The sequence below is a fragment of the Natrix helvetica genome, assembly GCF_964273705.1.
Source record: "Natrix helvetica genome assembly, chromosome: 1".
Classification (NCBI taxonomy): Eukaryota; Metazoa; Chordata; class Lepidosauria; order Squamata; family Natricidae; genus Natrix; species Natrix helvetica.
This window is the reverse complement of record NC_138548.1, coordinates 44,566,286-44,710,464: the sequence shown is the minus strand read 5'-3', so window position 1 is coordinate 44,710,464 and position 144,179 is coordinate 44,566,286. Positions and strand designations below refer to the sequence as shown.

Sequence of the window (144,179 nt, the reverse complement as noted above, 5' to 3'; positions counted from 1 at the left end):
GGTGCCTTAACCACTATACCAAAATGGCACTCCATTCTTTAGTTAGCAAATTTATTTTTCAGTATAGCAAAGATTAGCTTCTATAATTGTCCCTTCCATCTGAAACCCCCCCCCCTAATGTTTTACTATATTGCCCCAAACTGGTTGTAACTTTGCAATAATTGATCCAAGGGTCCAATATACTTGAGTTGCAGCAGTTGTTGTTTATGGCAGTTTTCTTGACAGCTTATGAGGAAACTGTCACTGGACTATGATAGGTTTAGTCAGTTACATCAAATTATCATTAATTTGGGACAGTTATAACAATGGATATTATATTAGCCATGTGATATGGATGTTGGGTTTTCTGACATGAGAAGAGTGACACTTAAGCTGGTATACAACATTCTGTGATCACATTTAAAGAGATGTTATTGCAATTATCTTTATTTGGGGCATAATGCACAATAATTAGTGCTTGAACCTAATCAATAGAAAAGTCATTTTCTCACCTTCCGGCGAGCTCCATCATGGTCAGGATATGGCACTGATGGGGGCAGGGGGAAGCAAGTATAGAAGAACAGAGGTAACAGAATTGCCAGATATATCCTGAATGTATCCCTTAACATCTCATATATAAAATAATGAAATGCTATTTTTTCTTGCATGGAAAAACATATTGGGACATAGTATATTGTCAGCACTCTCTTCTTGGAGTGCCATGAGTTGAAATCTTCTCAATGTTACATCTGAACTAGTGATTACCACATTTAAACAAATTATAGTTTTAAGTAAATTTGAGTTTCTGGTTTGTCACATTCTAAAATCTATTGCTTCTTGTTTAAAATATTGTATCCTGTTTACAATATCTAACAGGAAAATTGGACCACTTATCTTAGCATGTTTTCTATGATGGAAGATCAAGAATGGACAAGGATGAATGCATAGATTTACAGTGCACTCAGAAAGTGTATTTTGTCAATTTTGCTATGCTGCAGCCCGATTCTACAGTTGTTGAAATTCATTTTTTTCTTAGACTGGGCTGAAGGTTCACTATCCAACATGACAACGATCCCAAGACAACCCAGGAGTGGCTTAGGGACAACTCTGTGAATGACCTAGAGTGGACCAGCCAGAGCCCGGACATGAACCCTATATTACTGGATTGCTGGAACGTTTCTGGATGGACCTAAAAATTGCTGTCCACCAATGGTTGCTATGCAGCCTGAATGAGTTTGAGATGATTTGCAAGGAAAAATGGCAGAAAATCCCCCAGTGCATGTGTGAAAGCTTGTCACGCCATACCAGAAAAGACTTGAGGCTATAATTGCTGCCAAAGGTACTTCAGCAAAGTACTGAGTGAAGGATCTGAATACTCATGCTGATGTGATATTTCAGTTTGTGGATATGGGGTACTGAGTGTAGATTAATGAGGGGGAAAATGAATTTCAACAACTGTAGAATCAGGCTGCTGTATAACAATATTTTGTTTATTTTTTATTTTATGTTTTACTTTGCCAGACCGCTACTTGAATACTGCTCACCTGCCTAGAACCCATTTCAGACATTGAAACAGAGAGTGTCCAGAGGTATTCTACAAGAAGAGTACTCAACCCCTCTGCTCATAATAAAATTCCGTATACCACCAGGTTTGAAATTTTAGGCCTGGATAACCTCGAACTACGCAATCTACATTCCGACCTGAGCGTAGTGCACAAGATAATAACATCCTACCTGTTAATGGCTACTTTCACTTCAACTGAAATAACACAAGGGCTATCAATAGATACAAACTAAATGTAATCCGTTCTAATCTTGATTGCAGGAAAAATGAATATCAAATGTGTGGAACACCCTACCCGATCCTATTGTTAGTTCCTCTAACCCCCATATCTTTTACCTTAAGCCGTCTACCGTGGACCTTACACATTTCTTAAGAGGTCCCTAAGGGGGCGTGCATAAGCGCACCAGCGTGCCTACCATCCCTGTCCTACTGTCCCATTTATATGTACTCTTTTTATGTGTTTATGGTTATATTTTGCTTATTTTTATCCATTTATTTGTGCCATTTTTTCATGTGTTTTTCCTACTTGTTTCCTTGTACCTGTTGACAAATTTAAATAAATAAATAAATAAATAAATATTGACAAAAGTGAAGGGGGGTCTAAATCAGAGGTGGTATTCTATTCGCCCGAACCAGTAACGGAAATCGCAGGTGACCCAGCACACCTGCCCCGGCTCTATGGCATCCCATTTCGGCCCTTTTTTTTTGCCAAAAACACACACGTTCACATTTGTCAACCAGTAAGATAGATAAGTAAATACCACCCCTCGTCTGAATTCCTTCTGCATGCACTATAGATGGGCAAGAGTATGTTTCTTAGTTCTGCTAGTCTGCTAAATAGCAGCATTTGCTATTTAGCAGCATAAGCAACATGTTTTTGATTGTTGCAATGGGTGCACTGGTTCAGGGATGACCAGAAGTATTGGAAGGAAGGCAAGGACTTCATCGTTTGTTATGCTAAGTTTTTTTCCCCATTAGGTTGTAAACATGAGGTACTGTAGAAGGAAGAGATGGGTCTGGTATATTTCATGATAAGTGATTTCCTGGTGTAATTGAATAAGAAAGCAAACATATTTCCACCAGGCCCAGAACATAGTTTTTGGCTCATTTTTTGTCGCATTATTCAATAATGTTAAGATATTAAGAGGCAAAACAAACAGGAAGGCATCCTTGAATTTATCCTGTTTTCTTGTACTCTGCCAGTCACTGAACAATGTCCAGTTCCTTAATATTAAAATGATCTTTTCTCTAAATGTTTTCTGACAGTAAGAACAATCAACCAATGGAACAGCTTGCCTTCGGAAGTTATGGGAGCTTCATCACTTGAGACTTTCAAGAAGAGATTGGACTGCCATTTGTCAGAAATGGTGTAAGGTCTCCTGCTTGAGCGGGGAGGTTGGACCAGATGACCTACAAGGTCCCTTCCAACTCTGTTAATCTGTTAAATCTGTTTTGTGGCTGCAATTCAGAACAAGCCTTAAGAATACACAGGCAGCTAGAGATCATCACTTTGCTGTATAGATACTGGTTCTGATAGCTGACCGCTCAACAGAAACTGTTTTTTAACCCTTCCCTTGTTAGATTTCCTATGTGGCAAAACAGTGTTATGTTTCTTACAAACCTGTCGGGTACGTGAAATATTATTTGATTCAGAAACCTTTCCCTTTCTTCCTTAGGTGTGGTGAACAGCAAATAATGCACTACACCCAAGTGTATTTACATTTTATGCAATTTAGTATATGACCCAAGACCTATAAAATGAAGCCAGTTTATCTTTTGATACTATAGCTTTCAGAAGTGAGACTGATGACTTAGAGGAGCTTTTTCTGTATTTCCTTATATTTATAGAATTCTCTGTATAAGGGGATCTGGCAGCTAGCTACACTTAAAACCTTTGGAAATTGCCTGAAAAAGATATTTCTTTTCTTCCAGAATTCTCCTGGTTTCCGGAATATTTTGCCTGGTACAATAGATATTGCTTCAGGAAAGCAATTTTCAGTCATTACAGCATTATGGGAAGGATTACATTGTTCTATCCCATTGTTGCATCAATCTGACTCAGCTACCAACCTACACATTCTTCCTGGCAGGGTGGCTTTTGTCATTTAAACAAAAAAAGGGGGGAAACCTATATACGGGCGTGCTACTCAAGAACATTCACCAATATATCCTGTTTAACCTTGAAGTTTTAGGAAATTATTTTTGCAAAAGGAACCAATTTCTGTGCAATAATTTAAATCTGCAATCCTGGGAAGACATATTTTGAAAGTGCATCTTCCTGAAATCAGAGGGACTTGCCAATGGGCCAGGAAGACCCAGAAAATCTGTTAAATGCAATAATCAACAGGCCCAGCATCAGATCTGGCTTGCACATGAATGAGGCACTGCAGCTGATCTTGCTCTCTGCTTCCTTCTCCCATCTTTTTAAACAGTTTATGTTGGTGTGGTGTGCCCATCTGTGTTTAACTGCTGTAGAGGAAAGTGGGATTTAGGGATCTCAGCAGGTGGCAGCACCTAGTGGATTAAGATTAGATTGGTTAACATTTTGATATGAGATCATCAGGGCAAAACACTAAATTGGGAAGTCACAAATATACCCAAAGAAGACAATGACAGATCATTTTCTTGGTTTGGGGAACAAAAGTACATGGTTGGCTCACACAGATACCTGGAATTGAGCCTGAGTTGTAGATGTCTTTATCCCTCTCTCTCTCTCTCTCTCTCTCTCTCTCTTCTTTCTTTCTCTTCCTTCCTCTCTTCCTTCCTCCATCCCTTTCTTTCTTTCTTTCCTTCCATCCATCCTTCCTTCCTTCTTTCTCTTTTCCATCTCACTATTTGGCACAATTCTAGTTGGCTTATAATATAATAAACATATTAATATCTAATGTGTGCCTGAGATATCCAGATATTGCAGGTGAAGGCTCCTATTCCTCTCTTTTTTTCTTCTCTAGCTAAGCTCAAAAAATTAACCGGGCCTGAACTTGCTTTACTGATTGGACAAGAGATTACAAGAAAGCTTAAGGTTTGTTGCCTAGATTGTGAACTACCTTACATCAATAATATAGAAAAATGGTAGGAAATGAGAAAGCAAAAGAAGAATAGGAAGAAGAGAACCGTTGGGTGCTTTACAACTAAAATCATGCTTGATGGCCATCTTCAGTCTCTACCTCACCACCTCAACAAGATTGTTAAGACTAGGATTTAAAAGAACACAGGTCATTGCCAGTTCATGCTATCATATACTTTTGGTAGGGTCCTAAAGACATACTGTTGCTTGAGTTATCTTCATACTACTTAAGACTCTCATTTGTAGAATCTCTAGTTGGGTGCATCTTAGGGCAACAATTTTTGAACCAAGGTATATCAATGGGCTAATTTATAAAATATATATCCAAAATCCAAGACCCCTAAAGGAATGACATTTGGGAAAGCTGTGGCTCTTCAGGCTGCTGCTTCTTTGAGCGGTTTCTGCAGTTACATGATCTTCATTTTCAGTGTTCTGTGACATTTTCCCAGCCACTCTTGCAATTCCTCATTCGCTCCCCAGCCTGCAGCAGCCACTCACCTGCCTGTTGAGTGGGGCGGGAGGGGAAGTCACTTCCACTCCCATTGCTTTTTTGTCCACCCTGGTCAGTCTATTTCTCTGTTTAGGTAAAGAAATATATCTGAAACAATGACCCAATGGGGTGGGTCTAGTAAATAAATAAAAAAGAAATAACTGCACTATATTAAATAGCTTCTATTTGCCATGCATCAAGGTGTGGGAGAAAATAGTTATCACATAATTCAAAACCCGAATAAACTCTGAAAGATCTTGCATATTAATGCTGCTTTATTCAAGATCTGATATTTCGTTTCTAGCATTTGATTTTCTCCCCATTGTTGCCCCTTTGTTCAAGAGAGGTTGGAGAGCTGCTAACTATGCCTGCTATGAAGCGCATTTTTGCAGTATGCATTTCTACATACAAAACCACAATTGAATACTGATTGTGGCCACCAACAGCCAGTTAAATTAAAATGCATATTCTGGGAGGTGCTATTGTGCATTTTTTTTCAGGTCAAAATGTACTTTGTTGCTTGACAGCCTACATAAATATTTGAAACAAAGCCTCTATAATCAATATAATGAGAGGGGGGAAGGGGGGGAGAGAGAATAATTTACTTTAGAAAATGTTTCACTTCATTCATAATTTTTTGGGGGTTTCTAATCTTCTTCCAGATGTTAAGGAAAGGTCCACTGGATTTTTGGTATTTCATGTAAAATCTTGGCTGAATCTATATCTTGCAGTATTTGATAAGCAGTATTTATTTATTTATTATCCCAGCCTTTGGACAAAAATGTTTTTGAGTGCAATGTAGAAAATATAAAAATAATATAATCCTAAAAGATTTAACACAAAATGGAATGAATAAGGAGGAGGAAAACAATGAATGTGAATTTGGGTAGCAATACTTTGTGATGCAATATTTTTATAACAAACTGGAATAGAAAGGAAGTATTGAAGAGCAGAAGAAACCAACATTTCTGGCTTTCTCCCAAGGATAACATCTCCTCATTCTAACAATCAAAAAAACTTTACAGTCTTCTTATTTCCTTTTCTGATTTTTCTCTTGTGAAGAAAGGGATAGAACAAACTGAAACTACGGGAGACATACAAGGGAAATACAATATTGGTGAACTTCCCATGCATTTTTTTCAAAGTTTGGGGGCAGTAATAACACAATAAAAGTGTTGCCTGGATGCAACTCTTGTTTTCCTTTCCCCATCCTGCCACCAGAAGAAATGCCTCCTGGGAATGTGCCATTTCATGGAAGGAGGAGTTGGTGAATTGTTGACTCACTGTGTGCATGGCACTTACCCCAAATACATGTGCAAAGTCCTGCTGCTGAGGTTTGGATGTACTTGCTTTTGTTTGCAAAAGATCATTTGAAAGGAGGAGAAAAATGTCTTTGTACAGCAAGGACCATCCCAATCAATCACTTACTGACTTCTCCCCCACCCCCAAAATTCTTTCTCTGCCACTGACACACTAGGGCTGGTGTTTGTTTGCCAGGACCATGAGCAAGGATCAGAAAGCAAGTGATATGAAGTTCTTTGAGAACTTGGCAGGCTATCCCTACTTCAAGTTGACAACACTGCATACATTAGAACCTCGGGTCACGAACGCTTCTGACCACGACCAAATTGGGTGCCGACCAAATATTTTGCAAATGTTTTGCATCTGGTTGCAAACAAATACTCGGGTGGTGCTCAAACATGGCTGTGGTGATTTTCCCTGCCGCGGCAATTTCCCCTTCTGCGCAATTTGTTTGTATGCACATACGCAGTGAGTCTTGCTTCTGGTCATGACCAAATCGGGTTGCGACCGAAGTCCTGGAATGGATTACGGTCATGACTGGAGGTTCCACTGTATAAGCAGGGCAACATTAGGTGTTAAAACTGAATCAATCCTAATAGGAAAAGAAATTTGAGAATGAAAAGTGCCCATTGACAAGAAACCTCTAGTGTTCCCCTTTCCATCTGTCTGCCTGTCCGTCTGCCTGTCTGTCTATCATCATATATTTATCTAAATAATATAAAGTCACACCTCAGTGAATAAATACATGAAGCCAATTATCATTATTAATTTATTTATTAATACACCTTGGATTAAAAGGCTATTAAAATGATAAAGACTCGCTTTTTTCTGTTAAAAGCAGCCTCACAAATGTGTCCCATAAACAAATAATGACTTTTTATAGATTTATTGTCTTTTCTTTCTAATTCACTGTTGTATGCTGCCCACAATCACCTTTTTATGAGATGGACAGCCATATACTGTCAATATGATACAAACATAAAGTAAATAAAAACAAAACAAAACAGCAAGAAATGTCAGACAAAGGGATGTTAATAATTCACAAGTTCGGAATTCACTGCATATTTCTTAGAATATCTATTTCCTGCAGTAAAAAAAAGCAAGCAATAGAGGTGAAACAGTATTGGCTCATTATGGTGGGAATAGTAGCTGAACACATATTTTTATTAAAAAGTCAGAAATATGTAACTGCTATTATGTGTTAGTGAACCAATGTGATGGTCATTTATTATCTATTATATATTTAGCATTAGCAATTCAGTATTTCATAATCCATTTAGCTATGATTTGAGTAAGATGAAAGCAAATGGAATGGCTTCCTGGCTAAGGATTATGGTTCTTGACATCAAAAAAGAGTATTAGGAGGACTTCCGGTTCTGGCGGCTACGGCGACGGGCAAGTCCTTTGCCCGCTCCCGCTCTCCCGGTGGGCTTCCCCCACTTCTGGGGGGACACAGGATGCCCTGGAGAGGCGTCCTGCCGAGGGAGCGGCTCGCGGAGGGCCCTGGCATCGGCGGCAGCTGGTGGGGGCTTCTCCGCTTCGCTCTAGGCACCGGGGAGCAGTTTCGGAGGGCGCGCCTGCGTCTCGCTCCATGCCGACCGGACAACGCACTATTGAAGGAAGCAGCGGCGGTATGGTGAGAGGCTTCCTTTCTTCATTCCCTTTCTTTTGAACTGATGGACTTTTCAGCTATTTTAAAAATTAAACTTTCGGATTCTTGCTGGAGGTGCGGCTAGAGGAAGGGGGATTTCCCCCCCCCCTTGGACAAGTGGCTTGAGAAGATTTTGCTTTCGCTCCTAGGGGAAGGAGGAGGGGGGAGAGCCAACTAATGATGCCTCACCCCTGTATAAGTGACTTTCATCGGACTTAGTTCCAGAATTTATGGGTGAACTGAGAATTTTCTGAACTTTTAAAATTTTGTTATGCCTCTGAGCCCAAAGCTGGCAGGGCAAGATGGCATGCTTCCGGTGTCTTCATGAACTGTGAAACCTGACTCCACCTTTAAAATTCAGGCTTCCGGTCTTTGTCTCCGTGTCACCCAGAAGAATCTCTTGTGGATTGCTACTTCCTGAACCCTCTGGAGAGAAAATTTTTCTCTATTGCTAGACTGATTAAAGAAACTCCCAGCTGTTTGGATCTTCTGCCTCCTGGACTCATCTGCCTGCTCTACTTCTCCAGCTGTCCAGTCTCTACAATGACTGATCTCTCTGTTTTATAAACTATGTCTCCAAAAAGACCACCACCTGGAAAACCTGGCTTTGCTACCTCTGCACCGACATCTGCAACATCCAGTCCTGCCACACAGTCAAAGATTACAGAACTGATGCAACCTAAGAGTACGGAGATGGATTTGCAACAAATGCTTCAGCAACTCATACAGGGCCAGGAAGAAATTAAGAAACAATTAAAGGAAATGAAGGAAGAAATTAAAGAGAATCAAGTCCAAATTTATAAGAACTCACAGAGACTGGACCTTGTGGAGGGTGGGGTGGCGGAGGTGAGGGGGGGGGGTAGAAGCTCTGCAGAAGGGTAACAAAGAACTTGATATCCAACAAATGAAAACAGAATTTGAGAGAATGTCCTTTTATCTTAGATTTCAAAATGTTATAGAAGCAGATGGGGAAAATATAAGGGACATTATGACTAATATCTTAGCTGAATATATACACAAAGATAAACAACAGATGGAATGGGAGATAGACCTGGTCTATAGAGTGAATTCAGCATATGCCAGAACACACAATGTACCCAGGGAGGTCCATATCAAATTTCTTAGGAAAAGCACAAGAGACATAATTCTGGGTGTACAAAGGGGGCAAGCATTGACATACCACAACAGGGAGATAACCATCTTGAAGCAGATCCCAAAAAAAATTAGGGAGAAAAGGAAAAATTATTCCCAATTGGCGAATAAATTATACCAGAAAGGGGTGTGGTTTAGATGGTTGATGTCTGAAGGGATGCTGATATTCTGGGAGGAGACAAGAATCAGAATTAATACACCCATAGAGGCTCAGGCCTTTATGGAAAAAAATAAAGCGAACCTAGAAAAAAAGAAGACTCTTCAACGGTCACACAGGACACGGGAGGGGCCGGAGCTCTGCCAGCGGGGGGAGAAGGGGCAACACCAAGAAAGCTCAGATCACAAAAATGAATAAGAAAATCACATTGTTATAAACAGACCGAAAGTAATAATGAAATTATATCTAGACTATATATCATAATATATAAGCTGATTGAAAAAAATTTTTTAGAATTAATATGCTGATTTTATATGAATTTGTATTAATGTTTTATACATAGATGTTTCTTATGAGTTTGGAGGGAGGGGGCGTCTGCCACACTTGCAACTGCCAAAATTTGTATACCATTCCACCTACCCTTTTCCTTATAAATGTTTTAAAAAACCAATAAAATTTTCTGAAAAAAAAAGAGTATTAGGAAGACAATATGAGATATCAAACAATATATACAGTACTCAAGGGGCGAGAGGGATAATAGTATGCTATCCCCCCCCCCCCCAATCCTATCTCTAAGCAACACCTCCTTTGAATAAAATTGAATTACAAATTCCTGGAAAATGCAGAGACTTTAGAGTTTGCAAGCTGGGAGAAAACTGTTTTACATTCAGAAACAGCCATTGTACAATGTGGCTTGGTTGGTCTGGTCTTAGTGTGCTATGGGCCACACCATTTATCATTTGTAAGGATAGGTTTTTGGTGTAGCATATTGTGCAAGCTCAATTGTGATTTATTCAGTCAACTGTATCTTAATACAATTGGTACATCCAGTCACAAGACAACATCCTGTCCTTGTTGGTCTAAGCTAGAACACAAAAAGGTAGTTATGTATAAGTTTGTTGGTCCCTTAAACAATATGGACCAATGCACACTAAGCCCCTGTAAGCCACTCCTAATAGTGTAAATTGAGTTTTGCAACCAAAAAGGGAGCTTGTACAAGCAGAGTTACTCCCAATCAATGGTGCCCAAATCTTTTTGAAATTGTAAGAACATAAGCTACAGGTTAAATTTCTTTGGATCATGTGCAATTTTAATTTGGTTACCCTTTGTCTGTATGTCTCAGACATAGTCTGATTTCAATGGGCTAATGGAGCTTTCCATAAACATTTGCACTGCATTTCTGCTAAAGTTGCAGCCATTGTGTCCCCCCCCCCACTTGTTTGTTGTATAACAGCTTGTGCAAAACTCCTACTTTCATTTACATGGATCTGGGGTTTCTTTGTGTTCACTTTTGTTGCTTGTTTTTAATACTTGTTTCACCAAATGCAGGAGTTTTTATAGCATCTTTGGTTGTATTCCCAGGGTTTATGCTGGGACTATTTTTTGCAGAGTATGGATTTATTTCCCCCCTTAACGTTTCCTTTATGACTTGCACTTTTATTGCAGTAGAGGTTACATTTATAGGCCCTTCTGGCTATTTGCCTGAAACTTGTATTTGGCCTACCACTGGGGTTCTGTAGATGGTTTCTTTATTTGTGTTTACTGAATCTGTGCATCCACCGAAATGTTAAGCACCTCTTTCAGCAGTGGTCTGATTTCTCTTCTGAGCTCTGGCAAAGGTTTCCAATGTGTTTTTGTTCACCGAGGTACATCTTGATTGTTTAAAAATCTATCTTCTATTGAATTGAGTTTTTCCTGAGTCAGTTTCATGTCATCTTGTAGCAGAAATAAAACTGAGCCTTACATCAGGTGGAATTTTTAAAACACAGGTGTTCTTCTCTCCATTCTCTTCTCTTCGCAATAGCACTAGCAATAACACGTAGACCTATATATCGCTTCATAGTGCTTTTACAGCCTTCTCTAAGTGGTTTCCAGAGTCAGCATATTGCCCCCAACAATCTGGGCCCTCATTTTACCCACCTCAGAAGGATGGAAGGCTGAATTAACCTTGAGCCAGTGAGATTTGAACTGCCGAATGCAGCTAGCAGTCAGCTGAAGTAACCTGCAGTACTGCATTCTAACCACTGTGCCACCTCTTCTCTTCTCTTCTCTTCTCTTCTCTTCTCTTCTCTTCTCTTCTCTTCTCTTCTCTTCTCTTCTCTTCTCTTCTCTTCTCTTCTCTCCTCTCCTCTCCTCTCCTCTCCTCTCCCTTCTCTTCTCTTCTCTTCTCTTCTTTTCTCTTTCTCCTCTCCTCTTCTCTCCTCTCCTCTCCTCCCCTCCCCTCTCCTCTTGACGCAGAGGACAACATGTCAAACTTGTGTTCAAGAAATAAAAAAGCAAACTTTTGTAGCAGTCCCAGTGAGTTGAACTCTTTTTTTAATAACTCGTTTAGTTCCACTAAATCTGTACACGTTTATGATTTGACTTTACAAAATGTACAAGACATTAAATGATGGCCTGGCATAAATTATTTCAGTGGTAGAAATAAGAACTCCACAACTCACATATTTTTAAAACCAATTTGCAGAATTAAAAATTAATGTAGAGTTATCTCAAGGCGTGCTTGCTTCCTGGGCAGAAGTTCAAGTGCCCTTTTCTAATGTGGAGCAGCACTCGGAAACTGTCATTTATTCAACTTCATACTTACCTCTTGCACACCAGGGCTGATTCTGATTCTCCTCCGTGGGGAAAACCTCACCCCCAAAAAAAGATTCTAATATAATAGAGCTCCAAATTAAATGTACTGTGGGCAATTCAAATCCCTGAGGGTGTGTTCAATCCTTGGCCTAATTCTTTTTGGATCCCCTTAGCATAATTTTTACAAAAGGAATGACTAGCATTCCAAATAAAAAGAAAAAAAGAAAAGAAAAAAATTGGAATCACTGGGACTAGTTTTATACATATTCTTTTTTTATAGTTTGTTTATACATTTTCTTTTTACATACATAAGTGCTTTGTGAACAGTGTGTTGTCTGGGTCAATTGCTTAGATAATATTATTTTTCCAGGATACATATTTGGTGCTTTCAATCATTATCATCACTAAGTGCTATTGCTATTGCTATTATTTATTCAATCAAACCATGACTTAGCAAGAACACATACAAATGGAAGAGATGCCATTTAACTGTAATCTACTGCTGGTCTGCAGCCCCAAGAAACTTTTCTGAGAGAAAGTTCTCTTTATAGCGATACTGTACAGGTAGACCTTTATGGACTCACTTCCAAGTGCCAAGGAACATCAGTACACTCAGCTGTAATTTTATTTTAAAATAAACACAATAAAAGAGCAGCTCCCCCCTTAAAAAACCCCATTAAGTTCATACACTGCTATTGTCTCCCTGGAGTTCTGCCTTCTGCTGGCTGAGCTGATCAGGGAAAATGGCAACAGGTTACAAGCTGCACCTACCCCTTGTTGCCTACTGCAGACTGGCTTCAGCAATCTCCCAATGATCCTTTCCTGTTAGTAAGAGATCCTGAAAGGCGTGCATCCAAATGGAACATTGACACAAACTGTACTTGCAGGTTCCTTCCTTCCTTTTTTATTCCACCTCTGGGAAGGCTTCTTCTGGAGCTTTTCTAACAGCAGGGGCAAGGAGGACGTCATAGGAGGAAATTGGCAGCAGAATGGCTGCTCAGAACAGCTGGCAGGCACTCAGTGTTCCAAATATTACTCCCTCCCAGAGGAACGTTCTATTAAATCTGGTATTGTTGGGCTCCCCACGGGAAAATGAACTTTTAAAATATACCTTTATATGAGTTCTCTTTTTCCTTGTTTCTTCTTGGCACAGTAGCAAACTCTCACAGTCCAAATGAATCATTTACACGACAGCTCAACTCACACTGGCAACTTCAGTAGGTGCCTGGAGTAGACTTCAATTGGCAATGGAGCAAAGTTGCTGCACCGGAAGTGCCTTGCTGGATCTAAGAACTGTCAGAGTTTGTTGCAAAAATCACATCCAGAAAGCACACACAGATAACTGATTCAGCAGGATTCATTAACTTCTTTATATACATAGTAACTCATGAATAAATGTACAATACCAACAGCAGATTCTTCCAAGGTGGTAGAGAGGAGGGATTGGTTTTCAGTTTCAATTCAGAGAACAACCTAGATTAGTTCACTTGCACAGACTCAGAGCTACATAGATAAGCCACGCCCAGGCTCCGAGCCATCTGGCATGGCTCTCAGTCACCAAATGATTCCAATTGGCTGACCCAGTTGCCATGCCCATACATTGGCTGACCTTGTTACCATGTCCTATTCCATCCAGTTCCCAATGGCTGGCCTGTTGCTATGTCCTATTCCAGTTCAAGAATTGTATTTGAGGAAAGACATCAAAGCATGGATCACCTCTCCCTTTGATTCCTCCATCCTGAATCCTGCAAAAAGTTATGTTGTATAATTCCCTGGAAGACTCTTAGTATAGAGAGAGTTAGAGTTGCCAACTGATTTTTTTAGTTGAGGCTTCTGCCCCTTTAACTGTGGGGGAGCCATCTGTAGTTCTAGGGTATTGGTTTCTGCCTCTGCCTGAGAACCCTGTAAAAGGTTCTGCTATATTTCCATTCCAGTACAAAATTAATATTTACCCCAACAGATCATACAACTATATTCATACATCAAATATATGCAGCCAAGTTTTTAGAATCTAGAACTGCACCAGAGATCTCCAATTCATAGCTGGCTATATTTCACTGGATTTAAAACCAGAAAATTGAACTGGATTAATTAAGAAATATTTGAAAAACACTCACCAGCTCTTATCAGCATTGGGGATGGAAATTAAGAGATTTAATTAACTCCACAAGCTAATCAAGAGCAGACTATTCAAGCTTCTTTCAGAAAAGGACATTCCTGACTATGGAAAGGTAAATTTCTCTTTTCTAGCTAATATTCCTGCATTATAGCGGCAACCCTGCTGCTGCTTATTTTTCTTTTAGAAGCAAGAAATACCATATATCTCACTACATTAATTACCCCGGTCATATTTTCTTGTGGATGTTTCTGTCAGCTCAGCGTCATCCTAATTAAGTCACCATTTTGGAGATCCTGGAACCCAACCCATTTTCTCCAGAAAGTACCTGATATCTCATGAATTCTTACATCTGGAATTCCTAGGGTTACATGTCATTCAAAGACCAGCTATTGCTTACTCTTGAATCGGATTTCCCTGCAACTGATGACAAGAGTTCTTCATCATTGACAAAGCCATGGCTGCCTCATCCTGGGGAGCCATCACTGTGTGTGCCATCTGTTCAAAGAAGGACTGTCCTTTATGCCTTTGAGGGAGATGAAGTCAGGGAGGCAGTCAGTTTAGGATGCTCATTTGTACATGTTTCACTAACGATTAACTTTCTGGATCGCTTCACTGCTGCTGTAATGCAGCTTTTACATTTGCTCAAGGATAGGTAATACAATACAATAGCAGAGTTGGAAGGGACCTTGGAGGTCTTCTAGTCCAACGCCCTGCCTAGGCAGGAAACCTTATACCATTTCAGACAAATGGCTATCCAACATCTTCTTAAAAACTTCCAGTGTTGGGGCATTCACAACTTCTGGAGGCAAGCTGTTCCACTGATTAATTGTTCTAATTGTCAGGAAGTTTCTCCTCAGTTCTAAGTTGCTTCTCTTCTTGATTAGTTTCCACCCATTACTTCTTGTTCTACCCTCAGGTGCCTTGGAGAATAGTTTGACTCCCTCTTCTTTGTGGCAGCCCCTGAGATATTGGAACACTGCTATCATGTCTCCCCTAGTCCTTCTTTCTATTCAACTAGACGTACCCAGTTCCTGCAACCGTTCTTCATATGTTTTAGTCTCCAGTCCCCTAATCATCTTTGTTGCTCTTCTCTGCACTCTTTCTAGAGTCTCCACTTCTTTTCTACATCGTGGCAACCAAAACTGAATGCAGTATTCCAAGTGTGGCCTTACCAAGGCATTATAAATGGTATTAACACTTCACAGGATCTTGATTCTATCCCTCTGTTGATGCAGCCTAGAACTGTGTTGGCTTTTTTGGCAGCTGCTGCACACTGCTGGCTCATATTTAAGTGGTTGTCCACTAGGACTCCAAGATCCCTTTTACAAGTACTACTGTTGAGCAAGGTACCACCTATACTGTACCTGTGCATTTCATTTTTGTTGCCTAAATGTAGAACCTTACTCTTTTCACCATTGAATTTCATTTTGTTAGATAGTGCCCAATGTTCAAGTTTGGGCAGTTGTTTAGGTAGTTGTGAGCTATTGCCCTTTAAGAAGAAAATAATGCCACACATACATACCCCTTCTGAATGAGACTAGGTTTATCTGGGAAGAACTAAATTTACACCCCTAAATTTTTAAACAGCATTCTGCAGAGAAGTGGTAAAAAATGCTTTTATGTAATTTTTCATTGTTTGCGTTCAAGAGAAATAGGGTAAGGTATCAAGTGTGCTTATTAAAAACTGCTCCCTGGGAACTAGAATATTCCTTCTAATGCTGATCTGAACATACCTATTTTGTAAAGCTAGAGTCAAACTGATAAGGTTAATCAGATCTGAACGGGGCACTACTTAGAAATCCTTGAGATAGACTGTAAAATCAAGAAATATCTCAGAAAAAAGGTACCAAAAAACCTCATGGACTTGGACATGAAGTCCTCAGCAGGGGATCTCAAATGAGAAGAAATTTTGGAGAGAAAGTGATGTAGTAGACAAGGAGTTGGACTGATACTAAACATAGGTTCAAAACCACCTTCAACTATAGAAATTCACTAGGTAGCTCAGGCCCTTTAATCTATCTCAGCCAAATCTACCTCACTGGTTGTCATTATTGGGGGTGGGGGTGGGAAATAGAGAATGCTACATACGCTGCTTTAAGGAAAGACAGTTGGAATCAGACATGGATTTCTGCCATTTCAGCCTGGATCAGGAGAACTGGTAGTGGTGGTGGTGGGAAGCCACCCACGCACGAGCAAACCAGTCGTAAAAAAAAATTGAAACCCACCACTGATTGGCATATACAGTAAATCTCATAAGTAAATAAATATACAAGACAGAAATCATTAGAACCAGGATTACAAACAAGGTGGTTTTTTTTAAAGGCTTTAAGAAAAAAGGGTAAAAGAAAATATTTTCCAAAGTCTTTTAACAACCATGGCAATGGACACGCTAGCTGGCAAGCTGAGGTTTAACAGAGATGGTAAAAGAAGAAGCTGAATAGATATCCAGAGAATTCTGAAAGAATATTTGTACTGTTTGGATAGCTGTTTTATATTGACAAGCTATTTTAAAAATAACCCTAAGGTTGGAAGAAAAATCTTCCCATAAACAGCAACAGAGAAACTAAATAACCAAATTTAGTAGGGCCTGTCACAAACCCGCAACTTTTAACCCCACCTCCCCCAAATATGGAGCAAGAACAAACACAAGTAGAACAAAAAGCTGAAAGGGACAGTATGGTTCAAACACAGTCCATTTCTGGTGGCTGGAAAAGAGAAAAATGAGGCCACTGAGCATGCAGAATGGACTGGGATGCTTAAGAGCCAGAACAAAAATACTCCATCCTGTAGCACTTAATATATGCATAAGCACAAATGTTTCTCAACTTGACACTTGCTAATGGCCCTAAGATTCAGTGGAAGCCTTAGGCTCACCCTTAGCTTATTCCATTACCTCTGCATCACTCTCCCTCTGCATCATTGCCTCGCTTTGATAATTTTTAAGCTCTTCTGTCTGGTTTGACTCCCACGTCTTCCTGGATTATTCTTTTGTTTGTTCCACTTTTGTTCTGCCGTAGAGTTTCCATCTGCTTTTACTTCTGTTTCTTTCGTTTTGCTCGAAAGCTGTCATTTCACTTTTCACACACGGCCCTTTGGATTAACCATATGTGAGTGATGTTTTAACCTTAACATTTTAGCTCTCATGCTGAAAATTTCTCACTTGGTTTAAGTTCTTGCTCTTCCTGATCTATTATGTGCAGCAAAGGTTTATGTGCATCTGCTGTAGATTAAGCTTTCTCATTACCATATTAATATTTTCCTTTGTGTATTTAGGGACAAGCATTGCCTTTCTCCACCACTTCTTTTTCCCCCTGTGGAGTGCTTTAATAACTATAGGAAAACAGTTCAGGAGGCAGAGGCAACAGTTAAATTTTTTTCTTCCTCCTCTGTCCCTGGCGAAACTCACTTGTCAGCAACAAGGGTTTTATGCACCCTTATTTTTCCCCTGGACACTTTTTTGTGGTATTTCTGAAAAAAACCTGTTTTCTTCCAATCTGAGCTGCAATTGTTCTAAGTATTTGGCAGCCCAAAGGGGGAAGTCTTGTAATAGTTTCCTCTCACATATGCATTGTCAAGCTCAGCTTTTGTCCAAGATGAATGGGTTAGAAGACCCAGTTGCCTGCCCCAGGGTGCAAAATTGGGAGCTGATAGGTTGGTTTCCAGCTCCAGTTATCCCATAAGGCTGCATGGGAGAGCACAGATCTTCTGTCTCAAAGATGCTTTTTCCAAAGGACGACCAGATTTTCTTGGGGTTTTTTTCTTTGAAACTGTTTTGCTTCTCATCCAAGAGGCTTCTTTAGAACTGAGAAGCGAAACATGTTCATAGAAAAAAACCAAAAAAAGTCCAACTGCCTTTTGGAAAAAGCACCTTTGGGACAACCATGACCTGAATGATTGAGACTCTCTATAGACACTCACAGATCTTCTGGAACCAAAAGTACCGTCCAGCCTAGCACTGCTGACCTTAATCAAAGTCATTTCAACTCATTATCAGGAAATGTCCCAACATTTCTCTTCCCTGGCCAAAGTACCTAGGGAACTGAAGCACCAGGTGTCACAGTCCATCCAATAGAATTCCTCCTAAGACTGAACAGTAAATGGGCCAAGCCTGTGGAATCACAGATAATATTTGGGGCATTTCTAGTTTACTGGGTATGTCTAGTCAGATGAAAAGAAAGACGAGGGGCAACATGATAGCAGTGTTCCAATATCTCGGGAGGTTGCCATAAAGAAGAGGGAATCAAGCTATTCTCCAAAGCACCTGAGGGCAGGACAAGAAGCAATGGGTGGAAACTAATCAAGGAGAGAAGCAACTTAAAACTGAGGAGAAATTTCCTGACAGTTAGAACAATTAATCTGTGGAACCAGTTGTCTCCCAAGGTTGTGAATGCTGCAACACTGGAAGTTTTTAAGAAGAGATTGGATAACTATTTGTCTGAAGTGATGTAGGGTTTCCTGCCTAAACAGGATTGGACTAGAAGACCTCCAAGGTCCCTTCCAATTCTGTTATTCTATATTTGCTTTTTATCTTGATTTGTGAAAAAAGTCTTACATACAAATCATCCAGCCCATGCCCCATGTAAGCGTTTAAAGGACAGTCTGAACTCAATAATTTAACACACTTCACTGGGTTCAGAAGTAAAAGAGGGTGGCAAAATTTAAAGCAGCAAAAATGGTGTTTAAGCAGAACATTCCAGCACAGGCCTAAATTATATGCAGCAGACTTTTTGTAGCAAGAAAACCTCTTGAAAAAAATAATTTGGCTTCACTAGGTTGTTAGACAGAGGATGACTGTAGAATTGCTAGATTGCATTATGGGTGACTCCTGCTTTGTATAGCCGTAATGGCACAGTGCTTAGAATGCAGTGTTGTAGGCTAATTCTGTCGACTACCAGCAGTTCAAATCTCACCAGGCTCAAGGTTGACTCAGCCTTCCATCCTTCCGAGGTCGGTAACATGAGAACCCAGATTGTTGAGGGCAATAAAAACTCATTAGAGAGTGCTGCAAAGCACTGTGATGCAGTATAAAAATCTAAGTGCTATTGCTATTTATCTATTTTATTTATTAGTCCCTTCACATTTTTAAGGGCAATCCAGCACCAACATTGGGATACTCTTCCAAAGGGTCTAGGCCAATTCTCCATGGCCAACTCACCATGGCCATTTCATCATGGCCATCTCACCACAGCCAACTCACCATAGGACAACTCACAGCAGACAATTCTATGTGGGATAACTTAATGCGATAAATGTTATCTGCTACTGTTTCTTTGACATTATTTCCATTGACAAAAGTGGAAATAATGTCAAAGAAACAGTGACAGATAATACTTATCATGGGTTATTCCGCATGGAATTTTCTGTGGTGGGTTGGCCATGGCAAGTTGTCCTGAGGGTTAGGGTTAGGATTAGCCATGGCAAGATGATCATGATGGCAAGATGGCCATGGTGAGTTGACCATGGAGAATTGTCCCATTTATCTTCTGAATGCTTCCATCACAGTAGATGAAGACCAAAGGAAGCCCTTTCTCAATGCTGGTGCGTTGTGGAATTCTCCATGTAAGGAAGCTTATCTTTTACTGCCCAACTCATCATTTTTCAAGCCCTCTTCCACTTTGAAGTGCTTTCATTTGGTGCCCTGTATTTAAATTACTCTGATCTTATATGTTCTATAAGCCCCTGGAAAGATGGCTGACACAGAATCTATAAATGCCTGCAGTGTTGACTGTTCTAATGAAAATGTTTACTGCAAGCTTCTATGAAGCCTCTTTTCAGAGGCCACTCTATAGGCCCCTGAGCAGGTAGCTCTGGAGTTTAGCCAGCTGCTTTAATATCCATCTGTTCCTTTTGCATTCTTGTTTAACTATCTGACCAGTTGCCAGTCCTCCCATCATGACCACATGTTGCATAAATATTGACTGTGCATGATCTGAAGCAAGATGAAGAGTGTTTGTTTGTTTTTATAAAAAAAGTAAAACAAAACACGCAAAGCCCACATTTGGATATGCTTCTTTTAAGGTCATAAACTCGGGTGTGTTTATTCCGTTGGAAAGCCCAAAGCCAAGTGCCTGCTGTTGACTTGTCTGGAAGACTTGTTTGGTCTAATGCAAATCAGGTCTTAACTTGATCTGGCACTTAGAAGGGAACAGTTGACGAAGAAAGGGAAATTTTTGAGCATCATCAGAAGTGCTTTGTTGGATATGAAGAGAAACTTCCTCTTCTGCTTCCAAGTTATCTCCAGGAACATTTCCTCCAAGTTAAACAATTTCAGAGGAGCCAGAATGCCTGTTTCATTTCAATTTTGGCCAGGCCCCCCTCCCCCTCCTCTTACTTCCACTGTTACAGCTTGCTCCAGTGTATCAAAGTTAAATGTTTACAAAATATATTTATCTAGTTGGTATGTTTGCATGTCAGGCACTTGATCCATCAAAAATGACAACAGATGCACAGACACTGTCAGTAGTCGGTTCTTATGGATCAAGTCACATACACACACACACTCGTGCGTATGTGTGTATAAATAGTACATGGGTCACAGATCTTCTCCCCACATTAAATTCTATCCCCCCTCCCTTCTCTGTTCCCCTTCAGTTCTAATTGTGTTGGGAAATATCTGCTCTGTAAGCTGCAGCTAAATGAATTACTGCCACAGATGGCCTAGAGAGATTTCATACATGCTGCACTTCATTTGTACAATAATATAAAAGGAGGAGAGGGGGGGAGAACCCATAACTCTAATCTCATGTGGGTATTATCAGTGACAGCAGATCAGGCACTGCCAGGTCCACTTACAAGCTGCACGATACTAGACTAGCACATCACTCATCATTTAATATTGCTGAACATGAAAAATAGCAAAGGAAGCCCTATCACACAGGAATACTTACAAGTAGTCCTTGACGTACGACCACAACTGAGCAACAAAATTCCTGTTGCTAAGCGACACATCTGTTAAGTGAGTTTTGCCCCATTTTACGACCACAGCTGTTAAGTGAATCACTGCAGTTGATACAGCTGTTAAGTGGAACTGGCTTTCCCATTCACTTTGCTTCTCAGGAGGTCACAAAAAGGGTTACTGCAACCACCATAAATATGAAGCAGTTGCCCAAGCATTCCAAATTTTGATTATGTGACCATGGAGATGTTGCAACAGTCGTAAGTGTGAAAAACGGTCATAAGTTGCCTTTTTCAGGGCCGTTCTAACTTCGAACAATCACTAAGCAAACTGTTGCAAGTCAAGGTCTACCTGTCCTGCCCTGAACATTTCATTTTCCAGGTATCAACTCTTCCTTGTGACTGTTTAATGAACAAGTGTTTAACTTGAATGACGAATTCCAAGGTTCCTGAAATACAATTGTCATTGTGATGGGATTTAGGGCCTTTGTCTGTGGTTTAAGTCAGAACTATTCACAAGGTGCCAACTCCAATCACAATATATACAGTTTGTTCCAGTCTTGTCACCTTGTCTTATACCAATCATAAAATCTGTTCCAGACTTCAAAATATTCTGATTCCTTTTTATTTTTAAGTTCAAGAGTGAGCCTATCTGCTTCCGCACAGGCCAACACTTTTCTGATTATATCTAGCTTTGATGGTGTATTTTCTCTTTTCCAATATTGTGCATAAGTTATGTGCGCCGATTTGACTTTCGATTAATGTGCTGAAGGTAATATTTGAAAAGTAGGGGCAGAAGCAAGATGTGGGGTAGTGAGAGAAGGAACAGGAGCAGGACAAAAGTTAAACAAGTTCATATTCAAATGTAATAGGGCCCACTTATATTTCCATATCCATGAATGTTTGTGCACTGAAGCAATATTTTGTTTAGTTCTTTGTGGCAGCCTCTCAAATATTGGAATTGTGCTATCATGTCCCACTTAGTCCTTCTTTTCTCTAGACTAGCCAAACCCAAATCCTGCAACCGCTTTTCATATGTTTTAGTCTCCAGACCTTTAATCATTTTAGTTTTAGACAACAGGAGTGTGAAAGCATGTGTAACGTCATTTTATTCACATCGTCATCAATCTGGATGTTTTATGACCCAGATGTGAAGAAAGCATATAAACAGTCAGTGGTTCATAATTTGCCCAAGAATGCCTTTCAAAAAAAAAAAAAAGAGAGAGAGAGAGAGAGAGAGAGACAGTAAGGTTAAACAGCCTGTCTTGTACCAGGGCTATGTTGTAGGTCATCAGCAGGCTTCCCCTTGGAAAGTAAAACGAAACCATCCATGATGCAATCACATGGCCAACTTTATGCATTTACTTTTTAATCTTGCAATCCACCCAGACAATTTTTGTTATCAGGCAGTCTAATGCTATAATGAAGACTCAACTAAGTGAAAATACATTTCCGAGCTTAGCATTAGACTGTCCAGCTGTCTGCATCTGATGTGGGCAATTTGATTTGAAAGCTCAAGGATTGATGCTGAAGCATCATGGCAGGGTTTTTTTTTTCTGGATTTTTTCCCCCCATTGGATTTGTGAATGAAATTTGAGAGATTTGGTTTTTCCCTTTAAACAAATTTCTCTTGGCTGTGGATTCAGTTTTCCCGTTTTCAAGTTATTTGGGTCAACTTTTGGCTTTGGAACCTCGTTTTTTTTCCTATCTCATTTTTGTTTGCATCTTTTAGGCTTTGCACTGCAACTATTTTGCTTTTAGTCCTGCAGATTCTTTTAAAATTGAAAATGAGTGATGGTAGAGAGAGAGAGAGAGATGTACCCCTCCCCACAATCAGTATCTGCCTGCATTCAGAATCAGTGATATTGAGACATAATTTGCAGGGCTAAGTTTTTTTCATAAATTAATCCATATGCTAAACTGTTTTGCATAATTTAATCACAGGAAAAGGCAATATGCATTTCAAAATGGGTGGAGTTTTGATTGTGCCATTGTTGCTGCCATCTTCCTTATTTTTTAATCGTATCCTGCAGACACCCCTGAAAAAGGGCAAGGAGTTTTGAAGGGGCACTGATTACTGACATATATATTCAGCCAATTCTTTGGTTTATGAGATTTCAACCGGCACAGTCTTTAAAAGACATGTTTCCCAGTAGAGACAAGAAACAACCTGAAAGAAGATGAAAAAGTAAGTCATAAAATTTGTGCTATGTACATGTCCTATAGGTGTTTTGTTCTCCCCTGGAGAACAAAATATATGCCTGATTATAGAGAGCTACCAAACTGATATCAATTATATTTTCAAAAATTATTTTACTTGTCTCTTGAGAAATATCCACAAGAAATATGGCATATGATCAATGACATAGCTATTTAATAACCCAGAAAGTTTTTGATAGGTTATCAAATTCACTAGGTTTTATAAGCTCTAAAGTAGGGCTGTCAAACTCACAGCCTACAGGCCAGATGCGCCATATGCTGGCCACGCCCACACCCAGTTTAGCGGAGGGGAAAAAGGTCATGATAAGTCACATGACGCTGCCATGATGATGCAAGTTTCACACCACTGCTCTAAAGCAGTGTTTCTCAACCTTGGCAACTTTAAGTTGAGTGGACTTCAACTTTCAGAATTCTCCAGACTGGCTTGGGAATTCTGGGAGTTGAAGTCCGCCCACCTTAAAGTTGCCAAGATTGAGAAACACTTCTGTAAAGAATGTATCCTTTATTTGATTTACATTGGCTATACTTAGTAGATGTCAAGAACCTTTCAAATCTGGAAAATAACAACTGCTCGTCACAATCTGCACTTGCAGTACTTAAGCTCTTCCATCATGATAAAGTATCTCAAAGTCAATAGTAATAAAACTGCTGATGAGGTGTAACACCATTTAGGTAGCTTCCAAATGTCCCCCAGATAGCAAAAGCTTCCCAGCCAGAATCAGCTGCCCGTCTCCATTTTCATTTCATTGTGTTATCTCTTTGGAAGCCAGGAAGTCCCCACAGGTTGGGCAGATCGTTCATCATCTTTTGTTTTCTCTTTTTAAAAATATATCATCAATAGTTGACGGGAAAGGAAGGGGAGAGAAAGTAACTTTGAAAGTTCATGAAGATATTTTTTTGGTTCAACTAAAAGCCTTTAGGGGATCCGTTGAAAAACAAAACAAAAAAATGCAGCTATACTCTCATATTATTTATGTGTTAAAACTGCCAATCAGGAAACAGTCAGCTAAAAGATTAGTTCTCCTTTTATTTGCTTGTACAGTAAAGGGGGAAAAAACGAGGCATGAAATGCTTAGTTGCAGATCTAATGCACAGCAGATGGGAATAATACATATTTATAGATACTGTTAACCACATCTCTCCCACATTATTCTGATGAAGTACATGCACACTCTTGGAAAAAAAATGAAACAGCCCATTAGAACAATTTATGAACAAAGCTTCCACTGAGGGAGCTGTACGAAGAGGTCTACAGCCGATAGAGTGCAGTCCAGCTGATACCATCTGTTTGGTGTATTTGCTGAGGATTATATTACAAGTCTTGGTAATGCCACAAATTTGACAGGGAAACTGGATTTCAGTTTCATTCTTTGTCAGTAAGATAGGTTTTTCTTGGAAGAGATTTTTCCACCATTGCAAGCAGAGTTTTTCCTCTGTGCAGAATCACCAGGAATAAACAAAGATTAAAGGGTGGGAGGCTCTAACTCCTCCACCTTAAATGTTTCCTGGAAAACACATCTATTAACTCTCTCCACTCCAGCTAGGATCATGGATGCCAATGCTACATGATTCTGAGCATCGCTGCAGTAGGAGCAGCGCCAGCCCTTATGGCTCCCAGTCAACATAGAACGAAAGCATTCATCAGGAGCCACCCTTTTTGGTAGATCCCCCCTTCAATCCACTTGCCTAGAATTAGCGGTGAAGATGCCTTTTGGACAGGTTAGAAGGATGCACACAAACGTTTCAGCACTCTAAACCAATCTTTCAAAGACATTCCATTTTGAAAAAGAAATCCAGAGGCTTGATACATGATATGACAAGTGCACAAGACATTGGCCTAAAACGTAAACTGATTGGCTGGCTTAAGTCTTATATGGTAAGTCAGCTTAGATGTGGTGACGTTTTCATGCTTCAGATGCTGCAGCCCAGCTAGCAGCGTAGGGAGAGGGGGGGGTGAGGGAGAGGGAGGGAGGGAAAGAGAGGGAGAGAGGGAGGAAGGGAGAGAGAGAGGGGGGGGAGGGAGAGGGAGAAATGTGTCTGTCCTCCCCACCCACCACCTCTTCCCCACTGCCAACAAGGCCTTATTGGACAAGGAATCTACAGTGTTCATGTAATTCCACAAGACAATGAGTAATAAAAAGATAATTTATTTGGATCTGGGAAGGAAGGAATACTTTTAATTAACCCTATGGCTCCCCCCCCTCCGCATGCCCAAACAACTGGTTGATAGGATTGCATGGTTGTTCCTGCTTAGTCCTCACTGCTGTGTGTGAAGCAGTAGGTACAAGAGAGACTCTACAAAAGCAAAAAGGTATGGCCAATAAAAACCCAGATAGCATTCCCACTCATGCGAACAAGAACCTCATTGTTCTGGCATCTGGTTTCTGGGCATCGAAGCCCTCCCCCCACTCCCTGCAGCCCAAAACACATACACCATGAAAACAAACATGAGCAGACAAGGGAGGGATTTCCTTGCTAGAGTATAGCCAGTGAAATCAATTCACAGAACTCCATTCCCAGATTTTTTTAAAAATAATGAAAGTAAGGTCGGGGTGGGGGGGGAGGAGTCAAGAAAAGAACAGGCCAGGATCTGCAGGCTTGAACTGGTGGTCCGCTTGTGGTCGAGAATTGGCAATTATGGACAGAAAACAAAGTGGATGGCCAGCTGCCTGCCTGTTCTCTGCCAACAAGCAAGGAACAAGATACCATTTGACAATATCCGAGTGTGTACTGTGCTGTCGTGGTGTAAGCCCTGCCCTGCAGCAGTGTCACAAAGCAGGCATATAACAAAAGTGCTTGCATCGGTGTGCAATTCAGCCAGTTCTATCCGGTTCGGGCAAACCAGTAGCGGTGGCAGCAGGAGGCTCCGCCCACGTCTCCGCCCAGACGTCTGCCTGGATGTCATCACATCCCATTTTTGACACTCTGCGCATGCATGGAAGGTCTTGCGCATTGGCAGAGGTTGAACATGCACTCACATTTGCGAACCGGTAGCAAAGGTAAGTTGATTTTACCCCTGGCTTGCATACCTTGTCCTGCTTTGTTAGGGACACCCCTGGCAGGTGAAGAAAGTACTGCAGGATTATGGAAGGATTGTGGAATGAAAATATGGGTGGTGTAAAAATAGCCCTGGTCAGTATGCATTACCCCGGATTTCAAGAAAGTATGGACTTCTTATGAGGAATACCCCCTGATCCAAACAGTTCAGTTTAATAGAAATGTGCAGTCAGCAGACTATAATGGCAACGTTTGCACTAAGTTTAATGGTTGGACCTTTTCTCTTTCAGATCCCTTCCCAGTTCTACAACCAAGGCAGAAATTGACAGGGCAAAGTAGACAGCAAAATACTATTCAGACATTTTCACTTACCTTGGCTAGTACAGTTAAACTAATAAGAAATGACAATAGGAGCTGAACATTCTTAGCTCTAAGAAACAGCTCAGTCCTATCATCAACTGAACTACTTGATCTCAGTGATTGCCATGGGTTGGCCCTCCACAAAAAAGCTGCTGTAGGAGGATTTTTGTGAGAAATACCAAGAGCAGAGTTTAATTCAAACAAGACTTTGCCTTTTAGCTAATATTAACCAGGAGCAACTGTATGCTGACACGGTCTTGCAAATAAAATAGTACTGGTCAGTTATTCTCTGTATAGAATGGTGGAAATGTACTTTGCAAGATTAAATCACCATCTAGGAAACATGCATGATTTAATTACTATTAGGTAGAATGTAGAGTTTCCAGTTTCCCCCCATTTATCCATAATACATGAGTGTAACAAGGCAGGCAGACCCATTTGTTTACAATACATGAGTGTGACAACATCCAGGCAGACTAGAATTCTAGGTACATTTATCTGGGAGTATCACCGAAAGCAATAGGGCATCTAAATAAACATGTATGGGGTTTTACGAGAGTATGTCCAGTGAAGTTTGCACAAAGACAATTGGCCTTATGGAACTCCAGAAACATCAGAATTGTAATTTTGAATCTTAAAACCAGGCAGAAGGGAAAACATATACCAAGAAGCAAATTTAACTCTGCTATTGTGCAGTTAAAGAGGAAATACATGGCAGGTTTTTTGGGGGGGAAAGTTTATAAGTAATTATATAATATTATTTGCCTGGCATAAATAGAGAGGCCATGTGTGTGTCTATATTACATGTAGATTGACTGTAGGCATATATCTACTTTTGATGAAGCTTGTCTTTGGGCTCAATAATGAACAGTAGTCAGGTGTCAAAAGTATGGAAATAACAGGTTCAAAGTTTCCATAAATGAAAGGATGAAGCATTTTAGAAGGAATGGGTGTCTAGCTATCAGAATTAAAGAAGGATGTCCACTTTCACTTGCCTAAGGAACTACTTATAAGCTGGTTCTCTAGGTGTGGCCAATTTTCATTATTACTCTTTGTGTTTTACCTTCAATTTGTTTGGATTCACATTTCATAACTGACATAAAGATGGTTAGATGGGCAATCTCTCATGTAAACTACTAGAATCAAACAGGTTTCTTAAAAAAATTGGACAAGATGACTCAATGGTACAGCAAAACATGTGGGAGAAGGCAGGATGCATATTAATCCTGTTATCCTTTTTTCTCTGCGTTGCAGATTTAAACAATGGTTGCCAGTTCATGTCTCATGCTGCTGCATTTGAAAGAAAAGGAGGAAATAATTTGAGTAAGGAAAGTGCATCCAAAAGGTAACATCTGAAACGAGTGTAGTGAAAATTCTGTCAACAGGCAATTAGCATGTTACTCATCCAGCACAGAGAAAAGGAGCGATAAATGGTTGGTTTGCTGCTCACCACAATTCCAGATGATTCCTGAATAAACTTAAAAGCCCAAGGCCTCATTCAAACTCCTGGAGGATCCCACCTTTTATTTTGAGAAATGCCCCCTTCACCTTTCGCTGTACTTGTGTTCTTTAACCTGCTGCAGGTCCGTGAGAAGAGGGCTTAAAGCTTGTGGAAGAGTCTTTCATAAGGGTTTTGCCAAGGGCTCTAAAGTCCAAGTAACATGGAAGCAATCCTATTCTAATGCTCAATGCTTTCAGGGTTCGCAAAGGGGTCTTCTTCTGTGTACAGTTTTTGTGCTACTTTTACATCAGCATTAGATTTCCTCATCCCAATGTTCACTGATACTGAAGAGTGCAGGCATTCCTCTAATTTATTTGAAACTAGCCGATAACCCAGTGTTGCCCAGGTATTTGTAGGGGGAAAATGTCCCGACCAAACGTAATTTCTAATGTTGGATTTTTACCTCTTACCAGAGGGAGCCCCCTTGTGGAGTACTGTAAAGCCATTGCCATGGCAACTCCACTGCACTATACAATAGAAGCCATTTTATGGCAGTACAGTAGAAGCCATTTTAAGGCACAACAGGCTGTATGTTAACAGAACACACACCCTGAGGGGCTTTAATGGTGCCTTACCCCTACAAAAAATTTTTCCAGCGGGTATGTCATCTGTGTATCAAGTTTGGTTGAAATTCCTCTAGATGTTCCAAACTTACACTAGAACATAAAAAACACACACAGCCAATATACTATATGTTTATAGGTACTGTTTTCTATTCATTTGCTGAAATTTCACAATTTGCTTTAAATAAAAATGGAGCAGTCATCAGATTTAGTGACATGGAATGTAATAAATTCTGCAACTGTCTACTGATAGCAATTCTCACAAAAGCTCTAGTCTAGATATTCAGTGTTTTTCAGTCTAGGCCTGGGTATACTTGACATGCTAATTGAATTTCTGCAAAGGCTTCTTATCCACAGCTCCCAACCAGGTTAGCACTCTTGGGACAATTTTGGATCTGTTCATACACTGTATACAATCTCCTTTTTTTTTTTGAAGAAAAGATAATATTTGAACAACAGAGTTATAAACCGTCAGGTATTTATTGAAATAAAAATAAATGCATTTTTACAATTCCCAAACATACAGTAGGTAAGCCATGTACAAAAATACCGGTTTCATTAAATGCAGCTACAGAGGATTATTATTTCTTTTTAGAAGAAAAGTGCACAACAGGCTTTGAAGAAGGAATCAGGCTGGCCTGCATTTTTATTTAGAAAGCCAGAAATGGAAGTAAAAGGCTTGCTTCACAAAATTAAGTAGGTACAGGTATAAATGGTGATAATTTGCACATGTAGAGAAAATGAAGCGGAAGTTTGGCTCATTAAAATGATCTTAATTTTCTTCAAATGCATTTCAAAACTATATCCTATGACAGTAGCGATGAAGTGATCTTTATAGCATGTTGAACAAGTTGACTCAAGATTAAAATAAATTAAAGTATTGGTAATAGGAGCACAGAATAGACAGCTTGCCCGATATCTCAGGGCATCTCCTTGCCTCTCTCTTGAGGTAAAAGAGGGAATATGCATTCTTCCTTCCACCATCTAGATTGTTTTACTGAACCATGACCTATGCAGAAAACTCCAGAACAGCAGTCTAATTTCTCCGTCTACCTGCATCTTCAATACTAGGAAATGAAACCAACTGACATTCAATTTAGCACCTATACACAGCCTGTAACACCAAGGCACTCTGAGAACTGTTGTTGGGTGTGAAGGGGCTCCAGAAATATCCAATAATTCAAACCACCCTTTCACAACCTTTTTGCAGTGTTATTGTGTGCGGAATTTTATTTTTCAGAAAAGTTGGAAGCAAGGAGAGTTAGAGCAGATCTAAAAGGTTACACTAATTATCTGGATGTGACCTGTAATAGTGATGATTCGGAAGGGTCTAGGCGGTGAAATTTTCTTTATAATATGCTGGCATCTCCAGGTCAAGATGCCAGAGACATGTTGAGCAAGATTTTTCAGGACTTTGGAGAGCTTAGAAAAAACCTCTGTATTAGGAAAACAATTTGCCTGGGAAACAATACAAGGTCTTATTCTTGTATTCTTTTTTCTATGGTTTACAATGTGGTTTTATATGTTCAAGAAATATGGGAGGCTGTTTTAAATCAAGTCTAACCTGTTAGCTCTTCTAGCTCAATATTATAATATTTGGAAACAGGTGACTACAAAGTCTGACTGGAGTAGCTTCCAGATCTGCCTGGGAGCAGAAAAACAAAGAATGCATTATCAGTTTAATTATAAATTATGAAAGTGTATACAGGCACACTATTTTCATTCTGGGACAAACAGTGATAATTTTCCTGCATTTTTCCTTTCCTTTCAGTGGTATAATCCCATTATTATACATGGAAGAGTTTCCGTGGGCATTCATTTTGCATTTGATAGTAAGAGAAAGAAACAGAACATGACTTATTACAATAAAATTACTAATGGTGAGAAACACAGTGATTTGGCTTCAGCTTCAGAGTTGCCAATCTTAACTTGAGTTACTTAAATTTAACATAAAGTTATTTTACTGTATATTGGGCAGTTCCTAGTGTAACGGTAAAGGTTCCACTTGCATATATGTGCTAGTCGTTTCCGACTCTAGGGAGCGGTGCCCATCTCCGTTTCAAAGCTGAAGAGCCAGCACTGTCCGGAGACATCTCCGTGGTCATGTGGCTGGCATGAATAAATGTCGAAGGTGCATGGAACACTGTTATCTTCCCATAAAGGTGGTCCCTATTTTTCTACTTGCGTTTTACGCTAGGTTGGCAAAAGCTGGGACAAATAATGGGAGCTCACTCCATTACGTGGTGCTAGGGATTTGAACCACCAAACTACTGGCCTTTCTGATCGACAACCTCAGCATCTTAGCCACTGAGCCACCGCGTCCCACTTGAAAAAATATCTCTTAAAAGAGCATGGGACAGTGGTTTGTGCCCTGAGTTTAACATTGCTATATGGTTTGTTTGTTTCTTTGATGGGTACTATAGTGCAATACATGAGATGTTCCTACAAGTTTCCAGAGTTTTAGAACTTACAGTCCTATTCATAATTGCATCCACGGATTTTCCATATTCATTAAATTCAGAAAGTCCTGAGTGGTAATTATGTTTAGCTGATGTACCTAAAACAAACATAAGTGCTTCCAGATGGACTACTGCTATTAAAAAGTATTTGAACATTTATTCCACCTTTCTTTTCTCAACAGTTTTTATAGTAAGAAAAAAAAGGAATTGTAGATAAATAAATGAGGGTTGCAAGCAGAAAACAAAATCATCTGGATCTCCTATAAGATTCTGTGTTAGACACATAAGACATGATCTGAAAGCACTTAAATTGCTTATGGTATCATAAAGCATATCCAAAAGATTAATTTGAGACACAATTTCATCAGATACAATAAAAAAGATCAATGCCATAATTTAGCTGTGTGACTTTAAAGATTTACATTCTTTCCCTGATTGGACACATTTTATACATTATTTTTCTAAATATATGCATTTTTATAAAATATTTTTAATAATATGCATTCTTACTGACAACTCACTTTTCAAAATTTAGCAAATTACACATTTCAAAGAATATTTGTATTTCATGTACATATTTGCTAGAAAACTATAATTATATTAGTTTGCATTAAAATAACTCACAATAGTTTCTTCTCCAGACCTATTTGAGATGCTTTGAAAATGGAAAACTTTAGACTAGGTTCTAGAATAAATGGCTAATTCTCTGTGATAGCTTCTAAGCTGTTATATCGTGAAATGCCAATCGTGAATGCAATCTTGCAAGATTAAGGGGGAAATTATAACCCACATCTTCAAATTATATCTCATATTATACATTCATTCATACATCATATATCATGAAATTTATTTCATCATTCTTTGAGGTCATTCAAATTATTTTAATTTAAAAAAGTTTACATGGATAATGTTACAGAACATCTGTAATGTAAATGAGTAAAGGATAATGGGGAAAAAATCCAAAACAAAACTAAAGAAAGCAACCAGTTTTCTGTATATATTTGAGCGAAGATCCCTGATAGTTTATTCAGTATTCAGATTAAAACATCAGGAAGCCAAAAGTGGTATAACAAAAAGATCACATCCAGTTAGATTCCAAGACAAATATATATATATGAACATATGAGAATGTGATGTTCTTTCAAAAACAAAGGCATTAGCAGAATGGGAAATTTGAATAAGCACCTTTTCTTCTTTTCTAGAAAGCGGTCTCTCTTTATTCCTGCTAAAAGCTGCACGCAAAAATGATAAGAGGAGTGGAATGTTTTAAAAAACAGTACAATTATCACGCTTGCTATTATATAGAGATCCCGGTAACATTACATTCTGTTTACAGAGCAAAGAGATATGTGTGTTTGCAGACCACTCCAAAGCCTGCAGTGTTTAAATCTTATTGGAGTTGACATATGGTATGCTTAGATTAGTAAATCTGTGGGTACAGACTCCAAAGGTAAGAAATGAGAAGGGAATGAAATCATTTGTCCTCTTCTCATTCAAGAGGTTCCCTGATTTCCTTGGAAACCACTGATATGGATTTCACTCAGAGATTAATGGCTTATAAAAAGCTTGTTATAAATTCTTGTTACCCCAGGCAGCTAGCACGGAGGTTGCTTTTTTCATTTGGGATAAAGATCCTGTTGTATGAAGATTCCTAAATGAGATATTATTCATAGATTTCCAGCAACTCACAGGAAATCTCAATTCAACTTTCAGAAAATGAGGTGGAAGCTCAAAAGGATCAACAGAGAGTTGGGTGTCAAACTCGCTGCATCACATTGCCATCATGTGACGTTCACAATGTTTTTCCCCATTCGCAGAGCTGGGATGGGCATGGCCCATCCCAGCTCCGCGGACTACCCATGGACCGCCAGTTTGATACCCAGCACTAATAGATCCCTTCATTTGCAATAGACAGGCAAGTGTTTCTACTACCCAAATAGTAGCAGCAGCAATGTGATTTTGTTCCACCTGAATTAAATTGCTATAATGAAAAATAAATTCATGTAAGCAGAAGTTATTATTATTTTTGTTTAAAAGGACTATGAGCTCAACATTCTTCTGATACCTGGCTCAGAATGTTCTAAACATATTCCCCAAAGCAAATACCCCTGTGCTTGAGTTCTAATATGAAGTTCTCCATTGATAACAAATCTGGCTCTACATTTTAAGGAAAAAAAGGGTGAGAATTTTTAATAACAAGAAAAAAAAACCATTGTTAGCACTATTTTTAATATTGTTTTCAAAATTCTGTAAAAAGCCTTGCATGGTAAAAACAGAAATGGGGCAAAATGAATACTTGGATATATAAGAAGAACCACTGCCTTCTTTTTAGCTGCTTTCAGTTGTATGGCTTATAGTTAAACTTTTCACTTCTGATATTCCTGTTTAAGTCTTGCACCTATTTTCCTCCTTGGATTGTAATCTTCGCCAGTAATACGCAGTTGCTTATAAGAAGTAATTGACCTAAATATCTGATGGGTGTTGGCCCTTTTGATTAATATACAGACTAACAATAGATTGCTTGTCTCGTGAATCCAACATAGAATTAGGATGATGCTGTTCAAATTACAGATCAAATCCTATGTTTTGAGGGTAAATCTTACCCTTCAGGAACATCTGGTAATTATTTAGTAAACATGTACGTTTTAAATTAAACAAAATGAAGGCTCGTTTTATAAAGAGGAAGGCGGTTTGAAAAATATATATTTTTTCACCTCTCCAAAATTAAGACAGTAGCAGAAGCCTTTCCAAATGTTATACTGTTAGAGGCATGATAGAGAAACAGTAGATGTATATGCATATTCCATTTACAATATCCACATGACAGCTAACTTTAAAAATGCAGATTTAATTCCACAGGACTAAAGGAATAAATGGAAGACAAAGTCTTAGCAATATTGAAAATGACACACTAATAAACCGAGAAGGGTTTAATGACTAACAACTAATGTGACTGTAGCCCCAGAAGGCCAACTACATCTAGGTTTTAAACAAGCAGACATGAATAAATTGAACATCAGAATATACTGGCGTAATGCAATAAAGGGACATGCATTTCAGCAGCTTCAGAGCTCTGGATTCTAGTCTTCAGTCCTCTGCTTAAATCATTTGAAGCAGCTTATGTGCCGAACAGCTGCTGCTCTTAATCCACAGTGTAAAAAGACCAAAACCAAGTAAAGATATCTGAATTTTAAGAAATTTGGGGGAGGGGAAGAATTTTGAAAAGCTTTGGCACCTTGATGCCTGACCATCAATTAAAGTAAGAAGAGCAGCTGGTTTTGGGGTGATGTGCTTCTGGCATAGGTAGAGCAAATAATGGCATTCCCTCTTTCTACTGGGAAATTTGCAAGATTCAAATCCAGTTCAGCAACCATGAATAATGATGCTACAGGTAATGAGGCCTTGAAAAAATATGACTTTCTGCATACAGAAAAGTTTGCCCGTGATCTTGCATGCTAGATACATAGCTTTAGAAAATGGCCCCAAACCACAGGTATGAGAAAACTGTTACCACTGAAGTCTGGTCTCCTTTTAACAGATACATGAAACCACAGATAATGAAACCATGATTTAATAAGGGCCATCTGTGCATTTGTGCAGGTCAGATTCATTTCAGCACATGCACACTAAAAACTTATTGTTTGGCACTGAAGAGAAGTTTATTTTAATAACTTGAAAGGGGAAGTTTAATCTTTAGTACTGGTCTCACTGCTATAAACAATGATATGTATCATATCTTCCATTTTAGCAGGTGGGCAGGGAATCTTATGCAGATCTGAGTGAGACTTGATAAAATATACGAAAAGGGCAAAAAGCATTTTCACAGAAAAATAATGTTACTGCCCAAAGCCTTGTCTTATAACAGCTGAATTATCCTTTAAGTTCTCTTATACTCTGATCTGGTATGCCTGAGGGATGTAGGTATACAAAGCCCTCTTTGAGTTAAGTTCAGCTCCTGATGACGTTGTGAATGCATCCTTTTTTGGAACAATATGGAAGTGGTTTGCAATTGCTTTCACCCAGAATGTTTCTGACTTCACAATCCAGTTCACAACCTTGGTAGTCTCCTATCCAACTACTAATCAAATCAAACACAGCATGTCTTTTCAGGGTCAGCCAAAGTCAGATAAGTACTAAGCCAGACATTATATAGAATAGAAAATTGAGGCATGCATGCAGTCCGTAACTAACTCGCTTCTATGTCAAAATGAAGGGCTAGACAGGAATAAACAAGGTGGAGAAGCAGAGAGGAATCTTCTGTCAAAGATAGGCAACCTGGCATCCCCTGGTGGTATGGACCAATATTAGCCAATTCCAGGCTATGTGGTCAATAAGAAAGAATGGCTAATAAAAATATCAAGATGACAAGAGATTGTCAACCTTCCTGAACATGCAATCATTGTGAACATGCCAGCCAAACTACAGTATGTTGTTTCAGTGTGTTTTTATAGAGGAAAGCACAATTTCTTCACTGTAGGTTTTGGCCTCACTAATATTTAATAAAGTCAGAATAGTTGACTGGAACCATACATGGATATGAAGCAGAATGACATTTTTCTCTTTTGTTGTTCCCAAGACTGGAATCAGTTTTTATATTGGACTGCTCATGCTTAGTTGCTTATTCAACTAGCAGGCATCCTGGCAAAAGATTTAGCATTCAAAACATGGATTGAATGGCAAATAACAAATCAGATACAAACATCGCTTTCCAGCTTTCGTATGTTTGCATTCCAATGAACTCCAGGAAATGCAATTTTATCTCCATAAATATTTTGTGTTACAAAAGGGAAATGCATCTCCATGCAAAATTGGAGAGAAAAATACCTGAACTCATTTGAATGATGTCTCCGTTCAGGTCTACCTCTAATAATAATAATCTATGCAAAGAGTAACAGGCTGAAAGAGATATTATAGATTATTGTGCACTGAAGAGTGGCCAATTCCCATTTTTCAGCTGACTCCTGCATTTCAATACTTATTTCTGTATTTAAGGTAAAGGATTGGAAATTGCCGAATGAACTAGTAATACCCCTTTTGCTAGACTCTAAGCCTTCAGACTGAATGTGCTGCAGCTGGTCTTGTTGTTGTTGCTGCTAACAATGGATGCAGTGAGTTTTCTTGCAAACACAAGCTTTGTACAAAGGGGAGGGAGAGTCACATAAGGCTTTTTTTCCTCCCCAGATGGCCTTTGATGGCACATATTCACAGAATGCAACCATTATTTTCCACAGGAGATCCATACATTCTTCTAAAATGAATATCTGGGACATTCCTTTGCAGAAAACCTTACTAAAAGATGTTTGTGGGACATCAGCTGGGATCTCACATATACTAAGCCACAGTCAGTGGTGGGCTGCTGCCAGTTCAGACCAGTTTGGGCGAACCGGTAGTTCCGACTGGCAGGTGGGGATGGGACTGCCCACCTGCCCTGGCGCTATTTTGGCCATATATCGCTGTGTTTTTTGAGCCATGCACATGCACGGAAGACAGTGTGCATGTACATTATGTGACACCCACCTCTGGCCACAGTTGTGATATACTGAATAAAACATGAATAGCTTTGGCCAACATTCTAAACCTGAAATCATGGTTTGCAAACCACAGAATACATTAAGCAAAACATTCACTGCAATAGCTAAGTGTTACCTAGGGAACTACTGAAACATCAGCAGTAGCTTCTTCCTTGAATTAGGGTGGAAGTCAGGTGGACACTACTTTTCCTACATTCTATTAGCTGCTTCTTTGCGATCTGTCTTTTAGCTGTAGTTGGGAGGGAAGTCATACTTTTGCTTTCTGAACTCTAGGATAAACTTAGAGACAAGCTGGAGTCTTTGGATCTGTTGCACAATTGTGCACAATATATTTTTCATGCTGTGGGAGAGTGGGGGGGAAGGGGTTGGGGGACCAACTCAAACTGCAGAAGGGTTTTTTCTTTGAGTACTCCACTAATATAGGTAACAGGTTGGAAGGCTACTAACCTGGTACTAACATTGTTTTGCAGGTGTAATTTTGCATTTTGCCAATTACGTCAGTCTGTAGTCTGAAACAACCTACCCTATGACCCTAAAAACAGAGTCTTGCCTAGAGTTGGCAAAAGATTTGGCAGTGATTAAGTCATCGGACTAGAAACCAGGAAGCCATAAATTCTAGTCCCACTTTAGGCATGAAAACCAAACTGGGTGACTTTGGGAGAGAGTCACACTCTCTCAGCTCAGCTCACCTCACCGGGCGGTTGTTGTCAGGATAATAGGAGGAAGAAGGAGTATTAGATATGTTCAGCTTGCATTATTTATAAAAATAATAAAGGGGGAAGTACAAATAAAATAAACACAAATCAGCCCAGCCGTCTCTTGTACTCCTCTATTGATGTGTAGAATTGGCAGATGAAGCTTTTCATATCTTTGAGATAAAACATTAACCTCTATACATCTGTCATGTTCAGGGGTGGGATTCAGCCGCTTCAGGCAAACCGGTAGTACTGGCGATCAGTTGGCCCCACCCACCTGTCCCTGCACCAGCCTGCCTTATATTTCCTGTGTTTGAAGCCCAGCTGATAGGTGCAGCAGAGTGGACTGCTGCGCCTCAGCCTGTTTTACTCACTGGGGCTGCAGTAGAAGGTAAGTTTTAGAGCTGTTTTCAAATGTACTGCGCGCGTACAGTGTGTGCATTTGGCGCGTATATGCGCATAAAGCGTGCATACACACAAAACATGCGCTCAGTGAACCGGTTGTTATGCTGGTTGAATCCCACCACTAGTCATGTTACTGGGAAAGGCAGAGTTCCACTGAATTGCTGGAACGCCAGCAGCCCTATTTTGAACTAGCGGAATCATTTTATGAGAGTATCTCTGTACTATTCTTTTGTGCTGGCCAATTTTCCTCCCCCATTGCCCCTCTTCTCTATTCTGCCCACCCGCCCTTCTTTTCATGCTTTTTTGTATCTCCTGGATACACTGGAGTGCCTTTACAGATTCATATTATGGCTCAGGGTTCCAGCTGCATTATCCATACCATATTCAACCATATTTCATATTTTGTAAGATTTAAGAAGACCTTAATAGGTCCTCTACTGGGTTATCTACCTGGACAGAAAGCTGATTATTTACAGAAACTGACCGGGCTCATACAGTGTAGTAAAATTACAGCTGTTTAATTTTTTAACAATGCTGTTTGAAGAAACCAAATTGTGCCAAGCCATGATTTACATGGTAAACCAGAGAAAACCACACTATGATTTAGCATGATGTGTGAACCCAGCTAAAGTACACACACACACACACACACACACACATACCATAAAACTATAGTTGACTTCTCTTCCCTTTGGCAGAACATTTAAAAGCACATTATGCGATTCTATCTACAACTACAAGGTTGCCAACTCTGATTTAACTATGCTGAGGGGAACAATCAGATACATATTCTAAATGCCTGTTTACTATTTAGGAGAATTCCAAGTCATCCAATCTAGCTGAATAGTATGAAATTGAGAATAAACAAAAATAAATCCTTTTTCATGCAGCATGTAGTTATATTGGCATTTCTTTCCAGAATATGGAGAAAATAGAGAGCTATGCAAAGTTTTGACTTCAATAGAGATTTTCATAAAGCACCTTTGGAAAGCAATGTGATCCTATTGGTTCTAAGAGTGAAGCAACCATGTTGGTTCACCTCACCATATTGTGTACTACCTTTCAACATTCTCCTGCAGAGCTTTGTCTGTGGTGGAAGGCTGAGAGGAGCTCCTTATGGGAGTGCTACAGGAGAAGACTGAAAGGAGCTTTCAGGCCAGGAAGTTCTGAGGTACAATGTGGATAATCCAAAAACTGCCTATCCTGGGAACTGTCCTATTGAGAAAAACATGGGAAGAATCTTCTCCTGCAAACTGGCCCATGTGGTAGGAGGCCACCCAAATGGTTTTGTTGAGGCAATACGGGTCATGGTTCACTTCAGCTTTGGTGGAATGAATCATATTGTCTCTGTAGTGTGAACTGTTTCACTGGCGTGAATCTAATTCTCATCACCTACAGCTTGTATAAAAGGGATCAGATAAGATGATGGGACAAATAAGATTTTCAGTAATTACTAATTATGCTGACTATATGCCATTCTGAAGATCAGAGGTTTTATGACATTAATACTTGCTCTTGGGGAATATGAGCAGGAGTAAGAGATGGGTTGGGCTGAGAGAGAATGGTTGCTCCAACGAATCATCCAGATTATATATATATAATCTGGATGATTCGTTGGAGCAACCATTCTCTTGAGATGTGATTTAAAATATAAATATGGTTGGGATCCAAAGGGCAACCCCACGGTGGCTTCTCCTTTCTGCTAGTGTTGGGGACACATACAAAGATGTGAGATGAGGATATTGGCAAGAGCCACAATGCAAGACACATGATCTGTGTAGGGTGGCAACATTAACCAATGAATATGGGAAAATAGGAAGCAGCAACACATTTATTCAGACCACTGGACCATTTAGTGCAGGGGTGTCAAACTCAATTTCATTGAGAGCCACATCCCCTTGGGGAGAAGCAAAGGGGCATGGCCAGCTTGGCGTTACTCATGTTGGGGCGCCTATGGTGGCCCGAGTGCTCTGCCAGTGAGAAAGGGCTCCCGAGCTCTGTTTTGGGCTGCAACAGCCTCCTGCAACCCTCTGCCAGTGAAATGGAGCTCAGGAGGGTCGCTCAGGAGGGCCACTCCCGAGCTCCATTTTTGCTGGCAGAGGCACTGCGAGCTGGTCTTCGCTATTTCCAGGGTGGCCTCATGGGTCAGATCTAAGCACCCTGCGGGCTGAATCCAGGCCCCGGGCCTTGAGTTTAACACCTCTGATTTAGTGCAATATTTACTGTAGCAAATCTCCAGAGATTCAAACTAAGCCAAACTTTAAAGCTATAGATGGCAGCTGGAATCCTTTGCGTGTAAAATGTGATGAGCCTCCCTTTAACAGTAATCAATTACAATTAACTGGACATATATGCTGTTTCTTATACAGGCACACATAAAATCTACAGAGGGCAAGTGGCATCTTAAGAGGCATCCCTCATTCCTTTCCCAGGATATTAGTTAAGGCCTTCTCCAGTTTAGGTGTGCATCTCTGCATACAGGGCTTCAAATACATCTGTATTTTGTCAGATGAATATCCTATTAGCAATAGCCATGGTGATCAATGGGAAAGGTTGAGCAGCAAATCCACATCTGGATTGGGCATATTATATAAATTCAATAAAAAGTTAACTGGTGAATGCAATTAATCAATTACCTTTTTTTCAATCAGATGGCAATCATAAGCATGATGTATGTAAAAACACAGGAAGGAGAATGACACATGGCTGCTGCTACTTTTGGGTGATAAGTCATTTTTCATACCTTCTTATATTATTCTTTTTATTTTTGTGCTTAACACAGACTGTTTTTCAACAAAGACATACTCAAATAAAGAGTAGAATTTGTTGAAAACACCAATGTCAGGACATTTTTGATACACATACATATATCTATATATATATCTATATAAAATCATATATACAATATAAATATAATCATATATTTTAAAAACGTATTTTAGCTCTAAATATGAATACTTCATTTCTCCAGCCTGAGCATACATTGGATAATGGCGGTCATTTAACCAAATTTCCAGTTTTAAATGGACTCCTTAGCAGTTGGCATGATTCTTGAAGGACTTAACACAAGATAAAGATCTGGGGGGGCGGGGGAAACCGCTGGGAAAAATGCAATCTGTAACTTAGCTGCACTGCAGGCAAGGAGAACTTAAATTGGTGGAGGGCGATCGTGTCTCAGCATTAAGTTGAAGGAGTGTGCAAAGTTGTTGGTGAGCTTGCAACTGTGTGTCTCCTCTGCTAGCGGGAGCAGAAAGGCAAGGAGTAGCAGAAGCAACAGCAGCAACTGGAGGGGTAAAGCAGCACAGCACACACGACGTAGGAAGGAACATGCACTTACTGGACGACCCTGAAAAACAGAAGCCACGGGCATTAATGGAAGCTAATACGTGAATCTGAATTGAATCAGGCATTTCCTAGGTAATGGAAACATAAAATAATAAGGGAGTTCTCTTCTTAGGGAAAGCTCAGCCTTGTGGCAGGTTTTCCTAAGCATGCCCTGCTTTGTAGGGTATTGAGACAGGTGTGATAAATACTGTACCTTCTTTCAAAATGCAACAACATCCATAGTCCACTAAACATAATCATCGTTATTACTAGTATTACTATTTAAAGATTAAAATCTGAAATAATCCCAAATATGTTCTACGACAGAGGTGTCAAACTCAAGGTTTGACAGATGTGGCCTGTGGGGTGCTTAGACTTGGCCCACAGGGCCACCCTAGAAACAGAGAAGGACCGGCCATCGGTGCCTCTGCCAGAAAAAACGGCCCTCCCTGGCTCCAATTTCGGCCACGACAGCCTCCAAGCCCATCTCTGCAAAATAGCACAAATTCTAAGATTGTTGCATAGGCTCCAAGTAAACATCTGAGTCCAATTCAAAGTGCTAGTTATCACCTTTAAAACTCACTGTGATGTAGTTCTGGGTTATATCAGGCACAGCCTTACCAGAATTGAATCTGCCACTCTGGTCTGAACATCAAGAGGAGGCCTGCAAACAATTCTTTACCCATGAGAAGTGCATGGGGGTTGGGCTAGGTGGCCAACCTTCTCCACCATATGTGCACTCCCTAGAACATGCTTTCTCAAGAGGTATGTTTGACCCGTCCCTCCTCACATTCCACAAGACTGTTAAAACCATACTATTCCATCGGGTGTTCATCTCAAATTGTGAGCATTTCTTTTGGACACATATTGCTGTTTCGATTTGGCTATTACTATTTCTATTTTGATTTCTCTGCTGCCCAGAGTCTTAATTGATTAGGGTGGCCTTATTAATACCATAAAGAACAAAATAAACAAATACAGTTTCTTGTCTGACCCAATTTGATTAACTGCTATCTCTTCAGCAGATGCAGTTTCCTCTTAAAAACCCTGCACATCAGATGCCTTGTAAGTTTATAGGGCATTTGATTTTGAACCAACTTTCAACAATTGCTGAATAATGCAAGCCATTTTTAAAAATTATGTTGGATAGTATCTTCTGTGTGAATACTCTAAGCAAAACTTCCGTAGTGGCCTACTCCATAGCCTTTAGAAAACAAATAATGAACATAAAAGGCAAACATTTCTGGGGTGCCTAAAACCCTTTTCCAGCAATCAAAAGCCTGGATCAACTCAGTATTAGCTTGCCAGCCCTTCAGTCTCTAAGAAAACATTCTGTATTATGAAATAACTTTTGCAGACAATTTTTCTGCCTTGAGGGAAAACACTGGATTTTTTTAAAAAAAAATATTCATTTTGTGATTGCCAAGTGTTGGCTAGGTTTTCCAAAGGTTTTCATGCCAAGCAGGAACTTAATTATATGGAAGTGTAAGCTTCACACTCTTTCCTCCCGGCAGAAAAGTTTCTTACTTAAGTGCATTTCCTGCAATTGAGGCATCTACCATGTTGGCTTGTTCAACATTTAACACTTGATTGTCTTTCTCACCTTAATCACTGGAGGGCAGCAGAAAGTTCCGCCATTGTAATCTTTTTAAATTATGATTATTCTTGTACAATTTTACATTTTTCAAGCTGCCAGGGAATGAAAAAGGAAGTGGAACAGATGGTGGAATTTGAATTCAATTCAGTAGCCTCGGTTATTTCTGCTGCTTAGCAATGGCTCATTATCGCATCCTACCCCATACATCCCTGCGACCAATTCGCTCCCACAGAGAGGGACTCCTCCGAGTGCCGTCCACTAAGCAATGCCAGCGGGCGGCACCCAGGAGTAGGGCCTTCTCTGTGATGGGCCCAACCCTCTGGAATGACCTCCCCCCCGATATTAGAACCACCACGGATCTCCGCTCCTTCTGCAAGAAACTCAAGATCCACCTGTTCCAATTAGCTGGCCTGGCCCATCTATAGTCCTATTCCTTATCCTCCTGGCAGTTATTTTTAATTTTGGGGTATATTTTGGGGTAGATTTTAATGTTGTTTCTAATTTTATTATTACTGTACAGTTTGTATATCGCCTCCTCTATGTATATGTATGTATATGGTGTTTTAACTCTGACTGTACACCGCCCCGAGTCCCTTCGGGGAGAGGGAGCGGTTTATAAATCTAAATAAAGTAAAGTAAAGTAATTATAGTAAAGATACGTGAAAAGAAATGTGGACCACAATCAAACCATGGCCTGTACCACAAAACATGGCTGGTATCTGATTTCACTTAGGAACAGCAAAGATGTAAAATATAAATCATCACATTATCATGTAGTAACACCTTCAACACATTGAATGCAATGGTATCACAAAAGATTATTTTTCATTTTATTTATTTGTGTCCTGTCTTTATTATTTTTATGAAAAAAATCTCAAGGCAGTGAGGATATCCAACATTCTGTGTTTTCCCGAAAATAAGACAGGGTCTTATTTTCTTTTGACCCCCACCCCACCCCCCAAAATAAGTGCTTGGCCTTATTTTCGGAGAGGTCTTATTATTTTTGAGGTGCAGGAGGTGGCGAGCATGGTCACCTCATGGCTGCTGCTGTTTTGCAATATTTTGGGGGAGGGCTTATTTTTAGTGCATACGCTCAGAAGCCCAATTGGGCTTATTATCCGGGGAGGTCTTATTTTCAGGGAAACAGGGTACCTTCATTCTCCCTATTTTCCACACAACACCACCGTGAAGTCGGTTGGGCTGAGAGAGTAACTGGTCCAAAATTATTCAGTTTTGTCTTTCCTGGCTAAGTTGGGACTCAGGGTCTCTCACTTTCCAGCCTGGTGCCTAATCACTTGATCAAACTGGCTGTGAGCTAATCTCTGAGGAGCTAAGAGTGAATGTTTTCTGCTCTGCTCTGCCTCTCACTTGGTTGCTTTACCAAACCCTTTCTTGGGTGGGGGGAAATTCTGCAGCTCGCTTGTCACAGAATAGAAGCAAGGGAACAGCAGGGGAAACAGTGGCTATATTTGCACAATCGTATCTTAAATTGAATGTGGTTATATGAATCTTTTTGGCTAGTGCATGCACCTCTTTGGCAAACCTACCTGAGAAGGTTTCTATGACTTTCTATGAATTTCTCATTTTGCTTGGAAACTTTACTGAACTGTTTTGGAATAAATCAGGCCTTTCTACTTGTGCAACTCAAAGCACGCTGCACTAATTCTATAAATGGATCGACAAGTTTCAGGAGTTGGCCTACCAATCTCTAGGGCCATACTATAAATAACTAATTCCAGATTCAGTGCTTCTATGGGACGGCTATGCTCTAAGGCAAGGAATATTTCCAAAGCATATACTGTAGCAGCTTCTCATGACCTAGAGCCCTCCTTACGTGTTGAGAGCACATTTACATGGCTTTTGGGATTCTGGAAGCTGTGGTTCCAAACATCTGACAGGGATTAGGATGAAGAACGTTTGACTCATAAAATGTTGAAGAAATAGAAATCAAAATATCCATCCATTTCAATTTGGCAGTGCTGTTTAGACAATACAGGGAAAAGATTGCCACAAGGGGGGAAAATTCCAAGTTCAAACGGGTTATAATGCCTTCTCTCAGGTAAAGTTCTCAGCAGAGAAATGAAATATTCCCATGCTTTAAAGGTTATGCTATTTTGGGCCCATTGCCCTTCCTGTGTTTCCTTTATTCTTGATGAAATTTCAGAGTGAGTGAGTCTTAACTTCAAACAGAGCCTGGGAAACTTCAATAAACATGCAAAGCATCTGCATCAAAGTTGCCTTAATCTTGAGGCATCAGAGGCAGATGCTCATAGAATGACCTATGTCTTGAACACTGAATTCTTGATGTGCTGGTAATAATTTTTTGTATTTTCTTTGTAATACCAATCCTGAACCACACTGAGATTTTAAAAATGTAATGACCTTTATGTCCTTGGCAACTGGACATGAATTTTCCTAGCCTTAAAAGTGAATAAATTAGGCAGTTAGTTTCTTAACTGATTTTCTCTTGGGACCCAAGAAGAAAACATCAAAGGGTTAAGCTGTCAATGGTAGAATGTTATCAAACAACCTTGATCTATCAGCTTTTTTGGAGTGGAGGTGGCTATACTAAATGTAAGTGGAGGAGGAGGAGGTGGTGGAAGCAAGAGGCAAAATCAGAAAACAAAGAATTAACAATTTGAGTTCGTATCATCACTATATTCACATTTATAGCTTTGCCAGACAAATTTGACCAGCAGATAGAGGGAAGTAATGGACAATGAAATCCAGCAAATTGGGGAGTGGAACAGAAGAGAGCCCTTCTGAAAATCAGTCATTCCTAATTAAAGGAATTTCTTCCTTTAGTAATATGACACTTGATTACTGGTGAAGTGGCAAAAGCTACCTATAGAAATTCCACGGCTGTCAGCTGTCTCTCAGGCTGGCACGTACTGGTAGTCCTCAACCTACGACCATAATTGAGCCCAAAACTTCTGTGGTTAAGTGAGACAGTTGTTAAGTGAGCTTTGATCCATTTTATGACCTTTCTTGCACAGTTATTAAGTAATCACTGCAGTTGTTAATCACTACTGTTGTTAGTAACACGATTGTTAAGTGAACCTAGCTTCCCCATTGACTTTGCTTGTTGGAAGGCTGCAAAAGATGACCATCATAAATATGCGTTGCCAATGTCTGAATTTTGAACACGTGACCATGGGGATGCTATAATGGTCTATAAAGTGTGAAAAATAGTCATAAGTTGCCTTTTTCAGTGCTGTTGTAACTTCAGTCACTAAACAAACTGTTGTAAATCAAGGACTACCTGTAACAGCCAAGTTGTCAGTTCATGCTCTCCTTTGAGTGGCTCTAAATCAGGGGTGTCCAAACTTGGGAACTTTAAGACTTGTGGACTTCAATTCCCAGAATTCCCCAGCCAGCCATGCTGGCTGGGGAATTCTGGGAGTTGAAGTCCACAAGTCTTAAAGTTTCCAAGTTTGGACACCCCTGCTCTAAATACAGCAACTTCCTTTTCTTTAGCACTGTGATGAGGAAACCTATACCTGGCCTCACTTTGAACATTAAACTTAATTTAAAGATTCTGACTTTAATGGATTTTACAGTGGTGTTTTATATTCTTTAAAACTTTGTCATATGTTTTGTACTTTGATTTATTGTTGTAATTTGCTTTGAGTCCTCAGATAAGCTCAAAGGTAACCTTTATTTTTTATTGTTTCCATTGCTTTGCTGTTATTTGTTTACATTTTTTACTATTTCGTTCTCTATTTTATTGTTGTAAGCTGCCCAGGGTAGTTCCATGGTGAGATAGGTGGTAAATAAATTTAACAAATTAATAATAAATATATTTCATAATCAGTAAACATAATTAACTGTGGTTATTTATTTTTATTTAGTTGAAAAAAAATATTGCTACAGTGGCCCAGTGATTAGAATGCAGTACAGCAGGCTAATTTTGTTGACTGCCGTCTGCCTGCAATTTGGCAGATCGAATCTCACCAGACTCAAGGTTGACTCAGCCTTCCATCCATCCAAGGTGGGTAAAACAAGGACCCAGATTGTTGGGGGCAATATGCTGACTCTGTAAACTGCTTAGAGAGGGTGGTAAAGCATGGTAAAGCGGTATATAAGTCTAAGTGCTATTACTATTGCTACTCGCTCACAGCAACTCAAGGCGGCTTACAAGAAACATTACAAGTTACCTTTCCTTTGGAGATTAATGTGAGCACAAAAGAAATAAGTAAAATAAAAGGAATACCCTCCAATCATCAGGGAGCATATTATCACCAAAGAGGGTGAGTTATTATTATTCAAGGTATTCCTCTATTAGTGCTTTCTATTACAAGTTATCCTGAATCTCAGCAAGAAGGACAGCTCATCTTACTGAAGTTTCAAGGTGGTTAAACATTGGGACTTTTCAGGGAAAACTTTGACTTTGGGCCAGATCAGACATAAATAATGGAAATATTAATTCATTTTATATCCCTCCCTTTTTTCCAAACTGGGTGGGGAAAAAAAGAAACAGACTGTCTATGCCTACAATCTTTTTTCATGATCAACCTGCCCAGAATTAAATGTAGTATGAGTCTAATCTGTGACTGATTTTTAATACAGTTTGTGAGCCCTGATTAATTTTCAGTCTTATTCCAAAACATGCCCATTGTGAGATCTATATTTCTTCATACATCCACCTATTTGCACAGAAAGATGGAATGTAAACAGAAATGTTCTTTCTACTTGCATCTTGCCCCTGGGATGTGATTTTCTAACCCATTTCTACTACCCTGAAGTTAGGGGGGGGGAAAGTCCTTACAAATTTAGCATTCCTGCAATACTTGGCCTCCCACCCTCTCCCTTGGTTTTTGCCAGATCATCAGCAGAGCCTGATATCTTGTGTTAATAACTCAGCCAGTTACCATGGAAATGCACAGGCTGTCACAACTTCAGCATTGTGATGCTTCTTCAGGATCTAGGAGTAGGAAGCACACATGCTTATTACAAATTGAGACTCAGCCAAAATGTTACTTTCTTAGTTAGAGAACTGCCCTGGCTGAAGCCAAGACCTTCTTTTGAAGGCCCGTGAAGGCAGCAAGTTTAAATGCAAAAGGGGAAATGACCAGAGGAAGGATAGATGTAATACAGGTAGTCCTTAACTTATGATACTTCATTCAGCGACTGTTCAAAATTGTGATGGCACTGAACAAAGGAATTTACAATCCCTGCCCAAAGTTACAGCTGCTGTAGAACCCTTGCAGCAATATGAGCAAAATTTGAGTCCTTGGCAATATGCATGCTCTAATGACCAACCGTGGGGCTGCTGCAGTGGTTCCCCCCTAACATCCCCCCATCCCATTCCACTGGGTCCCCTGGGCCTTGAGCCTGCTTCTGAACCCACTGGGTCCTACACCATCCTCCCCAAAACCCTCATTATGGCCCAGTCACTTACCTTTTCCATAGATCTCTTTTTGGAAGCAGCCAACTCACTGTGTGGTCTTCCTAGATTGAGGCCATGTGGCACTGTCCCAAAAGTGGCACCATTTTGGGATTGGCTGCAATGAATTTTGGCTATTCCAAAATGGCACCTGCTTCTGGAACAGCGCCATGTTTCCTCCATCCTGTACAATCAATCTGGAGTTCACAAACTCCCTAAACAAGAACTGGGGACATTAGATGAGGCAATCACATGGATGCCTTGCTTAACAACTGTCACAATTTGCATGCTGTATTACAGTTGTAAATTGAGGACTACCTGTATAACAAGGATTTTCAGGTTTACAACAAGCTGCTTTATACCAAGTCATTCCCTTAATCTGACTAGATTAGAGTTGTCTACATCAGCCTTTTCCACCCAGCATTCTTCAGAATCACTGGGAATGCCCACTCCCAGAATTTTCAGCAACCATCTTCTGGCTATTCCAGCTATGTATTCTAAAAGTCACAGATTAAACAGAGGACAATGACTGGCCTTCATTAACCTTCCTTATTTCTTCTCTCTAGATACATCAGACCACAATTCTTGTGGTTAAAGAACATATTTCAAAACTGGCATAAATCTTACTGAAATGTCAAGAAACTGAGCCTCTCAATTTATTGCCCTCAGATGGTTACTAAGTATGCAGTGAGATATAATACAAGAAGACATACTGTATAGCAAAGTGGTACCTATGCTGACTGATTCCCCTACAAAATTAATACAAAAGATAGTAAAATAATGTTAACGTTACAGTTGTAGTTCTACAGGTAACTTCTGCTAACCTTCTGTTACTTTTGCTAAGCTACAGTTCCTGCAATCCCAGCCAACGTGGCTAATGATACAGGGTGCAGAGAATTTTATTCAGACATATTTGAGACATAATCATAGATTTCCTATCCTTGCTTAATTTCTTATTTTCAAGAAGAGAAAAAACAACCCACAGCTAAGTGACAGTGTCTCTTGTTTTCAACACAGCAGGTGCTAGGAACTGTTCTCAATGTATGACAATGTCTACTATATTTCTTGCCATTCTGCACATAAACTCCTGGTTGTTGTTTTTTTTTACATGGATGCCTGAACGCAATGCCTGTCAGATAAAAATGGCTGTACTATTATTATTCCTGGGCAGCTGGACTAATTTCAGTAATAACACAACATCTAAATAAGATTAAATTGCATATCCTTCCTTTCAATTTACACTGTGAGATGACATCCTGTATCTCAGAGAAAGCCAGTCAAGCAATATGAATTTAATAAATCTTAATTATTTGTATAGCAAATAACTTTAATAAGATTGTGCACTATGCAAAGGAAAGCAAATCACAGTTCTGAACCCCAATAAACCCAATCTTTCATTTTTTATTGTTGCTAAGTACACTTGGGCAATATTTTCCACAACAGGGAAGTAGACATTTATGTTCATTATTTTTATATTTGTTTTTACAATGCTCTGAGGTATGCAAGGAGCCAAAGAACTGTTGCTCATTGTCAAATTAGAGAAAAGCCACAGGATTCAGGATCTTTAATTTCTCATTTTGATCATTTGATCTCTTGTTTATGATAAAATTGCATTAATGCATATTTTTAATGTAAACCATGTATCCTGATCCCAATTGCTGAATTGCCACAACCCACTGATTTACAAATTATCCAACTGAATTTTACATGGGTAGATTGTACAAACCCTTTCTTAAGATTTCAATCTATATACAATGCAAATAATTTCAGTGGAAATTATTTTTAACTAAACATGCATAGGACTGCATTGCATGTGGCCACCTCTATTTTTAATGAAAATGGTTATTATAGGCAGACTATTGCTTCTATTTCTACTACAACTATTGCTTCTCAGCCAGAACCACACAGGCAAATAATGTATATATTTTACAATAAATAATGAAAAATGGCCTTGGTATGTTCCTTGAACTTTTGTTTTGGTATCCTTTTCATAAGATTTTTTTTGTCTCGATATCTGGCAATCTTCCAACCAGAATTAAATAAAGCAAGTTTTTTATCCACCTTAGGAATGTAAGGCCTGACATTATCTGTGGCTGGTTTAAAATGTTGAAATAAATAACTCCCTCTTGAGTCCCTGTACGTTGATTAAGAATGAAATCTGATGCCTCTTTACCTAGGAATAAGACCTGCAGAATTCCAGGATTTACTTCTGAAAATGAGCAATAATAGATACAAAACTGCAGATTTTGCAACCCGTGTTTACCATTTCTCAGATGTCATCTCACTTTTGGATCTCTTTCAATCCCAGGAAGATTCTTCGCCCCCAAACAAATGAACAAAGTAACTGAAATATTAGGATTAAATAATCCACCTTAATATGAGTAAAATTAGCATCTATCTATCTATCTATCTATCTATCTATCTATCTATCTATCTATTATCTATCTATCTATCATCTATCTATCTATCTATCTATCTATCTATCTATCTATCTATCTATCACCTATCTATCTTCTATCTATCTATCTATCTATCTATCTATCTATCTATCTATCTATCTATCTATCTATCTCTCTATCATCTATCTATCTATCATCTATCTATCTATCATCCATCTATCATCTATCTATCTATCTATCTATCTATCTATCTATCTATCTATCTATCATCTATCTATCTATCTATCTATCTATCTATCTATCTATCATCTATCATCTATCATCTCCTGGTTCCTTTGTTATACAGTACACTGAGGTTTTGCAGCAGATATTCAATGATATCTCAGTAAATGGCAAGTCAATATGTAAAAAGTTATTTGAAGGCAAGACATCCAAAATCCCTTGGCTTACACGTATCCGTTTATGATTCTAGACACAAATGTGAAAGAAATTATCCTAGACTTCAGCTTCCCCATTGGGAATGTTGCCAGCAATCCTGCAAAAACAATGATTTCTGGGAACGTATACTCTCTAATCATTTTATGTCTTACTAGATTTATTGCATTTCTTTCTTGTATTTTCTTCAGAACACTTAGAGATTCATATTCCATGCTTGGATTTGCTTTCTTGCATTTTCCCTGCATCAAACAACCCTTTGGATAGTTGGACTCAAGAGGGAATCTAATATCACCTTCTAGGCTTCTATGGCTGAAGGTGCATTAGAATCTTGGGTTCCTTAATCACAGTCTCACATCTTAACTACACATTGGAAAAGCCATTGGAAAGTAATTGGGGTAGAGGGAAACAGCTTTCTCTTCAGCATTTTAATGAATCTCTTGCATTTTCTTATATCCTGGAATAAAACAAGGCTGTTAACCACTCTCATAACTGCCTTGGTTGCTCTCAGAAATTATTTGAAGCTAAGGAGAAGTTTCCTGAAAAAGGCTTTGAAATTTTATTATCCAGAATTATTCCAGGAAACCCCTTGAACTCCAAATATCCAAAGCAAGTAGGCAAATAGAGAGAGAGAGAAAAAAAACTAACTTGTCTGAATTTAAAGTTCAATAAGAGATGTGATAAACAGAAGAGGAAGAATTCCACATGGATATTTTGGAATGCTTAACAATGTAGGTTTAGATGACCTGAAGCTACTTGGTTTTGCCATATAGAAATTTCATTATGTAATGCATATAATTGGATTTTGAGATATTTGACCAGATCTTGTGAATGGATAGTTAAGATCAATGTTACTGTTCCTATGTGCACTCTTAGGGGTAGAAGTATGAAAGAACAACACACTGTGAAAGTAAAGACAGGAATCCCTGTCTGAATCAACACAGATAGGCAGCTGTAGTGCAAAAGGGCACCAATGTGCCCTTGGATATCTTACTTCAGCATTGTTAGTTATTCACATCCACTTTAGCAACATTTCAGATAACGCTTCCCATGTAATAGCTAACTTGTGAGAGACCCACAAAATGCTTTCAAATATGAATACCAGCCCCCAAATTTGACTGCTTCTGGCTTAACTAATCAGAGATTGCAACAGTCTGAATAATTTTCTCAGTGTGATGTTTTCCAGATCTATTCAATTTCACAACTACAGAGCCATCTTGGGGATGCCTAGTTTGAAAGGTCCCATGGACTGGCTATCCCATCAGTCAATTCCCTACTTAACCCCTGATAGGTTGTAAACTCTTCAAATGATTAGGTACTATTAAATAGCATGATTTACCACAAAGCAACACATGGCCACAGAAGTATAGAGGATGAAGCAGGACATAAAGTTATTGAGATAATGAATCCAAGCCAACATGGAGATTATGAAGGTTAAAGTATTAGGATTACATGGCTGGTCTACGGAGAACTAATAGCTATTGACTGCTTATCTGAAAATTCTTCAGACAAGCTGTCTGTTGAAGTCTAATTTAGTTCCTCTTCTATTCACAGCATAAACTTAGGGAACAAAGATATAAAGGCCTTTTTGTCTAAGAAAAGCCAAACTTGAACTACAGTTTATATGTACTTAAACATCCAAAGGAACAAACACTTTCCATAGCTCTATGCAAACTATTATTCTGTCTTTATCAAGAATATCTTTCTTTTCCAACTCTGGAAACAGTGGCCAAGAAATATATCTATTACCTGTAATTACCTAAACCAAAAGACATTGGCCATCTAACTGATGGTTTAAAGGAATAATTCAACAATTATATTCTCCATAACATAATAATTTTACTTCAAGAATCTCTAAGATGTGCATATGCAATACAATAGTATGTATGCATGCATGCATGCATGTATGTATGTATGTATGTATGTATGTATGCATGTATGTATGCATGCATGTATGCATGTATGTAGAGGTGGTATTCAGCAGGTTCTGACTAGTTTTGGAGAACTGGTAGCGGAACATTTGAGTAGTTTGGAGAACCGGTAAATACCACCTCTGACTGGCCAGCCCCCATCTATTCACTGCCACCTGAGTCCGAATTGATCGAGAGGAAATGGAGATTATGCAGTAACTTTCCCCAGGAGTAGGGTGGGAATGGAGAGTTTACATTATTCTTCCCCTGGAGTGGGGTGGGATTGGAGAGTTTACAGTATCCTTCCTTGCCAGGCCCACCAAGCCACACCCACCAAGCCATGCCATGCCCACCAAGCCACACCCACAGAATTTTTGAATCCCACCACTGGTATGTATGTACATACGGTATGTACACATACACATCCCTCCTACCTTTTTCTTGTGGACAAAAACAGCCTTACCTTTCTGAATAGGTTTGGTTCTTTGAAATAGCTTGTCATCTGTTAAAAAAGATACAGTTTATAAAGCATTAATCAATGCTAGTACAATTTAAAGTGCAATACTTTATTCACAGGGTGGGATACTGTTTTAAAAACTGCCTTCATTTGGATGGTTTAGAAGAGCAGACAGTTTATCTAATGTTTTATAGAATTATACCATTTAAATTCTAAATGGTTTGGTTTCTTAACAATTTAAATCAGACATCCACTTAAGGCAGAAATGACTTAGGTATTACTGACCCCTACTGATATGATATTACTTTGCAGGAAGTAAAATGGATAAAAAATATAGACCCATTAAAAATTAAACACATTAACTTTTCCTGGTATTATGTTTAATTCAAACATGCGGGTATTGAGAAAAACAAAATACTCTGCACCTAATAAAAAAAACTTTTGCTTTCTAAATATCAGAAAGCAAAGATTAGAACCAGACCAGCCAAAAGCAAAAGTGGCTGAGACATCCAAGTTTCTAATTCCAACAAGCTGAGTGGTGCTGGGTCTGAGGACACTCAACAAAAGTCCCATAGAATATATATTTGGCATACCTTTTTTCTTTCTTCCTGAATGATATGTATAAAATAACAAGGCATACTAATAAGCTATAATTTCTCTAGGATGAGGAGCCAATGGAATAAATTTATTAGACTAAGGTAAAAATGTTATACAAATCATATTCAATCATGGAAAGAAGGCTGGGTCCCTCTAGGTGTTGGAAATTAATATCTTTCACTGTAAAATCCCCATTTCCACCCCACTCCAGGGCAAGGATACTGTAAAATTTCCATTCCCTCCCCATCCCACTAACCCACTTTCCAGCTCTGTTCTCCTGTGCAGGGCAACAGAAGAAGATTCAGCCGATCATCTGGGAAGCCGATCATCTGGGACTCGGGAGGCAGCGAATAGATGGAGGTGGAACCAGCCAGAGGTGGTATTTGCCAGTTCTCTAAATTACTCAAAATTTCTGCTACCGGTTCACTAGAACCAGTGAGAACTGGCTGAATACCACCTCTGCTTTCACAACTGCCCATGCTGGGTGGGACTGCTGAGTGCTACAGTATTAACAACTTCTGGGATACATGTGTTTTCCAACCTTCTCCTGGAAAGTATAGGTATCACCATCTTTAATGGCCGCTATCTAATGTCTATTCATACACTAAACAATCAAAATAAGGGTAATATTTTTTGGGGGAAGAAACAGGGTAGATTTTTTTTTCATAAAGAAGCTATTTGCTGTTCCATGATTAGTTTAAAGCTGTCAAGGAATTTGCATAACCGCTACGAGATGACTTGTTTTGTATTTTCTGTAATATTTAATCCTAGACAATTTTTGAGTGGACTGACCAGATTTATATTAAACATAGTTGTACTGTTGGGCAACAGGCAGTGAGTAGAATAATTTTAAAATAAAATTTAGGAATGTACAGAATAATTTGAAGAAATTCATAGTCACACTGCTTCTAACTGTCCTCAGATCATAAAACCTACCAATGCGTTATTGGTGTCCTTAAGTTTGGACTTGTAGAGCATCCATTGGTAACGCAATTCCTCTAGTTCATCCCAGTTCTGGCCAGCTGGTTGAAGATGGAGAAGTTCTTCAAAATGATATTGACCTTCAGGGACCCTTAGCTGAAGCTCCTGTAGGGAAAAGAGGTATCAATGTTGAAGGCTTGATAGAGGGAATGAATAGAGCTCTGCCAACTTTGAAAATGATATAGGAATTGATACTTATGGATAGTGTCAGACCTGGCAAAACTTAAACCTCTAATTAGAAAACAATCCTTGGCTCAATTTGCTGAGAAAGGTATATTTTATTAGAGATAAAGTGTATTGCAGTAATGCATACCCAGAACTGAGCCAAAATCCTTTTCCCTCCTTAACTTTCATTTCCCGCCCCAAGGTTACCAATTAAACTCTTGCCAGCTGTTTTCTTAATGGTCAGCTCAAGTGTGCTCTGGTATGCCACTACTTCCTTCTTTCAGCTGAGTGACCTTGAAGCAGCTTCTTGAGATGGCACAAAATCTACTTTCGTTTTCCCAAGCATGCCCCCATTCGTCATCCTTTATGGCAGACTCTCACTGCATATCAGCGAAGCATAAGCAAGGTCCAGCAGTAGTACATATTGGAGGAATTTCAGAAGTATTTTCAAGCAGAAAAATTTGTAACAGGATTATCAATTCCACAAATATGTTAAAGCTTAAACATATAATACAATGTCATTCCTTGGCTTGGTACTTCGTGTTTAGTATTCATCAGACTTTCAATTACCTTAAAATATAGATTTGAGGTACTCTTGGATCTGTATTGATCAGGGGATCAGTTCTAAGAATGAGGCTGGTCACAAGCTATGCCATTTTGGGGAAGGAAAAATTGGATCAGATTCATGGATCTATTTGGATTATAATAAAGTGCTTGCATATAGCCACAATTTGTTTTTCTCCCCAACAGTGCATTTTATAGCTATCAATCCAGCCATCAATAGATACATATAAGCAACATTTACTACTTTTCAAAGGACGCAATAAAAGCTAAGAATAAAACAAAAAGACCAGAACACACCCTCACCAGCAGCCAACACCCAGAAAAACAAGGATTAAATCCAAACAATCAAGCAGAAAATAATTCTAATCAAGCAACTACCAAGGAGAAAATCACATCCCCACCAACAGAAGCAGAACAAGCTACTGTATATAAACAGGGGGCAAGCCCAACACTCACTCGCACTAATGATGATAACCAGTTGATAAAGAAACATCTGAAAGCAAACAACCAAGCTCAGACAGCAATAAAGACTCCAGTAAATAGACCATTTCACATAATTCTTGGAATCATCTTACTGGCCTCTAAATTGTTTCTAGGAAATTTGAACATGTTCTTTTGATCTTTAAAGTCTTAAATCAGAGATGGGGAACTTATTCTTCTTATTGTCCCTACAGCAACTCTATGTGCATGACTGGAAGTTAAAGCTCAGGAGCAACTGGAAAGTCATGGTTTCAAGATCTCCTCCCCCCACCCCACCGCACCCCACCCCACATTGGGTTTTGGAAATTTCACTAATGAGTGTTTCTTATGATGCTACTGAAATTTGCTTGCAGAAGAGCCCAAGTTCAGTTTTGGCATCTTTAAGGATAGATAGAAAAGACCCCATTTAGAACTCTGAAAATGTACTTCTCATAGTCAAAACTGAATCCAGAAACACATTTAACAACATGGTACCAAAATGCAAGGTTAATGTGGAAATTCTGGGGTTGAACTAACCTTTAGCTTGCTGTATCTTGCTTCAATCTCTTCATTGCTTGATGGATCCAAGGCAAGAATTTTAGATAGTTTGTTGTTTTCTCTTTGCAACCATTGTTCAAAGTTCTTAATAAGTTGGAGCTCATTGGTATCTTCCCCCTGAGAATTATAGAAAATGAAGAAAAAGACATAATGTGGAGAAAACAAGAAAATAAAACATTTCTTTCATCTATACACAAAGTTTCTGAAAGTAGATAGCTTTTTAGTGTACAGAAGAGAAAGGGATTATTTTGCACTGATTGATAGATTGAACTAGGGAAGAAATGACAGATATATTGAAAGGAGTTTAAGTGTCATCCCAAGATATATACACACTTGCACTGGTAAATAACTATTATTAAATAATTTGCTATAGTTACTTTTGAGATTGCAAAGTTTAAATTGGGATAAGCAACCTGTGGCACACCAATTGTGATAATAATAGCAAGGCACTACCTTGAGGTGGTTGTGGGGCTACTTTGACTTGATTGTGGGGCTTTTGTGCTCTGAGGAAGATGAGAGCTATGTCAGAGACTCAACTTATACTGGATAGGTGTCATCAGAGGAGCTGGATGAAGGCTGTCTTTCCATAAACAATATAGGTAAAAGTAAAGGTTCCCTTCACACCTAGGTGCTAGTTGTTCCTGATTCTAGGGGGCAGTGCTCATCTCCGTTTCAAAGCTGAAGCACTATTATGTGGCCGGCATGACTAAATGCCGAAGGCGCATGTAACACTGTTACCTTCCCACCAAGGGTGGTCCCTATTTTTCTACTTGCATTTTTACATGCTTTTGAACTGCTAGGTTGGCAGAAGCTGGGACAAGTAATGGGAGCTCACTCCATTACGCGGCGCTAGGGATTTGAACCACTGAACTGCCGACCTTCTGGTCGACAAGCTCAGCATCTAGCCACTGAGCCCTTCATAAACAATATGGTGAGAGGTAATTTACAGAAACCCATATGGGATCAGTTGTCACCTGGGTCAACAAGACCCATGTTAGGTGTTGGGAGTTCCTGCATGTCTGATAACAAATGAGTTATAGGACTCAGGATTGTTGGCTGAGCAACCAGAGCCAGCAGTTACAAACTGCTGGAAGAAAAGCTTGTCTGTACTACATTGAGAATCCTCCCCTCTTTGATTGCTATGTTGCTACCGTATTTTTCAGAGTATAAGACACACCTTTTTCCCTCAAAAAAGAGGCTGAAAATCTGGGTGCGTCTTATACACTGAATACAGTATTTTTTGTCTCCTGAAACCCTGCCCCCTTCACCAAAATGGCCATGCATAACTTGTAGGAAGCTTTTAGAGACCTCCTGGGGGCTGGGGAAGACAGAAATGAGCAAAGCGTGGCCAATTTTTTGTTCAATTGTACCCCCGTTTTTATGAAAACGGGACTTTTTTGCTCATTCCCCCCCCCCGGAGCACTCTGAAAGCCCCTGAAAAGCTATTCTTGCCTTTGGGGGGGGGGAAACGAGCCCTTTTTCGCGAAAAATGGATGGTTTTGGGGAGGTTTGCAGTGGTTTATTTGCCTCTTCAAAACCTTGGTGCATCTTATACTTCGGTGCGTTTTATACTCTGAAAAATATGGTCATTTTAGTCTCTTCTAATCCTGAATATAAACAAAGATTGAAAACAAAGAAATAATAATGTGTCCAATGAGAAGAGGCTATCTGAAAAGAAAGCACCAGTTTTGGAGCCTGTACTGATAAAAACAGCTTATATTTTTGATAAGTAAAGCCCCAAAGGATGATCTTCCTAGAATATTTTGACAAAGAAGGCACAGGATTCATTCAATCCTGTTCTACTTGGGAACTTGGCAAAATGTATTTCATCTGACCTTTGGAAATACTACCAGTTAAAAAACTGCTGCAGTTTTGTAACTTTTCTGTGATGGTTAGAAATAATTGTTAGTAGCACAAACATAAAAAGCCACATGCCTTTTACTATAGAATGTGTTGTTGAAATGTGGACAAAGGAAAGAAGTTATTCAATTCAAACAAGACATTAACCTATTCAACTAGGATACACTAATGTCATAAATAGTTCTCATTATCAATATGGGAAGGTCATTCCAATTAAACCTTTGTACAGTAAAAGTACAGGTAGTTCTCAACTTACGACCACAATTGAGCCCAAAATTTCTGTTGCTAAGCAAGACATTTGCAAAGTGAATTTCCCCCCATTTTATGACTTTTCTTGTCACAATTGTTAAGTGAATCACTGCAGTTGTTAAGTAAGTAAAACAGTTGTTAAGTGAATCTGGTTTCCCTATTGAGTTTGCTTGTCAGAAGGACTCAAAAGGTGATCACATGACCCTGGGATCCTGCAACCGTCATAAATATGAGTCAGTTGCCAAGCATCTGAATTTTGATTAGGTGAACATGGGGATGCTGCAGTGGTCGTAAGTGTGAAAAACAGTCACAAGTCACTTTTTTCAGGGCTGTTGTAACTTTGAACGGTCACTAAACAAACTTTTGTAAGTGGAGCACTACCAGTATTTCATTAAGCTTATATGGTTTTCTTACCCGTAAGTGCTCAGAAACATCCACTTTTTCCACTCGCATGTTGTCTAAACAGGTTATCTTCTTATTCACATCAACCGCTGTCCTATTTGCATTAAAAGAAACAAAAATTAGCAGTATAGCAACCAAAGAGGGGAGGATTGTAAGAGTCTGTAATGTAGTACAGACAACATTTATAAATATGCTTACTCTGTGTTTTAATTAACATATATCACTAAACCAGGATTTTTAACTATGGTTTACTGCACAATTCAGAGTGATCTCATATAACAATAAGGTATAAAGGAAGGGATTGTTTAAGTCATAGGTGTACAACCTTTTGGCTTGCCTGGGCCACATTGAGTGAAGAGAAATTGTTTTGGCCCGCGTATGAAATATATAATTTAGTTAATATATATAAATAACAAACTATTTTTAGTATGCTTTATTATCTTGTGGGGCTTCAGTACAAGCTGTCCAGAAACACACGCGACCCATGGGCTGTGGATTGGACACATCTGATTTAGGCTAAGCCCACAAAGAAATAAACCATTAACCAAAGGTTATGATCAGATTGTTTTTCAACTACATGAGCACATAAATCAAAAGTAGATTTCACAATGTAAGTTATAGCACAATATATTTAGATGTATCTGCCTTTGAGTTAAGTCACTCATGGCCCGATTACTACAATACATTCCACATAGGGCTGCCCTCAAAAATCACCTGAAGTTTCAGCTGATTCAGAAAGCAGCAGTGCAGGCAATGATGGGCATGCTTTGGTATGGTCATATAACACTCTGCTCTGTGAGTTGCACTGTTTCTGGCCTGCTTCCAGATGCTGGTTATTACTTACACCAGGGCACTGAATGGAGACAGTCTTAATCAAGTTAACAGATGTCCCCCTAGTCTAGTGAGATCTGAATGGAGATAATGGACCTCCCCTTAGCCTGTCAGATCATTCTACAGCTTTCAGTACCATCAATCATGGTATCCTTCTGGAGCATCTTCAAGGGTTGGGGGACACATTTTTTTACAGTGGTTCTGCTCCTTTCTCAGTGGGCATTTCTAGTCAATGGCGGTGAAAGAGGGGAAATTGACTGGGTGGCTCTTCCCTTGTGGAGAGCCACAGGGATCTCTCCACACTATTGTTCAGTATGTACAAGAAAGCACTTAGTTGAATTTATCAGTTTCAAGTGATGACATTCATGTCTACCCTGGCTGTACTGCCTTGTGGCCTGAAGATTTTGAAGTTCTGGATGGGACAGAACAAGCTTAAACTGAATCCTAGCAACACAGAGTTTGTTCATCAGGGTGCTCAAATGGCTCCACTCTTGATGGGAAAGTACTGAAGGAGCAGGCCCATGACTTTGGGTAACCCTATCAGTAATATTAGATCAGCAGTGGGTGCTTTAGTTAGCTTCACCTGGTATGCTGGTTATCACCATACCAAAGGGAAAATCTGACTGCAGTGACTCCTATCCTCATCCCCAGTTAAGACCAATGCAATAGCTCTTTACACCCTTATTTAATTGCCATTTGGAATTTTCACTTAGTCACAACTTCAGTGGCCTGTGCATTAGCTGATATTCATTGGGCAAAGCATATTATACCCGGGCATGGGCCTGCACTGACTCCCTGTAGATGTCCAGGTGCAATTTAACATGCTGATGTTCTAACTTATACAGCTGTTTACGGCTTGGAACCAAGTTATTTTCAGGATGGCATTGCCCCCACTAAAACTAGCTGGGAAAAGCAACTGATGGTTCCCCATTTTGGGAGGCGTGGGAGAATGAAGCACAAAGGGTCTGCTTACTGGTAGCAATGCCACCCACCTGGAATGGGCTCCCTCAGCTTATTAGATTACCCCGGACTTTAGCTATCTTCCCTAAACAGTTGGGGAAAAAAACAAAGCTCTTTGGGAATATTTAGGGCTTGGTGCGTCTTCATTTATACTGTTTGGATGTTTTGAATTTTTTGATTTTTGATGGATGGGTTTTCTGTTCCTGGATTTTATTAATTCTGATGTTTTAATGTTTGTACCCTGCTCATGATCCAGTGGGAGTGCAGGAGGATAGAAATGTAATAAATAAAATGTTCTAAACTGTAGCCAGTATTTAGTACAGTCTACAATCTGGAAAACAACTGCACACCCCTTTTAAATATTAAGCAAGAAGAAAATGGGCGTTGGTTCTTACCTGATAAGCTCATTTTCTGGTAGCGTAGAGACAGCAGCCAGACTGGGTATGCTCCGTCCATTAACAAATTGGACTGAGTCTACACTTATGATGTCATCGGGCCCTTGTGGCTCCTCCCCAGTTTCAGATGAAGGAAAACTGTAGACTCAGGTGAGAATTATGAGCAAAAAGTGAAAGTCCATAGTCACTGTATCTCTCTCCTCCACACAAGGAATTCCCTCGGATGACCCATACCAGGGCGGGGCTGGCTGCTGTCTCTACTCTACCAGAAAATGAGTGTATCAGGTAAGAACCAACACCCATTTTCCTGTTATCGTAGAGACAGCAGCCAGACTGGGATGTACCAAAGACTGGGCTGTCCACTAGGGTGGGAAATTGTAAAAAAGATCTGTTAGGGCACAAGCACTTGTTGAAGCACCCTGCGCTCAAAAGACGCATCAGCCGACGTGTACTCGTCCAACTTGTAATGACATATGTAGACTGTGGGAGACGCCCAGGTGGCCACTCGGCAGACTTCTTCCAAGGTGGCTTGAGTGGACCAAGCCGCATATGTCGCAGCACTGCATGTAGCGTGAGCTGTAATGTTTGCAGGGACCTGTATGGATTGAAGTTCATAAGACAGTTTAATACAGGCTCTTATCCAGTGCCCCAAACTAGACGATGAAGCCTTGGTACCCAAGGAGGCCTGGCGAAAGGAGATGAAGAGAGCTTCCGAGTGGCGGAATGAGGCGGTGCGGTCGATGTAGATCTTGAGGGCACGATGTACGTCAAGAGTGTGCCACTTGCGCTCCCTCTCATGACGGGGAGACGGACAGAAATCAGGTAAGGTCAACTCCTGACCTTGGTGGAAACAGCTATTGACCTTTGGTATGAATGTTTGGTACAGTCTTAAGATAACTCGGTTTGGATGAAACACGCACAAGTCATGCCTGACTGAAAGAGCAGCCAAATCAGAAATACGTCTGACTAAGGATACAGCCACCAAAAACAGCGTTTTGAAGGACAACAGTTTCAAAGAAGTGGATCTCATAGGTTCAAAGGGCACAGAAGTCAAAGCCTCTAGGACATGAGGCAAGTCCCAAGTCGGATATCTATGTATGGCAGGGGGACGTAGGTTGGACGCTCCATGGAGAAATCTCCGGATCAAGGGGTGAGAAGGCAGATGTTTGGATGCCAGATCGTCCAGAACAGAGGCCAGAGCGGCCACCTGTCGGCGTAGCATGTTAGGGATAAGTCCCTGATCAAGCCCCCTCTGCAGGAAGTCCAATATCTGCGGAATGGATGCCCTAAGTGGGTCAACAGTCTGGTTGGAACACCACAGAGCAAAAGTCCGCCACGTGGCATCATAAATGCAGTTAGTAGAACTTCTGTCTGATGCCTGAATGGTAGCAATGACGTTGAGGGAGATGTTATCGGCTGTTAAGGCTTGCTGCTCAATTGCCATGTGGTTAACTGCAGCCACTAGGGGTCAGAATGACAAACTGACCCTTGGTGTAGAGACAGGAAAGACCCTAGGATGTGCCATGGGGTGGACGGCATACCAAGGCTGGCGTAGCCAATTCGGTGCTAGCAGTAACAGTTCTGCCTCCTGCGCCAGCATTTTTTGAATTACCCTCTGAATGAGGGAAAGGGGAGGAAATGCGTACAGGAGTCTCCTGGGCCACTGGCATCTGAGAGCGTCTACTCCTTCTGCCATGGGGTCCATGAACCTCGAGTAATACCTGGGTACCTGGTTGTTGTCTGCTGTTGCGAACAGGTCTAGGACTGGGAGGCCGAACCATAGTGTCAGTCGATGGAAGAGGCTTGGCTGGATGGTCCACTCCATCTGATCTATCGTTGTCTAGCTCAGCCAGTCTGCTTGGACGTTGGAGACCCCTGAGATGTGTTCTGCCCTGAGAGATGACAGGTGAGATTCCGCCCACTGGCACAACAGGTTGGACTCCTGCATCAAGGACCAGGAACGGATTTCCCCCTGTCTGTTTATGTGTGCCTTGGTTGTGGTATTGTCCATGAGGACTAATATGTGACGGGCCTGAACTCTGTGGTGGAAGTGTCTGAGGGCGAGGTGAACTGCCTGCAATTCTAGCCAATTTATGCTGTTTTGGCTCTCTTTGAGGGACCACTGACCCTGAGCCACTAGGTCCTGCATGTGTGCCCCCCATCCTGTCAGACTTGCATCTGTCGTAAGTGTGAGACGGCACGGCTCTCTGAACAAGGTCCCTTGCAAAATCGCCAGGGACTGCCACCATTTGAGAGAGTGTAATACCTATCTGGGAAGGGGACCCTAAGAGGAGAGCTGCTCCTGTCAGACTTTTGATGTGGAAACATGAACCATTGAAGGCTCCTGCTGTGAAACAATCCCGAAGGAGGATACCATCTTGCCCAAGACTTGGGAGAGAAGAAGAAGGGAAGCCTTGCGTAGACGTAGCACCTTCCTGACAAGTTCCCTCAGACTGAGAATGCGGTTGTTGGATAGGAACACCCTCTCCGCCATGATGTCTATCAAGACCCTGAGGTGGAGAAGGCGAGTGCTGGGAATGAGGTGACTCTTTTTGAGATTCAAAAAGAACCCATGATTCTGCAAGGTGTGAATGGTGAGGGCGAGATCTCTTTCTACCTGAACTGGAGACCTGGACAACAAGAGGATGTCGTCCAGGTAACAGAGAATCCAAACTGGGGATGACCTGATGTGGGCGGCTAGTGCTACCAGTACCTTTGTGAATACCCTGGGGGCAGAGGATAGACCGAACGGAAGAGCTCGGTACTGGAAGTGTCTCCCCCCATAGATATCCCCGCCTGGAGATATTTTCAGTGGTTCTATGAAGATGGGGATATGAAGATAAGCTTCGGTCAAGTCTACTGATGTGAGGAAGTTGCCTTTCCTGACCACCTGGAGGATGGTGTGCAGAGAATGCATTTTGAACCACCGATAGAAAATGTGGTGGTTCAATGTTTTTAGATTTAAAATTGCTCTCCATCCCCCGGAATTCTTCGGTACCACAAACAGGCGGGAATAAAAACCCTGCCCTTCCTGATGGGGAGGAATCGGTTGGATGGCCCGGATCTCCAACAGGTGCTGAATGGCCTGTTCCATCAATGCCCTCTTGTGAGGACACCAAGAAACCAGGCATGGCACAAAGTGTTCCTGGGGGATGGAGAGAAATTCTAGCATGAGACCAAATTTGACAATTTTGAGTACCCAATTGTCTGTTGTGATCTCCTCCCAGAGGTGGGCAAAGAACGCCAGGCAGCTTCCGATCGGAAGAGAGTCCAGATAGTCATTTCCTATGTGAAAAATGGCGGTTGCCTCCTCCACAGTAAGATTTCTTGGAGGGGAAACACTGTGTGTTTCTACTGGACCTGTCCTGGTGAGATCCCTGTCCGGGAGTGTAGGAATGGCATTGTGGACGGGGGAAGGAAGGTCCCTTGTCCACCGGTTGAAAGGGCGACCTCCTATAGAAGGGAGCGGGCCAACTGTCCTGTTTCTTGTAGATGGATGAAAGGATCTTGTGCTTGTCTTTAGATTCCGTGAGGTACAGGTCTAAGGGATTATCAAATAATTGGTTGCCACTGAATGGGGAGGCTGCTAGGCGCCACTTGGTATGGACATCCGCCTGCCATGGCTTGAGCCAAAGCAGACGCCTGGCCATGACCAAAGAGGCCATGGCTTTAGAAGCAAATCTAGCAGCATTAAGGGAAGAGTCAGCCGTAAATTCAACCGCTGCCCTGATCTTGTTGAGATCCCTATGTGATCTAGTGTCAGGGCTGCAACTGGTGCGTCCACTGGGGGAGTCTTGAATAACTTGGTGAGATCTGGTGCAATGTTGTAGAAACGTTTGTCAAGGTTGGTCGGCTGTGGGCCCGTGCCTGGAGACTCCCACTGCTTCTGGATGACGTTCAGGAATATCTTGGGAACAGGGATCTTTTTCCACCAAGAGTTCGGTGAATGGGGTACTGGGACCCTTAGTTGAAGCCGGTTCTGCCGGTTTATCCTGTGAAGTAGAAGCTGAAGCAGAAGATGGTAAGTTAGCAGCTTTAATGGCCTTAAGAAGGGACTTGAAACGATCAGTTTTGAATAATCCGGTAAAGGCAGGGGTATCTGGGGTGACCACCTCGTCATCAGACAGGTCTGAGTCCTGCAGGTTATCTTGCTCCCCGCCAATTGAGGCCTGAGAATTAGAGACAGAGGGATCAGGTTGCTGAGCCACAGCAGAAGATTTATGCTTATGGCCATGTGATGGAGCAGGTTGGAGTTGCTGTTATAGGCCAGCAGCCATGACCTGTTTAATGGTTTCAGCAATGATAGTTGCCATATCAGCAGGAGAGGTGTACATGGTGTGGGGGGGCCCAGAGCCATGTGTAAACGGGAAGGGAGGCTGTTCAAAGGTGCACTCCCTATTGAGAGGGGCATAAAAGAAATTGCCTCTGTTGTCAGGTTCCATCGAAGATGACGACTCCGAAGAAGACAATTCCCCTTCTGAATTGGCCGGTGTGCGGCCAGGGCCAATGGGAGGCAAGACAGGTGGAGCTGGGAACACCACTTGGTGATCCTCAGAGGGAGGGAGGGAGGGCTGGGCAGTTAGATTATGTTGTGTTTTTGGGCCCTCTGAAATTCTTTCCCAAGAGCCTTCTGCCTGCGCTCTTCTGCCCTGGTAGTTGCTTTAGAGACCCTTGGGGTTTACTCCTGAGGAAGGGGCCTCTTTGGCTTGCCTTTTCCTGCTGCTCTTTGCCCCTGATGGCTCTGCCTCCTCTAATCCTGTATTCGTATCCATAGCTGGATCAGCCATTTCCCCAAACATAAATCAACACCCCAATAAGATAGGCAATAGTCTCACCCGTTTGCTGGCCAGGCGCTCCTGATCTGGTCCACCAGGGGTGATCCTGTGTGGCTGGGCACTTCAAACGGCTGCTGTAGAGTTTGCGCCTTTTTTAAAGCGTCCAAAATGGCTGACTTTTTTTCTCTGAGGCTTTTCCGAGCCTCAAAATGGCTACCGCTATCTTCACGGGCTTTTCCAACCCGCAAAATGGCCACCTATACTAAGTGTGGCCAGGTGATCTGCAGAATGGCCACCGGACTCGCCTGGAACTGCTGCATGCAAAACAGCCAGTTGTGCATCCCTCTGAGTGCCCAGAATCAATGAGCACCGCAGGGAAACAGCCGTGGAGCCATAGCTCGTGAGGTGGCCAATCTGATTGCAAGGCAGGCTTCCTGTGTGAACTCGTGGCCGCAGGCAATCAGACGGCCTAGGAGAGGCAGCCAGAGATCAGTTTCCAATTTCCCTCCAATTTGTAGATAAAGGATTATTTAAGGAACCAATTTAAAGGAACAACATTTTTTTTTGGGAAAAATTCACCAATTAAAGATATAATTAAATAATTTGGAGGAGAGATCAATTCTCACAGCCAGTCCAGGTTGGACTGAGTCTGAAACTGGGGAGGAGCCATAAGGGCCGGATGACATCATAAGTGTAGACTCAGTTGGATTGGTTAATGGACAGAGCATACCCAGTCTGGCTGCTGTCTCTACGATAACAGGAAAATGGCAATACAGTCATTGCATATTCCCCATTCTTTTGTTTTCTCTTTTCACCAGCCAGCTATAGATCTAGCGTCAAAAAAAGTCCTGAAGCGGAAGTGCAAGAACTTTTACCTTGACATTAGGTTTTCAAGAAACTTGAATGAGTCTTTCAACTTTTTCATTTCAGCCTGGATATTCACAGCTCCCTCTGGAGAAGTGTCTTTTATAATCAAATGCCCATGGGCTTCAATGAGATGTAATTGGATCTCTCTACCTGGAAACTCAGTTTGCAATCTCTAAAGGGCACAAGATACAAATACATCAATGTACTGATAGAAGAGAAGATTTGCAGTTCATAGATGAACTGTGGGGTCCTTGGTGCTCCCTGGTAGTTTTCGGATGCAGATGTTTCATTACCAAACTAGGCAATGATCAGTGCACTGATGATGTTATCTAACTTGGTAATGATATGCCTGCAAGAAAACCACTAAGCTCAGAGAGCACCAAGGACTCCATATCAATGTACATGATACAGGAGAATGAATGTTTAGGATCATTATTCTATTTGCATATTTAGCTCTGATTCAATTTAAATTTTGTTAACGTTTATAAGATTTGTTTCATTAATATAAATGTAAGACAAAGTGCATATCCAGAACAGGATCTTTATCATTTACTATGAAAAGCTGCCAAATATTAATGGAATCCTATATCCTGATGACATTATTATAAATGAATACCTAAAAACTCTTATGTCTAAGAACAGCAGAAGTACCATTCTGAATCAGGCCAAGGTCCTCTTTAAACCAGCAATAGGGAATGGACAATTTTAAGACCACAGGTGGCTTTTGGCCTAAGTTCCAAAAAATCTTGAAAGCAATAACTTCAAGCTTCTAGTAAGAGTAATCTGTTTGTACTGTTTGGCAGACTGCTAGAATATACAATTGTGATAGAACATTGTAACCTTCATAGATAAATAGTTTAATAATTTGTTTCCCTTGGTGATATCAGATGTTATGTCAAAAAGCAAGAAATGGAAAGTAATATACTTCAAATAACAATATGGCTATGATATTTAGGAGCGTATTGTCTCTAAATCTGGAGATGCTATTTTTACACTGTTGTTGTATGAACTACGTACAGTATTAATTCAGGTTCCATAATCCAGACCAGGGATGGGTTCCAGCAGTCACTACACCGGTTTGCTCGTGGCCACGCCACACATGCGCTTGATGCCCGCTGTGCGCACATGCATAATTCTATAAATATTGTTCTGCGCATGTGTAGAAGCAAAAAACCAGATGGCGGCACCTCTGGCACCTCCCAAAGAACCGGTTGGGGGGGGGGCATGGCAGACCTGGGTCGCTGCAGTTCCAGCGACCAAGGCCGCCAAATCACTACCGGTTCGATGGAAGGCGTCCGAACTGCCAGGAGCCCACCACTGATGCAGACGTATATGAATTTCTCTTGTTTTCAGTGTTCATATGGCCTTTAAAAACAGTGGAATTCAAAATAAATAGTACTTTCGAAAAACAGTAACGTGGCACCTTGCAAATATTTTGTTGATCCCTAGACTGTGGTTGAAATGTAAACCTCCGCTGAATCCTCCTTTTTCTACCCATTAGAAAGCTTGCTAATAACCTCACAAGAAAAGAAAGGTTCTTTACCTCCAAGTCCAAAATTGCATTGTGAGTTGTAGCATCACAGTAATATTCCAGTTTCTGTTTGGTCACGGTAAGCCACTGTTGGAGATCTGATAACTTGTCATTAAAAGCCCAGTGTTTCTGAATATGTTGCTTACTTTGTGCAATCATGATCTGCAAGGAACCACAGGAAGACCCCATCATCATTAACAAGGGAACTCATTAGATTTCTTTCTTTGGATCAAAAAATTATGTAGAACCTTTCCTCTCAACTTCCAAAATATACCTTATTATCATCCCCAAAATGAACATACAAAGATGAAGACAAGATCTTACCAGTGCCTTACAGCATCTTCTAGAATCATTCAACCAGAGTTGTGTTGATATTAATGAGGACTGTTTTTTTATTATTATCTCAACAACTCTAAAGGATGCTCTAAGTCATCAAAAGCAAAAGACAGGTAGCCCTTGCTTACTGACCACTCATTCAGTGATAGTTCAAAGTGGTGATAGCACTGAAAAAAGACTTGTACTTTACTTTACTTTACTTTTATTCATATTTCTAGACCGCCCCCTCTCCCAAAAGGGACTCTGGGCGGTGTACAGTCAATGGAATACATAAAAAGAATACATAAATAAACAAATACTTAAATATTTAAATACTTAAATAATTAAATGCTTAAGTGGAGGAGGTTAAAAACTGTACATTCAAGTAAAGCATTTAAAATACAATATTTAAAAAACGACCCCTAAAAATACCCCAAAGAATTAAATTTAAAATAGTTCCCCAGAAATTCCAATTAAAAATATTAAAAATATCTGCCAGGAGGTAAAATAAAACTATGAGTGTGCCAAGCCGGCTAATCGAAACAGGTGAGTCTTGTAGTATGTTTGGTGGTTGAAGCTGTAGCCATTGCAGCATCCCTGCCGTCATGTGAGTATTATTTGGGCACTTGGTAATCAGTGTGCATTTAACAATGGTTGCAGTGTCCCTGGGTCAGCTGGTCCTTGGGTTACATTTCAATCACCTGGTTATTACTTATTACCCTCATAGCTGGCTTCTGATCAACAATGTGAATGAGGAAGCCAGCAGGAAGTTGCAAGTGTTAGCCATGTGATATCACATTTAACAACTGTGGGTGATTTGCTAATGATCACAGCTGGAATTACTGTCATAAGTCAAGCTCTGATATGTAATTTTTCACTTTATGTCCGCATCACTTAGCAAGAGTGCAAGTTTCATTTGCGGGCAATAAGTGAAGCCAATCTCTAATTGAATGCTGCAATGTTTCCTTCTGAGCACATTCTATTGAACCTAATACAACTTCCATTAAACTGCATAAGACAGTTTTTATGAGTGCCAGATTCATACTCTATCTTCATTTTATAAATTGTTCTTATAAAGAAAAAGAATTTCACTAAATTAAAAAACCTGAAGTACTCTGTTAAAGTGAATGAATATTTACCATAATTTTACCCTCACTTGCAAAAAAATCTAGAGCTGTAGATCCGAATTTGGCCACAGAGTGGTGCTCCACAGATAAAAATGCCTTATGCATCTCTTTCTAATATACATAATAATGTAAAGGAAATGCAGCTAAGGAAATACTGTATTTCTAATGATAGATTAATACTTAATTTTTATTGTGCTTCTACATTCATTGTTTTAATTACTCAGAACCAAATAACTCCAGGTGTCACCTTTGCTTTATAAGCACATGTAGATTCCTTTACACTTTTATCAAAAGGCAGCTTGCCTTGTAAAAGCAGCTTGATTTGCTCATCGTTTGCAAGTGAAACTCTTAGATCACATAGCAACAACTTCAATCACTAAACTTCCATCACTAAATAACTTCTTGGAAGTGGACTGATGATGTTGATAAAATTACTTATGTAATTTTATCCAAGGTTTGCTCTATCATTATCTGGAGCAGTTATTTTACACAGCAAAAGTTACATAAGATGTAACACACATAAATTTACTACATAGGCTCCCATTTCTTCCCAATACTGCATTACCTTCTGAATTATAAGGGAAAATGCCAATACAAAATTCATCACTAACTGCTTAGAGAGGGCTGTAAAGACTGTGGAGCAATATACAAGTCTAAGTGCTATTGCTATTATAAGAATTAGTATAAATCCAGTTGCCCAGATTCACTTTATTGTGATATCAGTGGCATAAAATTTAATAACTAAAATCAATGTTATTCCCCAAAATTATTTACCCGAACAACCTGATCTCCTGAATAATGAGGTCCTGGATTTTGCCCCATTATAATTCATCTCTATTTGGAGAATGTCTAACAAATCATTAAAAGAAGACCTGGAGGCAACATCTCCATAACGGTAACATCTCCATAATGATTGGTGGAAGGGTGAGGGCCTGTAGAAATGGACCATTTTACAATTAATCAGTGGAACAGCTTGCCTCCAGAAGTTGTGAATGCCCCAACACTGGAAGTCTTTAAGAAGATGTTGGATAGCCATTTGTCTGGAACGGTATAGGGTTTCCTGCCTAGGCAGGGGGTTGGACTAGAAGACCTCCAAGGTCCCTTCCAACTCTACTATTGTATTGTATTGTATTGTATTACTTACTTGTGTTTCACCAAAGAACATAACTCTTATTATTATCAAGAAAATTGGGATGTTACCCCACATTTTCTTCTGTTTGTTTGGAATCCCAAGAGGAGTAGAAACCCTGTCATAAGGGTCCATTATGAGCCACAAGAAAAGATGCAGGTTGTATGGGCTGATGAACACATTTTTTCTGCTTGGCTCTCATCTAAAAAAGCACCAGAAGCAGTTGCTACACCAGTGCAACAATTGCTGCACTGGATGAAAAAGGACACATCTTCAAAGAAAGACAAAGAAAGCCCAGTTGCCTTTTGAAAGAGTGACTGAGAATCTCCATAGACATGCACCAGGGCAAAATCATAGAGTTTAGGGGAAAAATTAGGAAAAAAACCCTCTCCTGTCAAGTTGGGTTCAGTTCTTGGTGGCTTCTTGGACCCACTTATGTAGTCATCTTAACAGTAAGTGATTTGTCATTGTCTTCTTTGGCTCTGAATGAATGGCTCCCATTTAAGTACTAACTGACTCTGCTTAGCTTCTGAGCCCAGAAAAGATTAGCTGAGTGCTGCCATCTTTTGAGAACCCTTCACCAAAATGAGTTACCTCCAATGATCTCTTAAGTATTTGATAGTCCGAAGAACACTGTTTTGTTTTATGCATCTGTGCTGGGTCTGACTGAATAAGTTTCTCTACTTCTTCCATTTGGATTGCACATTCATTCAGGTGTCCTTGAATGCTCTGTAGAATAAAATTGCATTTTGAATAAGTTGCCATGCAGGATGCTGTTGCACACTCATTGCACACTTGAAAACATCTTAAAAGAACTGAAGAACCTGTTTGAAAATGCAAACTATGTTGTATTTCAAAAGGACAGATTCAGAGGATAATCTACAAGTAAAAGTTAGTCCTAATCCTGCTAACCTATATCCCTCACTGGAGCAGCAGAAAAATGAATAAACTACCACCTAGACTCAAAGCATATACTTTGCAGCATAACCCACTGGAATAAATTTGCAATGGGGGGGGGGGGTGTTCTATCTTAATTATATCATGCTTTTCCTGTATTGGTTTGTGTGTTTTGTGCTTTTTGACACTTATTTTAAGATTCCATATTTTCACCTGTCAAGAGAGAATCAAAAACATGAATTGTAATGTCCAGATAGGTGGCTACACAGGTGAAGACTAGCAAATGAAACTTATTTTGGAGGAGGTGTTTATTCCTTTAATGTTTTTCATGCCACGTTTGCCAATTACCCTGTTTCTCTCTTCCTTAAACTTCACAACAAACACATACTTATGAGGTAGATTAAAAGAATGGCTGATTGCTTCAAGAATATCCAAGTAAGCTTTATCACTGGGAATTTAGGGATGTACACCTATTTTGTTCCAAAATAGAAAAAGTGCTGTGGCAGAGAAATGGAGATGCTTCCTGTACCAGATGATGCCTCCTTACAGGAAACACACCTTTTCCTGCCTCACACGGCAGCCATACAATTTCAAGAATTTCACACTTGTTCTTGAAACTGAATGGCTGCCGTTAGAGCCCAGAAAAGACATTAAGGAGCTACAAGTTTCACTGCTTTAAGTCTATTGCTCCAAAAATGACAGCTTGGGGGGGGGGGGCTTTTGTTTGTGTGACACACATCACATTCATAGGTGGCTGTGACTATTGATAACACATTTTGGAAAGGAATCCTTTTGGATGGTTTTTGATGCCACTTACCTCTAGCCTTTGCAACCGGGCCTCTTTACCCACAAGGTCTGGCAGCAGTTCTTTTTCTGCATTTAGCTTGACTCTGAGAGCAGACAGCTGCGTTTGCAGAAGCTTGAAGGATGCATCAAAGTCTTTGTGCTGTGATACCAAAGCCTAGCCAGAGAGAAAAAGCTGATTTCATGCCAGTCCTGAGAGCATGAATGCTTTCTGCGAACTCACAACACAGACCTGTGAGTACATCAGAATGAAAATAACAATCTGACTGAAGTAAAAACTGAATGATCATTGTAGTTGGTGGTGTATTTCTCACTGCACTATTAAATCACAATTATACTTTCTACGAATTATACTTTCTATGAATTGTACTTTCTACGAATTATACTTTTTTCTAAGAAGCTGACTTCTTAGAAGAAGCTTACCTGTAACTTGCTTTTTCTCTGGAGTAGGCCTTTGTGCAGGTTTTCTAATTCCTTTGTAGCATCACTAACTTCCTCCAAGAGTAACTTTGCTCTCTCCTGTTTGAAAATATTGCCCAAGAAATCTTTTTTCATCTGGACTTTCAAGAGTTGTTCCTTAAGATGGGAGCTTTCAACCAGAAAAATCTACAAAAGAGAATAATTGATTGTTATGCATTTCTGTCAATCATTTTTATTTTTCTATTTTAAAAATATTTTCCCCAAACAGGAATAATTCGAATAATATTTTTTTAAAAAACAGCTACAACTCAGAAATACTATTAAATAAGTTTATCAGCATGTAATTCATAACAATATATAAATGTATCCGCATGATTTATCTTTACCTACAAATATTAGAATTTAATATGACTAAGCAATGAAATCCCCTGTGACACTAGATGGAAACTGAAATTTGGACTATGAAGAAGTAAGTCAGAAAGATCGTTGATGCTTTTCAACATTGCTTTGGGAGGATACTACGGACATTCAAGGAAACAAATAAATGGCTAACTGAATCAACCCAGAATTTTCACTTGGACACAAATGACCAGACTCAATATTATTCACCTTTGAATGTATTATGCAAAGACTATTTCTCTGGAAAAGTCTCTCGTGCCAGGGAAAGTTACAAAAGTTACAACTTTTACACTGTCCGTTACAATGAAAGAGGGTGTCTCATTTGAAGATCTGAAGAAGAGGTTAAGAACAGATCATTGTGTGGAAAAAAATATATTTAGAAAGTAATGTCTATATTAACCACATTGATTAGAGACAATGGATTAGACAAGTTTATAAGAGATTGTAAATCGTTTGTGGACTTTCAGAATGTTAAGTACAATAACAGACTGTTAATAAAGAGATTTGAAGACAATTTTTGTTTCTGGGGTTATCTATTAAGTTTGTCTTTTAAGTGAAGAGATAGTGGGTCGAATTGATAGATGGACAACAGATCAGTGACATCTTTTTATGTAACATAGTATTTTTAGTAAGAAACTATAGATGGGGAAATAGTTGCAGATCTGTTATGCAAGGGGGAAGGGCAATGTATCAGTTATTTGAGATATATGGTATGTTCCAGCTTTCAATCAGGATGGATTATTTTATGTTAATGGTATATTTGTTATTTGTTCTACACACATTTTTATTATTGTTTTTTGCTTGGCTGGTTCATATGCAGCTGACATATTTTTTCTGTTTATTCTGTATTTTAATTTTGGAGATGAATAAAAAATTATAAAAAAAATAAAAGTAGAAAAAAAACGCAAAAAAAGTAAAGTCTATGGGGTCACTCAGGGCTGGCACCAGTGGTGCAATTCAGCTGGTTCTATCCGGTTCAGGCGAACCGGTAGCAGTGGCAGCAGAGGCTCTGTCCACCTGCCTAGCTGTCATCACGTCCTGTTTTTGATGCGCAGAGGTGCCACATGCAAGCAAAGCGCGTGCATGCTCATGCTCACATTTACGAACTGGTAGCGAAGGTTGGCACCAATTAAATGGCAATAAATCTCAACATAAGTTAAAGAAAGATACCAGCATATAAAACGGCACAAATTTATACAGATGGCAATGGAGAAAGTTCCTAAAGCTCCTGAAAAATGGGAAAAGGGAAATGTAGCTAGATAGAGCATTTTACAACTATAGTTCTGCTATTAGAGAAGCCTTGTCTTTTTTTCAGTTGAACCAGAGAACACAGCCTTGGACTCAGAATTCAGAGCTTGATATCTGAGAGAATGGTCTTAGCTATGTAAGGCTTCAAATAATCTCCTACAACTGTTTTCCAACCATATTCTAAGGAAATCCTGGTATCCTGGTGAGCTTGTTGGGATCTGCAGAGTTCCAGGAGATTCCAGGACATTGACATTTTAATTTAGGGATACATAAAAAAGAAATTCCAAAGTGGGCAGGAGAACAAAGTAGAGGAATTGACTTGCTCCAACTGTTAACAGGCGAGAGTTAACTTTTTAAGCATTTAGCAGCAAAGAGGGATTTAGGCTGAATGCATGTTGAACTTTTCCCACTATGCACTATTATAATATGTTCTGATCCAGGCTACAGATACACTATGATGTTTTTGCAGAGTACACACACACACGGACACTCTCTCGATGTGTCTGTATGTATAATGCCTACATATACTATATCTCTATTCATATATTTATATTGACACTGACATATACACATATTTCCAACATGCCGTCATTCAGTCTCTAGTAAAACTAATAAATAAACAATATAACAGAGACAAAGTTTACCAATAGGGGTTGTTTGATTTCTAGAATTTTGCATTACTACTATGCCTTTATCTTTTTCTTCAACTGTTTACTCCAATGCACAATGCTAAATTGTTAAACTTGCCGAAGGTTATTATGATGGTTAATTTAGCCGGATATTCAAATATTTACTGATATTTACTTACAGATCACTATTTGACCAGGATGAGGAAAAATGATGCACATGAATGTTCACAATTTACAAGTTCTCCTAACATTGTGATGGTTGTTGTACAGGCTAAAAATCCTTCCAATAGTAATACAGAATGGTCTGAAATTCTTACAAGATTACTGTGTTCTTTTATGTGTTGGTTTCTGAACATGTTGATTTTAAGATTCCAAATGTTACAAAGTCATCACCTCAATCTGACGCAGGAATGCATCTGTCAATGCAGGATCAGAAACATGGGCTGTGGTGTCCAGGAGTCGCTGAGCTGATGGTTTCCACAGCTGAAACTCCCTCAGGGGGTTTTGGAAGCGCTGCCTCAATTCTGTTTCAATCTCTGCGCTCAATTTAAACATTTTCCCCTTCAGACTGCAAAAATAAATTAACAAAATTATGAAGTTTTATTAATGAATTATGAAGGATTTCATTTCTTCCTTTGCAGAAGGGTGAAGTGAATTCCGAGTTGGACTGAAAGGGATGAAAAGTCTGCCCATTTAATCTGTTTTCTTAACACAAAGCAGCTGTGTTTCTCCTTCCTATATTCTCCTGGCTTCTTCTTTCCACAGCTGCCTTTGCCAATCAGATAATCCACAAAACCATTTTTTTTAGATGCCCAGATTCATGTTCTTTCCACCTGCTGCAGGGAATTACAAGAAGCTAGCTGTGCAGCTTGGATTCCCCAATAGCCTCTTAAGGATCAACTTTAAGATCCACACAGCCACCATCTATTACAGGCCTAGAGCAGAAAGACAAGAGACACTATAGGGGGAAATTAACTCCCAAAAGGTGGATTTTCCCCTTAACAATGAAGATCATAGTGCTTATAGTGATATTTATTCATATGACCTTGTATCATCTTAATTACAGAGATGTCCTAAGGTATTTACAATTCAAGACGTACATCACTGAAATCTAGTTTTAAATTAAGCCATATAGTCATAATATTAACATGATCTAATTTATTTACAAATAACAATTAACAAGAAATATGCACACTAAGTATCGAGGGAGTCCAATTTAGCAATATTCTCCATTCTGGGAACCCCTAGTTAGCTAGGCTGGCAGAGTGCATCATCTTGTCTGTATTTGAACTAACTTATTTAGTGGGCTACTGAAATAATATTGAATCTTATCCTCACTAATGAGATGCGTTTACACAATACATCTTTTTTAGGGGGTTCCAGGGTGGGGGGGAGGGCCAATCAGACCGGGAGGAGAGCCAGTGCCGGACAAACAGGTGAGTCTAGGAAGGACGGGGATGCGGTGGAGGGGGGGAAATAAAGGTCACTCGAGCAGAGGGTTGTCCTATTACAACGGTCGCGGGGAGGAGGGGATGCGAGGACAGGATAAGATCCCAAGGTCGGTTGGGAGACCGTGGCTGCTGGTTACGCCCGGTCGCTTGTACCAACCCCTGCAGTCTAGGTGGACAGGAACTACAGAGCCAGGGCCTGCGGCTGATGCTTTGCAATGCAAGGTCTGTTACCAACAAGGCCCCCCTCATTAATGAGTTGATCTCAGAGGGGGAGCTAGACCTTGCAGGGATAACGGAGACCTGGTTGGGCCACGAGGGTGGTTTACCCCTCATGGAAATGTGCCCACCAGGTTTCCGGGCATTCCATCAGTCCCGGGCCCTGGGTAAGGGTGGTGGGGTGGTGGTGGTTATTCGGGAACGTTTAGAGCCGAGGGAGTTCACTGTCCCTCAGATACCCGGGTGTGAGTCCCTTGGTGTGAACTGGGGCCCAGGGAGGCAGTGGGGCTTGCTGATTGTATACTTGGCTCCTCGCTATGCATCAGCAGCCCTGCCCGAGCTCCTCGAGCTAATCTCAGCGATGGCAGTTGAGACTCCCAGACTTTTGGTCATGGGGGACTTCAACTTGCCGTCAACGGGAGCGGCTTCCGAGGTGGCTCGGGAGTTCATGGCTTCCATGACGGCCATGGACCTGACCCAATTAGTTCAGGGCCCCACTCACGAAGGGGGCCACACACTGGACCTCATTTTTGTATCTGAACAGTGGACGAGTGATCTGGGAATAGGGGACTTAGTCATCACGCCCCTGTCATGGTCAGATAACTCATCCCTCCGGCTGGACTTCCCTGGCGCTATCCCCCACCGCGAGGAGGCGGAACCAGACTCTACAAGCTGGTACCGTCCCAGGCACCTGATGGAATCGGACAGATTCCAGACGGAGCTTGGGCCAATACCTGTAGCCCTGTCCCGCTCCCGCTCCGAGGACCTAGTGACTGCCTGGAATAGGGCGATGACTGCGGCCTTGGACCGGGTTGCGCCTTTGCGACCTCTCCTGCGGCATCGACCCACCCGGGCTCCTTGGTTCACTGAGGAGCTAAGGGTGATGAAGCACCACAGGAGACGTCTAGAGAGCAGGTGGAGGTCCTCACGCTCCGAATCTGACCGAACACAGGTAAGAGCCTATTTGCGGACTTACCTTGTGGCAATAAGAGCGGCCAAGCATAGATATTGTGCCGCCCTTATTGCGTCCGCGGATAACCGCCATGCCGCCCTGTTTCGGGTGACCCGCTCCCTTTTATCGCAGGGGACGCGGGAGACACTCTTACAGGGAAGAGCAGAGGAGTTTGGGGAATATCTCCAGGACAAAATTGATCAGATCCGGAGCGGATGGACCTCCGTCAGTGGACCAGACGAGCCGTCAACAGCGAGTCTTGAGAGACCATTCTGGGAGGAGTTTGACTCTGTTGCCCCCGAGGATTTGGACAGGTTGTGTGGACGGCTGCGGCCCACCACATGTTCAATGGACCCGTGCCCCTCCTGGCTGGTACTGGCAGCCTGGAAGGTGACACGAGGCTGGCTTCTGGGCCTGGTGAACGCCTCATTGGGTGAGGGATACTTACCAACCGCCTTGAAAGAGGCGGTGGTGAGACCCTTGCTCAAGAGACCTTCGCTCGACCCAGTGGAGCTAGCTAATTACCGTCCAGTCTCCAACCTCCCCTTTTTGGCGAAGGTTGTTGAGAATGTGGTGGCGCAGCAGTTCCCACGACACCTGGACGAATCCGACTATCTAGACCCACGCCAGTCCGGCTTCCGACCCGGGCACAGCACAGAGACAGCCTTGGTCGCGTTGGTTGATGATCTCTGGAGGGCCAGAGATAGGGGTTGTTCCTCTATCCTGGTCCTATTAGACCTCTCGGCGGCTTTTGATACCATCGACCATGGTATCCTATTGCACGGGTTGGAGGGGATGGGAGTCGGAGGCACCGTTTTGCGGTGGTTCGGCTCCTACCTCTCCGACCAGAAGCAATGTGTGTTGACAGGGGGGCAGAGGTCGTCCCTGAGGCCACTCACTTGTGGAGTGCCACAGGGGTCGGTCCTCTCGCCTCTCCTGTTCAACGCATATGTGAAGCCGCTGGGTGAGATCATCCGTGGTTTTGGGGTTGAGTACCACCTGTACGCTGATGATACTCAGCTGTACATTTCAACCCCAAACCACCCCAACGAGGCTGTCGAAGTGATGTCCCGGTGTTTGGAAGCCGTCGGGGTCTGGATGGGGGACAACAGACTCAAACTCAACCCCTCCAAGACTGAGTGGCTGTGGGTACCGGCACCTCGGTTCAGCCAGCTGACACCATCGCTGGCCATAGGGGGCGAACAATTGTCCCCTGTGGAGCGGGCGCGCAATTTGGGCGTCGTCCTTGATGCCCGGCTGTCAATTGAGGACCATGTGGCAGCCGTGGCAAGGGGGGCGTTCCTCCAGGTTCGCCTGGTGCGCCAATTGCGCCCCCTACTGGACCGGAGTGCCCTGCGCACGGTCACTCATGTGCTGGTGACGTCTCGCCTGGACTACTGCAATGCCCTCTACATGGGGCTTCCCTTGGGACGCATCCGGAGACTGCAGTTAGTTCAGAACGCAGCCGCGCGGGTTATCATGGGGAGTACACGTTACTCCCACGTAACAGCTCTCCTGCGCGAGCTGCACTGGCTACCTGTGGCCTTTCGGGTGCGTTTCAAGGTATTGATTACCATCTTTAAAGCGCTCCATGGCATAGGACCTAGTTATCTGCAGGATCGCATCCTACCACACACGTCCCTGCGACCTATCCACTCACACAGGGAGGGACTCCTTCTGGTGCCGTCCGCTAGGCAATGCCAGCGGGCGACATCTAGGAGTAGGTCCTTCTCTGTGATGGGCCCAACCCTCTGGAATGACCTCCCCCCTGATATTCGAACTACCACCGACCTCCGTTCCTTCCGTCAAAAATTAAAGACTCACCTATTTCAATCAGCTGGCCTGGCACTCTCTTAGTTTTACCTCCCGGGGATATATCTTAATTGGGTTTGGGTATTTTAATTGGGGATGTTTTTAGGGTTTTTATAGTATATTTATTTCTTGTACAGCCTTATCTCCTCCATCCAAATGTATTTAACTGTTTTATATTATTGTATTTTTATCTGCATTTGACTGTACACCGCCCCGAGTCCCATTTTGGGAGAGGGGGCGGTTTAGAAATCCAAGAAATAAATAAATAAATAAATAAATAAATAAATAAATAAATAAATAAATAAATAAATAAATAAGGCAGGTGATCAAGGTTAAAACTTAGCAGCTGGAGCAAGAAGTGCAGCCACAAGGTTAAGTGTGTTTATTGTCTTTCTATATATTATATTGTCTGCATGTACAAAATATTGGACTTAAAGTATGAGGCTGGGATGATAGATCTTCTTCTTCCTTCCCCATTCTACTCTTTTAAAAAGTGGAAAAGGTCACCGTGGTTTGTCAGAGTCAACAGGTGTATTTTGTGGCTTCTTCTGCTAATTTTAGTACTAATAAACTGTGAAAATGTTCTCTTTAGGATGAACTAGCCATACCTGAATCTGCGTGGTGCAAAATACCTAGAAAATGTAGTTATGTATACAGTTCAATTCCAAAAATCACAGTTTTGGCTACTGTTTAAAAACATTATTTAGTTCTTTTGTATTAATAAGTTATTTACGGTTTGCTTCTGAGTGTTTTGTGTGAATTCCGAGGGCATGTTGAATTCTGTTTGTGTATTAGTTCAAAAAAAAATGCTGGTTTGTGTTTAAATGTGAACAAAATTAATTTCATCCTCTCTGCAGGTGTCTGGCTCCTTCTATCCACTGAATGAAAAAGAAAAACTTGTTTTTACTTGCAGAAAATTCCAACCTGCTTGTGTCTCTGGCTCACAACCTGAGACACAGATTTTTTTTCTAATTTCATTCTCCAGCCTGAAGGGACCTGGCAGACAGTAATGGCCAATACACAGGTTTTTAGAAAACAAACACGGAGATTTCCTTAGGAAACATATTTTGTTTTCAGCTAAACAAAACAAGAGAAAAGGGATTATCCCACTCGGCATGCCATAATGCTCTTGTGATAGTAGTTATCCTGTAAGGACAGTTTATGTTTAACGTAATTTTGGAAGAGCACAAGTCCTTTGATCACTATCTTCACTGTTGTTTCTTCTGTCTCTTCATAATCATTAGTGAGATTATCATTTCGTAAAAAGGAAACAATGCCTCTTTGGAAGATGATACCAATGATCTGTCATCTCTACTGTGGCAAATGTTCAAACTTTCCATTCCTACTTTTCTTCATTGGCAAGAATCCCAGACTTGCTTCCTTAACTTGGAATTAATGTTTCTCCTGCAGTAACTAATTTCATTAACAGAAAGCCTTTTTAGCTTGCCAAAACAGTCCATGCTTGTCACAAGAAAGCCAGTTTTTAGATACAAACATTTGTCTGTGCTTTAACCAGCTGTTGACAATCCTTTTTCCAGATCTGAAAAAAGATTATGCAGATAATTTCCTTACTACACTTAGCATGGAAGCAAAAATGTTTTAGTAAAGCTAGAAGCGGGAGGGGAGAATATGTCTATCCAGAAAAATATGCATGGGGAAAAAATCAGCAAATAACACATGGGGAAAAAGTCCTCTTATCATTAGTGTTGCTACTTGCATAATATTTGGCTAACACCTCTAATAATATTAACATATATACGTAAGTACAAGACAACATGCAATAAGGTAATGACTTATACAGTATGAGCCAGTGATTCCATTATTTTGCTCCATTTTCAAAGAATCCTCCCATGTCCAGACTTCCAAAAAGCAGGAGGGAAAATAGGATACAGAGTTAACTAGAATGATTTTTCCTTCCCTTTTCCTTTCCTCTCTCTTCATTGTCCCTTGTATCATCCATAACAAGAAAGCAGTTCAAAAAGCAGATATAATAAGTATTTCTTACATTTCTCAGAAGATTATTCAAGATGACTCAGTATTATCAATATTAACCAGTTTTCTAGTTTTCTGACCACTTTTCTAGTTGGGCAGAGTTTCATTTTGGAAACTGGCAGTTGTACAACTATAGCTTTTCCTAATCAAAAGTTACTGGTAAGGAAAAGCTACAAAGCCAACCCATGATTAAGATCTCAAAACTGAAATAAATCAACTTTCTATATCAAGCCATGGATGGGACCCACCACCATTTCAGGAAAAAGTCGTAACGCTACAATACAGCTTCCGATGCAGGTAGAACTGGGAAAAAATAGTTTGAAATTCTGCTGAGTTACTGTCAGTCAGTAGAAGATAGAGAACTAGATGACCAAAGAACTGATTCCATAAAAGGCATTTTTGTATGTTCATAGATCATCCTGAATCACCAATGTCATTGTCTGCCAAGAAAAGTCAGAAAGCACATCCTAGGAATGTGCATTCAGTCTTAAGGGTTGTTTTTAAAGAGCTGCAAAGTAATGGTAAAGAAACAGATTCAATTTTTAGGAGGAGGGGAAAAGGCATTCATTTGAACAGCCAGATGAGAGGGTATTTTGAAAGCAGATGCAGGTTTCCTTATATTATTACATCTGCCCAAATTCCCTTCCTGACAGAATTACTATGTAGTGATTACACTGAAAAATACCCCATTGTTTTCCAATCAAACATATACTTTGGTGCCTACATTCTACCTATTACATGGGTGTTATTTCATAATGTTCCATCTGGAAACTGAGATCCAGTTTAAAATGAGCAACTTATCACCAGGGCTAGGAGATGTTTGACAGGTCTCTACAAATCTCTCTTTCCTGTGATGTGTGTGTGGGGGAATCCAATCTGGATGGCAACCAACTACATTTGAGCCAGAGTTCTAAAACGGTATGCCGATATTGGGACTGAAGAATCCAGGTTTAAATCCCAAGTGAACTTGAGCCAGTTATTGTCTTTCAGCCTGTCTCAACAGTATTATTATGAGACTAACTATTGTAAGAAGTAAGGGAAACATTAAAAGGCACCTAGAACTTTGAGAAGGAAAAAAAAGGCAAATCTCATTTCAAATATGCCTTAAGACCAGTGGAAGTCAAGAGATGTAATTTGCCTTCTTTCAGATTTTTATTTCCTAATTTTGAAATAATATATTGTCTATATCAGTCCTTTCATTAAAATGTATTTTTGGAACTACCTGATCCCCTGCTGTCATTTATTCTGAATTGTGCCACTTCCTTCAGCAAAATACCTTTGATGTTCTCGTATGGCATGGATCACACTGTCAGAGAGAGGCTGCAAGTCTTGTGAAAATTTGAACAATTCCTTCAGTTGAATCTTCAGTTTCTCAGCCTTTGGTTCTTCTGCTGTAAGGTTTGCCTTCGTTGCCTTAAAAACAAAATTATTGTCAAGAAATATTGACGTACATTGTGTTTGTTTTTTAAAATCTACAATTAAATTCAAACTCCAAACATATAAATAAAAGCATAATCACAATATAGCATAAATATATGTCTCACAATAAAAGCAAACTTACCGTGGCAACTTCTCCCATCCTAATGCTTCATAAAAACTATAGATTAAAAACATCCCGAAACCTCAATTGAAGAAAACTCATCAGCTTGTGATGAAAGTTTAAGAGGAAACAAACAATGGCATCTTTCATTATTTCATAAAGTAAAGATAAGGGTAAAGGTTTCTCATACATGCATGCTAGTCATTCCAGACTCTAGGGGGCGGTGCTCATCTCCGTTTCTAAGCTGAAGAGCCAGCACTGTCCAAAGACGTCTCCGTGGTCATGTGGCCAGCATGACTAAATGCTGAAGATACACAGAATGCTGTTACCTTCCCACCAAAGGTGGTTCCTATTTTTTGTACTTGCATTTTTACATGCTTTCGAACTACTAGATTGGCAGAAGCTGGGACAAGTAACGGTAGCTCACTCCATTACGTAATGCTAGGGATTCAAACCACCAAACTGCTGACCTTCTGATTGACAAGCTCAGTGTCTTAGCCACTGAGCCACCGGGTCCCTTCATTTTATAAATTAGCTTCAGGTAAAAGTGACTTATTTCCACCAACATTTATACAAAATTTGCGAAACAAGAAAAAAGACCTAGGATTGCCTCATGTTAATATCAGTTTCTTAGTAGGAATAGAACGAAGGATGCCTGTTCCAATGAAATGGAACATCCTGGATAAGGGCACAATTCATTGGGACCCATTAAAATGTTGCCCTGAAGATGTCTCAACCATTTATTTTAATGTAAGTGCATCTGCATAGACGAGCAAGCTTTAATTTCACTGTTATTTCATTTTGTGACTTTGTTCCTAGTTCAGCGATGGCGAACCTTTTTGGGCTCGCGTGCCATAAGTGGGGGGAGCAGAGGGAGGTAGTGTGCAGGTGTGCCGCACCCATAATGCCATGCACCCTCCCCAGTGCGCACATGCACTTTTTTTGCACGTTTTTTTGCCCACCCAAGGGGAGCCTGGGGAGGGCGAAAACAGCCTCCCCCGCCCCCCGGAAGCCCTCTGGAGGCTTGAGGGACCTTCAGGATGCTTCCCTGAAGCCTCCAGAGCAGTCAAAATGAACTTTCCGGTTTGCTCGGAGGGTCGTTTTGAGCGCTCCGAAGGCTTGAGCGCTCAAAACGACCCTCTGAGCAAACCGGAAAGGACGCTTCCCTGAAGCCTCCGGAGCAGTCAAAACGACACTCAGAGCAAACCGGAAGTCCATTCCCAAACTTCCGGTTTGCCCGTAGGGCCGGTTTATTGCACTCTGGAGACTTCAGGGAAGTTCATGAAGCCTCCGGAGGGCCTTCAGGGGGCGGGGGAGGCTCTTTTCGCCCTCCCTAGGCTCCTATAAAGGCTCTGGAGCCTGGGGAGGGCGAAAAATGGCTTTAAAAAAGGGTGAACTCAGCTGGCCAACTGGCCTCGTGTGCCCTGACAAATGGCTCCGTGTGCTACCTGTGGCACACGTGCCATAGGTTCGCCATCACCGTCCTAGTTGGTTACTATTTAATAAATACTCACCATGTATTCTCTCCATAGAGAAATTAAATCCTCATCACTTCTCACAATATCATCCTTTTCAAAGTGGTTTCCTAGTCTTTGCAGCCTTTTACGGAATTCTTGAACATCAGTTTCGAGCACCCTGGCCTGGGTGTGGTAGGTGTTTTCAGACTGAAGGCTCTTCAGCAGTTTCTCCTCTTCCTCCACACTCACTAGCTTTATATTCTCCAGGAGTTTTTTCAGCTCCTCAAGCTCAGCCTTCATCTTTTCTGCCCCCAGGGGAGAGGTGTTTTGCATCACATCTATAGACTGCGCTTCTAAATGTTTCCATTTCTTTTCTCCACTCCTTACATCTTTTGTAATATCCTGCAGGAGAAAAGAGTTGTGAAGTAAGTGATTTCCAATCTGACATATAGAAAATATGAGTACTGAGACAGCATAAATCCACTATGCCAGGGGTGTCCAAACTTGGCAACTTTAAGACTTGTGGACTTCAACTCCCAGAATTCCCCAGCCAGAGCTGGCTGGGGAATTCTGGGAGTTGAAGTCCACAAGTCTTAAAGTTGCCAAGTTTGGACACCCCTGCACTATGCATTGTTGTCTATGGACACAAGAAAAGCCCAGCGTGCCTTGTGCCTGGTTACCCATATTCTTTTGAATGGCCATCATGCTGGGAATGTCATAACCATGAATCCACCAGACCCAGGCTGGATCAGGCAACAGTGGTTCTTGGATTTATGTCACATCTCTGTTGGGGAACAATGTGTGCCCTTACCAGCGTGCCTGACCACTTCTGATATTATTATACATTGTATGACACTATTATCTTCCGAAATGGAGCACTTCTAAATGCTTGGTGCATTCATCAAAAGAAGATATATAACTTAAAATAAAAATATCTAGAGGTCACATAAAATCCCTGACTACTAGCAATTCATAAGAATTTTATATCTTATGGTAACAGAGTTTTAGCCTCTGAAGGCAGGGCAAAACTTCCAAATTCTAATAAACTGGATCTCATGGCTGTAGCAAATCCAGACAATTTAAAAACACAACTGAAAAATCAATTCAAATTTGATTTTATATTTCATGTTACAGATTTATTATTCTTTAATATGGGCATAGAGATACTTTTAGATGCATTGCCAGTAATAATCAACGTGGATATTACCATTCTTTGGATTTTGCTGGAGCAGAAAGAAGTTCCAGGAGCTTTAAACCTCTGCTCAGTAAACTCTAAAACAGTGTGCAAAACACAGCACAATTCTTTAAAAATAAAAGTAACTCTGGAGGAATCTACATTTCGAAATCTTTTTCAACAAATGATTTTTCATTCAATGGGCTGGGGGAACTGGTGTTTTTTGACCAATGCCCTGTTAATACAAGTAGTGCAGGGAGCAGGATTGGGTAAGTCAAAGATCCCTGCTTGTGGGGAAATGATGGGCATGTTTCAAGGAAATTAAACAAGTCAAGATGTTGGTTACAATTGCATAAATGAAGTCATCTTGATTTTTTTAAAAGGTTCCTTCACAAAGGCTCCTGGCAGCTTAAAAAACAGAATTTCAACATCTTAGCAAAACAACACCTTCACATAAATAACTTCAGCAATCAAATACCTGTAATGCTTTGATTCTATTTTCTGCTGGCAGTTTTGATTCTTGATTGAGACAGCAGTTTAATCTTTCTGTTAGCTCAGTCAGCCATAGCCGAAACTGGTCAACATTGGTCTTATACAGCTTGTGCTCTGTTGTTATCTTTTCAAGTAACATCACTCTTCTCTGAAACAAGAGAAATATCCCAAAGGGAAAGACTGTTGTTGTTTTAAAAACAAACTCAGTGTTAGGCTTGGAAGCCATCGGGGGATAGGGCCTCAAGCCTCCCACATATTCAAACATAGTTACTATGGGAAACTGGGAGCGGGGATGGTATGGAGCTTGGGAGATGTGTAGCCATAATAACATTCCTTCTCAGAAAGTCAAGTTCGCCTTATCCCTGCACCTGGATGGATGTGGATGGGAGGTCGCCTTATCCCTGCACCTGGATGGATGTGGATGGGAGGAATCTTCATCCACAGCAGTAACTGATTGGACCATTTGATGGGTTTGTGGTTGTTGGGGTAGGGTCTTGAACTTTCAACTTGGTGGGGAAAACCTGGAAGCTTTCAGATTTGGGTTTTCCCAGATGTGCCAACATGGCTCTTTTAATAAATTGGTGTTTTGAGGAACGTCTTGCCTCGAGCTATTATTTCATAGAGGATGCTATTTGGAACCCTGACAACTTCTCATTAATGACAGCATTTCAAGTACTGTATTGAAGATAAAAATACTTGCAGGAAATAACAGAAAACATTTAAGAAAAAACATTGAAACAGTTCAATATGCATTATCTCTGCAGGTTTTTCAATGTAATGTTCCACTAGGGGGCCCTTGTGAGTTATTCAAATGTTTTAATCCCCCCCCCCCCCTTATGTGGGACAATATAAAGGGGACTATACAGGCAGTTCCCTCAGAGCAAATATGCAAACCAGTATTAGTGTAGCTCCAGGGTTAGCTAACACTCCTCATCAATTGGATAATTTTCTGCTAAAGGCAAGAGAGAAGGTTTCTGGATGAGACCAAAGACCCACCTATCAAATATTCAGCAGCCAGTTTTCTACAGTGGCAACTTACTAACAAGCCAGTAAGGCAATAACTCTCCTCCAGTGTTATCCATCTATACTTCCTTGGAATATAGAAGTTCCATTCAGACCTCAATATTAGCAAGACTACAAGCAAAGGTAGATTTAATTTTGTCTGAGTTACTCTCTTCTCTTTATAATAGCATTGCAGCCGGAAGACAACTGCAGATAGGGGTGTTCTTGGGGAGGTAAAAAAAAGTCCAGGTGTTAGCCCCAACTGCATGAGTGAAGCAAGCATTTTGACTTTTTTTTGACACCCTCTTGTGAATGCCCTAATTGCTTGTGACTGCAATTGGAATAAAAGAGGAATAAAATTTGTTCTGCCATGTGTTAGATAAAAATGCTCTTTCCAAAATCTGCCATTAGGTTCTGTGGAGGGAGCCTTCCACCGGTAGGAATGGCTTTCCCCTTCTGACCTCAAACCATTTGGGTGGGGGGGGGGGTGGACACATTTTCATTGCAACTGACAGGAGAGAAAAAAATAGTTGAGAACTTCTCCATCTCACAACAAGGGTCCTAATCCCAGAGAAGGGATTTCAGAGTCCTCTGGAGTTTGGGATGGCTCATAAATTCCAAAACAAACAAACAGAAATGGCTGTTTAAAATTTTGTACTGCTAACATGAGAAGGGAGCAATGCAGGACGCCTGCAAGTGACAGACTATTAGCAGAGTTGAAAAGCAAAAAGGAAAAAGAATTATTTGCCAAAGGAAGAAGGGTATATGATTACTTACAATACTATCAAGGTTTTCTTTATGACTAAAACATATTTTAGAGCCGTGATGGCAAATCTATGGCAAGTGTGCCACAGGTGGCATGCGGAGCCATTTTTGAGGGCATGGGAGGCATTGCCCTCTCAGCTCCAGCACGCATGCGTGCTGGCCAGCTGATTTTGCCCTTCATTTTTTGTACTCCATAGGCTTCCCTGAAGGCTCCGGAGGGGGAAAATAGGCAATTTCCAGCTTCTGAGGGGGGCAGGGGAGCCATATTTGTCCTCCCCCGGCTTCTGGAAAGCCTCTGGAACCTGGGGAGCATGAAAAACGGGATTACACCTGCATGTGCTGGGAGCGGATCCCATACATGTGTGGGGGATTGCACGCATGCATGCGGGGGGAGCAAACGTAGAATTACTGTATTTTTCAAGTACAGGACACACCAGAGTATAAGACATACCCAGGTTTTGAAGAGGCAAATTTTAAAAAAATGTAGGTAGGTAGATAGAGGGATAGAGAGGGAGAGAAAGAGAGAGAAATACTGTAGGTAGATAGGGAGAGAGTGTGTGTGTAGATAGGTAGGTAGGTAGAGGGATATAGATAGATAGATAGATAGATGATAGATAGATAGATAGATAGATAGATAGATAGATAGATAGATAGATAGATAGATAGATAGATAGATAGATAGATAGATAGATAGATAGGGGGAGGGAGGGAGGGAGGGAGGGAGGGAGGGAGGGAGGGAGAGAGAGAGAGAGAGAGAGAGAGAGAGAAATACAGTAGATAGGGAGGAAGAGAGTAGGTAGATTGGTAGGTAGAGGGATAGAGAGAAAAAATAGAGAGAAATACAGTAGATAGGTAGGGGGAGAGAATAGGTAGGTAGGTATATATAGGTAGGTAGAGGGGGGAGAGAGAGAAATATAATAAGTAGGTAGGGAGAGAGAGAGAGTAGGTAGGTAGGTAGGTAGATAGGTAGATGTTTCCAGGTGTATTTATCCATATGCTGGAGAAGGAAATAGCTGACAACCTGTAGCACCTCAGTCTTTGTTTCTGCTGGGACAGGACTTGATCAATGTAATTCTCATCAACCACTCTAACTAAACAGCTTTCTGAAAGGGGGGAAAAAGTTTTTGCATTCTGCAAATCTCCCCAATCTCCTTTTTAAAAAAGGAATGAATAGCCTTTGGGGGGCTTGCAGAGTGCTCCTCGGGGGGGAGGGGGGATGAGCAAAAAAACGGCCCATTGTTCACAAAAACGGGCCATTTGTTTGTCAAAAATGGCATGCATAGCCTTATGGAGGCTTATAGAGTGCTGCTGGGTGCTGGGGGGGGCATAATACGGCCCATTTTTTGCTTATTTCTGCCCTCCCCAGCCCAGAGGAGCTGTCTGAAAGCCTCCATAAGGCTATGCACGGCCATTTGGGTGAAGGGGGTGGGGCTTCAGGGGGCAAAAAATTGCTGTATTCGGTGTATAAGATGTACCCAGATTTTCAGCTTCTTTTTAGAGGAAAAAAGGTGTATCTTATACTCTGAAAAATACAGTATGTGTGTGGGCACACACACACGATCCCCCTCCCCGGTGCTCCCCCTGCTTTTGGCACACAATGGCAAAAAGATTAGCCATCACTGTTTTAGGGTATCCCTAAATTTTAATTCGGTGCAAATCTGTTTCATTTCTGAGGGATGAGGCTCCAGTGAAATGGTAGAGACAGGAAGGTCTGCTTGGTTAAAAAAAAAAAAGTATGAATTTTAACAGTTCAAAAAACTGCTTGTGATTTTTATTTGTTTCAAAAAATTTCCTCCTGACACCTCCCCCCCCTTTCTTTCTGGTGTATCTCTTTGTTTATAAGGATAATTTACTTACCTTTCTAAAATCAGAATAAAAATAAAATGCAAAAATAAAATGTTAGCAAGGTTAATTTAAAGCTAGGAAACTACATTTTATAGCCAATTATCATGGTTGAAAACAGAGTGTTTTGGAAATACAATGAATCATTAGTCAGAAGAATAGGGTCTGTGAAATTTTTCACAGGAACCATCTCAAAGAGTGCTCTACAGAAAAAGGTTATTATGAACCACAAATTTGAATTAATGTATCACGAAGAATGATTTGTGCATCAGGAACACCACTTTCTTTGGAACACAATATACAATAAAAGCCTTGGAAAACCAAAGGGTGAAGTTCTGAAACTGTTCTTCAAGTGTAACCAATGCAACAATTAGGCAAAAAGTAAATTTGTTAGCAAATGAATATTTTCTTTTCAGTCACGGTTGCCTCTTCTTAACTGCATACATTTAAAAACATGCAGATTGCAATGGTCCTTCTTATTTGCTTTCGTATTTGGGCCAGAGTTGTAGCGGTAACTTTATTATGTCCATTATATAAAATATGAAAGTCATTTCATATAAATGTCTCTATGACGCAAGGATTTAGGGGATTATGTGATTGGGAGGAAGGTTTAACATTAAACCCAAGACAGATGTGGTATCCCAATTTGATTTGGAAGCTTTAGAAGTTATTTGGAAGGATGAGCAAGAGGCTGAGCAGTATATAAATTATTCCTGTGTCTAGATTCACTCTGAAATGTGAAAATAAACAGATGAGAGAAACCAATAATGAGATTCAAAATAGTATGACATCATGTATCCAGATACTGCACAATGTTTAGACTGTTCCTGATTTTCTACTCAACATGTCTATCAATAATCTTACCCATTCATTAAGTGGTCAATAAAAAAAGGGTTTTTTCCACCCTACTAATAAAGTGTTTTTTTTACTGTTCTACTTCCATTCTTCTCAGTTTTGTCAACTATACTATGAAATATTTCTAAAGTAGTAGACAACTTTTGCCCCAAGCCTTTCCTTTGGATCTATAGCAAAAGCTTTCATCTAATTTAGACTGTGTCTAAATATTGAAATATCATTGATATTCCAACTAAAGGTAGAATGAGAGGCCATCTCTAGTAAATATTTATACAGTATTATTGTAATAATAAATGGTCACCCAAGTTTTGAGGCTATGCATAGCTGAAGATATAATGAGAACAGAGGTGGAACAAAGATATGGAAATATTTCAGTAGTACAAATGGCAAAACTGGGAAGAATAGAGGTAGAACAGTGAAAATACTCTTTATTAGTAGGATGGAAGAATGCATGTTACTCTTAGCTGGTATTCCATTGAAGCATTCAAACTGCTCAGCTTAAGAGAGGAAAGGCCATATTTACAAGAGGCCTAAAATACTTCATAAGAACGAGAAAATAACACATAGAAAAGAGATCACATTTGTCCTGATCAAATTTGCCTGCCTCAGCCCTCAACCCACTGATGATTTATGTGGCTCAGTTTAATGTGTAAATATGAAAGAGCCAAGGTGGTGCAGTGGTTAGAGTGCAGTACTGCAGCTGACTGCTAGCTGCAGTTCGGCAGTTCAAATATCACTAAGGTTGACTCAGCCTTCCATCCTTTCGAGGTGGGTAAAATGAGGAGCCAGATTGTTGGGGCAATAAGTTGACTCTGTAAACCACTTAGAGAGGGCTGTAAAAGCACTATGAAGTGGTATATAAGTCTAAGTGCTATTGCTATAATCTTTGAAGTCTAAGAAGTATGTGTAAACTTGGGCACTGTGGTTACTCAACCATCAGGACCAAGGAGAAGCATGATAAATCATATGATCTCTGCCAACATCTGCAACTCCCGATCAAAACAAAAGGGAAGTTGCTGATCTGTCAGCTGGGGGGCAAACTAAATATAGGGGACAGGAGCAGAGGACACCTACTGCAACATCTACTTTGCTCTTCTATTTGGCCTTCACTACAAATTTTTCTCACCTCTGCTTCGTTCTTGATTTCTTCATATTCTTCTTTCATCTTTTCTCTGGCATCTTCATCGACACTTGTATCTCCAATCCGGTTATAGAGAGATATGGCTTCCTCTAGTAGTCGATCCAGCAAAGATGACCGATTCTGAACATCTTTCAGTAGGACCTGAGCATGGCTAAACTGCCACTGCTTCTCCTTTAAGCCAAGCTGCAACTCTATGTCAGGTTCCAAGGTCACCTTCATGTTGTGAAGCCAGTTGTAAAATTCATCTTGGGCCTTCAAGTATTCACTCCAATGCAACCACACCCACTCAATGCGGCTGTTGAAACAGAAAAGACAGCTAGGTACATTAATTCTGCCTTCTCCAACATTAAAGAGAATCATCTCTAGATGGTATGACCAGTAGCAGGTGATACTCCAACATCAAAATATGTCATTTGTTTAAGAGTAGAGCAGAGCAGAGCAGAGCAGAATAGAATAGAATTTTTTATTGGCCAAGTGGACCCACAAGCAATTTGTCTTTGGTGCATAGGTTCTCAGTGTACATAAGGAGAATAAAATACATTCATCAAGAATTAAAAGATACAACATTTAGTGATAGTCAAGGTTACTAATAAGCTATCAAATCGTACTAGTAAACAAATAAAACAATATAAATTGAAAGATACAAGCAGCATAGTTATAGTCATAAATGAGAAGAGATAGGTACTAGGAAGGAAGAGAATAATAATAGTAAAATAGTCTTAGTAAATTATTTGACAGTGTTGTGGCAATTAATTGTTAAGCAGAGTGATGGCATTTGGGAAAAACCTAAAAGGTTGCGGGAAGTGGCCATTTTCTGTCTGGCTTAAGTGGTTTCTGCTCAGAAAACTCTTAAAAGCCATTGGTGGGCGACCTAAAGGGAGGCACTTGGGAATCTTACCTGTGACAATGAGTAATGTATATGGCTGTTTCTTCCCACATGGTTTTAACATCTTTTAGCCTGGATAATATTTCATGCTTTTGCTCTTCACTGATACACTGAAGCAGAGCATCAGCCTTCATTAAGACCAGGTCCATTTTCAACCGACCTTCAGGTTCCAATGCACAAATTTTCTATTAGGAAGAATCATACATGAAAATTAAAATTAAATTAAAACATGAATATATTCTTTAATGAGGTTTTTTTGTGCAGAAACATACTTTAAAAAAAACTAGATCCATATTCTTTTAACACTGGAAAATTATGGACTATAGAATATTGGTTGCTTCATTCAGAGTAAACAGAAGGAAATGCATTGAGTGAGTGAATGGAAAGGAAGAAAACGGATAAAGGAGGCTTTCTCGTAATAGGGTTAATTCAATCTTCCCCTCCTCTGCTTTAAAATAATTCCTGCACAGGGGTATTTTAACTGACATAATTTAATATAAATTGTGTGTGTCTGTATTATATGATTATATGTCTTCATTTCCCAGTAAATAAAGACGGGTTAGGATTATACTATTAGGGGCACATTTTAACTGAATGTCACATCAATTGATTTAATTAAGTTAATGAATTACAAATTAACCTTCTAGCAAGGTGGACATATAAACAGAATTAGACCTCCACGTTTATTGTGCAATTTTGTGCATTTTGCTCTGGAAATACTGGACAGGAGAAAAAGAGCTGCTAGGATAGATGCATGTATGTATGTCAAAGTGTGTGTGTGTGTGTGTGTGTGTGTATTAGATGATACTGCTGAGATTATTTTAAAATAGTGACTTTTTTTCTTTCCTCTCCATCTCCCCGTCCCCCCTTTTTTTGGGGGGGGGGATTGCTTTTGTGATCTTGAAAGCAGATACAATCTTATTTTCAGCATTTCTGTAATACCAGGCCTCTACTCCTAACAATCAAGTATCATTCTAAAGCTATTCAGCAGATTTCCATTGGATTTCAGTGGTTGACAGGTGAACGCTGTGTTTGCCTTTAGATGTTTTTTATCTGCTAAAGATCTTTTTTTCTTTCATGATTATTTTGTTGACACTGGGAATTCCTTTGCAAGGGTTGATTGACAATGTAGTAAGATTTGGAGATGCATGCTAGATAGTGTCAGTGTTCCCAGTAACACCCCTAACAAAAGAAGACTCAAGAGGCTTGAGATTCCCTCAAAGTTCCACTTTATTAGAGATGTCATATTGGCACATCTGGGAAAACCTGAATCTGAAAGTTTCCAGGTTTTCCCCACCCAAAAGAAAGTTCAAGTTGTTGCCCAGCACCCACATGTCCATCACCTGGTCCAATCAGGCACCATCCAAAACTGGAGATGCCTCCCAGTCATCTCATCTCAGCTGCAGGGCAAGCTGGCCTTGACTTTCTGAGAAAGGATGTTATTTTGACGTTATATCACCCACACTCTGTATAATCCTCCTCCCATTTTCCCACAGTAGAAAATGTGGCACACCTGAAGTCCCAAAAAGTTGGCTTCCAGGTCTGACAGATAGTGTTTCTGTAAACTAATTTTAGTAGGGTTTTCTTTTTCTTATTTCCTGCCTTAGGTTTTTGACTTTTACTTTCTTATTCTTTCCCCATACCCTTTCCTGCACTTTTCTGTTGCTAATTGCAAGGTACAATGGATATTCATGCATGAGGTTTCCCCGAGTTTATGCCCACTTTCCTCTTGTGTATGGATGAATGCTACATTAGTCCCAGGATAATCCACCACTTGGAGAATGAATTGTATAGTATATAGCAGACATTTGCCAAAATTCTATTTATCTCCAATATGTCTTATTCTTATTTATATATTATGGGCTATTTGAAAGGGGGATTATATAACCAAAGAGACATTATACTCAACTACTTGGGTGCAAAAAAATGAAGAACAGTGGATTAAATTAAGGTCCCATTAATAAAAATAATATCTCACCCAGCCTTTAGGCACAACAGTTTTACCCACTATTCTGCCATGGCTCTGGAGTGTAGCGCACCGGAGACATCCAGAGGGGTAATTCAAAAGGATGGTGGCCACAACCGTGTGATCAAAACATGTCCATTTTTAAACATATCACACGCACAACACAGGACTTGACTGCATAGTCATGCCTGCCATCTTGTTTCCTACACAACGTCCTGGGAGCACAGCTCCTTTAGCTGAAAGGTGAGGCGGAACATGTGGCTCTTCACCTATTAATGGATCATAATTCCTAGTAGTTCAAATAGGTATGATTACAGATGACAAACACTAGGAAAGTGTAGTTAGCAACATTTGGGAGAAATACTACTGACTTACCGAGTGGCCATTAATAAATACAATACATTTTAAAACTTTTCTTCTTTCAATTATATCTCTGAAAAGAGTGCTGAATATAGTTCTACTCTCATAAATCCTCATCTAGATGACCAGAGGGAATGATTTTAGGAAAGGCTATTATTTGAGGGATTTAAAATATCCTGACTCCACAACTCCACATAATAAGCATCATTTATGATTGCGTAAAGTATATCAAAGTATAATTGATGGCTCTGTAGATATACCATGTTTCTCCATTCTGATTCACAAATCCTGATGCATGTGGAAAAAATTTCACACTCATTAATGCCTACAGTGCAGTACAACTTGTGAGCTTAATTTTTGTCCAAAATTGCAGTGAAGGAAGCAGCTTTGGAAATAGTTGTTATGTCAAGGCATCATGTCATAAATGCACAATTATGTAATGACGCCGTGTGATTTGGTGGCCTAGAGGTGGAGTTCTCACCTCACAATCAGGAGACTATGAGTTTGATCCTAGGTAGAGGCAGATATTTCTCTCTCTGGGCACAATGAGAATATATCTGCTGAACAAAGCACTGCATTGGCGACAGGAAGGGCATCCAGTCAGGAGGACCCGGCAGCCGATCTCTGGACTTTGGAAGCCGGACAGCCGTGCTGGGAGGGTGGCAGCGGTGGCAGTAGTGCCCTGGCCCTGCAGGGAGAGCTGGGCCAGGGCATGGTGAAGCTGGGAGGCAAGCGAGCTGGGGGTGGAATAGGCACTTATGCAACCCCCCTCTCCAGCTGGACACAGCGTCACTCAACAACCTAGCGGAAGGCACCAAGCAACGCGAGCGCCTTTGCCCTCCCCCGGGCTCCCACGGCTTGGCGCCTTCGGGATACCGTCAGGTTGATGAGTGGTACTCTGCCTGGTTGGAGGGGGGGTTGTCCAAGGGGCTTATTTTCAGGGGTGGGCTTATATTTTTGCCCACCTGAAAAATATGGCATGGCCTTATTTTCAGGACATGTCATATTTTCAGGGAAACACGGTACATAAGCAATAACATTTGCACAATGTTGTAAGTATAGGCATGACATTATTTGCCCCTCTCTTGTATCTCCCCTATCAATATTCATGATAATGTTATTAGTCAAGACGTTTCCTCACTACCTCTAAGACTAAAGTCAAGGAGGACAATTATGGGGAGAGACTAGTTTGAAATATTTTATTTATTCATCATATTTATATACCTGCTCATCTCACAAGCAACTCTATAAAAAATCCAGCTTAGATTTAAAAAAATTTAAAAAAAGATTTGTTTTTAATAGGAAACAGCAAAAAACAGGTAACATTAACCAGAATAATTTAATTATAGCAATAGATAAAAATTAGCATCACATGTTTAATCATTTTAAGTTAATCACAGAAAAGTATAGAGCCTGATCCTCATGACCTTATAGTACTGGGCTGTACTAGAAGTTCTCACAGCAGGGGCTTTGTGAATGCTATAATGGCAATTTATCTGACTAAAAGATTCATGCCTGTCAATGAATTATGATAGCTAAATGGAATTTCCAGAGACGTAAATAGCATAAGATCGTCCTTGTCTTACAAACGTTCATTTAGTGACCGTTCAAAGTCACAATGGCACGGAAAAAAATGACTTATGATTATGTTTCACACCTACGACCATTGTAGCATCTCCATGGTCACGTGATCAAAATCAGGATGCTTGGCAACTGACTCATATTTGTGACGGTTGCAGTGTCCCGGGATCATGTGATCACTTTTTGCGATCTGACAAGCAAATTCAATGGGGAAGCCAGATTCCCTTCACAAGTATGGCAAGAAAGGTTGTAAAACGGGCAACATTCATTTATCAAATGTCTCGCTTAACAACAAAAAGTTGGGGCTCAGTTGTGGTCGTAAGTCAAGGACTACCTGTACTTTTGAATAGAAGAAACTAAAGAAAAAAATTGCATGGGAAGGACATTGGTTTCTTTTCACACGTGTATCACACTATACCTCTTAGTGTCATTGTTTTGGTATCTCCATTGTGCATCTGAGCCAGGAGGGCAACTGAAGCAAGATATCAGAATATGCCTTTATATAATAATCACAGCTATAAAAATATTGTTTCTGAGAACATGGACCTTTTACCTCTGTGTCCCTGAGTCTGGCCTCCAAGGCAGAGCGAGGCCCTTTAGTATTGTCATTGATCCTCAGCCTCTCCTGGATGGTCTTCATCCAATCTTCTGCTTTCTCCACACTGCTGTCAAATTCATTCTGTGACTGCTGGATCATTGCATTAGAAGAGGCTGGGCAGAGAGAGATGAACATAAAAGCATTTGAAACAGGAGTAGAGATAGGGTGAAATGTTTTGTAATTCAGAGCAAGTTTGGTATGTCAGGTGGAGATATCAAAGCCAGGGACACTCTCACTTACATTACTCAAAGTGTGAATAATGTAAGTATAATAGCATTGATCAATAAACAAGTCCCACTAAACTCCGTTAAATTGACACAGATTTCAAACTTTAGATCTGATTTTCAAAATGGGGTCATGACAGTGGTGGGTTCTGGATTCCGTTCCAACCGGTACGGTTGGAACGGCCCCTGCGTCACCCACATGCACGTGCGCAGTGCGCGTGCATATGTGCGCAGCACATGCATGCGTTGTAGCTGGAAATAACACTTCCACAAGCCTCCGCGATGCTCCAGCTGCTCAGCAGAGCATTGCACAGGCGCTATACGTGCTATGCGCATGCGTGGAAGCACCGACAGCTTTAAAATATGGTAAGGAGCACGGGCGGGCAGGCCCTCCGGAGCACCGTACCGGAATGGTATCCGATGCTCTGGGCTGGCTCCGGTACACCCGTACAGGGGCGTACCGGCTGCAGCCCACCACTGGGTCATGATCAAATGCATGACCAAATATGTCTTCTAAATATCAACCAACCAATCATTACAACAAATCAACTATGAGCTTGTTTGTAAGTTCTAGTAGGGGAGTGCAGCTATCTTATCAGGGGTGAACCCGTAGCTAATGGCTGGTTTGGAGAACCTCTAAATCCCACTCCTGGCTGGCCCCGCCCCCTGCCTCTTCCCTCCCAGGAGTCTCCACGCGGCCCATTTTGGATGCGAGGTAAGTGCAGCGTCAGCGCGGAGGCTCATAGAGGGGGGAAATGGGCTTCCCAGAAGTTTTGGAGGTTGGAAAATGGGCCAGTTTCCTGCCTCTGGAGGGTCTCTGGAGCCTGGGGAACAGAGTTTTTGCCCTCCCAGAGACTGGAGGAAAGCCTCCGGAGCCTGGGGAAGGCAAAAATGCCCCACTTCCTGCTGTGGTGCAGGAGGCTGACTAGGCCATGCCCATCATGGCCACACCCACCCAGCAACTGGGCAGAGAACCCGTTGCTGAAATTTTTGAAGCCCACCCCTGTATCTTATACCTTGACCCAAGATCAGTGCACCCCTTCTAGCTGATACAGTCATCCTCTTCCACCAAGAACGCACCTTTGGGAAGGACACACAAGGAATGGTAAGGGAGGGAGAAGACACCCATGTAGCCAGCCAGATCAACTGAGTCAACCCTGGTGATCAATGGGGTGACAGATGTCATAGCCAAATTGCCTTCACATCCAAATCAGCAGTGAAATTAGCATGTCAGAAAGCAAGCTTTCCTCACCCTGCTAATATATAATTTCTATATATTGTAGGTACTATCATTAGCACTACAACCACCACTTTCGCTCACCATATTAAAAAGAATCTAATTATATTAGCTCATGCCTACAATTTGAAGAACTGAACCTGTGTTTCAAACTTCCTTTCACAGACTGAAAGCATATACTCTTTGTCAGTAACTTATAGGACTAGTTCTTTTTTAAAAAATGATTTACTATTAAATACATTTCTTAGTGCTTAATAAACATCATGTTGTCTGGGTATTTAATTTGCTTAACAATACAGATTACATTCTTAATCTCCACCCCTTTTTTCCAACCATTGGTAGAATAGATGCCATGTTTGATAATATTCTACGTCCTCTTTCTGTTTAATTTTCAATGTCAATCTATCCATTTCTGCACAATCTTAATATTTTCTTGACTATTTCTTCCTCTCACGGTATATCTTCATTTTTCCAGTATTGTGCAAAAATAATCCTGCTGCTGCTAAGACATGTAATATTAAATATATATTTTTCTTATCAAGTTTTTCTGATATCATGCCTAATAAAAACAATTCAAGTTTGAAATCTACGTTTCCTTATACCCATGAGGGTGAACCTATGGCACGCGTGCCACAGGTGGCACGTAGAGCCCTCTCTGTCAGCACGTGAGCCGCTGCCCCAGCTCAGCTCCACCGTGCATGTGCGGGCACCTCCTGCCAGCCGGCTGATTTTTGGGTCTCTGCTGTGCATGTGCAGGGTGCATGCAGGAGACGTGTGTGCATGTGTGTGGGCTGCACATGGTGGGGTACACGTGTATGTGTGTGGGGAAGGGCACATGCAGGGGGGGTCATGTCTGAATGCACAGAGAGGGGTGCAGGGGGGCACGCACATGCGCGGGTGGGGCAGGGCATCAGGGAAGGGGTCACACACACATTGCTTTATGGGTGTGTGTGTGTGTGCACAGACACACTTTCAGTACGCGGTGACAAAAAGCTTAGCCATCACTGCCCTACACCTACGTGACTAATTTTAAAATGGGTCCACCATATGAATGGATTTACCTGAATGGCATGCATGTTTATGTGATACTAATACACTTTTACAAAAACTAGGGAGGATCCTTTCTGAGTTGTTTGTCATGTCCACATTCCTTTTGCAGGCTAAGCTGCCTCTTATCTGACTGTTCCCCTGCCTGCTGTCTCTCAAGGTCATTCCCACATACCATTACGGTATCTAATTAAACTTCCTTGGTTCTATTGGTTCTTGTTCAAGAGATGCAGTTCTTCCCTAGTTCCTGTCAGGCCCGGAAGCCATCTTTTGCATTGGGCTTCAGGCCAGCCACATTTAATGCTGTAGGAAATTGGGAAGGGGGAATTATATAGAGTGGGGTAGATATAATCAAAATAACATTCCTTTCTCAGAGAGTCAAGGACAACTTGCCCTGCACCTGGGTGGTGTGATAGGGAGGCATCTCCAGTTGGGATGGTGCCTGATTGGACCATGTGATGGACATGTGGGTGCTGGGCAGGGACTTGAACTTTCATTTGGGTGAGGTAAACCTAGAAGCTTTCAGATTCGGATTTTCCCAGATTGTGCCAATATGACATCTCTAATAAATGGAACTTTGAAGAACCTCAAGCCTCGGACTCTCCTTTAATTGGGGGTGTTACTTGAAACCCTGACAGTTCCTTGCATGGCGTATCCTCTAAGTTTACCATAACAGATTAAGATTTTGTGCTAGTATAAAGTCCTTCTATCTATGGCAGGTGAGAAATCTGAGATTCTCACCTGCCACTTACATAAAAATCATTGTTACACTATTCTGGGACTCCATAAAAGTGGGTGAAGAGCAAGAGGAAAGAAGAATCAGGATAATTGCGCACATTGTTTTAGGAGATTACAAATGATTTATGCCGAGATAAAATGTGCTTGTGTCATTTCAATCAAGGTTATCATAACTAAGTTACACCTGAAGCTTGAAAGTCATTATTTTGTTTTTATTGCCACTCCTCATTCTTGTTTAACAATCTCACAGCACAAATATCCTCGGGCATGTAATAAATTGGAAGATGAAGCTTCCTTTACAGAAGGCAGAGTTCAGTTAGGGACTGGGTGTGTTTCTTCACAATGATGAAAAAAGTTAATTTAGTCTGCATGAAAGAAGACTCTTCAACACGCCCTCCCCCCCCCCAAAAGCAACATGGATGGAAGCTGTCAGTTCATGTAGACTTTGAAGGGCTTCAAACTTCATTGTGAAAACGTGCTTCAAAGTACAGAAGAGTCTGAATGCATCATCATTTTTCTCAAGACTCTTTTGGCAGGTGCCTTGGAATCCCAGGGAACGATGCAACTGCTTTAAAGAGTTGTAAATTAAGGACATTTTTGGAGTTAAATAAAAAAAATGTAAGCCATTGTAAAACTCTTGGAAGAAAATTTTGTACATATTTAAAGTACTGTGTTCAGCCTCCCCCACCCTCGATTTGCTTCCATCATTGTAAACTGGCTAGAGGTGATGGGCTTCGTCTGGAGAGAGGGAAACGCTGCACCATTGAAAGAAGTAGGGCTTCTTTTATTAAAATGTTTCTAATTGTCTAGGTCGGTGATGGTGAACCTTTTAGACACCGAGGACCCAAACTGCATGCGCGCGCATGCCCAAACTGAAAGGGGTGCAACGCCACATGCACGGTCATGCACAAATGTGTGCATTAGGGGTGGGTTCCGGCAGGCACTATTGCTGGTTTGCTCGTGGGGGCACTGTGCGCGCACTCACAATGCAATAAAAATGTTCTGCACATGCACAGAAGCAAAAAAACCAAGATGGTGGCACCTACAGCGCTGCCCAGAGAACCGGTTTGGGGGTGTGGCAGGCCTGAGTCGCTACTGGTTGCAGTGACTCAGGCCGCCAAACCACTACCGATTTGGCCAAACTGGTCCAAACCGGTAGGAACCCACCACTGGCGTGCATGTGCAGATGTGTACATGCTCAGACATGCATGTGCGCACACCCGAAGACCAGTTGGCTGGCGGGAGGCAGGGCATACCAACAACGGCAGCATGGCAAGAGGTAAGATCTTTTTCTTTGGCGAGCTTCTGTTTTGTCGTTTGCAGGGAAGCTCACGAAAGAAACGCCACGGAGATCTCACCTGGGGAGGCAGTGCACATGCCAGCGGAGAGGGCTCTGTGTGCCACCTCTGACACGCGTGCCGTAGCTTCGCCATCACGGGTCTAGGTCTTAATCTCGTGATACTATTTTAAAATGTAATACGATATTCAACTTTGAAGGTTGTGAGGAACAGGGACGGAAAAAGTGGAAATAGTTGAACATTCAGAATGCTGCAAGCTATAATTCTAATTATCCCGATTACAATTATTTTATCCTATATGTGACTTTTCAGTTTCTTCATTCACATTGCTCTCATCAGTGTTTTGGTTAAAATTATTTTCAAATAAAATTGCAAGTGATTTTTATGTATTTCTGATTTAAAAAATCAAGTTGCAGAATAGTATATTGTTTGGTTACTTAAAAGTTACAAAGTAAATTCTCTAGATAAACTCTAAAGGTCCATCTAGACACATTTGTCGTAAAAGCTGGATTAGGACCGGGCTCAGGTAGAGAGTTAGATAAAGATGAGGAATTAAATCTCACTGAGAAAATGTTGCTAATGTTGTTGAAGTTTTCAATTTATAAGCGGCATTTTAAGATATGCTGATGGCAGCAGTACAGTTGTGAACAGTGTAGTTTATTGTGAAGAATGAATATTTCTGAAGCATGCAAAAACGTGTACAATTTCCCCAAATACCAGGATTTCCCCCCCAGTTTTTTAATTAAAGGATATAATCCAAAGAAGAATGATCCAAACTATTAATCTTGGAGAGATGTATTACAATTTGCTTTAAAATTACCCATTTATCCCTACAAGAAAACTTATATATTGTATTTAATTATTCTATGGCTATGTTCATTCTTCACTCATTTCCTGCAGCCCATCCCATGATTTAATTTTCCTAAACGTAGATAGTGTTGTTTAGGTACTTATTTTACAAATCTTAAATTACCGTAAACCTCATTTGGATTAGAAATAAAGATTCCTAGAGTAAAGCTCAACTGTGTTTAGACATGGATATTAATCATCAGCCCTCTAAACTGGATGTTTGCCATGACAAATGAAATTCACATGCAAAAGTATCATATTAAAGTTGGAAGCACTAAGAATTGGCTCAAAGAAAACAATCCTTGCTATTTTGCTATGGGACAAAGTTCATTAATTAAGATTCTCTGACCAAAATTGTTCTGAACTTTATTTTGCAATAGTTCCAAAGCTACATACTTCTAGACTATCCTGCCATTCCATGCCTTTTCATGGCAATTTGGGCCCCAAGTGAGTTAGGCTGTAAAATAGCACTGACAAAAACAAATACCAGTAGTGCAAAAACTTGCCTGACCAAGTAGATAAGGCAGCTACTGACAACTTCATCTCTGTGTGGCTTCTTCAGAAACAAAATCAACACCCTTCATATTGCAGATATATTTAGAGCTAAGGCATATTACGGTATATTTGGGAACAAAGTAAAATAGGCTATTTCCTTATGACTCACTTTTGCCTGCACTTCTATTTTCCATAAAGTACTCTTACTATGTCTGTGCATATGTACAGAGTGTGTTGGATTACAAACATATGTTCTCAATTCCAGAAGCAGCTCCTTTGCCATCTAGTGGGTACATTCAGTTCTGCTTAGAGGGCAACTCCCCATTCTGTCCTTCTGCAGTCTGATTATATTAACCCATGCCATGGTAAGACCAAACTTGGAGTACCAGATCTAGTTTTGGTGGCCACAATGTAAAAAAGGTGTTGAGACTCTGGAAAGAGTTCAGAGAAGAGCAACAAAGATGATTAGGGCTAAAATATATAAATAATGATTGCTGGAATTGGGTATGTCTAGTTTAATGAAAAGAAGGACCAGAGGTGACATGATAGCATTGTTCCAATATCTCACAGGTTGCCACAAAGAAGAGGGAGTCAAGCTATTCTCCAAAGCGCCTAGAGCAGGACAAGAAGCAATGGGTGGAAACTAATCAAGGAGAGAAGCAACCTAGACATTTCCTGACAGTTAGAACAATTAATAAGTGGAGCAACTTGCCTCTAGAAGTTGTGAATGCTCCAACACTGGAAATTTTTAACAAGATATCGGGCAACCATTTGTCTGAAATGCTATAGGGCCGTGATGGCGAACATATGGCATGTGTGCCAGAGGTGGCATGCAGAGCCAGATGCTCTTCTGGGTTCCAGCGCACACATGTGCACCAGCCAGCTGGTCTTCACACATGCTGGAATGCTGGAAACTGAAGTCCATCTGGCCAGTGCACATGCATGTCCAGAAACACAAAGACCAGCTGGCCTGCACACACATGCGCATTGGCCACCTGGTCTTCGTGTTTCTGGCACTCCGGCGCATGCGTGTTCCAGTTTGGGCACTTGGTGCTGAAAAGGTTCACCATCCCTGGTAGAGGGTTTCCTGCCTGAGCAGGGGGTTGGGCTAGAACACCTCCAAGGTCCCTTCCAACTCTGTTATTCTATATTCCATTGTTGATTCATGATTCTAAGTCTTTTGCCATGGCACTCATAGGTAGCTTACAGTTGGAAGGCAATAGCCAGCACTAACAGAAGAATCACCTATGTTGTCACTACATTTAAAAGCAACTGAACAGAAACCCAGAAATCTCTGTTGCAAATATGAGCATTTATGTCATTCTGAAAGTCCCCTTTAGATGGAGTCTCACACATCTTTTTAAACTGTAAGACGTTTGCCCAGAATCTCAAAACCTTGGGCTTTGTTCCTGGCTTAGCCTGGCTAAACCAGCGGCAGACTTGCCCAAGCGAAGCAAAAGCGAAACTTAGCCCCTTGCATTTCCTGGGCAAGCCTATGACAGACAGTGGCAGTTCCATCAAGTCTGACAAACCGTGTCATATTGGTATTAAAATAGGATAAATAAAAGTGATATGTTTATATTTTGCCTTGCCTAAATGCCATTGAAATCAGACTTGTATTCATGGGTGAATGTTCATTCTTCATTTTAGCAAGTCATGCTAAGTTTCAGAAGTCCAACTTAAGCCACATGCAAAATATGTAAAGACCTTCTTTACTTGTTGTAGAGCAAGTGGCATTTATTGGAAGCCTATTGCTTCTGATCCTGGAAATAGGACCTATCCTTGAGGGGAGTCCTCAGAGCAGAGCTAAATGCTGATTCAGCTGTTGTTGTTGGATGGAAAAGCACATGGAGTTGTGAATAGGGTGTGTGTGACATAAAGGAAACAGCAGCCTGCAGCCTTATATTGCCCCCAATACAAAATCTTATACTGATATCAAACCAGGATGATGATGATGATGATGATGATGATGATGATGATGATACAGTAACCACTCTTCCTCGGAGAGGAAATTAATAATTTGGAAAATCTAATGCAGATAGCCCACATTAGGTAGAAATGGGGATATTGGCATGTGACTGCAAAAATCTGGATGACTGTTAGATCAAAGAAAGTAGGCACAGAAAATTTAAACATTGCTATTGTCACCTGGATTTTTGCAAAACAGATTTTGTCACCCTAATGTAAGTAAAAGCTGACCCAACTCTCACTCAGATGTGTCACTGTCTATAAGGCTGATTTTCACATCTGTCCAATTATGCTAATCTTCAATAGTAAGTCAGAGAAGAGATCATATGAAGTTTAGTTGTCCTGCTATGGTTGTGTTCTCACCACACATTTCTGCAATTTATTTAAAGAACTAATAGATATATTTGCATAATATTCTTAGCTGGTTTTCTAATCACACTGATATTGTTTTTCTTACAGTGACACATTTGATTAGTTTTTGATTGAACATACTGTACAAATAGGTTAATTCAGGTAATTAATATAGCCAAGTTAAATGTGATGAATTTTATCCAATTCCTTTTTATGGATATTAATTGTAAGACACATATTATTTTCCTCTCCTTTTTAATATAGTCCACTAGTTCACAACCCTAAGCCTAACCAAGAACAACTATAATTCCTTCTAGCACTGATGATGTTACCATGTTGGGTAATGAAATGTGTGCAAGAAATCAACCAAGGGCTGATTAAACTAAGTGGTCACTTCTTAAGCTTTGCAGCATTTTTTGGCAACCTATAACAAAGAATCTTATAACAAATAAAAACTTGCAGATCACATTATAAATATCTGCTTTCATTAACCTAGCACCATTTCTTCCATGCTGACTTTATTTGGTTCCATTCATCCAGAGGTCACGAATCCTTTTTTAAAAATTCCATGGAACAGTTTACTTCAATGTTATGGGGACTACTGGTATATTTTTAAAATATTACTAATTGCCTTTTTGAACTTTATTCATTAATTCAGTAGGTAGAATGAATGATACTACAGAAGATGTAGCTTTTAATTAATTTAATCAGTAAATTACCATACACTAAGCTTTAGCTGATTAATGGGGATAACCAAATTATTGAATCAGTGCATACAATATATATCTTGCTTTGTCTGACTTTGTTTGCATCCGTAATTTTTATGCTGTTAAAAACTGAAGATACTAAAACAGAAAAACAATAAAATAGCTTTAGTCAGTTTTGATCAGTAATTGTGCACACGCAAGACACAAAGATGAAATCAAATCTACACATATGTTCAAGGTTTTCCAAATAAATATCCTCAAATACTTCCAAAATTGCAGGTCTTATAAGAATAGCAGGTTTAACTTCTCCCCAAGGTCTATGAAAAAGTGTTTCTTGCAGTTACTTTGATCTATTTTTTTAAAAAATCCTCACAAACCTGTTCACTGCTTGTCAATTCTCCCAGGCAAACTAGACTGAAAACTCAGCCAGATGAGCTAATTCTACTTCATTGTAAGGCAACATTAACAAAATCTCGAAAATCTGAAGGCACAAATCTCCTACCACCACTTTTAATTGCTCAATCAATTAGAATGCCGCCTATCTAAATTTCTTCATCTGGCAGCCAACTCCCCCTTCTCTTGTCTGATCGTTTCCTAGGCAGCATCTCTTCCCCTTGTTCCTCAAGGTCACTTCCACATAGCATTATATTACTTTAGCAGACTTCAAGGTCCATTTATGCATTTCAGATCATGAGGAGGGGGAGAGGCTGCCCTCCTTAAGATTCTTCCCCGTGGGTTAGAAAGCAGGATTTCTTAGCTAGGGTTCCCTACTCTAGAGAAGACACTGTCCTTGAAGATGTGCTTGGCTCTTTTGCTCCTCACGTACAAGAAGCCTCTGAAGTTTTGAAGATCCTTGTAAGAGAACAAATTTATCAAAATGCTCAATAATTTCAGAAAGATGGGCAGGCATCAACACCTGTTAAAAATGGGTGTGATTTTGATCACATGACTGCCACATTTCCTTTTCGGAACTAACTCTCTCTATGCCCCAGCAACAGCATATAGATCTAGGAAAAGTTTCTAGCACCAAACTCATATTGCTCCCAAAAATATCCACTTTGTTTTTCTTATCACATTCCATATCACATGGAATATAGTGACTTGCAGATCCATTTTATCCAAATATACATGTGTGAGGACATCTGCAGTTGACTTCTAAATCTCCATGGAGAAGGTAGAGTTACCTTTCATTGCTGCAGCTGTTGAGAATTACTGGTTTGAATTGCTCACAAATACATGCTTTCCTAAATTATTATTATTATTTTTTGAGAAAAACACCAGATATGCATATTTTTAAGCTTAAACCTTTTTAAAAAGAAACTTCCATGAAATATAAAGAGAGAAGACAAAATGTTATCACTGAACTCTTGTGGTAGGCTAGGATGCTGAATGAAAGAGGTTCTCATACAAACTGATGTATATCCTATTACTTCTTAATTCCAAACCACTCCATATTCTTTGCCTTGTTACTTAACTGTATGTCCTGTTTTGCGAGATATTGTACAATATTGCAGGATCTTGTACAACTCGCTCCTTTATCTACAGTAGCATCCTCAAGGTTCATCAGTAAAGAACTATTTTTTGGGTTGCATGAAGTCCTAACAAGCCCTCACCCCCAGGTGATCCAAGCACAAACAACTTGCTTTAATTCCGTTCCAAGAGAACTCAAACCCTCCATTTAGAGAAAGAAAATTTCAAATGCCAGATGCTCAGATACATACATCTACCCATAGCGCTTAGGAAATATGGGAGGACTGCCCTTATTTCACCCTAGTTTGGAAAGAACAAACTCCTTAATCCCAATTCATCTGTACTTCATCAAAGCTGTGTCATTTACTTGGGAGGGAAAAACAGGATCAAAGTTTGCATGTACTGTAGAAAACACTATCTTCTCTATGAAAAGCAATTAAAACATTAAGTTCTGCAGAATGTGGGCGGAGCTAAGGGATCAAAGACCATATTTGCGATAGGTATAAACATCATTATGGTACTGCAAAGTTCACTAACGAAAAAAACACTTTCTCTTTCTATAAAATAAGCCAGAAAATTAAAGGAAGGTAGTTTTATGTCCATCATAAAATGGGGCTAGGCTATTGATGAGAGAATAGCTCATTTTCCTATGAGTCACTACCTTCCTTTTTATGCAGGCTGATGGCTTCCTTGGAAAATGCAGTTTAATTTTTTGGTCTCAATATGGGTTTCAACAAATAATGAAGAGATTAAATTTATCTTTAAAGCTCATTTCTCAAAGCACAGCCTGTTGTTTGGATGAAACTCAAGGTCTTGTAGTGTTGTACCTACAATTTTTTTTTAAACGTATCTAAATTAAATTAAATTACGTAGGCTGATCTGTCACACTTCTCCAATCTATAGCCTTCCAGAAGTCCTAAGATTGCAATTCTTGTCAGTTCTATTCAACGTAACATGATGGTAATTGTATTCCAACATTTCTGGAAGGTACTGGATAGTCAAAGACCTACTTAGAAAGAGAAGAATTGCCTTATCCAGTGTTGAAGAGTGGAGTTGAATTCTTGTCCCAGAATCTCTTTGGAATATTTCTAATGTGGCTAATTTTTGACAAGTAGTAAAGAATGCATTTACCATGTTGAAAATCTCCCGTATTTCTTTGTAATTTTTTTTGGTCTTACTAACAGAAAATATGTCTATTTTATTTAGAGATTTAGAACATATGTACTTTTATATATACTTCATGTGTAAAGTGAATTTATTTTTTTAAAAAATGATAAGCCAATGTGTTATGTCCTCGGACTTACGACCAGTGTTTGTTTAGGACTGCGGAAGTCTTTGCTATTGGTTGCAGCGCGCCTGCCAGCGGGAGAAAAGCCGCTATCTGATTGGATGCCCGTTTGACAGCTACGGTATAAATAGCTGTCAGACGGGGTCCTGAGGTAATCTGTTGTATGTTATCGTTGAGTTGCTTAGTTAATAAACAGTTAATTGTTCAGCCATCACGTCGTCTTATTTGACTCCAGTTCAAGATTTACCACAGTGGAGTCCTTGGTGCAAGTTTGGTTGTTTTCTTGCAGACATTTCATTACCTGGCTAGGTAACATCTTTAGTGTTAGAAGAAAATGGGATTTGTTAACTATTTATATGCAATAGCTTGTCCTTTCAGTGGGGGTGTTTTTTTCTCCTTGAGGGTTCCCTGATTAGGCTGTCGTTTAACAGCCTAATAATAGGCCATTTTGTATTCCTTAACTTCTGCTGTTCTTGATAGAATTTAGTCTCCTAATAAATACATCCTGTTTTCCAAGTACAGTACTAAACAGTGCTTTTTTGGGGTCTCTAATATCTAACCTTTTTTCATACTTTCTACAACTTTAATAATCCTGCAGAGATTAAGATTCTAAAGAAGCTCTAACAGCTCATGACTTTTTAATATTTTGATTCATCATCACTAAAAATATATATTGCTCTTTTTTATATATTAATCCCAGCACAGTTTACTGAAGTACAATATATTCACCCTGCTTTGGGTGGAGCCGCCTATAAAAATATTTACAACCATTAATAAGTAACTCAATGTAGTTCCGACCCCTCTACTACAAATGCACTACTAGACAAAGATCAACTCATTCGCTCATTCTTCATTCATTCATTCATTCATTCAGTTTGTAAGCTGCCCATCACAAATACATGATTCTGAGCAGCAAACCTTAGGGAGATTGCTACCTCTTAGACACCTCTGAGGCAGTTTAGAAATAGGATAGATAAATAAATAAGCAAACAAACAAACTTAATATTCTTGATTTCTGTTCCTATCACCAGCAATTAACCTGAAGACTTATTTCCTGTATTAAAAACTTGTTGACTAATCAGCACGATGACCGCCAAATTGTCAGTGTTGCACTGATCTGCATTTAATTTAGGGGGAAAAAATCCTAATTTTGTCCTATAAATGTTTGCATCAGTCTCACTTGGGAATGAGCAAGAAACTCATCCAGGACAAACGAGAGCTTTAAAGATAGAAATGAAGGATGTGTTTCATTGCATTTCTTTCAATTCTCCTTGACTGAAAACAATTTTATTTTCTAGATCTTGGGTGGGTGGAGGGGAGAAGATGCAGCTGCTTTAAGAACCCGATTTATCAATCTGACTCTTAAAGTAAAAGCAACATTATTTTAGCTGTTTTAATAGAGAGGAAGGGGTGGGTGTTTTGTTTGCACAAGATCTAAAATACTTCCTTCAAACCATTGCAATCCTACTTCATAATGCTGCCAACGTTCAGCCACATAATATGGCCCTGGAATCCAACACACTACTTAGTTTTGAATTAAACAAAATTTGGGTGTGGCTCTAGCAAGAAAGTGGTCAAAATCAAATCTGATTTGGTTCAATAAGAATTAAATTACTTAATTCTTAATTCTATGTATATGATGCTTTGTCTTATTTAATAATTGTTCCATTTTGTAACGCTGCAGATTACCCTGGAGCCTATCTGAAAGAATTCTTGGCCACAACCAAAGTTTTTCAGGAAAAAAAATGTAGTCTTGGTCCCCCAGTTTATACATATCTCCTTTCTTTAATGACATGAATAAATTCATGTTACCAAGAAGTTCATGAAAAATGAAGGGCATCTGTTCTCATAATTAATGAGCATAAAAAAGTTGCTTGTTTTCACATGGCATAAAAGCAAAGAAAGAACAAGGGAGGTTTGGCACACATGGTTTGGAGTTTGCCAGTGACAAACAGTTTGTTCCACCCACTTTTATTCCTTTAGGCAATCAAATATAATTTTGTTCCCAGCCTTTCTGACAGCAAATAACAAATGTTTGCCCCTTGCATACAGAGAATAACAAAAACAGTCAGTGAAATCACATAAGCAGGATTCCCTGAAAAACTGTGCCAACAACACATGTCAACAATGTGAAAAGCCTTTTGTGCCCAGCTTTAATTATACCCAAAAGAGAAACTCTTTTGCAGGTTAACTCTCTGAACCAAATCAAAACCAGTCCAGAGTCCTGATGGATTAATAATAAATGCACTACACATAAAGAGAAAGCCAGAAAGTTTCACTAATGTGGTATATGCATATTCTTTCCTCTTGGAGATATATTTATTAATCACTTAATAAAAGACGACAAACCAGCAAAGTATATGTTCCAGTAAACTTCTAAAGCCTGTTGTAAATTCCACTGTACTTGCACTTTTCCTTAACATGGATTATAATACTGCATTTCAAAGTACCAAAAATGCTTCATGTACCTCATTGCAATAATATTTTCAACAGTCAGGTCAACAGGGAATAGAGAGGATGGTAAAACCAATGTAAAATAGCAAAGAACTAAACTTAAGAAGTTTAAAATTATTAAAATTGGGCATTAAATAATTTTATCTAGTGCAAAGTAATATTAGGCTGCAATCTTATGCAGCCTAATGGAAATAAGTGCTGCAGAGTACAATGGGAGTTGCTTTCTAAAAAATGATCTAAATAGTTAAAATTTTTTAATAAATCTGTCATCTTGAAACCCTTTTATCACCTTGATTACTGGAACACAGAACAGGTTTATCTTCTTAAGTTGCAACTCAAATGACAGAACAGTGCCGGCCCAGTGTTTCTGATTTCTGATGAATTGCAGAAACTTATTGTTGCTTTTTCAGGGTTTTTGTTTTGGCTTCTGAAAGGATTAGCACATCATATTACTTTTTTCCCCTTTCCTTCTATTCAATCGTGTCAGATTCTCAGAGAAACTGCTTGAACAAGTCCTTGCAGTTTTCTTGGCAAGATTTCAGAAATGGTTTGCCATTGCATCCTTCCTAGGGCTGAGAGAAAAAGTGACTTGCCTAAGTTGGCGTCGTGCCTTAACAGCAACAGCACTTACATACTGCTCCATAGTGCTTTTACAGCATTCCCTGAGAGATTGATAGAGTCAGCCTATTGCTCCTAACAATCTGGGTCCTTATTTTACTGACCTTGGAAGGATAGAAGGCTGAGTCACTCTCAAGCCCCATCAGGATTGAACTTCAGGCTGTGGGCAGAGTTTCCTTGCAATACTGCATTCTAACTACTGTGCCACCAGGGCATTTAAAGGAATAAATTTCTAGCCTGATGCCATAACTACACCAAGTTGGCTCTCTGTTATGTTACTATTAATTACATATATGCCTCAGCAGGCCAACATACAGTTGATCTTGGATGATCTCCGAAACAGGGTTGCCCAAGATTAGTACTTAGATGCAGGACCACCTGCAAATTCTGGGTGTTGTGGCCTCTTGGCCACCACCCCTCCAGCAGCTGAATCAGAGGAGGAGGCAGCGTGGGAGTCAGGGTCAGCATCAAGGCAACCTGAGAGCTCGGAGGAAGAGGGAATGGAGCTGACAGAGGGAGAGAGACAGGCAGAACCTGGGCCATCCATTAGCCCTCAGATGGAATATCAACAGCCTCCAGGTCTGGAGGTGGCTGATGAGGAAGTGGAGGAACAGCTGGGTCCAATGCCTGATGCACAGATGCATAGAAGGCAGAGGAAAGGAGAGCAGTGGAAATCTGTGGGCTGATCCTTGGGAAGGAAGAGCCACTGCTGCTAGCGACACCCCAACATAACTCTGGGGATAAAAGGCAGGGGGCAGAGATGAATAGATGTGGAAGACAACTATTCATCTTCCGGCTGGATGGGCTTGTTAATCTGCAGTGAGAGAGAAACTTTTTGCCAGAGCTGCTGGCACTCCTAATAATCTTTGAGTTCACTTTAGAGGGTTTGTTGTGTTTGGGGAACTGGGTCAGAACACTGGGGCTTGGCCATTAGAAAGCTACAGCTGCCTCAGGTCAGGAAATGATGGGTGCCCTTTGAGCACCCATGTCACATTTCTACTCTGAGAACTGCCCTGGTTGCCAGTTGGCTTTTGGGTGGAATTCAAGGTGTTGGTTGTCACCTTTAAAGCCCTTCATGTTCAGAACACAGTTATGAAATTATCTTTTCCATGTAGTATCCGTCTGTCTGATAAAATATAACAGGGTAGGCTAACTTAATGTCTCCCCAGTTAGAGACTGTCACCTTTGGGGACCACATAAGACACCTTTCCAGTGTTTGCCCTTCTGGCAGAAAAATAGGATTGGTGTCTTCCTTTTTTGTTTTTAGGAAGCTGGTGAAAAGCTGGTTCTTCCATCAAGTAAGGAAGACTAGTTGATTGCAATCGTCTCTTGGAACTGGTTTGGAGAATCGGTTGCCTTGTATTATTATGAACACTTTAGTTGTTGCTCAGAGTCAGCAGTTTATAGTGGCCTTTAGGCTTCGCAAATAAGCACATGCATAAGTAAAATTCATATCTAACCCGCAGTATTTTTCATCTGTAAAAAGTATAATTCTTAGTACAATTGATCTAGAGCCAATCTTGATAGTGACCTGATTGAAGGCTAGTCTTAAAAAGAACAGAAAACCTCATCCTATGTATTTATATATTACCTATCTTTTCTTTATGGTGCATAAAGATGTATGGGGTTAAATTGAAAAACCAACTGGTCCCAAATTACCCAATAATTCTCCATAATCAAGGGAGTTTTGAACTTGCTTATTATTATTTTTTTAGTTTACCAATCTACCACACTACATATTAGTAATACAAACCATGCAGGAGGCAACAGCCAAATACAAATATGTTCACCTATCATGTGTGCACCTATCATGTTGCTAATTTTAATTGATTTTAAATTTCCAGTCAGTGAACTGCCGTAAGTGTGCAAGTATATATGACCCTCCAATAGCAAATAATATATGTAACTCAGGGTTGAACTGTGGAATCATTGGTGCTCTTTGAACCTTGTTTGCTTGCAGATATTTCATATCTAATTAGGTAATATCACCAGTGCATTAAATTAAAGGTCTACAAACAAACTCAGAAAGCACCAAGGTCTCCATACATGACTCTCTCCCAAAGAGTTAGAGACAGCAGCCTTAGATAATGTCTTTCTCCAACGTATGCACTGCAAATGTGTTCAATTACACTCATAGTTGTTACAGTCAGTGGTTCCACCAGTGAAGGATGTTTGGGAGATATAAACACACTTAAAGGATGTCAGGTTTACAACTTACAGCATCTGTTCCAGAACATGCCAAGGACTGAACATGCCAAGTTCAGTCCAGAACATGCCAAGGACTTTCCTTGATGACAGTCTCAATACATTCCAAGTGAATTGGGAGGAAAAAATGTTGCCAAACATTTTTTTTGGTTTATATTGAGTGATCTATTCTGCATCTTTGGTCACAAGAAGAATTCTTCCAAAGTCCACTTCTAATAAATCTGATTTTAATTAAGACAGAAGCACACTATGCTGTAGCTATTACCAGGAAAAAATAAAATAAAAAATTTGTTAAGAAAAAAACAAGCAAAGTTATAGTAAGATTATAATTCCTGATGCTCGCGAAATTCCCTGCCTAAATGAGAGGGGGGGATCATTTTATAGGCTGGAATAGATATGTTTCAACATTTCAGGAGAAGCACCCATAAGCAAACCTTCTCAGAGGATTGACCAGAAATGTCTTTTTCCCAAAATGCCAGCCCAACTCTTAGCTATACACTCAGTGTAAAAGATACAGTATCAACTAGGCCTCTTTCAATTGATTCAGCAAAGTTACAATATAAATAGCACAAGTCCTCAGTTGCACAACCCACCTTCTGTCTTGCACCGGCCCCCCTCCTATCCCGCAGGTGTTTCCCCTTATTAGAGGCACACCCACTTAAAAAAAAAGCCAAGTTCTTCTTCTTTTCTTATTTTTAGGCACACCCATTTTGTGAAGCCAACCCTGGCGGGCAACCACACATCTGGTTCTCTCCATCTTCCTCCACGTGCCTTTTCAACAAGCACCGGCCAACTCGCCTGCCAATTCTGCAGTCTAACTCTGCGACAACACAGTCAAAACAAGCACCTAAATGAATTTTAATTATTCTACTACAACAATTCTCTTGGAAAGGGGAAGTTCTTAACAGTCGACGCGGCCGGTTCTTCCTCTCCCAAAGCACCGAGCCACTTCAAACACCCTGGTATTTATTTCAGAGAAAAACAAACAGCCTAGCGACATCATCGCACGCGAGGCGTTTTGGAGGATAAGAATAATTATGGCAGGAAATGCGAGGGAAACGAAAGCCGCCAGACAACGAAGCTACAACGAGGGCAGCGTGTATGCGTAAAATAACTTTTGGCATAAAAATAACTTTTCCAGAATAACCAAGCAGAAATGCGAGGCATCGCTGGAAATGGACAGTTTGAAAAGTAAAAGGTCGGGAAGGGGGGAAGTTGGCCCCGCAACCCACCCCGGAGTCCCTTACAATTTCAGTCCGGCGCCACGCGCGCCTGACCCGACTCGTGCTTCCACGGCTGATACGCCTCTCCTCGCAGGGGACCCCGACTCTGCGAGAGGACGCAAAGTTTGCTTTCTCTCCGCCAACGAAAGCAGCCCATCACTCACCGCAGCTGGGGAGAGATTAGCAGGTTCGCAGCAGGACAATTAATCAGTGGAAGAGTTTTGCCTTCGGAAATCGTTGGTGCTCCATCACTGGAGGCGTTTAAGAACAGAGTGGACAGCCGCTTGTCTGAAATGGTATAGGGTCTCCTGCTTGAGCAGGGGGGCTGGACTAGAAGACCTCCAAAGTCCCTTCCAGCTCTATTCAGATTATGATTCAAAAGTGACAGACAAGCCGGCGAGTCGGGACTGATGCAAGCCCCCTGCCCCGCCGGCCCCCTCCCACATCCTCCTCGACCTCCCCCCCCCCGCCCCACTCCTCTGCCGCCTGGAGTTCCGCTCACCTCCCCAAGCAGCGCCTCCACCGAGCCCCTCCGCCAAGACCGCCCTGCAGCTGGAGGGCTCCAGGACCCGGAGCTGCGGCGCGTTTGAATCAATGGCGCTGGCAGCGGCTCCTCCCTCTCGGCCTTCCCCGTCTCTTGCCCTCTTCCTGCTGCTGCTGCTGCTGTTGGCGAAGCGCCGCTTGACTCATCTTTTCGCCGCAGAGCGCTGCGCAGAAATGATCTCGGGGATTGGGGGGGGGGGTGGAAAGGGCGGGCCGGGACCCGGGGGGGGGGGGGGAGGATCGCGGCCGTCGCTTTGCGCGCCCCGGGCTGAGATCCGCTACTTGCGATTCTAAGAGACGGACGGGTGGGTTTTCTCCCCTCGCTCGCTGCCCCCCCTCCCCGGCCTGGGCAGGCGAGAGACAGCGCGCTTGCCAAAAGCGGCACGCTTATGTAACCGAAGGGGGGAACCGTTTAGCGACCGAACGGAGCCTTTCAGAGGGCGCGGCGGTGCAAATGAGTCCCAGCCTCTTTTCCCCCAATTAAAAGAATTGTTTACTGTCATCTGAGCGGGTGTCGGACGCCTTCCAGCATTTCCTGGCGGCCGCGGTCTCTCCGTCCCTGCCGTGGCCGCGACGTCGTTTCCTACTCCCGTTGCGGGCCGTCGCTCTCTCTGGGCCAGCTCAAGTTTCCCGGAGCAAAGGGAAGGAGGTGCGGGCTTGCCGGCTTTGGGGGTGGCGTTCGCGCGTTTGGGTACTTGGCCTGGCCAAGCCGGGAAAAGGTTTGTAGGGGAGGAGGACTCGCCCCCGCGCCGTTGGAAAAGCTATTTCGGTCAGTGGGCAGAATGCGTCCGTGCCCGCGATGACCGCATAAAGAACGCTATATGATGGAAAGGGAGGCGGCCACTCGGAATGGTGGCGGAAAGCATGGGGCTCAAGACCCAGTTGGACTCTCCAAACGCCTGTGTGGGAGATCAGTTTGGTGCTGTTGCCATGTAAGAGGGAAATTCTTTGCAAGAAACCTGAGACACATTCAAAAATTGCCATACTTTCAGCAATCCACTTAAAGGCTACTTAGTATTGCATAGTGTTCGTAATAATAACTACTACTACACTACTACCGGTAGTAAATAATTAGTAATAACTAAGGTACCAAGATAGAAACCAGAAGACTAGTCCGGTGAAAGCCAAATAGGTGACCTTGGGTCAGTCCTCTCTCTCTCAGCATTGGAAAAAGGCCCAGGATCCAAACTCTTGCCAAGAAAATTTGCATGGAATTGTCCAGTCACCAGGAGTCAAAGCTGACTGGAAGCCAACTCTCCCTCCCAAAATGGTGCTATGAAATATTTATTCGTGTATTCATTTCACATGGAAATAATAAAAGCAAAAAGCTGTATCTAAGAAAAAGTGACCAAACTTTTAACTTTCTGAGAAAGTCAAAAACTTTTACAAACTGTTAATACAGCTTCATCAAAAGAAATTAAACTTTATAGTAAACTACGGTATAAGTAGCACTATGTGACCCAGCTAATTGGTGCTATTAAAATTCCAGATTTATTTATATTTGTGGAAAGAATAGTAGAAGGTTGGAACCAACTTCCAGCAGAGATAGTTGGTCAATCATCAGTAACTGAGTTTCAGCATGCTTGGGATAAACATATAAATAAAAAATAATAAAACATAAATAAAAATAATTAAAAATATATACATTAAAAAGAAAACAAAAAAAAAGAAATCAACTCAAAGGGCAAATTCAATGGGCTTAGATCTTTTGTTGCCATAACATCTGTGTTTATATATATAATTAACTGATGTAATATTTTCAGAGATTCATATCTTTTTGAGTGATATCTCTGTCACATGGACATTGTCATCTGCTGAAAGAAAATAGATTCTTTGTGCTCTGCTTTTAGCAAAAATACTTCTTTGGCATTGGTTGAAGGTTAAACATGTGGCCCCAACTACTCAATGCTTTGCAATATTGATATCATTAACAGAGAAATGAAATTAATATAGTTTAGCTATGGAAATTACAATGAGATATGACCACCAGTTATGAGCATGAATTCATGTGCCCTGTTGTTTCTTTTTTCTGAGTTTTACTTTGTTTTCTTTTATAATTTTGTGTATAGTTTCTTTTTTATTGTTTGTCAAGTAATAAAATCATTTTTGAAAAAAGTTCACGTTTATTGTGCAGGACTCAGTAGTGAGCAATAAATGTTCTCTGCAGTTCTGGATAACTTCCCTTATGTGCTAAGGCTATTTAAGAGTGTGTTCACAATTCTCAACAACCTTAAAGTTCAGTCCGTTCCTAAGGCAGCACATAGCAATTGAAAGGGAAGAAAATTAGGGTAAATTTATAGAATAGGCTGCAATCCCATTTATGTCTGCAAAGTATAAAAGAATGGTGGTCTGAATTTAAAAGTGTTTCAGAGCATATGGGGTCTTTTGTCTAGCTGGCATCTGCTGAGAGCCACTTAAAACAGCTGCATTTGTTCCTCGGATTGCATAACCGCCCTCTACAGCTGCAGTATAATTCCTGAAAAGGATACATTTGGTTTAAGAGTTGTTAACATTTGCAGATGTACCAAAGTATCTTTTTCTGAAGGTATTTTGGATTCCCATCTCTGAATCAAAATACTATCTGGCTGAAATGCACTGGTATACATACTATAGCAAGGGTCTCCAACCTTGGCAACTTTAAGACTTGTGAACTTCAATTCCCAGAATTCCTCAGCCAGCTTTGCTGAAGACTTGAAGTCCACAAGTCTTAAAGTTGCCAAGGGTGAAGACCCCTGTACTATAGGACTGTACCTTGGTTTTTTCATGCAGCAAACACTATATTGTCAAATCAATGATTCAGATTAAATTGTCAATGTTTTCCTGATCCATGCTTCTTTGTCTCTTGATGGGGTGAACAAGAAGAAAGGATATTTGTGAAGAGGTTTCCTTGTCTTTTTCATCCAGCTTCAGTCTGATTGAAAGTGTGATTAAAGAAGCAAATAATTTAATTAATATTTGAAGCCCAACTGTTCTGGAATCTTAGGAAGATTAGCAGCTAAAGTTATATACTGTATTCAAAGCGTTCTATGCAATTAAATTAGTACAATTAGTTATTAATGCTAAACCACTGTGTGACTGTAGATGTAAAACCCCAGTTATGGCATACATCCTAGCCCACAATAAAGTTTTCAAACAATACTTTCAGTAGCCTTCTCAACACTGAGGTACCCCGTGCTTTTGTTATGTTTAAGCTCTTTATGTCACTTTGAAAAATGGATTTGGTATTCAGAATTTTGCCTCATTCATGATTGAAAGAAAATGAACACAGTCTATGAAGGTAGACTCAGCCTTCCATCCTTCCAAGGTGGGTAAAATGAGAACCCAGATTGTTGGGGGCAATAGGCTGACTCTGTAAACTGCTTAGAGAGGGCTGTAAAGCATTGTGAAGTAGTATATATGTCTAAATGCTAAGTGCAATTGCTATATAACCAAATTATCTCTATTGCTGGTCCCTCTGCTGTTTCTACCATTATATGATAAAGAAGATTGGGTGAAGCAGTTCTGAGGAATTTCTAAAAGGAGACAGCTCAAGGAGGAAATGGTTAAAAGGAACAGCTTCAAGGAAGTTTGGGCACTGTAAGTCCCATTGGTTTCAGTAGGAGGAAGTTAAATAGCATCTGATTTGACCAATGGGAAACAAACATGAGATGCAGGCTCTAGGGCTGTTTGTTTTTCTCAATCCTGGCAACTTTAAAACGTATGGACTTCAACTCCCAGATTTCCCCAGTCACTTCTGTTCTGGGAATTGAAGTCCATGTGTTTTAAAATTTAAAGATAAAACACTGTCCTAGGGAAACATGTCACAAGCAATAAATGACACATACCATCTGACTTTCCATAGGACTCCCTTCTGTCTACTATCGGCCAATTTTAATCCCATGTAGCAGCTGCCTGTCCCTTAAATAGTTTGATAGTTACAAATGGAGCAGCACGTATAAATGAAACGCTCCATCGCCTTCCGATGCATAGTTCCATAACCCATATCTTTTAAGGAAGCAAACGGGCTATGCTAGATTCAACTTTGATCCCGCTGTGTGTTTCAGGTGCACAAAGCTAATTTTAATTTAACAGTAGGCTTGCAAGATATGCTGAGAAACGGTGACCTAGTCATCTAGGGAGGTTCCTGAAATCAAAGACCATTTTATAGCCTTGCCTTCAATTTATTTATAATTTCTGTTTGTTTGTTTGTGCATACAATTTGTGTGATGGCTCCGTGGCTAAAGACACCGAGTTTGTCAAAGCTGACAGCTCAGGTTTGAGACCTGAGTGCTGTGCAACAGGTAAACCTGCCTCAGTTCCTGCCCAGCTAACAGTTCAAAAGCATGCAAATGCAAGTAAATAAATAGGTACCACTTTGGTGGGAAGGTAACAGCATTTTGTATGCTTCAGGGTATAATCATGCTGGCCACATGACCCTGGAAGTGTCTTTAGACAACCCTGGCTTCCTCAACTAAGAAATTGAGGTGAGCAATGCCCCTTAGAGTTAGACACTACTGGAAAGGGTAAACCTTTGCCTTACATGCAATTTGTATATTGTATTACTCCATTGTATTATTTAATGATTCTGGACTGCTTACAACTTTAAAAAAAGATTTTTTTAAAAAAAAAATACAAAAGACAAGAAAGCAACTCAAAAACAACATATAACCCTAAAAGCTAGATCTTTATATATCTACCTGGATGTCATCAGGGTGAGACTGATCTAGCTCTCTATATAATTAATTACATTTCTCTAGCTGCCAAAATCCTTAGTGACAGCAGGGAAGATAAAAAGGCTTTGACCACTTGGCATGAACAGTGTTAGGTAAGCCTTGCTATGTCTACATAACACTCCTGCTACGTGAGCTAAACTGACTGGCTTCTGGGGATGGGTCCAGGTGCATTTGTCACTTATACAGCCTGTATGACATAGGACAGCGATGGCGAACCTTTTTTGGCTCGTGTGCCACAAGTGGGGGGAGCGCAGGGGGGTCGTGTGCGTGCGTGCCGTACCCATAATGCAATGTATGACCCCCAGTGCGCATGCGCGGACAAAAGGCGCTTCCCCCCCATTTTTACATGCTTTTTTTGCCCTCCCCAGGCTCCAGAGGCTTTATAGGAGCCTGGGGAGGGCGAAAAGAGCCTCCCCCGCCCCCTCGGAGGCCCTCCGGAGGCTTCAGGGACCGTCCAGAGGCTTTCCTGACGCCTTCGGAGCGCTCAAAATGACCCTCCGTGCAAACCGGAAGTCACTTCCAGATTGCTCAGAGGGTCGTTTTGAGCGCTCCAAAGGCTTCAGGGACCGTCAGAGGCTTCCCTGATGCATTTGGAGCGCTCAAAACGACCCTCCGAGCAAACCGGAAGTCATTTCTGGTTTGCTCGGAGGGTCGTTTTAAGCGTTCAGAAGGCTTCAGGGAAGCCTCCGGACAGTCCCTGAAGCCTCCGGAGGGGCGGGGGAGGCTTTTTTCGCCCTTCCCAGGCTTCTATAAAGCCTCTGGAGGGCGAAAAATGGCTTCTAAAAATGGTGAACTCAGCTGGCCAGCGCGGGCATGCGCGCTGGCCAGCTGACAGGGCAGCGCCTCGCGTGCCCTGAAAAATGGCTATAGGTTCACCATCACTGACATAGGACATAGCCATTTGGAGGACCTCTCTCTCTCTCTCTCTCTCTCCTTTTTCTTCTTCTTCTTCTTCTTCTTCTTCTTCTTCCTCCTCCTCCTCCTCCTCCTTCTCCTCCTCCTTCTCCTCCTCCCTCCCTCCCTCCCTCCCATCCTGTATGGTCCAACAAGGTGAACTTGCTTTAGGTCCGGTTGTGTGTTGTCAATTTTTTTACTACCAGTTTGGGCATGCTCACACATGCACTTGCAGGTCCAGGTAGGTGGGCAGAGCCTCCCACCGCCACTACTACCAGTTTGGCCAATCCGGGCTGAACCGGGAGGAACCCACCTCTGTTTAGGTCCCATCAATGAATGTCACATAACAGGATCAAGACAGTAGGGCCTCTTGATCACTGCATCTACCCTTAGAACAGCATCCCCTGGAGATTTGTTCCCCCCCCCACACACACACACTTTGCTTGCCTTTATGTGTTTCTCAAAGGCTTGGGTCTTTGGTTAGGATGATTGTGTGGGTCTCTTTAAGTTGGAGGGGGAAGTTGAAGGATGACTTTGTTCCTACAGAGGGGTTGTTGTTTTATGTATATTGCTGTATATGTGCAGTCTTAGTCTTTTATTTTTGTAAAGCAGCCCAGTCTTATTTTGGAGCTGTGTGGGCTAGAAACTAGTTAATGAAATAAACAAATAAATTTGCACATCAGGTTTAATTTTAATAGGTTTCATTATTCAACTGAGTAATCACGCTACTGACCAACTTATAAGTGAAATGATAAGTGAGACAGAACTTAACCAATTCTTTGGAGCCTCGCCAGATTTCATGCCTTAGGTTTACAATTAAGAAAAGAATTGAAAAACTGTAGTATACAGTATTATGCATTCTTTGTTATATCTTTGTGGGCCTGCTGGTGGATGTATTTTCATCTTCCACTGGCAGGCTTCTCTGGAACAATTTCATGCATTTCCTCTGATAAGATGCCCAAGAGAGTAGTAAAAATGACCAAACAATAGCTGGCAGAAAAATGTTAACAGTTGTTTGGGTACAATGTAATGTTTGGAAGCAGGACAGTAGTCTTTAAAATAGGCACTTTTTATTATGTTCTCAATCTACATTCAGATATAACTTTTATTGGTTTAACAAAACTTTACACCAAATCTTGTAGATTTTCATTGTTACAGCAAGTCATTCTGTCCATTCTTCACTCCCTCATTCTTTCTTCCTCTTGTTCTCTGTTCCTCATTCACTCTCCTTTCTGTATAATAGGTGGGGATTCAGTCTACAATCTAAAACTGAAAATGATGAGGAAAATTCACTAATAATGATAAATGTTAAAGTAATACATTCACAAGCACTCACACTCAAGGAACTAATAGGATTTGAAGTTAATATTTTTATTAACCATTGCAATGAAACTGGTCCCACACCTATTGCTTACTAAAGTAACTTCATTTCTATGATAATATCAAGATGTCATAATTGCTTGTTGTAACAAATACTTATGAAGCAACAGCTGTCAGAAGCATAGCATCCTATTTTTAGGAGATGGATTGGATGGAAAGGATGAGACTATTTTGTGGTACAGGAACAAGCAAGAGTATCTTTAAGAAAACTGGTAAACATTCTTGGGTGTGTTTGTTTTTGAAATAATTTTCCAAACCTTTTATGTCTTCTTTTTGTGGGGACTCCTGTTATTTTGATTACCGTATATTATTTTGTTAATAACTGGATGGAGGAAGGAAGGAAATGAATCTTGGAAAGATCAACCAAGACAAACTAAGATTTAAAAATTAATGAGGGATTTGCATGAATGGTGGGTTTCCATTTTTTTTTTACTACTGGTTCGCTCATGCATGCACGACACTTCTGCATCTGGGTGGGTGGGCAGAGGCCTCCCTCTGCCGCTACTACTGTTTCACCCAATCTGGGCCCAACCGGGAGCAACCTGATTTGCATGTAGGATGTTGAGGGCATTTAGACTTAAAGTAAAACCAAGACAGATTGTTATTCTGGAGAAACTCTTGTTCACTGAAGAAAGCAGGATCTGTGCAAATACATGCAAGAATGAATTCTAAAAACCGAAGTTAATGTATGATACTTTTTAAGTATTTGGTCTGTAACTGTGATTGTTTAAACAATATTGTTCATACTTACTGTACATATTTAGTATACATCGTATCATGCCTTGATTTCTTTCCACCTTTGTTTGTTGAACAAACCTGCGATGAGATGGGCAGCAAACAAATTTAATAAATAAATAATGCTAAGCCATAAGCCATGCATTACAAGCATCAATAATTGAGATAGCTAGCCTTCATTTAATGATCATTCAAAGGGACTTACAACTGGTCTCTGAAGTTATGGCCATTGTAGTCAAAATGTGGGCACCTGTCAGTCCATTTGTACTTACGAGTGTAGGGCACTTCAATTTCCCCAACTGCCTATCTCCCCAATCTATGTCCCTTTGGCCCCCTGCATTCTGTAGTCATAGCCACCCTTTTTGGCTACCAGGGGCATGCCAAGAAGCCTTGAGCTTCTGTGTGGTGTGCTGCCCCTGAGCAACATAGTTTTAGGGCTGCTTGCCACTCCACAAAGCAGAGTGCAGGTGGCTATAAGGGTAGAAATAGGGAAAATAGACAATTGGAGTTGAAGGGGAGGCTGTCCCTTACCTTGGAAGAACTGGAGTTTAAGGGTGGGAGGGACCAAGCCCACAACGCCTGGGAGTCAGAGGTGGTATTGTGCCAGTTCTGACTGGTTTGCCCGAACCAGTAGCGGAAATCGTGGGTGGCCCCGCCCACTGACCCGGCTCTATGGCATCCCATTTAGGCCCTTTTTAGGCAAAGCACGTGCATAGAAGGTGGAATGCATACACGCACGTTCACATTTGCGAACTGGTAGGGAAGGTAAGTGAATACCACCCCTGCTGAGATTGGTGTAGTCCTCCGCTAATGACCAGCGGAATTCAGTTAATGACGGCAGCACGGAGTGCCAGGATTGCTGTCATTAATTAAAATGGTCATATGACTTCACATTTTACAACCACCTTGCTTAGAGATGGAAAATTATGGTCCCCAATGACTGTTGTAACTTGAGGACTACCTTTACATATCTCACAGTATGCCAAACCCCAAGATACCATATAATATTTTGACAGAACTTGTGAACCCAATCATTAATAATTCAGCTGATTAGGACTTCTGGAGAAGTTCTAGATTCATGCAGCCGATGGAGCTTAATGATGCAGACGGGACTTGGTTTTAGTAATAGAAAACAACAACAACAACAACAACACTGTATTAGAAGTGTCCAATTTTTAGCTTTACTTTTCCAGGATCTCTTTTCCCATTCTTTTAGGCTTGTGATCAATGGTATCTGTTGATTTTAGATGTTCTGAAGACTTGACAATGGTGGGAAGAACATTTTAATAATTTTATAATAATAAAAAATATAATAATAATATAATAATAAATAAATGATTTATATAATAAATAATAATAAAAAGTAAATAATAAAGTATGCTAAGACACTTAGCGTACTTTAGACCTTGAAGACTGTTTTTGTTGATTTCATTCTGATGCTTTCCCAGGACTTTAAGGTTTGTGTTCCCTTGTATCTGTTTACATTTTATGACTCTCTGTTTTGTCTGCATAATATGCAGAGGAGTTGCTATCAAGTGGCATTGGAAACTGTAAACAAAAACATAAAAGAACGAATAGTTCTACAGACGCTTCTAATTCCTAGCATTCAACAGCCAAACAATGTCTCCGTTCTGTTCCTCTTTCTAGCAGAGGACTTGAAAACTTGCTATCTTCTAATTGTCCTGGATTGCAGCTCCCCCTGGCGGCCACTTTCACCGATTCATTGTTCCCACTGTCAGGAAATTTCTTCTCCCAGTTTTTGGATCTCTCTTTAACGATCTTCCACCCATTACTTCTTGTCCTGCTCTCAGATGCCTTGGAGAATAAGTTGACCCCCTCTTCTCTGTGACAGCCCCTCAAGCAATGGAAGACTGCTATTATATTCATATTTTCATGTCATATATCATGATCAGTGGTGGGTTCTGGATCCCATTGCAACCGGTACAGTGCAACGCGGCCCGGCGTCCACCACATGAATGTGCGTAGCACGCGCGGCTCCTGCAATGCTCTGCGATGCCTCCACGATGCTCCAGCTGCTCGGTGGAGCTTTGCGCAGGCGCCATACGCTCCGTGTGCGTCCGTGGAAGCGCCTAAGAGCTCAAATTTAGGTAAGGATAGTGGGGGCGGGCAGGCAGGGGGCCTCTGGAGCACCATACTGGGACGGTACCCTGTGCTCCCGGCATGCACCAGTATGCCCGTACCAGGGTGTACCGCCTGTAACCCACTACTGATCATGATTGATAGTTTACATGAGGTATCCAGGCAGCACTTTGGTTCACTTGTTACGGTAAAATAAAGTTTGATTACTTATCATTTGTTGAATAAAACATAATTGGCTGGATTCAGAAAAAAAAGGCTGTCTTCTTAGGATCAAAACATACATGACTGTTTATTTATTTGTTTTCTTGTCCCTGTTCTAGGATTTATTAAATGGTCATTTTTGTCCCTTTTCTCCTGTAATTTTAATGTTGTATAACCTATTAATTCATTTACCCATTTGTACAACTTGGTTTCCTCATATTCAAATAATAAAATCATTGCTAAAACTAAAGTAATTTCAGAAATTGATTATTTTCAGTTTTTCATTTTATTTACTTTTGATAACTAAAATACTTTTATTCTTTTGTGTAACTGTCTGTTTATTTTAGTCAGTAGCCAGAGCAATCTTGTCACTGCAATAATGTAAATTATCATCTCTAAGCAAGACTTTACAAGAGTGCAGGAAAAGAGTTATACTTACTGCCATCACTATTGCAGCACATTTTGTTCTTGTGAGCAATGTGCCAGCAATGTAGCAATTTGCTATTATAGAAAAGCATAGCATATAATGCAAATCTGGACATGGGGCTTTATAAATCAAAGTTTATGGACTAGTATTTTGAAGGAAACCAGCCTACGTAATATATCCATTTAGTCCCTCTTTAATGTAGATTTATGAGAGAACTTGATTTAAGGAAAGAGCAAATGCACTCTACAGTATCTGTCTTCAAACATATTCTTAGTGTCTAGAAGAAAATAAATTAGCTGATTAACACTAAGTGAAGAGGAATGCACAGAAGCAGTGGTGAGTTGCAGGCGGTAGGCCCTGGTATGGGCGTACCGGTGCCTGCCGGGAGCACCTGGTACAGTTCCGGTACAGTGATCCGGTGGGCCCATCCACCCACCTGAGCTCCTTACCTGTATTTGAGCTCTTTGGCGCTTCCATGCACCAAGCAGCTGGAGTGTCGCAGAATCATCGTGGAAGTAAGGACGCATGCGCGCGCTGCACATGTGTGCATGTGCGCTGCACATCTGCATATGGGAGACACTGGGCCCCGTTGTACCATACCAGTTGCAATGGGATCCGGACCCACCACTGCACAGAAGGTACCATACAGCTGACTGCAAAAGTTTAAGGACCCCCAATCAAGCTGTATGTTTCACTTAATTCCAAAATGAGTGGGAGTTGCAACAACCTCAATGTGATATGAAGTGAAACACAATTGTTCTGCAAATGTAATTGCATATTCATTGCTTATGTGATGTTGCTTCTTAGAATTAGGCATGGACTCAGATGACAGACACAGTAGTTTAAATGTCCTCTCAAGGTTATGGTGAGGCTTCCAAGTTTCCTGCCATAAGAACAGGCAGCCTTTCAAAAACATCTCTATTTAAGATTCTTATTTCTAAACAGAAAAAAAGGAGTGTTTTGTGCCCAGAAATGAATGAGTTAATCTGTGCTACTAACTAGCCCTCTAAAATTAAGCTGTGGAGGTATAGTGGTTAGAATGCAGTATTGCAGACTAATTCTGCTGACTGCCAACCAGCAGTTCGGCAGTTCGATTCTCACTGGCTCAAGGTTGACCCGGCCTTCCATCCTTCTAAGGTCAGTAAAATGAGGACCCAGATTGTTGGGGGCAATACTCTGACTCAGTAAATCACTTAGAGAGGGCTGTGAAGTGGTATATAAGTCAGTGTTACTGCTATTGCTACATACTGTAGATACATATCCATCCCTAGCATGCTAATCTCTTTTGGAATAAGCAACATTATGGCAGCTTGAAAAGGAATGGGAAGCAGCAAGCATATAAAAAACTGGAGATAAGAAAAAGGAAGTCCAATTGGAACCAGTTTGCATCACACCATTCACATATACCTCTCCGTGCTTTTCTATCCTTGCAAATCATCTTTGCTTATAGAATAGAATAGAACAGAATAATAGAATAGAATAGAATAGAATAGAATAGAATAGAATAGAACAGAACAGAACAGAACAGAACAGAATAGAATTCTTTATTGGCCAAGTGTGATTGGACACACAAGGAATTTGTCTTTGGTGCATATGCTCTCAGTGTACATAAAAAGACAAGATACATTCGTCAAGAATTATGAGATACAACACTTAATGATAGTCATAGGGTACAAATAAGCAATCAAATCACATTGGGAAACAATCAATATAAATCATACGGATACAAGCAACAAAATTACAGTCATACAGTCATTATACCAGATCCAGATGGGAATTCAGACACTGCCCTCTGTACTTTAAGCTTCTCACTTGACTCGTCTTGAGAGTCATGTGAACTCCATCCAAACATGAATTTTTTGCTTTTCTTCTTCCTGTGCCACCTTTCACTCTTTCTTCATATATTTGTTGCATGAGCCAATTTTCATTCAATCCTATCTGTTATGAACAGACTGTTTTCATACAGACCCCTCCTATTTCTATTCGGTTCTATTCCATACCCGCTCAATCTTGTCCATATTCATTGTTACTTTTATGTTTTTCCTGACACACACACATTTCACTTCTATATTAAAAAGCAGGGTTGTAGTGTTTGTATCTTTGCACAACGGAACACACACGATCCAATGTTTATGTTTTTCATTGTACAGTAATCTTAATTTTTTCCCCATCAAAATGCCTGATGACCAACAGTAGATGGTGCTACTGAGCTGAAAAAATGAATGCCTGGCTATTGCCCTGGGAGAAGCTGTGTTGTTGCGTGCATTTGAATAGGGAACAGTGTGTTTTCCTCCGAACTATTTTTAGCACTATACTAGCCAAAGCAATGCCAAATCTATGCAGAGGCCAATTGCTCTATCGGCTACAAAAACAAGTTTCAATGGCAACACAGAAAAGGAAAACACGTCTCGATGAAGAAAAAACTCCATAGGCGTTTTCTCCAAAATAAAACTTAAGTCTTAGGAGCTAAGGGACGAGGTGGCTCAGCGAATAAGATGCTGAGCTTGTTGATCAGAAAGGTCAGCAATTTGGTGGCTCGAATCCTTAGCGCCGCATAACGGAGTGAGCTCCTGTTACTTGTCCCAGCTTCTGCCAACCTAGCAGTTCGAGAGCATATAACAATGCAAGTAGAAAAATAGGAACCACCTTTGGTAGGAAAGTAATAGTGTTCTGTGTGCCTTCGGTGTTTAGTCATGCCAGCCACATGGCCACAGAGACGTCTTCAGACAGTGCTGGCTTTTTGGATTTGAAAAGGAGGTGAGCACCCCCCCTAGAGTCGGGAATGGCTAGCACATATGTGCGATGGGAACCTTTACCTTTTAAAACCTTACATGTGCCTTGCACAACCGTTAAGAAAATGCACTGTGTTCTCCTCCCTATGCCCTGCCACCAGAAAGCTAGCACTGTTGGAACTGCAGCTCAAGAAACATCACCTCTTTGCATCTTCTATTCAGTAGGAACCACAAGGGTAGAGATACAAGCCAGGAATTTTGTTTTTCTTCTTTCCCTTATTAGAAAACTGATATTTTTAGATTTCCCCTTCACTTGTCTTCCTATTAGAAGGATAAAGTGGCATCTTTCATCTTCTTTACCCTACCACGAGGAGAGAAATCGCTGAGAGGCAGCTTTGTGTTAGAGCTGATAACTTCCTTAGTAAGCTTTATTTGTCCTTTTGGACTTTAAAGGTCTGTTTCTAGATATGGTTAGCAGGCTGGTGTCCATTTTCTGCTTAGCTAAAGGCTGATCAAAGTGAATGACCTGGAGGATTCCAGCTAGGCATATTTCCCTACAATCATATGATTAGGACTACTGTATCTGGCCTGAAAAGTCTGGAGACCATTAAATGGCTCACAGAATCATAGAACTGACAAGAACCTTGGAGGTCTTCTAGTCCAACTCCCAGCCCAAGACAGGAGCCCTTATATTATTCTGGACAACTGGTTGTCCAATCTTTTCTTGAAAACCTGCAGTGATGGAGCACTCCCAACTCTGGGAGACAAGATATTCAATTGATTAATTATTTTAATGTCATAATTCCTCCTTATTTCCAGGTTAAACCAATGGTGAAATTCAATTTTTTTTATTACCGGTTCTGTGGGTGTGGCTTGGTGGGCATGGCAGGGGAAAGATACTGCAAAATCTCCCTACTTTGGGGCCGGTCAGAGGTGGTATTTGCCAGTTCTCTGAACTACTCAAAATTTCTGCTACCGGTTCTCCGGAACCTGTCAGAACCTGCTGAATTTCACCCCTGGGTTGAACCTTCCTCTGAATAGCTTCCGCCCATTGCTTCTTTTCTTGTCCTCAGGTGCTATGGAGAACAAATTGACACCCTCTTCCCTGTGACAGCCTTTCAAGTATGGGAAGGCTGCTATCATGTCTCCCCTGAGCCTTCTCTTCATTAGGCTAAACATACCTAGTTCTCTTAGCTGTTCGTTGTATGGTTTAGCCTCCAAACCACTTATCATCTTTGTTGCTCTTCTCTGCACTCTTTCTAGGGCCTCAGCTTCTTTGGTGACCTTAAGAGGATGCAATATTCCAAATGTGAGCTCACTAGTGCAGTACAAAGCAATGCTATCACTTCTGTGATCTTGATGCTATCGCCTGTTGATGCAGCCTAGAACTGTGTTGGCTTTTTTTGAAAGCTGCTGCCCATTGCTGACCCATACTTCAGCGGTGATCCATCAGGACAGCTAGATTGCCCTGGTTGAGCCAGGTATCTGCTAGCATTTCCTTGCCTCAATTGTTGCCAGAGGTTATATGATGAAAAGTAAAGTATACATGCTTACATAGAACTCTATTGAACCCCAATTAGGTCTTCATATTCATTTATTAAACTATATATTGCCTCAGTCTGATCTCTAGATATTAAAATATATATAATATGTATATGAAAAAGGTCTTTCTTTCTATCTATCTCTAGATATCAAAAATATAATATGTATGTATGAAAAAGGTGTTCTTTCTTTCTTTCTTTCTTTCTCTCTCTCTCTCTCTCTCTCTCTCTCTCTTTCTTTCTTTCTTTCTTTCTTTCTTTCTTTCTTTCTTTCTTTCTTTCTTTCTCATATGGCATACAAGGTCAGGGAAGCTACAAAGCTATGCATATGTAGAAGTCCTGGCAGCCAACAGTTGTTACTCCATTTGTTGCACTGGTGTACCACAAGAGAGTGAACTAGCTTCACACCAGCTTGTCCTGCAGCGTCTTTAGAGGACGTCCGCTCACACAGGACTTTCCTCCACCGTTCCTCTTCTGATAGCATCCGGGCAGATTCAGTGCCGGTTCTAGTTCCCCATGCAGAAAGCAGTTAGCACTTTCCCACCACTGAAATGGTGGTACCTATCTATCTATTCACAAAGTTTTTGAATTGCTAGGTGAGCAGGAGCTAGGGACAAGAGACGGGAGCTCACCCTGTTCCATAGAACTGGACTCAAACCACTGGAATGCTGTCAATTGCACAGCACACCCAGCATTATTAAGCCTCTGTGCCATGGCGTTCCCCAAAAAGTCCCAATCCTCTTATGCCTGAAAATAAATGGATATCATACCACCAGTGGTGGGATTCAAACATTTTTACTACTGGTTCTGTGGGCATGGCTTGGTGGGCGTGGTATGGCTTGGTGGGTGTGGCAGGGGAAAGATACTGTAAAATCTCCATTCCCTCCCAATCAGCTGGGACTCGGGAGGCAGAGAATAGATGAGGGCGGGGCCAGTCAAAGTTGGCATTTACCGGTTCTCCAAACTACTCAAAATTTCCACTACTGGTTCTCCAGAACTGGTCAGAACCTGCTGAATACCACCTCTGCATACCACCCTCTCTATGAAAACCTTTGAAATGCTGATAGATAAGATGGGGAAACAGATTGCTCATAAGCAGCACAGAGCTGCCGTAGTAAGCTTTATTGTTGTTTTCAAATGTACCAGAGCTGAGCCAGAAATAATGAGATTAGTTTTAAACTGGCACAAAATTGCTGTATAGAAGTTAAAGGGTTTTCTCAAGCAGAGCTAGTAAATGTGTGTGCAGGTAGCCCTCCCTTTAGGACCACAACTGAGCCCAAAATTCCCTTGGCAAGCAAGACAGTTGTTAAGTAAGTTCCGTCCCGTTTTATGACCTTTCCTGTCACAGTTGTTAAGTGAATCACTGCATTTGTTAAGTTAGGAGCATGATTGTTAAGTGAATCTGGGCTTCCCCATTGACTTTGCTTGTCAGAGGGTTGCAAAAGATAGTCACATGATTCCAAGACAACATAAATACAGGCCAGTAACCCAGCATCCAAATTTTGATCACATGACCACGGGGGGGGGGGGGTTCAAATGTTTCAAGTGTGGAAGATGGTCATAAGTCACTTTTTCTTAATGCCATTGTAACTTCAAACAATCACTGAATGTTTGTTAGTTGAGAATTACCTTACCTAGATATGGTACATTTAATTTAAAACAAAATCTGTTCAAATTTGATTAAATCAGGGACGTACGGTCAGGGGAGGCAGGGGAGGCAGAGCCTCACCTCTCTTCATGAAATAATAGTATATAATATTATATACTATATATATATATAATATTATAATATTATATACATCCGTCCGGCCGCGCCCGGGAGCTGCGAAGGCAGAAATGTTGTCGGCGCTCCCGGATGACGAAGGCACGAAAGCGACTGGGGAACAATGAGAACCTTCCTGCCTCTGCTGGATTTTGCGTGCTCCTCGCGACTGCAATATGCAGTCGCGAGGAGCGCACAAAGTCCAGCAGAGGCAGCAAAGTTCTCGTCGTTCCCCAGTCGCTTTCGAGGACTGCAGAGCGTGAGCTGGCGGAGCACGCTCAGGAAGGCGGGGAATGGGATCACGTGTGCTGGAGGGTGAGGCAGCCTGAGCCTCCAGCACACGTGGTCCCATTCCCCGCCTTCCTGATGACGTCACTAGCCTCACCAGCCATAAACCTCACCGCACGTCACTGGTTTAAATAGTTTGTATTTAAATAGAAAGGGTTGGGGGAGACGAATAAGTTTATAGTCGGGGGTGGATTCCAGCAGGCACTACTGCCGGTTCGCTTGATGTGTGCTGTATGCACGTGCGCAATGCAATAAAAAGTGTTCTGTGCATGCCAGAAGTGAAAGACAAGATGGCGGTGTCTTTGGCTCTCCCCGGAGAACCAGTTCAGGGGCGTGGCAAGCCTGCGTTGCTGCCGGTTCCCATGACCCAGGCCCCCAAACCACTACCAGTTTGGCCAAACCGGTCCGAACCAGTAGGAACCCACCACTGTTTATAGTTGAATATTTTATCAATAAGAATAATTCATTTCCATAAATAAATTTATCTTTTTTTATTAAATCAGTTTAGCTGTAAGTACATGGGCTAGATATGGAGACTCTCAGCCAAGGCAGACAATGAGACCTCACTCAGAATAAAGAAGAGTATAGATATCTAACCCTTTCCTATTACTTGAATCCATACAATATTTTTAAAGCAAGAGGTCAAGATCAGTGGCCCCCAACCTTTTGGAGAGAGTTTTTTTCTGCCGACCAGAGGGGGGCGTGGTGCTGTCTGTATCCTGCAGATAGGACTAAGTTTGTTTGTGTGGACCCGTTTCTAGCATGCTATGGACCGGTGTCGGTCCATGGGCCACGGATTGTGGACCCCTGGTGAGATGGTTGAAATAGGAACCCAAGTTTTCAGCTAATTATCATCAGGCTTTAAAGCTATGATTTTTTTTTTTGTACATCCACATTCAGTCCAAACACTGTGGCCAGACACACAGAGATTCCCACCGGTAAGAACAAGGAGCAGTAAAGGGAAAAAGCCATGAAAGCTAATATTGGTAATCGGCTGCATTAGTCTCAGTTAGTAAAGGGAGATGTTAAAGCAGGAGGTCTGTTTCATATTATGGGTGCTTAACTTGCTTAACCACCGTTCATTCAGTGGTCATTTATAGTTATGATGAAGCTGAACGAATGATACTTAGGAATCTTCAAAGTTATGACCATTGCAACACTCCCCTGGTTACCTGACCAAATTTGGGCACTTTGCACTTTGCACACATTTACAACTGCAGGGTGTACTTTGGTTCTCTTCACCCATCTATCTCCTCCCCATCTCTGCCCCTTTGACTGTCCTGCCTTTCATCTCTATGGCACCTTCTGTTTGGCCCTCCACTGCCACTTCCATCTTGACCTCAACCACCCCTGCCATCTGGCACTCTGCCAGCCCGGCCACCCTACTGTCCTTCACTTCATTGTCTCTGCTGCTCTTCACGAGATATTCAACGTTTTGGTCCATATTTTGTAGTGTGACTGAATCACCATCATTGTCAACATCAAGGGCCTGAATATTATGATATAAACTAGGAATGTCCTGGTTTTATTGTCTAGATCAGGGGCAGGGAATTATGGCCCTTTTATGACTTGTAGACTTCAACTCTCAGAATCCTTTAGCCAGCCATGCCGTAGTCCCCAACTCTGCTGTAGATGTTGCTGAACTAAGGTCCCAGTATTTCTCACTATTAGTTGGAGTATAAAGATTGGCTTATATTCCAATCTTTTCCATTAAAAATGTCTAAGGTAAATTTGGTCCTCCCAAATGAACTGCATTTGCAATTTTATTTATGCTCTTTTTTTCTGGATGTTATTTGTCCCGTCAGTATATTGTACCAAAATTTGGACTTCTCCAAACCATTCTATATTCATGAATGCCCAATGCCCTTTCCTAAAACATCTTAACATCGAATTCCAGGGGTTTACTTCCTAGGTACTCAGATTATCATCCCTGCGGTTATATAGCTGTATGGTAATTGGTTTCTCAGAATTGATTTATTTTTCTTATTAGAAGAGTAGAGCTCAAAGTTCCACTCTACTTACATTTAGATTGGCTCATGAGATTAAATAGCCCTTGTTCCTGCTATATATTAAGATTCTCCTGTCAGTATTCCTTTGGTAGTCTATGGAATGATTATAGGCTCAAATTTAATACATTTTTATCTACCGGTACTTACTCCACTTGTTTATGCATTAAAGTTTGGCTGAAAAGCTCTTTGGGTCAATGCAACTGAAAAGAAAGTTAATTTATACCTTTACATCACACTGTTAGTTAGTTAGTTAGTTAGTTAGTTTGTTTATTTGGATTTATATGCCGCCCTTCTCCAAAAGGACTCAGGGCGGCGTACAACATTAAAAAACACATATCCCAAAAATTAAAAAAAAATTTAAATCCATATCCCAAAAAAACCAAACCGAATTTGTTTTGGTACACCAACATTCTTATAACACAATACAGTGTTACCTAACCCTAACCTAAATTCCAACAAAAAAAAAAACGTTGTGACTTTGAAATATTTGCAACTGTTTGCAGAACTGGTCTGTCACTGGCTATTTGGCCTTTTTTGGATTTTGGAATATTGGAATCTTTCTATGAAAATACTGTAAACACTTCAGATAACAATGAATCACAAATCACAAAGAATGTCCTGCTTCTGAGCTTTGGCAGTCAATTCGAATTACAATCTAATGATTAGGGAAAGTTTGGCTTGTGATGTAGTGAAACAATGTTTATGTCTTTGGCACTTCTTTAGAGTTGTCGAACTGGAAGGGACTCATCAAATAGCAGCCTGTGGATTAGATCTCCTGAGATCTCTTCTGCAAGCCAGAAAATACAACCAAAATTATGGATTCAGCATGCAGTGGATACCTTTGTCATAAAAAAGAGAGGAACAGCTAAGAAAGATACATGACACCATCAACATCTTCAAAGGAATAAAATTTATAAGGAAAAAAAAATAACATACTATTCTTCCTGGATATTCTCATCAACAGAACAAGTGGTTCAACTTAAAAACACAATATTGTAAAAACTATCTACACTAGTGCTCCACCACCAAAGTAGTAATTCAACTGCAAACACAATTTAGCAACCCAGAAAACCAGAAAAAGAAAACAGACAATCTATACAACATTTTCCAACAAAATGAATACTCAAACAACTTTATCAAAAAATGCTTGACCATCAACTTGCTACAACACAACCAATACAACTTTTGGAAAAGATAATACTTTCATATGTCAAAAACAATTCAGAAACAACCAAGACTATTATGCCCACACAGCATCCCTGTAGCACACAAACCAACAAATGTTCTCCAAAGATCTTATATAAGCCAAAAGCCCCAGTACCCCTAGAACAGTGTTTCTCAACCTTGACGACTTTAAGTCCTGTGGACTTCAACTCCCAGAATGGCTGGGGAATGCTGGGAGTTGAAGTCCACAGGACTTAAAGTCACCAAGGTTGAGAAACACTGCCCTAGAAGAAGAAGGAAACAGAAGTCATTTAAAAACATACAGTGTAAGGACTGTAACAGCCACTATGTGGGAAAGGCAGAAGATTAGCAGAGGGTACCCATGCACACCAAATGGCAGTTAGGAGATACAATGCAAAGCTCCTTCATTTCACAATACATGAATAGACTTAACCATAGTTTCAAGTGGAAAACTGTGAGCATCTTAGAACAAACTAAATCCAAAAATGCTAGGGAATTCCTGGAACCTTGAGTCTGAGACAATCAGCCATCAACAGGTACATAGAGATTACACACATTTGCACACCATTTAGAACAGACAATAAAAAAGCTAAAAAGAAAACAAAATGATCAGAACAACAAAACTCCTCACCAGTAATCACACTGAGATAAGCAGGGATTTAACACCAGGAGTAGCACCAGAGAAACAAATCGTAAACAATACCCTAATCAAGGAACTACCAACTCAAAGAAACAAGCAAGCAGTAAACAACTGCCCAATCAAGGAGCCACCAAGGACAAAACAACACCCCCCCACCAACATTGACTGGGCAAGCCAAAGTATATGAACAGAGAGCAAACCACACTCCCCACTAGCACTGAAGATGTTGATAATGAATTCTCTGCAGGAAAACAACTAAGCTCAGAGAACATTGGGAACTCCACAAGCCAAAAAGAATGGATTTTTCTTACAAAAGAGAACATGGCAAAGATATCAAAACAGTATCTTGTCTATTATGATACAAAAATCATTTGATCCTAAAACTAGGTGGTTTCAATGAGTTGCCAGTCTCCTGCACGCAAATAGACAAGAATAAGTATTTAAGGATCCTAAAGGTCCTATACTGGATGTTGTTTCAAAGCAAATGCATATTGAAAGTAATTCTGAATTTCAACTGATACCACTATGTGATAAGGAACAAAGGTATCCCTTGAAGGTATCCTTCAATGTATGAAGATATTACCATTATATTCTTGATATGAAGGGAGTAGCAAACATTTAACCATTCTTTTACACCATTATAAACGTTTGTTCTGGTACTTAGCAATTCCTAACATTGATTAATATACAAGTAAACCATAATTTATAATCATATCAATAGTATATATCATTGTATATGAGTTTGGCTACATCTTCAAATATATATGATTCACACTAAAGTTTTTTTTATTAATAGCAAACTATTTTACTTTATTGTCACGTCTTTTCTCATTGTTGGGCTTTCCATTAATACTTGAATTAGGTTTCTCATTCTCAAAGCGATAATCTCACTTTTCTCATAGACTTCCTTTTTTTCCTTCCTCATTTTTATCTCAATCTGATTGGTATTCTTCCCCTGGTGCAGCATCACCCTTGCTGCTAAAGAGGTTAGTGTTTTTGTGCATCTTTGAGGTGTCTTTCAGGCTGTAGAAATTACTCTTGGCTCGATAACTCAAACTGGGTCACCAGCAATGCAGACATTTATTCAGTTATATCTAAAAGTAGGAAGCACAGAGGAACAGCTAACACCTCTGTTGTGGAAGCACATGCCTTACTTTGCATCATGTTTTGGAGGAAAGAAAGAAAAATGAATAAAGAGTTCACTACAAGTTCTGAGGATTTTACATATAAATATAATAACAAAAAAAATCAACCACTTCCCTATTTAAATTTTGTTTGTGCCTTTAATTTTTTAAAGTATAGTTATCAGTTTTACTATTAAGATTATTTCTATTAACTATTAAGATCTACTGAGTCACTAAATTCTGTCATAGATATGGGTAGGTAAAAATATAAATGCAAGGTTGGGAATATGGATAGGAAAGAGCTGATTGAGTTGAATGCTTGCAAAAATTCTGTGAAAATCTATTGCAAAATTGATCCAAGACGGCTATTAGTGGATTGTAGGTGACTCATGAATCTTTTTATTCTCCGAGTTAGGAAGAGGAGGCAAGAGAACTAATACATGGCACTTCCAAGTCTGAACTGATTGAGAAGAGAGAGAGAAATCTGCATATTTCTGTAAAGAAACTCAAATAATGTACAATGATATAAAAATCTCATTAAAGGAAATTCAATCTAAATAAATGTCCCTGGAACTTCTTGCCATCTGAGCAAGTTCTGTACAGGAAAGCTAAACCATAAGCCCCAAAATAGGCATATCACAGTGGAAGGAAGGAAGGAAGGGTGCAATTTCTTTTAAAAAAATCAGAAAAATATCTTGCCTGTGTCTATATATATAAAAAAGCCAAATACCACCCACTCATCATGAAATCTTTAGAACCATAAAGTCTGCAAACTTGAAATTTGGCACATATGTTCCTCTTGGCTTCTAGGTGCTCACTAAGAAAGGATTTTTTGAAATGACCATCAGATCATTAGTATTTCTTATACAATAATTAACACACTCTGATTAGACATTCTACTCCCCCTCCCCACCTGAAAAGAACTCTGTTCCAACTGCCAGTTGCCTCACATTCTGTTACCTCAGTTCAAACTGGCAAACGTTCCACTCCTTCACTCAGGAGTGGCCTATGGCTCCTTACAGTACTAAACATCAGTACCTCACCAAAATGTCTATACCTTCCATCTATGGAACTGCTTCTAGATTGAAGGCGGTGGGAGCAATATTCCCTTATATGTTTCAATCACCGACCACCACTGAGCCAATGGATTGTGAACTGAATTTCTCCTGCATAGCCCAATCACATAGTTTCGTCATGAAGCACAAGTATCCAGCTAGTGTATAATATGGCTCCACCTATTTTTTGACTCATCCCCTCACTTCAATTTCAATTTCAATTTATTAGCGCTTATAGACCGCCCCCTCTCCCGAAAGGGACTCGGGGCGGTGTACAGTCCATGTCAAAGAACAAAATTAAAACAGTTAACATTACTACATGGGGAATATATATATACAAATATAAAATGGATGGATGGATAAGAGGAGGATAAAAGATGTGCAGGACTGTATTGCTAATAAATAATTAAAATAAACAGACATTAAGATCCCAATACCCAATAAAATTAAGACTATAGAATAATACCCTTAAAAACCAGTAAAATATAAATGCCAGGAGATAGGCGTTGAAATTATGCCAAACCAGCCAGTCGAAACAGGTGAGTCTTTAGTTTCTGCCGGAAGGAGCGGAAGTCGGTGGTGGTTCTAATGTCGGGGGGGAGGTCATTCCAGAGGGTTGGGCCCATCACAGAGAAGGCCCTACTCCTTGGCGTCGCCCGCTGACATTGCCTAGCGGACGGCACCAGGAGAAGCCCCTCTCTGTGAGAGCGAATTGGCCGCAGGGATGTATGTGGGAGGATGCGATCCCGTAGGTAACTGGGCCCTATGCCATGGAGCGCTTTAAAGATGGTGGTCAAAACCTTGAAACGCACCCGAAAGACCACAGGTAGCCAGTGCAGCTCACGCAAGAGCGGTGTCACATGGGAGTACCTGGTACTCCCCATGACCGCCCGCGCGGCTGCGTTCTGGACTAGCTGCAGTCTTCGGGCGCGTCCCAAGGGAAGCGCCATGTAGAGAGCATTACAGTAGTCCAGGCGAGACGTCACCAGTGCATGAGTGACCCTGCGTAGGGCATCCCGGTCCAGGAGGGGGCGCAATTGGCGCACTAGGCGAACCTGGTGGAACGCCCCCCTTGCCACGGCTGCCACATGATCATCCATTGACAGCTGGGCATCTAGGAGGACGCCCAAATTGCGCGCCCGTTCCACAGGGGGCAACTGCTCGCCCCCTATGGCCAGCGTTGGAATTAGCTGACTGAACCGAGGTGCCGGTAGCCACAGCCACTCAGTCTTGGAGGGGTTGAGTTTGAGTCTGTTGTCCCCCATCCAGACCCCGACGGCTTCCAAACACCGGGACATCACTTCGACAGCCTCACTGGGGTGGTTTGGGGTTGAAACGTACAGCTGAGTATCATCAGCGTAGAGGTGGTACTCAACCCCAAAACCACGGATGATCTCACCCAGCGGCTTCACATATGTGTTGAACAGGAGAGGCGAGAGGACCGACCCCTGTGGCACCCCACAAGTGAGTGACCTCAGGGTCGACCTCTGCCCCCCCGTCAACACACATTGCGACCGGTCGGAGAGGTAGGAGCCGAACCACCGTAAAACGGTGCCTCCGACTCCCATCCCCTCCAGCCGGCGCAATAGGATACCATGGTCGATGGTATCAAAAGCCGCTGAGAGATCTAATAGGACCAGGATAGAGGAGCAACCTCTATCTCTGGCCCTCCAGAGATCATCGACCAGTGCGACCAAGGCTGTCTCTGTGCTGTGTCCGGATCGGAAGCCGGACTGGCGTGGGTCTAGATATTCGGATTCGTCAAGGTGTTGCGGAAATTGCTGTGCCACCACATTCTCAACAACCTTCGCTAAAAAAGGAAGGTTGGAGACTGGACGATAATTAGCCAGCTCCATTGGGTCCAGTGAAGGCCTCTTGAGTAAGGGCCTCACCACCGCCTCTTTCAAGGCAGTTGGTAAGGATCCCTCACCCAATGAAGCGTTCACCAGGCCCAGAAGCCAGCCTTGTGTCACCTCCCAGGATGCCAGTACCAGCCAGGAGGGACACGGGTCCATTAAACATGTGGTGGGCCACAGCCGTCCACGCAACCTGTCCAAATCCTCGGGGGCAGCAGAGTCAAACTCCTCCCAGAGTGGTCTTACAAGACTCACTGTTGACGGCTCTTCCGGGCCACTGGAGGGGGCCCATCCGCTCCGGATCTGAGTGACTTTGTCCTGCAGATATTCTCCAAACTCCTCTGCTCTACCCTGCAAGGGCGCCACCCGCGCCCTCTGTGATAGGAGAGAGCGGGTCACCCTAAACAGGGCGGCAGGGCGGTTATCCGCGGACACAATAAGAGCGGCACAATGTCTACGTTTGGCCGCTCTCAATGCCACAAGGTAGGTCCGTAAATAGGATCTTACCTGTGTTCAATCAGACTCGGAGCGTGAGGACCTCCACCTGCTCTCTAGACGTCTCCTATGGCGCTTCATCGCCCTCAGCTCCTCAGTGTACCAAGGGGCTCGGGCGGATCGCTGCCGCAGGAGAGGTCGCAAAGGCGCAACCCGGTCCAAGGCCCCAGCCACCGCCATATTCCAGGCGGCCACTAGGTCCTCCGACCGAGCGCGGGTCAGGGCTACAGGTAGCGGCCCAAGCTCCGTCTGGAACCTCTCCGGCTCCATCAGGTGCTTGGGGCGGTACCAGCTTGGACGAGCTGGCTCCGCCTCCTCGCGGTGAGGGGTAGCGACAGGGAAGTCGAGCCGGAGACATGAGTGATCTGACCATGACAGGGGAGTGATAACTAGGTCCCCTATTCCCAGATCACTCGTCCACTGTTCAGATACAAAAACAAGGTCCAGTGTGTGACCACCCTTGTGTGTGGGGCTATGCTATTATGCATAGCCTTTGGCCATTGACAATTTGCACATTTAGTATGGGCCTAAGGAGAATATAGGGCAGCGATGGCGAACCTTTTTTGGCTCGCGTGCCATAAGTGGGGGGAGCGTAGGGGGGGTCATGTGCAGGCGTGCTGCACCCATAATGCAATGCGTGACCACCACCACCAGTGCGCATGTGCGCACTACAGGTGCGAACCCCCCCCATTTTTGCATGCTTTTTTCGCCCTCCCCAGGCTCCAGAGGCTTTATAGGAGCCTGGGGAGGGCAAAAACAGCCTCGCCCGCCCCCCCCGGAAGCCCTCCGGAGGCTTCATGGACCTTCAGGAGGCTTCCCTGAAGCCTCCAGAGCAGTCAAAATGACCCTCCGAGCAAACCGGAAGTCAGTTCTCGAACTTCCGGTTTGCCTGTAGGGCCATTTTTTTGTGCTCAAGAGGTTCAGGGAAGCTCATGAAGCCTCCGGGAGGGGCAGGGTGGCTCTTTTTGCCCTCCCCAGGCTCCTATGAAGCCTCTGGAGACTGGGGAGGGCAAAAAATGGCTTTAAGAAAGGGTGAACTCAGCTGGCCAGTGCGCGCATGCGCACTGGCCAGCTGACAAGCCAGCACCTCGCATGCCATGACAAATGGCTCTGTGTGCCATCTGTGGCATGCGTGCCATGGGTTCACCATCACTGATATAGGATATACAGCCTTTGTGGGAATAATGTATCTTACCTCCCTTCCCTTAAGGTAAGCAATGTCTTACCTTAATAAAGAATTCTTGGTATTGACTTGTCTCCTTGAAGAAAGATGAAAAGACTTTTCTCTTTGATGTTGAATAAACTTTGTGACAGAGAGAAGCGAATAGTGGGGAAAGAGGGGGCTGAATTATGAAAAGTTATTTGGACTAATGAGGATATCAAGGTTGTTTTATGTTAAAGAAAAGAAGTTAGCTACAAGAAGGACGAGATCAAAGCCTTCATGTTCTCTGCACAGACATCAAACAATTGGATACCTGCCCTATGAAAACAAGGAAAACCAGCCTCAAAGCAAGTGAAATTCTAGCTCCATCTTCTTCAATGAGCTTTTTCTAATTTAAGGATGTAGTCTCAACTGTTGGAATTGGAGTTCCTTTGCTGAAATGGGACAACTTACCATGGTCAACTCATTGTAGCTAACTTGCTGCAGAACAACTCACCACGGTCAACTTGCCACAGCCAACTCCCTGTGGGACACCATGCTGCAGAACAATTATACAAAAAGTTAAATTAATTTTGACATAACTGCGGCCAATAACAATAAAACAAGGACAGACAATCCAGAAATACAAGAGTTAATACTTTCACTGAAAATGTGGTCACCAATAATAAAAGTATCTGACTGAAATGATTAATACAGGGTTGAATTGTTCCATGGTGAGTTGTCCCATGCCAAGTTGGCCACGGCGAATTGACCTCCAGCAAGTTGGCTGTGGCAAGTTGGCCATATTGAATTGGTTGCGGTGAGTTGCCCTAGAATCTTTCTATGCTGGGAGAGAATTTTGAGAGTTAATAGGCTGGACAGGAAGGTGTCTTCAGTCCTGGCAGGATTTCCTTAAGGTGATTTAGAGTTAAGCCACCATTTACATAAGACAGGAGCAGTATAAATAGTAAAAGCAGATATACTGTATGCAACCTCCTTACATTGGTTTGTTCCAACATTCTGTTGGGTTGAAAATAATAATCCCTCCAAAACCTTGCAAGATATTGACATTTATGAGCTCTTGTATAATATCTCATAAAATCTTGCCTGATCATGCTGAAAATCTTGTGAGATAACATGTAAACACACCGAAGCCTGGCTGATTTGGTTGGCCTTTCATGAACTCTTGCAGAGTTTTTATGAGATAGCAGATATTTGGACTTGTGCTCCTAGCCTATCAAATGAGACTATGGGGCTGATAGAAATATACTATGTATTAGCCATGCCCTGTTGCTCTCCACATAGAGCAAATTAAACAAAAGAAGAAATGGACCGAAATCTAACTCAGAAATAAAATCCTTAAGCAAAAATTGGTATTGTCACTTAGACGATTGAACCTTATTTCTCAAGATCAGTTCACCAATACAAGAATGTTTTTGTCCTTTTTAGAGCCAATTGTTTGCTAATAGAGGTTTAGAGCAACTGAAGATACTTTTTTTTACAGCTACCAGTCTTACCCCCTGCAGTTGCTTTGTGCCATTGGGTAAAGTTCCTGTGCTGAAATTCACCATCTCATGTTTCCTGATTTCTCTATGGCAGCAAAATTGATGCAAAAGATGCCAACAGGGATTTGTCTATTTGGGGTTTCTTTAGATTTATTTTTAAATTTTATTCAAAAATACATAAAAACTTTCCATGTTGTGAAGGTATTGTCAATGAGGCAGTTTGAGATTTACAGATGTAATCATAGGC

General features: G+C 40.9%; 1 protein-coding gene across 3 annotated transcripts; it reads right to left on the bottom strand.

Moving 5' to 3' along the window:
- Window positions 1-23,017: 23,017 nt before the first annotated feature.
- SYNE3 (spectrin repeat containing nuclear envelope family member 3) lies at window positions 23,018-118,209 on the bottom strand. Of its 3 annotated transcripts, none has more exons than XM_081945532.1 (18): window positions 116,110-118,209; window positions 97,391-97,548; window positions 92,943-93,115; window positions 92,030-92,339; window positions 86,426-86,587; window positions 84,831-85,175; window positions 83,053-83,189; window positions 75,747-75,921; window positions 73,081-73,263; window positions 72,671-72,814; window positions 71,551-71,685; window positions 68,398-68,547; window positions 66,863-67,026; window positions 59,039-59,120; window positions 56,495-56,632; window positions 54,725-54,874; window positions 53,198-53,236; window positions 23,018-23,122 (listed from the first exon to the last, which is right to left on the bottom strand). In XM_081945532.1, the coding sequence occupies exons 2-18, from the start codon at window positions 97,532-97,534 to the stop codon at window positions 23,060-23,062; spliced, it is 2,694 nt and encodes an 897-aa protein (XP_081801658.1). In that variant the 5' UTR covers window positions 97,535-97,548; window positions 116,110-118,209; the 3' UTR covers window positions 23,018-23,059. The 3 variants fall into 3 exon arrangements, with proteins under 3 accessions (XP_081801658.1, XP_081801656.1, XP_081801657.1); XM_081945530.1 differs by lacking the exon at window positions 23,018-23,122 and adding an exon at window positions 39,694-41,029; XM_081945531.1 differs by lacking the exon at window positions 23,018-23,122 and adding an exon at window positions 39,694-41,029 and having other exon boundaries at window positions 116,648-118,209.
- Window positions 118,210-144,179: the final 25,970 nt, after the last annotated feature.

Bases quoted from the DNA above. Each gene is read 5' to 3' on its own strand.
- SYNE3 (XM_081945530.1), bottom strand. From the start codon at position 97,534: ATGATCCAGCAGTCACAGAATGAATTTGACAGCAGTGTGGAGAAAGCA. The intron at 86,588-92,029 runs GTGAGAAAAATT...CTCTTGTTTCAG, and splicing joins AAATCAAGAACGAAGCAGAG to AGAAGAGTGATGTTACTTGA. The intron at 41,030-53,197 runs GTAAGGCTGTTT...TCTGTTTTTCAG, and splicing joins AACCAAACCTATTCAGAAAG to GGTCGTCCAGTAAGTGCATG.